At 36.2% G+C, this 137,230-nt stretch overlaps 1 protein-coding gene across 1 annotated transcript; it reads left to right on the top strand.

Moving 5' to 3' along the window:
- The first annotated feature begins 27,704 nt into the window (after positions 1–27,704).
- Positions 27,705–96,081, top strand: ATRNL1 (attractin like 1). The gene is made up of 8 exons (XM_023206231.1): positions 27,705–28,377; positions 54,787–54,870; positions 56,317–56,430; positions 62,220–62,348; positions 63,672–63,880; positions 84,828–85,002; positions 90,287–90,374; positions 95,749–96,081. The coding sequence occupies exons 1-8, from the start codon at positions 28,088–28,090 to the stop codon at positions 96,058–96,060; spliced, it is 1,401 nt and encodes a 466-aa protein (XP_023061999.1). The 5' UTR covers positions 27,705–28,087; the 3' UTR covers positions 96,061–96,081.
- Positions 96,082–137,230: the final 41,149 nt, after the last annotated feature.

Below are 137,230 nucleotides of genomic sequence, written 5' to 3'. Positions count from 1 at the left end.
TTCTATTCTATTCTATTCTATTCTATTCTATTCTATTCTATTCTATTATTTTTCGAGATAGAGTCTCACTCTGTCGCCCAGGCTGGAGTGCAGTGGGCCGCAGTGGTCTGATCTCAACTCACTGCAAGCTCCGCCTCCCAGGTTCAGGCCGTTTTCCTGCCTCAGCCTCCCAAGTAGCTGGGACTATAGGCCCCCGCCACCACGCCTGGCTAATTTTTTTGTATTTTTAGTAGAGACGGGGTTTCACCATGTTAGCCAGGATGGTCTCAATCTCCTGACCTCGTGATCCGCCCGCCTCGCTCGGCCTCCCAAAGTGCTGGGATTACAGGCGTGAGCCACTGCGCCCGGCTGCCATGTGTGTTCCATATGACTCTTTCTGAGACAGTATCTGATTAGAACAGTGATAGACAGTTGTCACAAGCTGGACCAATCGTATTGATATTCTCTATCTCTCACTTTTGCTCTCTGAAATCTCAAATTGAGTTTCAGAAACAGCTATGTAGTCTCTGTTCATGGCTAGAACTGTAACATATGAACTCAGAGCTAGAGAGATGCAATATTCTATCAAGCAGAGAGAGAAGCAGAGGAAGCCAGTCTGCACAGACGGAATGCAGTAGCACACAGAGAGAAGCAGACACTCGGAGACGTCTGACACCTTTCTGGTTAGATTCCAGTCAGTTCAGAGGCCCAAACGCATTCCTGTCTGAAAGCATCGTGATTCTCTTTTGTAAATCAATAATAAATCCCTTGCCACCCCCTTTGTGTGTTAGCTTAAGTTGTCTTTTGCTCTTAAAAATCTAGAGTTCTAAATGATATGAAATGTCTGTTATACAGAAAGTAAAATGACAGTTGCCAGGGGCTAAGAGGAGAGGGAAATGGAAAATTGCTCAATGGTTATAGTTCTAGCTTTGCAAGAGGAACAAGTTGCGAATGTTGGTTGCACAACAATACGAATATACTTACCACTACTGAGCTCTGTGCTTAGATACGGTTAAGATGGTAAATTTTATGTTATGTATATTTTATCACTGTTTTAAAAAAAGTTTAAAATAGCCTGTTGTAGTCAGCTTCCTTGTCTTCCCTACTGCTACAGCCATATTCAGGTCTCCATGGCTCAATGTATGGACAATCGTAGTCACCAAACTGGTCTCCCCACTTCCACCTCCTTGGCATTTGGTCCCCAGCAATCTACCCTGCATGCATGGAGCCATCAATATTACCCATAAAGCACTAATGCTGTGCCATACTCCAAAATGCAAACCTTCATGGTTACGCATTGAATTCAGGAACAAGTTCACACTCCCCAGCCTGTCATACAGGACCCAATGATCCTTTCCAGCCTTCTGACCTACTGATTCCCAATAGGAAGCAAACCCTAGCAAGACTGGTCTGCCTCATCCCAGAACAGTACCTACTCATGCTGTTTCCTTGCGGTGATTACCTTCCTTCTCCTCACCACATCTTATCTTGATCTTAGCCAAAAGGCTGAGAAGCGATCTTATCTTTCTTTCAAAGCCCAGGTTCAGACTCACCAATTCTATGAAACATTTCTGACTACTCTAGTCCTCCAGGGACATTTATTATTCGAATCGGACTTCTTAGCATTTAAATATACACGGTTTCTTATTCATCTGTCTTGTTCTTCTGCTAGTTTATAAATTGCTTGATTATAGAACATGAGCTTGATAATCTTTGATTTTTCCTAGATACTGTGTTCTTGCTAGGCTCTTAATAATGCTTGTTGAATGAAATCAGAAATGAAGACGGCTGCTTTACCAGTTTGTCTCTACTGCCAACATTTTTACTTGGATTTTACATGTCAACTTTTTTACAGAATGATTAAATATACCTAATTTGATCATCCCAACAACACTAGTAAATATATATGATCATTATCCTCATATTACAGATGAGGAAACACAGGTCCACATACTTTTATTTATTTATTTATTTTTTGAGATGGAGTCTTGCTCTGTTACTCAGGCTGAAGTACAGTAGCACCATCTTGACTCACTGCAATCTCTGCTCCTAGGTTCAGACCATTCTCCTGCCTCATCCGCCCAAGTAGCTGGGACTATAGGCACGTGCCACCATGTCCAGCTAATTTCTGCATTTTTAGTAGAGACGGGGTTTCACCATCTTGGCCAGGCTGGTCTCAAACTCCTGACCTGATGATCTGCCCGCTTCGGCCTCCCAAAGTGTTGGGATTACAAGTATGAGCCACTGCACTGGGCCAAGCACATGTAGTTAAATAACTTCCAAGAAAAAAAAAGAAAATCATATCTATTTGTAGGAGGCAGAGTCGTGATTCTGAGCTGAATCTATTTGGCTCCTAAGCTTATGCTTTTCTTACAATATCACCACATATTCCATACTCTATTGTTATTTTGGCTTTATTGCCTATTTTTCCTGTGAATTATAACCTCCCCAAAAGCAGGAATCTTATCTCAATATATCACAGAGAATCACTAAGTATCTATAGAGGAAAGGAAGGAGAGAAGAAGGAAAGAAGAAAAGGAAGAAGGAAAGGAGGGAAGAAAGGAAGGAAGGAGGGAAGGCAAGAAGGCAGGAAGACAGAAAAGAAGGAAGGAAGAAGGAAGGAAGGGAGGGAGGAAGGAAAGAAGGGAGGCAGGGAGGGAGGGATAGGAGGGAAGAAACTCTGGAATGGAGCTTGTCTTACTCCTAAGCTTGGTAAAGATCAGTCTTGCAAGGGGCTTGACTAGAAAACACTGGCTTATCTCACTGAACCATATTCCCAGTGTCATTGACTCCTTTCCCCTGGAGAGTAATTCAACCATGTGTTCACTGTATGGATCAGAGTTGATGATGAATATTCTTTTGCCTCAGTCTCTTTTGGCCAGAGTTCCTTGGCTTCCAGCCTGCTCCTTGCTTGTTTTGAATGAATGATATCTGACTTCTCTTCTTAGCTGGCAAATGCTGAACAATGGCCTCTCTTAAGCCTCACGTCTCCAGATAAAAAGCAAAATATGAGACTCGCTGACCAGTGCTACTTCTTACCCCTGGCTGATTGCACATGAGGAGGTATATAGGGGTGGTAACATAGGTTTAAGGATGGATGGCATATGACTCCTGGATACCATTTCTGAAAATATACTATTGGGGATTATTTCTTTGGCTGAAGAGTCCCTTCACCACCACATGTCAGTTCCCTTACCTATAAAATGGGAATATTAAGGTTGTTATACGGATTAAATGAGTTAATATATATAACGTGGTTAGCACAGTACCTGCCACTCAATGCTATTGTTGTTGTTTTTATTATTATTGGTAGTAGTCGCAGCAGTAGTCATTGTATGAAGATGCATGATTTCCTGGGAAAGGTAGCACATTAAGGCAGGATCAGTCATGAGTTACCTTAGGCAGATTAATTTACTAGCCCTTTCATGCTGTTTCCCAAAGGGATGGTTTATCAAGATGAGGAAGATGTAGATGTGATTTTTGGTGGATCTGAGGTTAGTACTGTGTATCCAGGTTGTATGTGAGAAGACAAGAAGGAACTGAGGGCACAGCTGTACTTAGGAAGAACTCTGGTTTGCAAGGTACAGAAGCTAATTCAGACGAGTTTAAGCCATAGGAGATTTTATTACAAGGCACTAGGTAACTGCAGGGACCAGGGAGCAGGGTGTCCACCCTCATTCCAGATTCTCTTAAATTCTGTATAGTTTTATTCTCTTTCCACAAGCAGACCTTCTATCCACAGTGGTAATGCTAACCAACAACATTCCTTCAGTCTCACCCTTCTAGCTCTGTGACCAAAAATGCAAAGCTGCTGTTTCTCCAGCTTCAAAATTTAATAAGAATCCCAGGGCAGAATATTTATTGGCTAGGCCTGAGTTGCATGTCTAACCTTGGAGAACTCACTTTGTTTAGGGGAATTCAGAACTAGGATTGGTGGCTCCACAAATCTCACAAAAATGGAGCAAAGTAGGAACTCATCAAACAGAAATCAATAGATCGCCACAGGCTTTATAGTATATGGTTCTGGGAACCCAGATATTCAGAGCCTAGGTGAACCTGAACATTTCGCTTTAGGCAGATGGAAATCCACGTTCTTCTAGCTAAAATTTTTCCATTCTCTTTGAAGGGAGTTTCCATGGAGAGGCTAGCTTTGTGGGAAAGAGTGGGAAGAAACAACTCATGCTGTTTTTCATTGGGGAGCATTCTTATTGCTACTTTAGTCCAGTCCTGCCCACGGATCACACGTTATTCCTTACTCTTGTTGCTTCTGGGCTTTTTCTTTGTCCTTTGCATGCTGCTTATATTCCCTTCCCTAAAAGCTACTCTAGTAAGAGGGAGATTAGGCAAGTAGCCTGGTTTGATTATGTGCTGGTTTAACTCATAATCACATACCTCGAAAAGAATGTCAGACACACTATAATAGCTCCAGATACAAAACATGAAGTAAGAAGACCTCTTCAGAAAACTGCAGGCTTGCTAGTCACCCACAGACAAATAGAATTGATTCTATTAGAACAGGTGAGGAAAGAACACAGTGAAGAATGGTATTTAAGATCAGTTGTGGTGATGTCTAATTTTGTCAGGGGAGGCCATGGCAGTGAGGGATGCAAAGGGATGACATCAAGTTTTCAGAACAGTGCCTATATGTTTAGGACGAAGAGTTAAATAATGAGAGAAAACAAATACAATACAATTTCACTGGCTACCTGGTTAGACCTAGCATGAACTGTGTCTGTGATGGTGCTATTAATTTGTGATGGAGACATTGGATATTGTCTTTCCCTATTTGGTAAGAGCTTGATTCAAGTAGAGAGAAACAATAATTATTTTACAGTGTACGAAGCACTTTCCTATACAATATATTATTTTCATCCTTCCAACTAATTTGATAGGCAGTAATATTATTCCCATTTCACAGAAGGGGAAACCTGGGTTAGGGCCCAGGAACTTGGCTGGTGAGTTTGGAAAGCTTGAGCAGCAATGATTATAATCTTAGTGCATAGAAGCAGCCAGTGAAATTCTAAAATGTATATTTCTATTCTCTACTTCCAGAGGGTCTAATTGAGTTAGCTTGGGGAAGGGCCTAAGAAATGGAATCTTTATTATTCACACCAGGTGATTTTGAATCATGGGGTCTACTGAGTATGCCTATGAAACATTAACTTTAGGTCCTAGGCACTGGCTTAGTTGACTGTAAGAAACTGAAGCACAAAATTGTGTGACCAAGTTCTTTCTGAGCCTCATTTTCCTCACCTGAAAAATGAATGATAATGATAAAAATAACTAGGCTCCATGCCAAGTGATTTACGTATTTCCCCTCAATTCCTCTTCCTTATAACCCTAGGAGGTCAGAGGCATTGTTGTTTCTATGCTATGGGACTCAATTTCTACTCACTCTTCCTTTCATGATTGTCAGGAAGATTAGACATAGAAAGTATCCAGCACATATTCCTGATGTTGGACAGAGCTGCTGTTATAGCTACTACCAAAACTGACAATACTGACAATGCAGCCACCGCTAAAATGCTGGGGTTGAATTCAGATAATCTCTAAGGTTCCTCCCAGCTCCACCATACCCTGATTTCAGCATTTCAAATATATGCTATATTTAGGGAGGGTTCCTAGAAAGAGTGTGGCAGTGACTGAACTCAACTACACAAAAGACCCAATTCTTCCTTTAGTTGGAGATTTACTGATTTTTGTAAGTGAGTTCATAGACACAGATGAGGAAGATACAGAAAAAAAGAGAAGAATTACTGTGCTTTGATAGTAGGGCTATGGGTAATTATTTAAAAATTTTTATTTCATATATATTAGTGTGGTTTCTACATCAAATACAAATTTGGAAAAAAAGCACGACATCCTATTTCTCTTGTGCTTCCAATTTACGATATATTTCTTTCTTTTTTCTTTTTTTTCTTGAGACGGAGTCTCACTCTGTGGCCCAGGCTAGAGTGCAGTGGCCAGATCTCAGTTCACTGCAAGCTCCGCCTCCCGGGTTTACGCCATTCTCCTGCCTCAGCCTCCCGAGTAGCTGGGACTACAGGCGCCCACCAGCTCGCCCGGCTAGTTTTTTGTATTTTTTAGTAGAGACGGGGTTTCACCATGTTAGCCAGGATGGTCTCGATCTCCTGACCTCATGATCCGCCCGTCTTGGCCTCCCAAAGTGCTGGGATTACAGGCTTGAGCCACTGCACCTGACGATATATTTCTTAAATACATTTTTGTCATAATCAGCAGCTTCAAGTTTACTATAAAAAAAAATCAACAAAAGAACAATATCAGAGCTAAAGGACTTCAGACCAGATGAACCTAAGTCTAGTTTATATGCTCACTAGCCTTGGCTTATCCCCAAATATTAAAAGTAAAATGTGATCCAATCTGCATCTCTTGCACATATCATGTTTTGTAAATAGAAAGTTCTTGGAACAATCTGTAACACTGTTGAAGTACTTCATTCAATTCTTGGGCATTACATTTTAATCTTCTGTTCCTGCCTCATATCATTAAACAATACCTTTACCTACATTGCAGTCAATTATGGAGGACTAATGCTGTATTTTTTTTATGTTGAACATGATGCATAAACATGTATAGTTCTGAACCTGAGTTTTCCTTGCTTTAGAAATAAGAGGTGTTGATGAAAGAGGAAATCCCTGAGACTCTGTAAACCTTAACTGCAAGTATGAGGATATAATATATGTTTTATTTATTGTATTCTTATCAAAATTATAGTAAAATTAGTATTTTTATTTTCATTTGCTCTCAGATTATCCTTTAGTTAACAGAGTGAACTTGTATATCCATATTTTGGATTTGAAGAACATGGTTACTGTAGCAATGAAGGGGATAGCCCATGTATTAAGGTCCTGGATTATACTGTTGCTCACAGGAGAGCATGGGTTTGAAGATGAGGCTGCCTAGTAAAGTAGGTAAAAGCTTGGACCTTGGGGCCAAACTGCCTGAACTCAAATCCTGGTCCTGCCACTACTCTCTGTGCGACCTTTAGTAAGTTACTTACTCCTTGTAGACCTCTGATTTGGTATCTTCAAAATAGAGGTAGCAGTAATACCTGTCTTACAGAGACATTGTGAAGATTAAGTGAATTGATATTTGTAGAAGAATATTGAGTTGGTTTTGCTGGAACATATTAAGTGCCCAGTCTTTGTTAAATAACTAAATGCTACAAAAAGCAAAATAGCCATTCTGCAAAGAGCAGTGATTGAAGCAGGAAAAATGCCTGCCTTCATAAAGCTTACATTGTAAAGAGAGAAAAGTAAGCAAAACAAACTACATGGTATGTATGTAAAATAAAAATGAAGAGGGGGAAACATGGGGTGGGGGCAGATATTGCAGTTATAAATAGGATGGTCATTGGAGGCTTTATTGAAAAGGTGACATTTCAGCAAAGTCTTCAAGGGGGTATGGAAATGAGCCATGTGGGTATTTGGGTGTAGAGAAGGAAAAAATGTCCTTCTACCCTCTTAGGTTTGGTGGCTAACCTAAGAATTAAAATAACGTAGATCAACAAGAGAAAAGCATGCACATGTACTTAATGTTTTTATGTACTCATGGGAGTCCTCAGAGGAAAATGAAGACCCAAAGAAGACTTTATGCCCCAAAGCTTACAAATCTTTTTACACAAAGAATGATACACTGTGGAGATGTGACAAGACAAAAGGCCTTGGGCTAGAAGCAGTAAGTTGTGGGACAGTGAATAGGGGATATACAGGTGAAACTACTGGAAATGAGGATGATTTCAGTTTGTTTTTACAGGTCCATTTCGGTGATAACTCCAACTGTCTCTGGTGATACTATTCTTCTCTTCCTGACACAAGGAGGGCACCTTTCTCATGGGAAATTTTATGACCTGCTTTTAGGTAGAAAGGGAAAGTCTGAGAGCTCTTCCTGCCCGTACTCTTTCTCAGGTGCCTTCAGCTCAAAATAATCATGATGCCAAAGTGGCATATTTTGAGGTGGCATGTTCTGAGCCACTTCATGGGGTAAGGATATTCCAGGCTGAAGGAACTGGGAATGCAAAGGCCCTGAGACAGGAACATGCCTGGTATATTCAAGATATATCTGGGAAGCCAAGGTGATGAATGACAGCAGAGCATGAGGGTGTGGGTGGCAGGAGATGAGGAGATGGTACAGGAGGTACAAATCAGGCAGCATGTTATTGACCACTGGCAGACCTCCAGGTTTCATTCCATTCCGAGTGACACGAAGGGCCATGAAAGGTGTTTGAGTAGAGGAGTGACTGTATTTAGAATGGACCGCAGGGGAATAAGGATAGAAGTGGGAAGGCCAGTTAGAAACTGTTACAACAATCCAAGTGGGAGATGATAGTGGCTTAGACCTGAGTGACAGCAGCAGAGTAGGTAAGAGATGGATTATGAGTGTGTCTGGCTGATTCACTCTTATATCCCCTATGCTAAGGCATCATGCTTGGCACATAGTAGGGACTCAATAAATACTCATGGAGTGAATGAATAAATGGGAGTTGAACTTGGGTAAAGCAACTCTGTAAGGCTCTGTTTCCTCATCTCTAAAATGAGAGTAAGAAAAATACTAATAGGTCTACCTCCAACGGTTATCGTGGAGATTAAATGAGGTCATTCCCATGTATTGCTTAACATAGTAACTGAAACATAAGATAGGGCTAAGATGTATACATACACATAAATATAAAACATTTTTGCAAGAGTTTACCTTTGGCGACATGGAGAAGGTAGACTTTTACTCTTCATTTTGTGAACTAAAAGAAGGAAACAAGTGTTGAAATTATGAGTCATTTTCAAGTTCTTTTTGTACTTTTCACTACCATTTGGAATTTTCCTATAATGAATATGCGAGGCGAAGACAGAAATGAAAGGATAAGATCACTCAGAATTTCAAGTTTTTATAAAGCATCAGAAATGTAAGACTTTTTTCTGTTACTGCATGGCCCATTTCTCTGACTCTTTGAATGTGGGTATTATCCTCATCTTTCTCCCGCCTCTTCTCTTTTTAGTTAAAAGTAAAGCGAGCTTTTGAAGCTATTATAGAACAAGAACAACAGCCTAGTTCATCCTCACATTTTGGAGCCTCTTACTCCTTCCAAAGAACAAACATATCTATTTAGTGGCTAAGAGTCTCTTGAGCTGAAACCATTCATCACCATAACTACATTCAAACTGTCTGAGGTATACATTATCACTAAGGAAATGGGATTCCTCGTTGAAATTTACAAACTAAATATTCAAAGAAGGGTTCTGATGCTTTTAAAATAGGGGCACCACCAAAAGATAAAGTCAGACATGTGGTTAAAGACACAGGAAAGGGCAGAGGTCACCAGAAAAGTTGGTTGTCAAGCCTAATCTTAGGGCCTCATAAAGAAATAATTACGGTAGAATGAGCTCTAAGAAGCAAATACTTTAGCACAGCTCTCCCTGGACAAAGTGGAGAGGCCCTTCCACCCTAACTTATCTTATTGTCCTGGTCTTCAGTCTTTCCTGTCTGTCTTTCCTAGTGTTAATATACTTGTTCCTAAGGTTTTCACCCTGCTGACTTTTAGCTTTTCTTGCTAAGATTCCTGGCTGTACATTAGAAAACTCCTGAGCAACTAAACAAACAAACAAACAAAAATGTTTGGCATGGGGGTTAGGGGGCACTCCTAGGCCCTAACTAAGACCTGTTTAAATTAGAGTCTCTTCTGGGTGGATCCTGGGCACTTTTTTTTTTTTTTTAATCTAAAACTTCTCAGTCGATTCCAATATGTAGCCAGAATTGAGACCGGAAAGCTGTTAACACCCAAATAGGTATACTAATATTAATAATGATCATAATATTAATAACTAACATTGAATGAACTTTAAATGTGTTATCTGATTTAATTCTCAATAACTCTATGAGGCAGTTACTATTATTATTAATATAGCCCTTCTACAGATGAAGAATTCAAGATACCAAAAATCTACATAACTTGGCAAACAAGTAACTGCTAAAGTTGGAATTCAAACACAGGCAGTTTAGTGTCCGAGCCCACATTCTCCACCACCACACTGGTGGACTGCCCACCTGCAATGTTAAAATCGCAGAGGATAGTGATGATACTGCAGACACACTGCCTGCATTTTATCTCCTCCTTGTTAGGCTGAGCCATTCATACCTCAGTGGTCCACACCTTAAAGGCAGGATATAAAAGTAAATATATGTACCTTATCTGATATGAACTAATCAAGAGACTCCATCCCCTCTTTTTAAGTAATGTAAATGATTAACCAGCTTTCTGTTATTCCTTTCAGAATCTCATTCATAGAATACATCCATGGCATATATTAGTATCATAAGTTTTCTATAATTGCTCATCAATCAGTATGTGATGTAAGATAAAGCAGTAAGAATTCCCCCCCACCCCAAAGAATGGTCTTTCTGTTTGTGACAAGTTATTCTTGGCAATGTAATTAGCCAGTTGGGTTATTGAAACAGATGGGAAATGTTTCTTCCAAAATTTTAGAACTTAAATGATTCTCAGTCTGTCTGGTGATAAATGTCAATTAAGATAGTTGTCCCTTCACAGAAAAAATTAAGAAAAAATTAGTTCAAGAAAATATCAGTCATGATTGCCAGGGGAAATTTGTTTCTGCAGTAAAACAAGCAAAAAAAATCAAATCCATTAAAACTAGGAACAGACTGTCTTCTAAAGTCAAGTTCACATCTGGAGATTTTTATAAACTTTATTGGAAAACTTCTGGTTATCTATATTTTTAGCATAGCAAAAAGATTCTTCTTGTTTGTTGAATTTGATATAAAATGTTACTTTTAGCCAAGTCCTGAGGCATCTCCTACATGGCTGGAAAATGTTCTCGATGTTAACAAAGATGCAAAGATCTTAAATATTACTGTTATCAATCAACTGGATACTCTTAAGTATTATTTGTAATTATGTCCAGTGTCATCACCACAGGGCTGACCAACAAGCGAAGAGCTGACAGTAGTAGCAAAATGTAAAAATCTCTGGTAAGCATATTGCGTTTATTAATCCTCTTCAAATAGATGAACTTAAATTGCATTTAAAGAATGTTACTTATATTAGGCTTTTTTGTGAAAGATGTTTTAAACTATGGTGTCAGAAAACAGAAATATTAAACAGAATGCATTTAACAGGACCTTGAAATCACTGAATACTCACCTGTGTAAAAGTCAAAGTTCAGATAATTGAAATGTTCTTACTAATCTCAAGATATCTCTTGGTTACATAGAAATTTCCATGCTAAATTTTGATTTTTTAAAAAAGCCATTAATATGAGTCAAAATCCATTATTTCACAAGTAAATGACCTTCCAAAAAAATTAAAAAAAAAAAAAAAAAAAGAGAAGAGCAAGGAACCACCCACATCTAACCTCTTAAATCTAAGATCAATATATCAAAATTTTAATGTACATTGAAAACATTTGCATTTTATTCCACACACTACCTTTTCTTCATCATTTCTTATTCTGGGCATATAGCAGGGTTTTTTTTTTTGTCTTTTAAAACAGGAAAAATAAACAAACATTGTCTTATTATTGTTACTACATCACAGATAGTAAAGATGGGACCAGGAGCACCTTAAAGGACTAGAAACTTCTCAGGAGTGGTTAGATTTCACATTCAGAGGCATAGACTGAAGGGAGGACTCAGAGTCCTGCCTGGGACATATATTTGCATTCTAGACTCAAGAGCAAATATATCAGCTGTCCTTTGGTCGAACAATCTTTGCTACAGGTCCTAGGTAGTTCTATCAGTGGTACCTACTAAAGATGATGGAATTTGTGGGATTTCAGGGTAGGAGGTAGAGTCTTAGCAGGCTCAACTATACATGACCTTAAAACTAAATTTGAAGTGCAGATGTTCTATGAGTTAGTTGGATATTGCAGTTATACCACCTATCAACTGACCACATTTGGCATGAGCTTGTTAGTTCTGATTAGGACTCATCTCAACATAGTAAGAAGGGTGGCATTTAGGGCCCAGTGTGGAGGCCTAGTGATCGCTGCTGGGACACTGCTTCTAAATCAACATAACTAAGCTCTGTAGGCTGACAAGCTGAGGCTGCTCAAGCACTTCCTGTCTGGCATCTGGGACAGGGCTGAGTCTCTGGGTGGGGAGATGGGTGGAAGGACTGAGGGTGATGAGTGTCTGCTATAAATGTGAGCCATTGGAATGGCTCCACATACAGGACATGTTGACAAATCATATTAACATATTTTGCTTTCTCTCTCTCTGGTGGCCCATTGAGAATCAAAACTTGGAGTGAGTGACTCTATAAAACAGAAAATTGAATCAAGTCTGAAAATGATCCACATAGTTCTACAGCAGGGCTGGGCACCGTGGTCAGGGCCTCAATATATTCTGCTTGCACAGAATTCAGACAGTTCAGGGTTTGGTGAATTAACCTCAAAGGCAGCAAGATATCTGTCCTGGGAGTCGGCACGTAAGCACAGCAGAAATGAGTGGAGCAGCAGGGGCCTGCTTTCCTTCTGTTGGCTGCTAGCATCCACTCCATTATAGCTCCTGATGAAAGATTTCTACAGAGTGATGCCTCAGAACCTTCCTTATACCTTTCTTCCATGATCCTTGCACCTCTTTTTCTAGATTTGCCCACATTCTTATGTGCAAGTAACTAGATATACATTATCAGACAAGCTAACAGGCCTGCATATGTCCACTTCCCTACTTTTCCTGTAATTTCTTCACCTGAACCTCTGTCATTCTTCTCTTTCTCTGTTGACTCTGGTGTCGACCTTGCAGGCAAGTTGAGTATGGGTTTGGTGTCACAGTGAAGGACTAAGGGAATAGTCAGCCTTCTATTTATTAACAAACCTTCCCTTTGATGTTTGGGTCCATGTCTCTCTAATAGGAATTATCGGCATGTTAAGGCAAAAGAACATATGCTTATTGAGTGCCGACTGATTGGGGTTAATACTCATTTGATACTGTTATGGCATGGGGTCCAGGAATGCCAAAATTCTACCTCAATGTGGAGCCACCATTCCCCTTGAGGTAACCAAGGTGGGATAGATAAATGTGCAAGGGCTAATGGAAGATAGGAAATCAAAGGGCTAATGGAAGATAGGAAATCAAAGTATCACTTTATTTTTCATTTTCATTTTTTATTTAATTTTTCTGAGATGGAGTCTTGCTCTGTCGCTAGGCTGGAGTGCAGTGGCATGATGAAAGCATCACTTCATTATCATCTGAACTTGTGCCCTAAACTTCACTGCAGAATATGCTGGTAAAACAGACTGGATTACAGGACTTAGAGACAGAGTCCAAAGGTCAGGATAAGAGGTAAAGAAGAAAATCTTTCTCTCCTCCTAAGCCCAAACCCTCCATGGCAATTGAGATTAAAAAAAATAAAATAAAATAAACTGATGAGAGAATCCAAGCACACTTGATCAAAGAGGAAAGAGAGATGATGACGTTTCCCTCTTTCATTTTCATGAGAAAGTGGCTCTCTTATTGATCTGGCTACTTGATTAGAGAAACAGTGGGGGAAAGGATTGCCATATCCACATGTGCAATTTTTTAAACACACGGTGATTCTGAACACTAGTATAAATTCCCAGTCAGTGTTTTGGCCATCTGACTAATCAGGTTATAATACCTAATTTTTAAAAGGGAGTTGGAAAGTGTGCCAAATCTGTAGAAGTCTACATCTACTGTATTCAGTTTTTATATGCATTATTTTATATAACCTTTTGACCTCTCTCCTCTATCATCACTTGAGTGATTTAATCCAGTGTCATCATTGAATATATTTTAAATAACTCTATATACTAATAATCCCCAAATTTATATCTCCATCCCCAATTGTTCTCCTAACCTCCAGCCTCTAATACCCAACTGCCTATGTAATATCTTCACTTGGATTTCGAATAGGCATCTCAAACTTGTCATGTTCAGAAGTGAGGTTCTATTCTAATCTTCCCTCCCAAACCTGCTTCTCCCATGGATTTCCCCATCTCAGTAAATGGGAATTCCATCCTTCCAATTGCTCATGCCCAAAATTGGGAGTTATCCTTGACTCTTCTCTTTCTCACACACCACATTCAATCAATCACCACATTCTGATGCCTCTATCTTCAAGATACACTCAGACTTTCACCACTTCTCCTCATTCTGCAATTACCACTTTGGTCCAAGCCACTGTTACCTCTTTCTTGGATTACTGTAACAGCTTCCTAATAATTTATCCCCTTTCTTCCACCTTTGTTTCCCCTACAGTATAATCTTAATGAAGCAGCCAGAATGGTTGCCTACAAACCTTTAAAATTGTAAGCCAGAGCATGGAGGTATTTTCAAAACCTTCCAATGGCTTGTCATGGAACTAAAAGTCTCTACATTGACCTATAAGACCCTATGTCATCCACTCCTAGTCTCCTCCTTTCTAACTTCATCTCCTGCTATGCTGTCCTTCAACTCACTCTGCTCCAGGTGCTCTGGCCTTCTCCTCAAACACACCACAGACACTCACAGCTCACAGTCTTGGCACTAGCTGTTCTTCTTCTCTAGGACCTTCTTCCTCCAGCTGTCTGGTTCATCCACCCCTTCCTTCTGGATTTCTGCTCTGATGTCATTTTATCAGTGGGCACTTCCCTGATTATTTAAGACCACAATTTCAGGCCAGGGTGGTGGCTCATGCCTGTAATCTCAGCACTTTGGGAGGCCAAGGCAGGAGGATCACCTGGGGTCAGGAGTTCGAAACCAGCCTGACCAACTTGGAGAAACTCCGTCTCTACTAAAAATACAAAATTAGCCGGGTGTGGTGGTGGGTGCCTGTAATCCCTGCTACCCAGGAGGCTGAAGCAGGAGAATCACTTGAACCCGGGAGGTGGATGGAGGTTGCGGTGAGCCGAGATCGCGCCATTGCACTCCAGCCTGGGCGACAAGAGTGAAACTCAGTCTTAAAAAGAGAAAAAAAAATAAGCTGGGCATGGTGGCACGTGCCTTTGTACCCAGCCACTTGGGAAGCTGAGATGGGAGGATGAGAATGAGCTCAGGAGATTGAGGCTGCAGTGAGCCATGATCATACCGCTGAACTCCAGCCTAGGTTACAGAGTGAGACCCTGTCTCAAAAAAATTTGTTTTAATTAATTAAAATAATTTTTTTAAGAAATAGAGACTGAAACTATAACTCAATAGCCATTTTGAATCCAAGGCAGCTCTAGAATGCTCAGCAGCAAGAGTTCATGAATCTCTACTGCTTAGCTAGCAATATGACTTAACAGCTCTCCAGTGTTTGCTTCTCTCTGTCTAATCACCAGTAGACAGAAATCTCTTCATCTTCTACTCTACGTCTCCACGTCATTAGTTGTTACTAATCCACAAGTTCTTCTTACTCATAAGTTTTACCTTCTTGTAACTGTTACTCCGGTTTTTTTTTCCCCTCCCTATCTAATGATCTCTCTTTTTCTGTACAAATTTTTAGCCTCAGCTCTTGATTTTAATTACTTCTTTCTGTGTGTGTGTGTAAGAAAGAGAGAGAGAGAGAGTGTGTATGTATATATATTTGAAACAGAGTCTTGCTCTCTCTCTCTCCTAGGCTGGAGTGCAGTGGCGCGATTGGCTCACTGCAACCTCCGCCTCCCGGGTTCAATGGAGTCTCCCAAGTAGCCTCTTGAGTAGCTAGGACTACAGGCAGCCGCATGCCACCACACCTGGCTAATTTTTGTAGAGACAGGTTTCACCATGTTGGCGGGGATGGTCTCAAACTCCTGACCTTAAGTGATCTGCCTGCCTCGGCCTCCCACAGTGTTGGGATTACCGGCGTGAGCCACTACACTTGGTCCTTTCTATATTTCTTTTTTTTTTTTTGAGAGGGGGGTCTCGCTCTGTCGCCCAGGCTGGAGTGCAGTGGCCGGATCTCAGCTCACTGCAAGCTCCGCCTCCCGGGTTTAGGCCATTCTCCTGCCTCAGCCTCACGAGTAGCTGAGACTACAGGCACCCGGCACCTCGCCTGGCTAGTTTTTTGTATTTTTTTTAGTAGAGACGGGGTTTCACTGTGTTAGCCAAGATGGTCTCGATCTCCTGACCTCGTGATCCGCCCGTCTCGGCCTCCCAAAGTGCTGGGATTACAGGCTTGAGCCACCGCACCTGGCCGACCCTTTCTATATTTCTTAATTCAAATTCCCCAAAGTGAGAATTTGGGTGTCCCATTACATCCCAGTGTTTGATTGGCACTGTCATGCCAATCAACTTGTAAAACTGCCAGTGAGCCTAGAGACTGGCTGCCCGCAGGTTGGTGCTTGCCTCTGTTCTAATCAGCAGCAGAGGAGAGCAGAATCATGTGTACAAAACACAGCTGCGTAAGTGGGCTTTATCAGTGGAGGACATGTGCAGGACAGTTTTCCTCAGAAAGTGTTAAGGGCCTGTCTCCCATCATAATTATCTAGTACAGATGGTAAAGGAGTTAAAAATCTAGAAGCATCTAGATATTTTACTTAACCAGGTAGATGAACACACCAAAGGCAGAAATTTACCTCGAGAGTCTATGATTCTAATGCATCTCAGAAGGAAATAACTTAAATAGTATCTTCATGGGTACTGAGTTAGTTACAACCCTTCAGGAAAGGCATGTAGACACCATTATGGACAGTTCAAAGAATGCATCTTTTTAAAGAGCAGTGATAATTAAGTAAATAAGAAACTATTCTGGTTCAAAAGGGTAATAGAAAACAATATGATACATTTATGTTCATTTTTACAGGGTATATAACCAACCCTTACTTTGAATGGCCTGTTCCATTTTATCTTCTTTATCTTAAAAATGACTGAGCTAGACAAGAAATAGTGTAAAGGAGGTCAGCTACAAAAATTACAGTGGCAAGATAGAGCCCACAGGTGAACAACTAGGACTTTTAAGTTGGGAGAAAAACAGTAGAAATTTGATAAGAGCTATAAAATAATAAATGTTAAAGAGAAGGATGATTGGATGCTTATTTACATTTTCTAATAATAAAGGAATAAAAAGACACTTCATAAAATGAAAAGGCAGAAAAAATTTAAAACTCATGAGTCTTTTTTCAAACTTAACAATTAGCTTTATAAGTTCATAGGATAATTGCTACAGATAGGATGATTCAGAAAGATTAAGCATTCATGGGAATGAGGATAGCGTTTCCAGCACCAGAGTTAAAATAAAAATAATGAGCATTAGAAAGTCCTGAGACTTTAGGGCATACGCTGAGCATAAGCCAGAGGAAATGTTCCCAGCGGGTGTAATATTGTCGACCTGCCAGGATTGCTGGAGATCTACAAGCCTCTGAGCATGTACGGGGGGTTCGCACTGGTTTCTCTGATGGTTTCCTTTGAGTCATTGCACCCTCAAAGGCCATGTTACCAACACAGTATTGCTGCTTTGCTGTTCATTCATTCATTCATATTTTTGGTGTCTGGCTGGCTCAGAATGTCCATATTTTTCCCCCTTTTAATGAGGCTTTTTTTCCCTAATTTTGAGTGATCATTTTCAGTTTTACCCTTTCTAATCTTTCTCTAACAAGTATTTCATTTTGACTAGTCTGCATGTTTAAAAGAAGATCGTTTGAGCCAAGAATCTGTCGGTAATGATGTTATTATTTATGCAGAGGAGAGTTGGGATAATCTTAGAGACTGACATTTCCTTAAGCACCCTCCTAGCCATTAAAAATAGCAGAACTGTTGATGATGATATCTGCTGGACTTGAGTTTAGGAAGAGTGTTTCCCAGTGAAGACCTAACCTTTCATTTTAATTCTCCCCTTAGATTCATTCACTGTATAGTCAGAGATGCCAAAATTCCTCTGCTAGTTTTGCTCTCCACTTAGGGGATGTAAGCAGCTACCTACCATAACTGACTTGAGATATATGTCAAATCTTTCATCCAGGAGCCACTCTGTCTCAAATCTCACCATTAGTATTTAACTCCTTTGTGTTCATTGCCTCTTTTGGTATGCTTTTAAAAAAATAAGCATTCCCTCCATGGATGAGATATTAGGCTAAGATCACTAGAGGATGTTAGTGATTCTCATATTCGTGTTTCCTCTAAGAGGCCAGGTAACAAAGGATGTTCACCTTGTGTGTGCTGTGTGTGTGCTGGGTTGTGGGGAGTTGTTGGTGGCAGTAGAAGTGATACATCTTTATATTTTTCTTATGTTCGTTATGAAAACTACTCTCAAGAATAGGTACAAAGTCATTCATGGTAAGATGTTAATGACTGGTACAAACGAAATGTGTTAGCCCTTCAAAGGCTTTTGCAATGGCATAAGTGCCCCCAAACCCTTAGCCTGAAGGACAGAATCCCTAGCTGGAGTTCCAAGTTTATAGCAAGAGTGTGGGGGCAGTGTATTTTGTTCTCTGGGGTCTTCTGATGGTCACTTCAGTCACCCTATACAGGTGGTCACTTACCTTGCCTAGGAATAAAGCAATGGGCTGTGAAGTTGCTGCTCCCCCCACCACTCCCTGCCCCAGTGACAGGCAATGGGAGCTCTAGCTGCAGAGGAATTATTGAGCTTGCTCCATGGTTCTCTAGTGTCACATGGCCCCACTGGGTCCTTGTGCAGAGAAAGGAATTGAAGCTGACACAGTTCAATAAGGTTTCACTGTTTTAAAAATAATTTTGACATCTTATTTGGACTTTGGATTCTTCCAACAATGTTCAGGGAGGGCCAATATTTTTTTGCTGTTTTACGAATAAAGAAACTGAGGGTGAATGAGGCATGCCCTGTTTGGTTGTTGAGACTGGGTCTGCTGGCCCTTTGTCCAGTTCTCTTGACACTACCTCCTGCTACCTCCATAAAGGGTCGTGTCCAGTAATAAAGAACATGACCATAAAACATGTCCTAAAATATCCGCTACCAAGTGGCTCAGATAACTTAATAAATAAAACTGTCACACATGCTTCCTAGTTGTAGGTATAGCGTTTTCTGTTTACCCGGAACAAATTTTCCTAGGAAAGTATGCTTCCTTTTCATGTGCAGAGAGACTTTTAGAGTACGTTCTGATTTAAAAATGTAAAACGTGGGGCTCTTGCTTAAAATCAGCAAGGTTCATGTTGACTTTTTTACATTTAATTTTAAATTTCACATCAGCTTTTGCAGAGGGGTACGAGTGAGGGACTTAAAATGAGAAGAATCATAAGCCTGGTTTTAATTTACTTGTGTACATTTTACAAAATTACTGTGCTTGGAGTCTTCCAAGACTGATGGTTTTAATAAGTGGAATGTCGTGTTATCGGGATTTGTGGGGTCTGGCTATCATTTGTCAGATATTTTTCTTTTTTTATGTGTGTGCCGTTTTGTGGTTTCTTTTTGTCTCTGAGCTCTTTTCAAGAAAACCTTGTTGCATCCTGATGGCTTTGTCTCTCCTTTGAGAGGGTCCATAATTCTCTTTCATGCTCCTTTCCTTGTAAACATAAACATATTTTCCTGTGTCAGAACTCCAAGCAGCTTTCTAAAAGTCAGTATGTTATTGTTCTTATGAATTGTTTATTTTGCTTGGGAGCTTTTGTTTTTTAAGTACTTCCTGTGACTGACTTTTTCTTTAAACGGAGAGCACATGAAACAAACTTCAATTTAAGGATTATAGAAAATTTTACCTGGTTTATCTACATGTGAGCGATGCCTTATTGTAGCAGTTGTTGGATGTTCTCACAACCAAAACGATCCTGTTTCTCCAAATCAAAAGTGCCTCTCTTTATGTTCAATGATACTTAAAATTGGTTTATTTAGATTTAAGATGATACAACACAATGCAGTGATTCCTAATAAGAGTTACCTTGAGAAATTAGAATTATCTATTCTAATTTCTCAAGGTAACTCTTATTAGGGAAAATTTATGACTTCTGAAAATAAAATAATATGACATTTTCTTTTTTGTTACTTGGTTCAAATTGAACTTCTGTTCATTTTAATTCACAGAACTGTATTTTTAAAAAGAGTCCCAGCAACCCCCCACCCCCTGGCCTTTTATGAAGAAAAGTGCCAGCAAATGATTTCCTGTATGGAACAGAGGAAAGGTCCCTGACCCTTTTATCTTCCTCATGCTCTCATCCCTTTCAACATTATCCCAAGGAGGAGAGAATGGGGAAGCCTAATAGTTGTTTTGCAATAGCTTCAAGAGTTCCAGATTCAGGCACTTCTCGACACATTTTGTCAATCACTGGGCCTTGCCCTTTCTTCATTTGTTTCCTTTCCTTTTTCTCACACTTTCTCCTGATTCGATGAGTCCAATTTTCACATCTCTGTTTTCAAGAGAAATATTCTGTTGCTGACTCTGCTTGTCTAATTGCTATTTTTCTTTTTAAAGCTTGCCTATTTTATTTCTAGCTCTTCGCTCCATGTTTAAGCAGGAACTGTAATCAGCTAGTTAATATAGCAATATAGCAGATTATATTATTGATAATCTCTATGTTACAGACTGGGCTGGGCTTTTAATTTATGCCTTTAACCCTTCTGGTGAACTTTCATTTGGTTCTGACTTTTTGGTTCAAGGTTTGTGCTTTGGCTGTTTGGTTTTTGTTTGGTTTACTCCACTACTTACTTACGTGATCTTGGCCAAGTCACTGAACTTTATTGAACCTTAGAAAATAAGGAGCTTTGGCTACATCCATCTTTAAAATTACCTCCTCTTCTTCTAGCTCTGTCTGTATATGTGTGTGTGTGTGTGTGTGTGTGTGTATTGACCCAAATCCCTTTTAGTAATCCTCTCCTTCACATGTGAATATAATTAATTCTCTTCCTAATAATAATTTTTGGTGAACATTAAATATCAAAGTTTGTTTAATGCTTCATATCATTTACTAGGTGCTTTCATGTGTTCTATTTGGACCCTCATCTGAGTCCTAAAATGGACATTGATAGATATTTGACTATAATTTTATGTGTTGGGAAACTAAGGCACAGAGGTTAATGGATCACTCAAGGGTAACCAGCATATCAACAGCAGAATTAGGAATCAAACCCAGGTTTTTATGAGTCTTAGGTGCCATGACTCTCTATTTTATTATGAATGCACATATTTATTTGTTATTTTTATCTGTCTTAGAATTAATTTTTAATTTTCAATCAATCAAAGAGTACTAAAAGCCTTATAATAAAATGTACATCTCCTGCCCTTCTTTCCTATGCCCCAGAGTACGAAGCTTTCAAATCTTTTCTTCAATGTGGTGTGATTATACTGCTATTTCTGGATTTATCAATTTGGACATATAATGACTTCTTACTAAAAAATTAGGATTTAACATTACTGTTTCCCTGCTTCTATCTTTTAAAAATAGGTAATTCTAATTTTTGGTTAAATCGATGGTCAGTGTTTACCTTATTATGACTATGTAAGGAAGTATTGATCACATCTTGTACATTTTTTTCTAGTCACAATTGCCTTATTTTGTTCATTTTTCTCAAATTCTTATATGTTTATTCTATTTCTTCCCCCAATACTCCAAGATCTGTCACATCTTGTTAATCTTCTTTCCAAAAATCCAAACATTCCAAATACTCATGTATTGATCAGTTGTCACACTGCTATAAAGAAATATCTGAGACTGGATAAATTACGAAGAAAAAGGTTTAATTGGCTTACAGTTCTGTAGGCTGAACAGGAAGCACAGTGGCTTCTGCTTCTGGGGAGGCCTCAGAAAACTTAACAATCATGGCAGAAGGGGAAGCAGGCATGTCTTACATGGCTGAATCAAGAGGAATAGAGGAGGCAGGGAAGTGCCACACACTTTTAAACAACCAGATCTCATGATAACTCACTCACAATCACAAGAATAGCACTGAGGGGATGGTACTAACCCATTTATGATACCTCCACCCCCATGATCCAATCACCTCCCACCGGGCCCCACCTCCAACATTGGGGACTATAATTCAACATGAGATTTGGACAGAGATCCAAATCATATCAACTCATATCTATGATCTTCATGGATACCTTTCTCCCTAGCCCTCTGTTCCAGGTTAGACTGGTTATTCTGTTGGCCTGGGGCACAGCTGTATGTCATCCTGAGATGTCCCTGCACAATTCTCTTCTGTTTTGTCTCTTCCTTTATTATATTTTCTAGTAGTAGCCTAAAAAAGGGCACACTGGGAGATAAATTTTATAAATGCTGTGTGTCTTTATCCTCATATCTTGCTGATAAATGTCTTTATCCTCATACTTTACTGATAGCTTGGCTGGGTATAGAATTCTAGGTTGAAAATAATTTTCCCTCATATATCTACTTTTTCCCTTATATCTCAGATTTGTTGTTGAGAATTTTAATGCGATTCTTACCTCTAATACATTGCATTTGTCTTTTCCCCCTCAATTTGTGAGTCTTTACTCAGTGTTTTGTTTTAGGTTGCAGTGGGCCTTTCATCTGGAGGTTCAGTTTAGTGCTGGGAAATTTCCTTATGTTAATACTAGGATGAACTGATATAAACAAATTTTGTCTGCTCCTATATATTTTGTGTATTCATGAACTCTCACATTAATACATGTATTCATAGTATAAATGCTTAATTTAAAATAGTATATATTAATGAATTCTCTAATTTTCTTAGTTTTTCCTTCATGATAAAGAAGAAACTTTCTTTACCTTTTCTTTATAATTTTAAGGAAATTTCCTACACTTAATTTTCCCAAATTTTATTGCATTTTAAGTTTGGTTACTGTTTATTTATTTATTTATATTTTTGTTTCCTGATTGTCCCTTTATCATTATTTTTTAAAGAATATTCACTTTTGTTTCATGGTGCACAATCTTTCCATATCATTTGACTTTATTTCCTTTAATTTCCTTTTCTTTATAGCAGTATAAAGAAAATATAGCAAAAAGGTGAAAATTTACTCCAAAGACAGTGGGGGAAAATTCACCCTAGTGAAGTGGATGAAACTGTTAAGAATTATCTTTGTTTCTTTGTTTTTGTTTGTTTGTTTATATCTTTTATGTCTAGTGAACATTTATTGACCTTATTTAGGAGGAAATTATGGAAAAAGGGATTGGGCAAAGCTTATTGACTATCAGGCTTCACTATACAGTGATCCAGAAGCTGGATTTTCATGTAGTTGGAAAACGCCAAATGACAGTATCTTTTGTCTTGGAACCATTAAACTTCTGCAGATAAATATCTTTCAGTTTTCTGTCTGAGAGTTATTCATTTGATTATTGATGTTCTGGGAACAGGAGGAAAAGATGGCAGGGAAATTTTACCATTCAATAGGTAGATCTTCACTTAGTCTCTCAAGTTATAGCTGTGTACCTCACTCCCTCCTTCTACTGTGCCTGGTGCTCTAAGTCTGGAGCCTCCAATTCAATTTCCCAAGAGATTAAACCTCTGTCAGGGCTGGGTTTGGGGTAGTGTTTAGCTTCTTGGGATGGGAGGGAGACCGTGGGGTCCTTATTCTGCTCTCAACCACTCCCCTTATTTTTATCCTAGAGCCCCACCTCTGGTAGGTGGGGTAACTCTTGCATCTGAGTCCTGAGGCTTTCTGGGTATCTTTGGGAGAAACAGATTTGTTTCTTGTTGTTACTCATCTCTGATGGCGTGTATGTTTTAGTTATTACTTCTCCATTCACTTTTCTCCTTCATTGACACTTCCAAATGCCTTGTCACCTCTCATCTACAAGTTGGCTGTTTTCTCATTTTCTTTATCATAGTGAGTTTATAACTGAAAAAAAAAAAAAAAAAACAAACCTTTCCTGTTGGTAGAGTTTGCAGAGGGAGCAGAGGTAAATGCACATACTTGATCTACTTTATCAGGAAGTCCTAGCCCATATTTTTATTGTATTAGATTTCACAAAAGACAAGTTTCTGCAATTGGCTATTAGCAATCAACTTTTTTTAAGTGACAAGACTGAATATTTAGGATTAAAACTTTAGGGATGTTCATTTTATTTTCCAGCTTAAAAAAAAAAAACTGTAGTAGCCCAGCATAATGAATTTATAATCTTTGGATTTATTTCCTTGGATTTACTTATAACAATATGTTTGAAATGTGTTAAGTAGAAAAACTGGCAGAAGTGTATGTGTGTGTTTGCAACTGTGACAGCAAGGGAAACCGATGGAAGAAAAGAATGAATCCAAGAGAAAGCAGAATGTTAGATTTTGATTGGGGTGGTGGTGGTGGTTCAGATCCATAGCCATATAAACATTTTAAATATCATCAATAATTTTTTAATAAGTACCTAAATTTGATTTTTTTTAACTGTCTAACGTTACAGATCATTCATCATCTGTTAGTGTCATAAGAATACTGCCCCAGTTTCGCTGCGGGTCCCTTTGAGTGAATGCATTTCTAGCTCTTGAGGCCAGGCTATCTGCAGCTCTCATTATCTTGGTTGCTTTCAGAAGCCTCATATAAGCCAAAGGGCGAACAATAACCAGAGAGCAGAGATTCTTAAATTAAGCAACTGAGAAGAGTCTGCTTTGGTTCATTAGCCCAAATAAGATCTTTTACTTTTTGAGTAGCAATCAAAAGATATTGAATCTATCATTTCTCTTGTTCTTTTAAAAAATTATTTAAATTTCCTTTAACAGTCTGGTGATATCAGATTTTTGCCCATCATATTATAACACCATCATTGAGTAGTATGAATGGAAACAAAACATACACCTCAAAATATCTAACGGTCCTGATATAAGGCCAAAGAAAACAAATATTTTCTTATCTTTCCCCTTGGACACATTTAAATAGATAATTCTTAACAGTTTCATCCACTTCACTAGGGTGAATTTTCCCCCACTGTCTTTGGAGTAAATTTTCACCTTTTTGCTAGATTTATGACTGCTATTACAAATACTATGAATTATTTTAGTGTGATATAGCGCTTCTAGGAGGCTGACTCTACTTTATTGGAAAAAAAGAGAATAATCATGTTAGAGCTTTAACATTTCTTGATCATGGAAGGTACTGAAATATAACTCATGATTCTAGGCAAGCTTTGCCATTGAGTTTTTGTGTGACCATTTTAAATCATTTAAGTTTTCTGTGTCTACATTTGTAAAGTATATGACACTCAACTGTATAATGAGCTCACAGTCTAGTGAGCTTGACAGAAGATAAGCTAATCTGGGGTAGAAATCATGCTTTATTCACACTTGTTTTCTCTCGCTTAAATTCATAATTGTAAATGTTGACTAAAAGTGAGAGGGAAACACAATGCAGGGTGAGTGAAAATTCTGAGATCCTTGTGAGGATAATTCATATAAATTTAATATATTCAGCTTGATTCTAAAGGCAATGTTGAGAGGAGGCCTGTGGGGCTGCATGTTCTTCAGTGTAATGTGAAGTACTGAGCTGATAATAGTGGTTATTCAATTAAAAGATATGTATTTTTAAATTATTATTATACTTTAAGTTCTGGGATACATGTGCAGAACGTGTAGGTTTGTTACATAGGTATACACATGCCATGGTGGTTTGCTGCACCCATCATCCCGTCATCTACATTAGTTATTTCTCCTAATGCTATCTCTCCCCTAGCCCCCCACCCAACAGGCCCTGGTATGTGATGTTCCCCTCCCTGTGTCCATGTGTTCTCATTGTTCAACTCCCACTTATGAGTATATTTTTAATGGGCTCAAATACAGGCTACAGTCTGTGACTGAGCCGTGATCTCTCTTGTCAAAGGGACTACAGCGCACCCTTTGAATTACCTTCACACTCACTGAGGGTTTTAAGAGCTTGGCCACTTTCCCCACGCCTGAAAGCAACTCTACCTTAGATGTGAGAAAGATGCGGCTGACTTTGGCTGGCAGATAGAGAAGAATGGAAAAGCAGCAGACAATGTTCATGCATGGCTGACACTAGAAAGAATTCTTCTGGATTTCACAGTCATTGAAATGAAAAGATGTGATCCAGAACAGGATCTTCCTTTTAACTGGTGTCTGCAGTGTTCTCTCCTCTGCTTCTTCACTCATTTCAAGAAGTCTCTAAGGGGCAGCCTGATGTGGAAAAGATGTTAAGGGAAGAAGGGGGCATCTTAATTCTAGGTTTGATAAGGACATTTTTGGTACTGGTAATTATAAACCTGAAATTATGGAAATTATAATTTGTTTTGTATGCCAATGAGAATCATGGTTTTCCTTTTGCTTTTTTCCTTGCGAAGGAGCCAACTCCTTCTGGATCTTTGTTTTTATTTTTTCCTCTTTAAGTCACTGCTGAGGTATTTGTAAACCAAGCCAGCACGTATATTTTATTCACCAAAGGAAGAACAAAGCATCTGCTAATAGAAGCAGTGGAAAAAGCAAAGCAGTCAGAGGCCTCGTGTCTAAAGCTCAGTTCATTACTCCTAACGTGCCATTGGCCAATATTTCAACCTTTCTGAGTTGCTCTTTCTTATCTGCAAAATGGGGTTAATGGAGGATTTCATCTGCAAGTGGGGATAAGAGACATGAAAAGAACTGACGCGAAATAAACACGAGTTGAATCCTAACAATAATATTTTGACTGTGTAGTTACAACAAACTTTTCTTTCTTTCTTTCTTTCTTTTTTTTTTTCTGTGAGAAATGCCTTTGGTGGATTTTGAGTTCTTTTTTCATACTGCCTGTTCTTTGGTGGGACTCCAGCAACATTGCTGTAACTCGAGGGTATATGGCTGCAATGTGTTTGGCTTCCTTTCTCAAGGGGGTCAAATAAAAAGGCAACTGTTTAGAGAAGGTACAAAAAGTACAAAACAAAAATCTCAGAATATGCCAGCCAATCTTGGAAAGTCATCTGAAAAAAACAAAAGTGCTGCTGAGGAAGGAAAACGGCTCTTTTCTGGTCATCACTTCTGCTCTTCTGAAAAAAAAAGCCCCGATGCTGCAATATTTTTCAAGGCAGAATATCGTCCCAGATGGAGGAGAGAGCACTGACAAGCAGAAAAGGAGAGACATGGGGTTTCGAGGCAGCATCTGCAAGGGGTGGGGAGCGCGGGGCTCGGAGCCTCGCAGTTCTTTGTTGGGGGCGGGGGCCTCGTTATTTCCGAGGCAGCAATGGCTCCCCCTCGGAGGTCCCTCCGCGGAGACTGCCTCGCGCCTCTCTCCGTCCCCAATCCCCGCCCCTCCCAGCCCTCACTGACCCCACAACGTGGTCGGACTGCGGTGCCTTTAAGGCTCTTGCCTGCTGCACATGCTCAGCTCTTTGTGTGTTGTTGGAGTTTTTCTCTCTTAAGAGAAAAAGAAGAAATAGGCAGGAGGATGGGGCGGAGGAAGGGGGAAGCGCTAGGGAAAAAGCGCTGCACTTTTGCAGCTGCAGACGGCGGACGGGAAGGGCTTCTTTTCTGCTGAAGCTGCGAAGCCCGTGTCGATCTCTCATTTGTGGGACTCCAGGGACGCGGGGTGCGAGTGGGTCGGGGTGCCCGCACGGGCCGTGGGCACGGGCACGCGGGCCACTCCTGGGAGTCCTGTCTCCCGTCAGCGCGCGGGCCAGGCGGGGTGGGCGCGCGCGGGGGGAGTCCCCGGTCCCTGTCAGGGGCGGAGCGAGACCAAGGCGCCCGGCCTGTGGGGGGGAGTGTAGGCGCGCGCGAGGGCGGGGGGCGGCCCCACGCATCGTCGGCTCCAGGCGCTGCCGCCGCTGCGGGCTCGAGGCACCGGAGACAGAATGACTGCCGGGGCGCCGCTGGCCGCCGGGCGGGCGAGGCGGGGCTGACCGCCATCTACCCGATCGCCCCCTTCCGCGTTGGGCGCGCCCACTTCGGGGCTCCCGCTCGGCCCCCGCCCTCCCGGGCGCGCGGCGCTCGGAGCCGAGGCAGTTGGCGCGGGCCGCGGGCGAGGCGGGGCCGCGCGCGGGGTCCCCTCCTCCTCCCGGTCAGGTCCCCTTAGGAGCGCCGGGCACAGTGTGCGCCTCCCGCTCCCCGTCTCCGGCCCGGCCCGGGACGCCGCGGGTGTGGGGTCGGCCCGCTAAGGACAAGGTCAGGATACTGGGTGGCGGCGATGCCCGAGTGCGACTGGAGGCAGCCGAGCGGAGGCGACGGCGGTTGGGATCTGTCCCTCCTGACCGGGGAGCGGGACTGGGACGGGCGCCGGTGAGGAGGAGGAGAAGCGGCGGCGGAGAGGTTTTCTGCGGCCGGAATTTCCTTCAACTGCATCCCTGTCGGCGCCCGCGAGCGCAGTCTCGCCGGGCAGGGGCGCCGGGGAAGATGGAGACTGGGGGCCGGGCCCGCACTGGTCCCCCGCAGCCGGCGACCCCCGGGCTGTGGAGGGCTCGGCCGGCGGGCGGCGGCGGGGGCGCCTCCTCCTGGCTGCTGGACGGGAACAGCTGGCTGCTGTGCTATGGCTTCCTCTACCTGGCGCTCTACGCGCAGGTGTCCCAGTCCAAGCCGTGCGAGAGGACCGGCTCCTGCTTCTCTGGCCGCTGTGTCAACTCCACCTGCCTCTGCGACCCGGGCTGGGTGGGGGACCAGTGCCAGCACTGCCAGGGCAGGTTCAAGTAAGTGCCTTCGCCAGACCCCGAACCTCCAGCCCTGCCTCGCTCCCGTCGCGGCCTACCCCGCCCCCGTCGCGGCCTCGGATCCCCCGGCAGGGAGTGAACCGCAGCGCGCTGCGGGAGCGGGCGGGAGTGGGTCCCGCGCCGCGCCCCCTCCAGCCCCGGGGCGCCCCGGGAGCGCTCGGGCCCGCGCGGGAGTCCTGACCGACGGGAGCTAAGCCTTTCTCGAGCGTTCCAGATGTCCGCGTTCCAGATGTCCGCAGCGGCTTTCCGCTGCTCAGCACGAACATTTTCACAATCTGTTACGATGCCCAGCACCATTTTCTTAGGAGTATATTTTAAAATCGGAAATTATCTAAGTTACTCATGAAATACATGCGCATTGTGAAAAATTCACAAAAGTGTAAAGGTTCAGTTACGATCCACCAGTACCTCTGTCTTCCCCTATCCTCCTCTTCTCTCTGGAGGTGACCCCCTTCTAACATTTATTTAGTCATCATAGTGATCTTAATAAGTAGAGTTTATGATGGGCTTGCTAAGTGCCAGACACTCTTCTAAGCGCTTTATGTCGATTTTCTCATTCATTCCTTACAACAACTCTATGAGTTGCTGAATTATTATGCTGGATTTACGGAGAGAAATCGAGGCGATACATTTAAGTAACTTGGCCAGGATTACACAGTAGTAAGGGCCGAGTTATGATTCCAAATCAGCTGGCGCATTCTGGAGCCAGTACACACTCCAGAATGAGTACTTTTAACGAATTTGCTGTGTTGAATTTGCTAGGACAATCTTGAATTGAGAAATACAAAGTTACTTTAGGTTAGATAGAAGGATGAAATACTCGGACGTTTTTATGTGGTGAGGATAATGGATTTTTTTCTAATCGGTTAATTCACTATCAGCTTTTGTGCGGGAACATCACTTTGGCTTATCTGAAGCTCAAGGAGCCTAAGAAGTTTGCTTCGCTAAAGTGAAGGTACTTTCTTCGTACTGGTTGATGTTTATTACATTCTTGCCTGATATAAAAAGCAATGGGTCAGTGTAGGGGAGTAGCAAAAGTCAGTTAACTTTGCGGCAGGTTTCTAACAACATGCGGGTAACAGTCATTAAGAAAGTCAGCTTCTTAGTCTTCTAGATACTTAATATGAAGTTTGCTGGCTCTTGAATATTGTAGATTACTGATATTGTTAGGCTGATAACCAAAATCTAGGTGAAATTTCTCTTGGGCTCTAGGGCAAAGGTAAGACTGGTTCACCTTATTAATGTATTCTAGGACAATTTCCTGGAGTTGTAAACACAGCATATTTCCTTTTTTTTTTCTTTTAAACAAACGTACTGTTGCTGATTAAAATAAATGTCCCTTAAAACTCAATGTAAAAATGTATATTTTTAAAATGGCACTTTAAAATTTTAGGTAGACTCTATGATTTAAATTAACTAGTAGGTTTTGGAAGTGAAATCTTGAAGTTTATTGAAATTCATGCAATAGGTTGAAATTTTTCTAGGGTTTATACTTTAAAGTTAGTATGTAATGTAGTTTTAAAAATACTTTTTAAAAAATCAGGAGAGATGCTGATTAAAAGTTTAAAAAGTGTTTCAAGATGAGCAAAGAGATCTTACTGAATTCTGCTTGTTAGTTGCTTTTTTTTTTGCTTGTGTTCTTAAACGTTTGCTATGACACAGTAGCATTCAGCGTCTTTTCCTAGCAAGAGAGAATTTTGAACATATAAACTGGTCATCAGCAGTGAAAAAGCCTCATTCATTTTTTACATAAATAGGGAGAGTGCCTGATTTATATGTAATTTAGGGATATTGGCCTTTGTGTGGGTGGGTTTGCTCCGTTTGTCTGAAGAGGACAAAAATTGCTGCAGTCCTGAGAAGCTTCATATTTAGAATACATTTTAAAGTAGCGGAACTTGTTAATCAGCTGGATCAGCAGCCTGTGACCTCACTAGCAGATGTCGTCCCAGTTAAAAAGATCACAGATCAAGTTAAAACTAGCTTAAATAACATTGAGAGGTGGTGTTCATAAACAAAATACATTAGTGAGTAGAAGAATAGATATTTGATGTAGATATTATTAAATAACGATAAATCCTGAGCTAATCATTTGAGTATTCGTCATTTCCTTGGAAGCTGTTATTTCCTAGGACTCATTGTACTCTACTGGGTACATGCTTTTGCATTTCTCTGTGGAATACAAGCTATTAATTAGAGTAAATATAACTGGTGTAACTATCTGTGTTTTATTATGTATACTCTTAGGGATAAAGAATGCATTGGTATTTAATGTTAAAGAGAAGGATTATATTTAGTAGAAAATAATTCTTCTTGGTAAAGTACATGCAAATAAACCTATGAAAGGTTTATTTGAAGATAGTAGCTTGTTTTACCTGGCATTTGAAGTAATAACACAGTGGGAAAGACTTTAACTAGAAAATCTCACTTCACTAATTATCTTGAATATCTTTTTCTAAACTGAAGTATAGCAACCTTACAAACAGACATCAAAAATGATTGATCAATCTTGGTAAGCAAGTGTCAAAATTAATTGGTTGGCTCCATGGTAACTTAGCTTTTTTTCTACTGTAGGGATTTTGCCAGGGAATAAAAGTGTTCTTCAAATGCTTCTTGAGGATAGAAGATTGATAGTTGGGGGAAGAAATACAGAAGCAAATATAGTATCAAAAGTGGTACTTCAGTTCTCTTAGCATTGATTCCAGTCTTCTGTCTCCATTTGAAAAGAATAAAGCACTCAGAATAACAAGTCATTCCTTCCTTACACAGGTAAAACAAAAGGAACATTGATTTTTCAGTCAAAGCTAGACTAAAGGATTTGGGATTGAGAATAGGAAAATATATTTGAAGTATAATAATCAAAGATACAGACTATAATTCAAATCGTATTTATTTGAATAGTTCAGTATAAAGTTAAGCAAGAAAATATTTTGCTATAATCTCTTTGAATGGCATTCTCTATTAGAAGAGAGTTCTTGAGAATTAATTTTGTAGAGTAGTTGAGATTTATGTAAATTTATATAAATCTAAAGAGTATTGCTCTTTATATTAGTCAAATATTAAGGGGTATATTTTTACCCCTCTTAGGTTAGTCAAATTTGGATACTTCAGTTCACACATTTAAAATAGAAGTATGCTGGGTACTGTGGCTCAGGCCTGTAATCCCAGCACTTTGGGAGGCCAGGATGGGAGGATCCCTTGAGCCCAGAAGTTTGAGGCCAGCCTGGGCAAGATAGTGAGACCTCATCTCTACAAAAAATGTTAAAAATGTAGCTGGGCATGGTGGCACACATCTGTGGTCACAGCTACAAGAGAGAGTGAGGTGGGAGGATTACTTGAGCCCAGGAGGTTGAGGCTGCAGTGAGCTGTAATCGTGCCACTGCGCTGCAGCCTGGGTGTCAGAGCAAGACTTCTCAAAATTTTATATATACATATATGAAGCATTCTATTTGTAGTTACAGCAAAATGAAGATATAATGATATAATGTCAGGAATTAGGTTGTTATTGTAAACAAAAAGGGGCAGAATTAAGTGTGTGAACTCTTCCACCAAGCTGTTGAAAATATATGCATATGGCCTGGCGTGATATCTCATGCCTGTAATCCTAACGCTTTGGGAGGCCGAGGCGGCTGGATCCTGAGGTCAGGAGATCGAGACCATCCTAGCTAACATGGTGATACCGCATCTCTACTAAAGCTACAAAAATTAGCTGCGTGTGATGGCACACGTCTGTAGTCCCAGTTACTCAAGAGGCTGAGGCAGTAGAATCACTTGAACCCAGGAGGTGGAGGTTGCAGTGAGCATCGATCGTGCCACTGCACTTCAGCCTGGGCAACAGAGTGAGACTCTGTCTCAAAACAAAAAAACAAAAAACAAAAAGAAAACAAAACAAAACATATATGCATATGTAAATACATATATACTTGGAATCCTTTTTACTTGTAAGGAAACTGACTAACTATAAACTTAAACTGAATGTTCCCTGTCCCTAAGACTTCTTTATTTCAAAGTTTTATTCTAATGGATAATTTATATCCATGGATTATTTTTACATTATTAAAGTATATAATCACACAGTAGGAATTTAAAATAATTTAAATTGAGTGTTTCTTAGGTTCTAAATTGATAAGGTAAGTTACTTGTAGTAGCATGGTTTTCAAGAACATGTGTCTGCATGCTTTGGCCCCTTTAGCTGATTCGACTCACGCCTCCTTTCCTCTGCCCCAACTGGTCTTTTACAGTTCCTTGAAAGTGTCACATTCTTTTTGGCCTCAGTGCATTTTATACACAGTTACTTCTGTGAACTCTTTCCTCTCTGGTCTTTGCTTGGATGATTATTGATCATCCTTCTAATCTTACCTTAAATACTAGTTTCTAAAGGAGGCTTGTCTGACTCTTCACACTGGGTTACCCCTTATATACTGCCCTGATAACACTATTTTTCCTTCTTAGTATTGTCAAAAATGAGGTGTTTAATTTAATTTTGATAGTTATTTCAACAACATTTTTAAGAGATTGAGGTATAATTGTCAAAATAAACAGCACAATTTAAAATGTACAATTTATTTATCACACTAGAAAGTTTCCATGTGTTTCCTTTGTAACCCTCCCTTTTGCAGTTGCCTATTCTTATCCCAGGGCAACTATTGATCTGCTTTCTCTCACTATAGATTTGTTGGCATTTTCTAGAACTTTTTGTAAATAGAATCATATGTTATATACTTCTTTTTTGTCTGACTTCTTTTACACAGCATATTTATTTTGAGATTCATTCATGGTGTATTAGTAGTTTATTCTACTGCTGAATAGTGTTCCAGTGTCTGGATACACCATAATTTGTTTATCCATTCAACTGCAGAGGGACATTTGGATTGTTTCAAATTTTTGGCTGTTCCTTTTAAAGCTGCTATGAAGATTCGTGTGGAAGTCTTTGTATCTTTGTATGGATATATGCTTTCCTTTCTCTTGGGGAAATACCTGAGAATGGCGGGATCATATGGTAAATATATATGTAACCGTTAAAGAAACAGACAAACTGTTTTCCAAAGTAGTTGTATCATTTATGTTCCCATCAGCAGTAAGTCTGTTCTATCTAGTTAATTTCACATCCATATCAACACTTGGTATGGTCTTTTAAATTTTTGTGATTCTAATAAGTGAACGGTATGTTATTGGGTTTTAATTTGCATTTCCCTAATGACTAATGATATTGAGTATCTTCTCATGTGCTTACTTGCCATCTGCATATTTTCTTTAATAGGCATCTATTCAAATCTTTTGCATGTTAAAAAATTTTCTTATTGATTTTTGTGAGTTCTTTACATTTTCTGGATTACTAGCTTCTTATGAGCTATATCATTTGCATATATTTTCTACCAGTCTGGAGCTTGTCTATGAAAACACAATGAAAAGAGAATGAAGTCTCTTGACAGTATTTTTCGAAGAATCTAAGTTTTAAATTAATTCCAGTTTACCATTTTTTTTTCTTTTATGGATTATGCTTTTCATGTTGTGCCTAAGAAAACTTTGCCTAGGCTGGGTATTGTGGCTCATGTGTGTAATCCCAGCACTTTGGGAGCCTGAGACAGGAGGATCACTTGAGTCTAGGAGTTTGAGACCAGCGTGGGAAACAAGGCAAGACTGTGCCTCTACAAAAACATTTGAAAAATTAGCTTGCGTGGCGGTGTGCCCATTTAGCCCAGCTACTTGGAAGGCTGAGAGGGGAGGATCACTTGAACACAGGAATTGGAGGCTGCAGTGAGCTGAGCTGTGATTGTGTCACCGTACTCCAGCCTGGGCAACACAGCAAGACCCTGTCTTTAAAAAATAAAAAAACATAAAAATAAAAAAAAAAATAAAAAAGAAAACTGCCTAAACCAAGTTGATAAAGATTTTGTTTATTTTTTTTTTCTCTAGAAGTTTTGTAGTTTTAGATTTTACATTTAGATTTACGGTCCATTTTAAGTTAATTTCTATATATGGGGAGAAGTATGGATCTAAATTCAGTTTTTTGACATATAGGTATTTGTTTTAGCACTATTTGTTGAAAAGAGTATTCTTTCTCTGTTAAAGTAGCTTTGTACCTTTGTCGAAACTATTCATATATTTGTGTTTCTATTTCTGAGCTCTGCTTTGTTTCTTGATCTCTTTGTCTATTTGTATATCAGTACAACAATGTCTTGATTATTGTTTCTTTGTAAGTCTTGAATTCAGGGAGTGTTTTTCAGTTTTGTTCTTTTCCAGTTATTTTGGCTACTCTGAGTCCTTTGTATTTCCATATGAATTTTAGAATCAGCTTATCAGTTTCTATAAAAAGCCTACCAGGGTTTTATTTGTAATTATGTTGAGTCTATAGATCAGTTTTGGGGAAAATGAATACCTTGTCAATATTGAGTTTCCTAACATGGTAGGTCTGTTTATTTCTTTAGTTCTTTAATCTGTCAGCAGTGTTTTTAAATTTTCAGTGAATAGGTGTTGCACCTCTTTTGTCAGATTTTTCCCTAAGTAGTTAATATTTTTGGATACTATTGTAAATGGCATTTTTTAAACTTTCAGTTTCGATGGTTGCTCTCATACTGAAATACAACTGATTTTTGTATGTTTGATTTTTTTATCTTGCAATCTTGCCAAACTTACTTGTAGATTTTTGTAGATTCCTTATGGTTTTCTACTTAGGTGGTTATATTGTTTACAGATAAAGATATGTTGACTCCTTTTTTTGCAATCTGGATGCCTTTTTGTTTTCTTGCCTTTCTTCACTGGCCAGAACCTCTATTATAGTGGTGAATAGAGGTGATGAGAGTGGTCAATCTTACTCATGATTTAGGGGGAGATATTTGATCTTTAACCATGAATTATGATGTTATCTGTAAGTTTTTTTTTTTAGATGCCTTTTATCACATTGAGAAAGTTCCCTTCTATTCCTAGTTTGCCAAGAGTTTTTACCAGTGATGGAAACTGGATTGTATTAAATGCATTTTCTGTGTCCGTTGAGATAATCATATGATTTTTTCAAGTTTGTTAACATGGTGAATTATGTACATACTTTTTGAATGTTAAACCAACCTTACATTCCTAAGATAAACTTCCTCTGACACAATATGCTTTCCTTTTTGTTTTAGGTTGGATTTGGTTTGTTAAAGTTTTATTTATAATTTTTGTATCTGTGTTCATGAGAGATATTAGTCTGCACTTGTCTTATAATATATGACTAGTTTTGGTGACGAGATAATGCTGGCCTCCTATAATGAGCCCCATGGGACTCTTGATCATTTGCTGGAAGAGTTTTTCTGGAATTGGCATTATTTTTTCAGTGGCGTTTGGTGGAATTCACCATTGAAGCCCTCTAGGCCTGAAGTTTTCTTTAGCTCCAAATTCAACTTTTATTAATATAAATCCAACTTATTTAATATGCAGAAGGCTATATGACTAGAATCCTTTAAAATTTATTGGCCAGAATATTGTCTGTCTTGGTAAGTATTTTTTTTGTGCGTGTGAAAAGAATGCGTATTCTTCTATTGATGGGTGGAGTGTTGTATACATTTCAGTTAGTTCAACTTGGTTGATAGTCTTGTTCAAGTCTTCTACAACCATTCTGATTTTCTGTCTGTTTTTACCACTTATTGAGAGAAGGGTATCTTCAGTTATAGTTTTGTATTTACCTGTTTGTCCCTACAGTCTTATCTGTTTATCCTTCATGTATTTTGAAACTATGTTATTAGGTGCATAAAATTTTGGATTGTGTCCTCCTGATAAACAGAGCCTTTATCATTATCCAATGATGATTTGTTGAAAAGACTATCCTTTTTTCATTAATGTCTTTGCACCTTTATGGAAAGTTAATTGGACATCTTTATGTATATTTATTTTTTGACTCTTTTCTGTTCTATTGATCCATATCTCTATCCTTTTGCAAATTCCTCACTTACTTTATTAGTGTATGTGTGTGTGTATGTGTATATATATTTGAGACGGAGTCTTACTCTGTGGCCCAGGCTGGAGTGCAGTGGCGTGATATCGGCTCACTGCAATCTCGCTTCCCGGGTTCAAGTGGTTCTCCTGCCTCAGCCTCCTGAGCAGCTGGGATTACAAGCACGTGCCACCACACCTGGCTAATTTTTGTATTTTTGGTAGAGATGAGGTTTTGCCATGTTGGCCAGGCTAGTCTCTAACTCTTGACCTCAGGTGATCCACCCACCTCGGCCTCCCAAAATGCTGGGATTAGTATATTTTTATAGTAAATCTTGAAGTTAGATAATGAGATTCCCCCAACTTTATTTTTATTTTTGAAAATTTACTTGGTTCATTTTGTTTTTCATACACATTTTAGAACAATTTGTCAATTAAAAAAGTCTTGCTGGGATTTTTATTGAGATTGTGTTGACTCAGTAAGTCATTTTGAGGAGAATTGACAAGTAAACAATATAGAATTATCTCGTTCTTCATTGCAGTATGTTTTTTCATCTGTTTGGGTTTTCATTGATTTTTTTACAACGTTTTTTGTATTTATCAGATACAGATTCTGGGTATGTATTTTTAGTTATTTTTTTTGTTTTTGTTTTTTTTTGAGATGGAGTTGTACTCTGTCACTCAGACTGGAGTGCAATGGTATGATCTTGGCTCACTGCAACCTCAGTCTCCTGGGTTCAAGCGATTCTCGTGTCTCAACCTCCTGAGTAGCTGGGATTATAGGTGCCTGTCATCACGCCTGGCTAATTTTTTGTATTTTTAGTAGAGATGGGGTTTCACCATGTTGGCCAGGCTGGTCTTGAACTTCTGACCTCAGGCAATCTGCCTGCCTCAGCCTCCCAAAGTGCTGGGATTACAGATGTGAGCCACTGTGCCTGGCCATATTTTTCGATTTTATACCAAAGTATTTTATGTTCTTTGAGGCTGTTGTAGTTGGTACTATTTCTTTTAATTTCAATTTCCATTTTGTAGACTTTAAAAAAATAATAAAGAAAGATTATACATGACTTTATGCTCATAAATTTGAAGTAAATGAAATGGACCAATTCCCTGTATCGGTCTAACATAGGGATTAACAAAAGTAACTCATGAGGAGGTAAATGAAAAGAATATTTCTATGTCTGTTGAGTAAATTGAATTCAAATTGCAAAACTTCATACAAGGAAACTGTCAGGCTCAGATGGCATCACTGGTAAATTTTACCAAATGTTTAAGAAACAAGTAATACGAATTCTACACAAGTTTTTCTAGAAAACAGAGTAAGAGAGAATACTTTGTAACTTATTTTGCAAGGCTGGCATTACCATGATAAGAAAACCAAAAAAAAAAAAAAAACATTACTGGAAAAGAGCTGTAACTCTCATGAACACAGAAGCAAAAATCTTTAACAAAGTATTAGCAAATCATATCCAGCAATACATAAAAAACGTAATACATTGTGACCAAGTAGGGCTTATCCAAGTAGTACAAGGCTGACTAAACATTTGGACATCTTTCTTTGGTGATATTTCCTCTCCCATATCTCTTTATTTTTTATATTTGTGGTTACATTATAGCTGTATGTATTTATGGGATACATGAGATATTTTGATACAGGTATACAATGCCTACTAACCACATCAGGGTAAATAGGGTATTCATCACCTCAAGCATTTATCCTTTCTTTGTGTTATAAACAATTCATACTAATTATACTTTTTAACCCATTAGCCATCTCCATTTCCCCTGCCCCGATACCTTTCCCAGCCTCAGGTAACCATCCTTCTACTCTCTATCTCCATAAATTCAATTGTTTTAATTTTTAGCTCCCAGAAATAACCGAGAACATGCAATGTTTGTCTTTCTGTGCCTGGCTTATTTCACATAATATAATGACCTCCACTTCCATCCATGTTGTTGTGAATGACAGGATATTATTCTTTTTTATGGCTGAATAGTTCTCCCTTGTGTATATGTACCACATTTTATTTATCCATTCATTTGTTGATGGACACTTAGGTTGCTTCCAAATTTTGACTATTGTGAATACAGCTGCAGCAAACATTGAAGTACAGCTGTCTCTTCAATATACTGATTTCCTTTCTTTTAGGTATATACTTAGCAGTGGGATTGCTAAATCATGTGGTAGCTCTATTTTTAATTTTTTGAGGAACCTGCAAACTGCTCTCCATAGTAGTTACACTAATTTACCTTCCCACCAATAGTGTAAGAGGGTTCCCTTTTCTCTATATCCTTGCCAGCATTTGTTTTTGCCTGCCTTTTGGATATGAGCTATTTAACTGGAGTGAGATGATATCTCATTGTAATTTTGATTTTCATTTCTCTGAAGATCAGTGATGCTGAGCACCTTTTTATATGCTTTTTGACATTGGTATGTCTTCTTTTGAGAAATGTCTATTTAGATCTTTTGCATATTTTGAATTGGATTACTAAATTTTTTTTCTTATAGTGTTGTTTGAGCTTATTGTATATTCTGGTTATTAATCCCTTGTCAGAATGATAGTTTGCAAATATTTTCTTCCCTTCTGTGAATTGTCTCTTCGTGTTGTTGAGTGTTTCCTTTGCTGTGCAGAAACGTTTTAACTCGATGTGATCCCATTTATCCCTTTTTGCTTTGGTTGCCTGTGCTTGTGGGGTATTACTCAATAAATCTTTGCCTAGTCTCCAGGTGTCCTGGAAGAGTTTTCCCAATGTTGTAGTAGTTTCATAGTTTGAGGTCTTAGATTTCTAAGTCTTTAATTGTTTATTGTATATGGTGAGAGATAGGGGTCCAGCTTCATTATTCTTCATATAGATATCCAGTATTCCCAGCAGAATTTATTGAGGAGACTGTTACTTCCCCAGTATATATGCTTGACACCTTTGTCAAAAATAAGTTCATTGTAAGTATGTATTTATTCTGGGTTCCCTATTCTGTAGTTGTTCTATGTGTCTTTTTTTTTAATGCCAGTACCATGCTGCTTTGGTTACTATAGCTCTGTGGTATAATTTAAAGTCAGGTAATATGATAGTTCCAGTATTGTTCTTTTTGCTCAGAATGGCTTTGGCTATTCTGGGTCTTCTTGGTTCTGCATAAATTTTAGGATTTTTTTTTTTTTTTTTGAGATGGAGTCTCGCTTTGTTGCCCAGGCTGGAGTGCAGTGGCCGGATCTCAGCTCACTGCAAGCTCCGCCTCCCGGGTTTACGCCATTCTCCTGCCTCAGCCTCCCGAGTAGCTGGGACTACAGGCGCCCGGCACCTCGCCTGGCTAGTTTTTTGTATTTTTTAGTAGAGACGGGGTTTCACTGGGTTAGCCAGGATGGTCTCGATCTTCTGACCTTGTGATCCGCCCATCTCGGCCTCCCAAAGTGCTGGGATTACAGGCTTGAGCCACCGCCACCGTGCCCAGCTAGGATTTTTTTTTTTCTATTTCTGTGAAAAATGTCATTGGCATTTTGATATGGATTGCATTGAATCTGTAGATTGCTTTGGATAGTATGGACATTTTAACAATATTGATTCTTCCAATACATGAGCATGAAATATTCCATTTTTTTGGTGTCTTCTTCAATTTCTTTGATTTTTCCCCTGCCTAGCCTAGAGATTTGTGGAACTTTGAACTTCAGAGAGATGATTTAAGGTATCTGGTAGAATAAATTTCTAAGCAGCAAAGCATTCAAGATGTGACTTGGGTGCTGTTAAAGGCATTCCATTCTAAAAGGGAAACAGAGCATAAAAGTTTGGAAAATGTGCAGCCTGACAATGAGATAGAAAAGAAAATCCCATTTTCTGAGGAGAGATTTAAGCCAGCTGCAGAAATTTGCATGAGTAGTGAGAAGCCAAATATTAATTCCCAAGACAATGGGGAAAATGTCCCCAGGGCATGTCAGAGGCCTTCAGGGCAGCCCCTCTCATCACAGGCCTTGAGGCATAGGAGGAAAAAATGGTTTTGTGGGCCGGGCCTAGGGTTCCTATGCTGTATGCAGCCTAGGGACTTGGTGTCCTGTGTCCCAGCTGCTCTAGCTGTGACTGAAAGGGGCCAAGGTGTAGTTCAGGCTGTGGCTTCAGAGGGTGCAAGCCCCAAGCCTTGGCAGCTTCCACGTGATGTTGAGCCTATGAGTGCACAGGAGTCAAGAATTGAGGTTTGGGAACCTCTGTCTACATTTCAAAAGATGTATGAAAATGCCTGGATGTCCAGGTAAAAGTTTGCTTCAGGGGTGGGACTCCCATGGAGAACCTCTGTAGGTCAGTGTGGAAGTGAAATGTGGGGTTGGAACCCCCACACAGAGTCCCTACTGGAACATCGCCTAGTGGAGCTGTGAGAAGAGGGCCCCTGTCCTGCAGACCCCAGAACCATAAATGCGCCTACAGTTTGCACTGTGTGCCTGGAAAAGCCGCAGATGTTCAATGCCAGCCCATGAGAGCAGCCAGGATGAGGCTGTACTCTGCAAAGCCACAGAGTCGGAGCTGCCCAAGACCATGGGAACCCACCTCTTGCATCAGCGTGACCTACATGTGAGACCTGGAATCAGAGGAGATCATTTTGGGGCTTTAAAATTTGACTACCCTATTGGATTTTGGACTTGCATGGGCCCTGTAACCCCTTTGTTTTGGCCAATTTCTCCCATTTGGAATGGCTGTATTTATCCAATACCTATACCCCCATTGTATCTAGGAAGTAACTAGCTTGCTTTTGATTTTACAGGCTCATAGATGGAAAAAACTTGCCTTGTTTCAGATGAGACCTTGGAGGTGCTGAAATGAGTTAAGACTTTGGGAAAGCATCATTTGTTTTGAAATGTGAGGATCTGAGATTTGGAGGGGCCAGGGGCAGAATGATATGGTTTGGCTGTGTTCCCTTTCAAATCTCAATTTGAATTGTATCTCTTAGAATTCCGATGTGTTATGTGAAGGAATTACCCAGCGGGAGGTAATTGAATCATGGGGATTGGTCTTTCCTGTGGTAGTCTCCTGATAGTGAGTAAGTCTCACAAGACCTGATGGGTTTATCAGGGGTTTCTACTTTTGCTGCTTCCTCATTTTTCTCTTGCTGCCACCATGTAAAAAGTGCCTTTTGCCTCCCACCATTATTCTGAGGCCTCCCCAGCCATGTGGAACTGTAAGTCTGGTTAAATCTCCTGTTCTTCCCAGTTTTGGGTGTGTCTATATCAGCAGTGTGAAAATGGACTAATACACTTGGTAATTTATAATTAATAGAGATATATTGGCTCATGATTCTGGAGGCTGGGAAATCTAAGATCAAGAATCAAGAGGCTGACATCTTGTAAGGGCTTTCTTGCTGTATCATCCTGTGGGCAGAGGGTAAATAGAGGGTCAAGGGGTAGGCAAAAGCATTCAAATCTCATCCTTTTATAAGGAACCCATTCTCCTGATAATGAACTCACTCTTGGGGTAGCAGCGTTAATGCCCTCATGGTCTAATCACCTCCCATTATGCCCCACCTCTCAACACTAATCCAGAGTCTTAACTCAGTCCAGCACGAACTCAAAAGTCTGAAGTCTAGAGTCTCTTCTAAATCAGATATGGGTGAGACTCAAGACACAATTCATCCTAGGGAAAATTCCCTTCCAGCTATGAGCCTGTGAAATCAAAACAACTTGCCTACTTCCAAAGTACAATGGTGAGACAGGTATAGGATATACATTCCTGTTCCAAAAGAAAAAAAAGGAGTAACAGACCCCAAATAAGTCCAGAACCCAACAGAACAAACAATGTTAAATCTGAAAGCTAGAGAATAATCTTTTTTGACTTCATATTTCGCCTTCTGAGCACACTGGGATGAGGATTGGGCCCCCAAGACCTCAGGCAGCCCAGCCCTTAGGCTTTGCTGGGTTGAGCCTACATGGCAGCTTTCATGGATTGGAGGCTCATGCCTGCCACTCTTCTAGTCTGAGGCTGCACATGGGTGACTCTGTAGTTCTGAGGTCTCAGAGGCAGCCCTGCTCCCATGGCCCTATTAGGCATTGCTCTAGCAAGTACTTTATGATGACTCTGTTGCTGTAGCATCGTTTCAAATCTACATTGAGGTAGCCACACCTCCACAACTTGTGCAGTCTGTGCACCTGCAGAATTGGCACCACAAGGATGGAAACCACCAAGGCTTATTTCCTATAGTTTCCAGAGATGCAGCCAGAGACACACCTTGGTTTGCTTGAGCAGTGACTGGGGAGGCTAAGGGGAGCTGTGCCAGAATGCAGGGAGCAGACACTTGAGGCAGCACAGAGCAGTGAATGCTGAGGTCCCATAGATGCCTTTCTGGAAACTTTGATCTCAGGATCCTAGATGGAAGGGACAGCCCAGAAGACCTCTGAAATGCCTTCAAGATCTCTTTCTATCTTGATGACTAGCACTTGACTTCCTTTTATCCATGCTAATCCCTTTATGCAAGGGTTACTTGGCCACACCCTTGCATGCTTTGCTTTTTTCTTTACATATGCAAACTATGACTTTTCCAAATCCTTACTTTCTGCTTCCCTTTTAATAATAACGTTTTGTTTTTAAATCATTCTTCCCTCTCACATCTTTACTATATACAGTTAAAAGTAGCCACGCAGCTCTTTCAATATTTTGCTTAGAAATTTCTTACACCAGATATCTTAGTGAAGCGGTTACGTTGTCTGGGGTATATACCCTTGGGTTCATCATCATGCACCAGGAAAATTTAGGGCATGGACACATACAAGGGGTTTAGGAGTAGAGGTTTAATTGATAGAAGAGAAGAGAAAGAGAAACAGCTTCCTTTATAAAGGGAGGGGTCTCTGATCGGAAAGGACTGGCTGGTGGCAAATGTGCTGAGTTTTATAGTCCAGTTTGAGGAGGTGGTGTCTGATTTACGTAGGGGTCACAGATTAGTTCTATCAGGTATGACGTTTACTTAGTGCATGGGGAAGGCTGGTTGCCCCACCCAAATCTTCTCATGCAAATGGATTTTGCAGCTGATCAGGGCCATCTTGTCTGCTCCTTACAATACAGGTGGCTGGCAGAGAAGAGAGGATGGAGCCGCCATTTTGCAAATGTCTAGTCCTTAGTTCCTGTCAGCATTCACCCATGCAAGTTCCCAGCTTGCAGGCTGCTCCTTGTTAGAAAATGATTTGGGGCTGCTTTTCATTGAAAAGGAAAGCCTTACCAAGGACTCCCATGCCCTTATTATCTAAGTAATTCCTTTCTAACTTCCATTATACTAGCTTATTGCTCTTAAATTCTGCCTTCCATGAAGCACTCAGATATGGGCACAATTCAGCTAAGTTATTTGCTGCTTCATATCAAGGATGGCTGTTACTCCAGTTTCCAATATCTCTTTCCTCATTTCTGTCTGAGGTCGCCTCAGAATTGCCTTTACTCTCCGCATTTCTGCCAATTTTCTGATCACAAGCACTGATGTAATCTCTACGAAGTTTTAGACTTTCCCTGAAGTTCTCTTCTGAGCCCTCATCAGAATCATCCTTAATGTTCTTTTCATGGCAATACAAGCTTTTTCTAGCCTTTTTCTCCAAAGTCTCCCAGCCTCTACTTATTACTGAATTTCAAAGTGGCTTCCCTATTTTCAGATATTTGATAAAGCGACGTTCTATGCTTCAATATCAGTTTTTTGTCTTACTCAGTTTTGTGCTGCTATAACAGAATACTTGAGACCTAGTGATTTATAATGAATAAAAATTTATTGGCTTATGATTCTTTTGGGAAGTCCAAGATTGAGGGGCCAGAATTTGTCAAGAGCTTTCCTCGTTGCATCATTTCATGACAGAAGAGCAAAGAGAGGGTGAAGAGAGAAAGAGAGGAGGGCAAGAGGGGGTGAACTTACCCTTTTATAAGGAATTAATTCCTGCAATAACAAAGGACATTAATCCATTCATGAGGGCTATGCCCTTATGGCCTAATCACCTCTCATTTATCCCCACATCCCCACACTGTTGCATTGGGGATTAAGTTTTCAACACTTTTTTGGGGGGGACACATTCAAACCATAGCAGAGACTCTGGTTCATAATTAAATATTCTGTTTTAGGAGGCAATCAACTTGTTTTGGTTCAGCACACATGATCCAGCTCACTTTTCAAAAAACAATTAGAACTTTACTGAGTTACAATTTACACCTCACCATATTCACTTTTTAAAGATGTACAGTTCACTTATGTTTAGCATATTCAGAGAGTGGTACAACCATCACCATTACCTAATTTTAGGCTGAAGAGCCAAATTATATAAACAAATTGGTATCTATGACTTGTTAAAAAATAATTTCCAGGGTATCTTATATAGTCAGTATAAAATCAAACTAATCTATACTTTAGATGTATAAAAATGAATTTTTATAATGATGTTTTATTATAACATCATTATTATATCAGTATTTTACCATCCTGAGTTATCAAAGCAAGTTATAATTTCCAAAATTGTGGAAATAAACTGAGGTAGGGAAAACTTTAAGATGGCCCTTTTGACTTTTATCCCTGGTATTACTGTTATGATTATGTTATGTCATTTGTCAAAAGGGAGATTATCTGGATTTTCTTACTCTAATCACATGAGCCCTTTAAAAGCAGAGTGTTTCCCCTGGGTGCTAGCAGAAGAGGAAGCTAAAGACTCAAAGCGTAAACTGGATTTGACATTCTAATACTGGTTTGAAGATGGAGGGAGCCATGCCTGAAAGTACTAGAGAAAGTGGCCACTTGGTGCTGAGAGCAACCCCTGGTCAGCAACTGGCAAGAAAGTTGGGACCTCATGCATACAACTGGAAGGAACTGAATTCTACCAGCCGTGAATAAGCCTGGAAGTGGATGCTTTTCTGGAGCCTCTGGATAAGAGCCTAGCTCAGCTAACACCCATCTGAGTCTGTAGGGACTTCTGTCCTATAGAACTGTGAGATAATAAATGGATGTTCTTTTAAATTTCTATGTTTTTGGTAATTTGTTACCAGCAGTAAAAACAAATTTAGGGGCATATTTAGCAACAAATCATTGAGAAAAGTTATTCTGGCTGAATTTCAGTCAATGATATTAAGTTAACCAGAAAATTAATTATTTAAATGTGATGGTCAATTGAGTTTTATTATCTTTAACAGTAATAGTACAAGGTGATTGTGATTTATTAATTTAAGCTTTTTATAACACCTTGTGTACCTGTCTTTGATTTCTTTGGTCTGCCATGAATGATTAGAATTAATGCTCAAAATGTTTGGCATAATGTTACTAATTGCTGTCTGGATCCATGAAAGGAAGATGCTCTGGCATTTTAGATATCTGATTTATTTGACCCTATTTGACACACAGTATACTTCCAGTCTACCATTTGAGCCAAAAAGGGAATAGGAGAAATGTTTTACAGATAGCATAAAGTTATGAAATGATCAGTAGATGTGATGCAGTTTAGCCAAAAGGGGAAGAGATTGATCTTATCATTAGATAGTAGATTAATTTGAAAATAATGATTACCATGTGCAAGAGAAGTACTCCATGATTAAAAAATGTTCGAGTTGTATAGTTATCTCAGTAGCTTAAGGGAATGTTGAGGAAAATGTATTAATGAGCTAGAATCTTATTTGGAAATATCCTAGTTAGAATTATAGAGCTCAGAATCAGCTGATGTTTTAGTCCATTTGTATTGCTATGAAGGAATACTTGAGGCTGGATACTGGATAATGTATAAAGAAAAGAGATTCGTTTGGCTCATGATTCCTCAGCATGTACAAGAAGTATGGCACCGGCATCTGCTTGTATTGCGGGGCTGAGGCTGCGTCTATTCATGGTAGAAAGCAAATGGGAACTGGTGTCTGCAGAGATCATATGGCAGGAGAGGAAGCAAGGGGTGGGAGGGGCCAGGCTCTTTTTAATAACCAACTCTCTCAGGAACTAATAGAGCGAGAGCTCACTCTTTACTGTGTAGATGGCACCAAGCCATTCATGAAGGATCTGCCTGCATGATTCAAACACTTCTGGGTAGGCCTCACCTCTGACATTGGGGATCAAATTTCAGTGTAAGGTTTGGAGGATTCATGTATTCAAACCATAGCAGTTGAGAATTAGGCCTCAAAGTCAGATAGATAATGGTTAAAATGTCAGCTATATCAATACTGAATTGGAGAACATGATTTTCTTGTGTGGCCATAATGGGCTAATACTTCACCTCAAAATTAAATTACCCACTCATTTATGGGCCAAGTTAGTTAACTGCTGGTCTGTATTGCGGATAGGACAACAGTAGTGGAAGATAGTAGTCAGAATGCATTTCCTGTGCCTAGAATAGTCTGAATGACTATTCAGTGAATGATCTGATAAAGAAATTAGGAAAAACAGTCCCATTTACAGTAGCATCAAAACAAACAAACAAACAAACAAACAAAACCTTACGATAAGTTTAACCAAAGAGGTAAAAGATCTATATGTAGAAAACTAGAAAACATTAATGAAAGAAATTGAAGATGACACAAATAGATACTTTGTGTATTCATGAAGTGAAAGAATATTGTTAAAATGTCCACATTACCCAAAGTGATACACAGATTCTATGCAATCCTATCAAAATAGAAATAGAAAAAAAATCCTATAATTTGTTTGAAACCGCAAAAGACCCCAAATAGCTAAAGCAGTGTTGAGCAAAAAGAACAAAGCTGGAGGCATTACACTACCTGATTTGCCTTTAAAAAGTAAATGGAAAATGTGTATTATGAAAAATCTGCATGGATTTCAAATTTTTTTTTGCACCAAAATAAACTCATACCAAATTGTTGTAACAATGGGATCAAGTTTGAGACACTAAGGAGGGTAAGACATTGGTTTGAAAAGAGCCCCTATCAGAGCAACATAAATTCTGCTAAAATTGAAGCGAGAGCAAACATCAAATTTATGGTGAAGCTTGGGTGGGAGAAGGTGAAATTATTGATGCTTTGTGAAAAGTTTATGAGGACAGTGCCCGAAAGAAATCAGCAGTTTACAAATGGGTAACTCATTTTAAGAAGGGATGATATGATGTTGAAGATGAAGCCTGCAGCAGCAGACTATTCACATCAGTTTGTGAGGAAAAAATCATCTTGTTCATTCTCTAATTGAAGAGGACTGATGTTTGACAGCAGAAACAATAGCCAACACCATAGACATCTCAATTAATTCAGCTTAATTCTGGATGCAAATTAAAGTTGACCAGACTTTCCACGCTATGGGTGCCAAAACCACTCGGACCAGATTAGTTACAGATAAGAGCAGAGGTTTTAGTGGAAATTATAAACAAGTGGGATCAAGATCATGAAGTATTTCTTTGAAGAATTGTAATAGGTGAAACATGACTTTACCACTATAATTCTGAAGACAAAGCACAACCAAAGCAATGGCTACCAGGAGGTAGAAGGGGTTCAATCAAAGCAAAAGTAGACTTGGCCCCATGATTGTGGTTTGGCTGTGTGCCACCCAAATCTCACCTTGAATTCCCACGTGTTGTGGGAGGGATCTGGTGGGAGGTAATTGAATCATGGGGCCAAGTCTTTCCCATGTTGTTCTCATGATAGTGAATAAGTGTCATGAGATCTGGTGGTTTTATAAAGAGGAGTTCCCCTGCACAAGCTCTCTCTGCCTGCTGCCATCCATGTAAGACATGACTTGCTCATCCTTGCCTTCCACCATGATTGTGAGTCCACCCTGGCCATGTGTAACTGTAAGTCCATTAAAACTCTTTCTTTTGTAAATTGCCCAGTCTCAGGTATGTCTTTATCAGCAGTGTGAAAATGGACGCTAATACACTAATCTTAAAATGTTTTCTCAGGGCACCTATTTTTCTTCAGTTAATAATGTAAACAAGACTGCATTGACATGGTTAAATTCACAGGACTTTCAGCTCTTTAGGGATGGACTAACTGACTGGTATCATTGCTTACAAAAGCTTCTTGACTTTGATGGAACTTATGTTGAGAAATAAAGTTTATATTTTTTATTTTTATCTGTCTATTTTTTTCATGAATTTTTAAAGTCATCTCATAGTTATTAAAATGGTATGATACCTACATAAAAGCAGACAAATTGTCCAATGGAACAGGAGAGAGAGCCCAGAAATAAATTCATACATCTACAGTCCACTGATTTTCAGCAGAGGCTCGAGGAATAAACATTGGGGAAAGGACAGTCTTGTCAATAAATGATTCTAAAAAGCTAGGTATCCAAATGTACAAGAATGAAATTGAACCCTTATCCCTTATACAAGAATCAACTCAATGGATTAAAGATTTAAATGGAAGATCTGAAACTAAAACTACTAGAAGGAAATATAGGAGAAAAGCTATGACTTTGGTCTGAGCAATGACTTCTTGCATGATTCCAAAAGCACAGGCAGCAAAAGCAAAAATAGACAAGTGGTATTGAATCAAAAAGCTTCTATACACCAAAGGAAATAACAGAGTGAAGAGACATACACATTGAGAGAAAATATTTGCAAATCATACATCAGATAAGGGACTCATACCCAAGACATAAAAGGAACTCAAATCAGTAGCAAGAAAACAAATTATCCTATTTAAACATGGGCAAAGAATCTGAATAGACATTTTTCAAAAGAAAACATACAAAAGGCCAACACATATATGAAAAAATGCTCAACATTATTGATCATCGGGGAAATGCAGATCAAAACCACAATGGGATGTCATCTCATACCTCTTAAAATGGCTCTTATAAAAAAGATGAAAGATAACAAGTGTTGGTGAGGATATGGCAAAAAGGGAACTCTTGTACACTGTTGGGGGGAAGTAAATTAGTACAACCATTTTGAAAAAGAGTATGGAGGTTCATCAAAAAACTGAAAATAGAATTACCATATGATCCTGCAGTCTGGGTATACATCCAAAGGAATTGAAATCAGTATGTTGGAGAGATGTTTGTGTTCACATGTTCATTGCAGCATTATTCATAATAGCCAATATTGGGAAACAACCTAAGTGCCCACCAAGGGATCAATGGATTAAAAAAAGAGGTATATATACATAATGAAATAGTATTCAGCCTATAAAGGGACAAAATCCTGTCATTAGTGACAACATAAATGAAACTAGAGGCCATTAGGCTATGCAAAATAAGCTAGGCTTAGAAAGACAATTATCACCTGATCTCACTTAAATGTGGAATCCAAAAATTTGAATCAATCGAAGTAGAGAGTAGAATGGTGGTTACCAGAAGCTGCGGGGTGGTGGTCGGTTGGGCAGGGAAAGGAAAAATATTGGTCAAAGGATGCAGAGTTTCAATTAGGAAGAATAAGTGTTCTATTATTCTGTTGTTGTTCTATCGTACAATGAAATGACTAATGTTACTAATTATGCATTGTGTATTTCATATACTACATTGCTAATAGAGTGGATTTTAAATATTTTTGCTGCAAAAAATATGTATGTGAGGTGATGGGTATGTTAATTAGCCTCATCTGCTCAATCTGCAGTGTATACATGTATTGAAGCATCACATTTTACCCCATGTATATATGCAGTTATTATTCGTCAATAACGATGAAATAAAAAATAAAAAGGAATTAATAAGCTGATAAATAGTATTTTAACTAGAAAGCCTGTTTTAAAAAAGATTTTTGTGTGAAAAAGGCTTACAAAAGCCGCCCTGCATAAAGACTATCCCTGAGTGGATCTGACTATTCCTTGTAGGCTGGTTATGCCAGGACTAAACCTATATTCTGTGATAAACAGGATTTATTGTTTCAGAGATTTTGTAATATTAAAACTGTCACGCTTTCTTATTTTTATAATGTGTTAAATTATATATCCATAGTCAGGATAGACAACAACATCCCACTAGATTTAATTTTAGTACTGTCTAATATTTGTGCTGGTTTTCCTGCATTTATTAATGGCAAACCTTGTGTTATAAACAGCCCAGCATGCTTTTAATTAAGGACTCTGCATTAGGCACTTTCAGCTAGAAAGAGATATTGACAAGGCATATGGATATGTGGCAGGCATCTAGACAAGTGATTGGCAAACTTTTTCTGTAAAGGGCCAGATAGTAGATATTTAAGGCTTTGTTGGCCAGATGGTCTCTGTTGCCAATACTAAACTCTGTCCTTGTAGTGTGTTAGCAATCTTAGATAATATTTAAACAAACTAGTGTAGTTGTGTTCCAATAAAACTTCATTTACACAAACAGACAGTAGGCTAGTAGTTTATGTAGTACTGATCTAGATGAATAAGTCAATATGGTTCTCAGTTCAAGAGGAATGATAGACAGTTTTAAAACAGTTGTTTGAAACTTAGAATACATTTTAGAAATAATATTAGAAATAGTAGTTATGTAAGAGCCTATTTTACTTTTTGTAGGGAGTTGAACTATGTGCTACCTAATTTCTGGAGAGCGCCACACAATTGGAATGTAAGGGTATTAGGAGTAAGAAGTAAAAAAAGTAAATAGAAAACTAGGTGTTTATGGTTAGAGTATGGTCCTGGAGTGCAAGACCTCTGAATTTTAGAAGGACAGTTCTAGATTGTGAAGAGGTCCAACGTATGTAATGGGAATGCTTTGCCCAAGTTTAAGAAGAGATCATGAAACTGCAGAAGGAGAATTGTTCTTTATTACAGAAGTAGCAGGAGATTTTTCCCCTTTACACATGTCTTTTGGTGGTGAGAAGGAATTTTCCATTTCTTTTACCTTGATTGGTGACATCCTCCCATGCTTCCAGTGGACTGGAATTGGCAAAGAGGAAACCTTTTTGTAGTAAGAGGAGGAAAAGGTCGGCTCTTGGTAGGATCTTTAGTGCTAAGGATGAGGAATTCGGGGATTGTGGTGAGTAGTTTCCTTTTAAGTTTGGGAAATTTTACTACTGAAGTTGAATAGGACGGGACAGGGAGTGTAGTTTTCAGGTACTCCTATTGTTTAGCTTAGGTGGGGAGGCATAACAGTTCCTTCACATCACTTCTTATAAGAGGGAGATAAGGATTACTCTGGTAACTCCTACAATATATGTTTCTTTGGAGGAGGGGGGATATGTATTTTTAATTTTTGTGGGTACAGAGTAGGTGTATATGTTTATGGAGTATGTGGGATATTTTGATACAGTCATGCAACGCATAATGATCACATCATGGAAGATAGGGTATTTATCTCAAGCATTTTATCCTTTGTGTTACAAATAATCCAATTATACTATCAGTGATTTAAAAATGTACAATGAAATTATTATTGACTATAGTCACCCTGTTGAGCTTTCAAATACTAGTCTTATTCATTCATTCATTCTATTTTTTTTTGTTCCCCTTAACCATCCCTACCTCCTCCTCACTTTACCACTACCCTTCCCAGCCTGTGGTAACCATCTTCCTACTCTGTATGTATCTCCATGGATTCAGTTGTTTTGCTTTTAGATCCCACAAATCAGTGAGAACATACAATGTTTTTCTTTCTGTGCCTAGCTTATTTCACGAAACATAATGACATCCAGTTCCATCCATTTTGTTGCAAATGACTGAATCACACTATTTTTATGACTGAATAGTAATTCATTGTGTATATGTACCACATTTCTTTATCTGTTCATCTGTTGATGGACCCATAGGTTGCTTCCAAATCTTGGCTATTGTGAACAGAGCTACAACAAACATGGGAGTGCAGATATTTCAGTATATTGATTTCCTTTCTTTCGAGTATATACGCAAAAGTGGATTGCTGAATTGTATGTTAGCTAAGTTTTTACTTTTACGAGGAACCTCCAAAGTATTCTCCATAGTGGTTGTACTAATTTACATTCCCACCAACAGCATAAGAGGGTTCCCTTTCCTCCATATCCTCGCCAGCATTTCTTTTCTTTTCTTTTCTTTTTTTTATGAGACGGAGTCTCGCTCTGTCACCTGGGCTGGAGTGCAGTGGCCGGATCTCAGCTCACTGCAAGCTCCGCCTCCCGGGTTTATGCCATTTTCCTGCCTCAGCCTCCCCAGTAGCTGGGACTACAGGCGCCCGCCATCACGCCCGGCTACTTTTTTGTATTTTTTAGTAGAGACGGGGTTTCACCATGTTAGCCAGGATGGTCTCCATCGCCTGACCTCGTGATCCGCCCGTCTCGGCCTCCCAAAGTGCTGGGATTGCAGGCTTGAGCCACCGCGCCCGGCCGCCAGCATTTCTTATTACCTGTCTTTTGGATATAAGCCATTTTAACTGGGGTCAGATGATATCTCATTGTAGTGTTGCTTTTCATTTCTGTGATGATCAGTAATGTTGAGCACCTTTTCATACACGTGTTTGAAATTTGTATGTCTTCTTTTGAGAAATGTCTATTCAAACCTTTAGCCCGTTTTAAAAATTGGATTGTTCGGTTTTTTTTCCTGTTGAGTTGTTTTGAGCACCCTATATATTCTGGTTATTAATCCTTTGTCAGATGGATAGTTTGTAAATATTTTCAACCCCATTCCGTGGGTTGTCTCTTCATGTTGCCGTTTCCTTTGCTGTGCAGAAGCTTTTTAACTTAATGTGATCCCATTTGTCCATTTTTGCTTTGGTTGTCTGTGCTTGTGGGTTATTCCTCAAGAAATCTTTGCCCAGTCCAATATCCTGGAGAGTTTCCCCAGTGTTTTCTTGTCGTAGTTTCATATGCTTAATTGTCTTTTATTATGCTAGACATTTTATTTCAAAATTACTGATAGAAATAATTTGAGGCCCAGGATAATGTTATCTTTCTTTAGAGAGTATCATGTATCTTCTGTTAGGATACTTGGCATATTGGCAGTTCTAGCAGCACCATAAGCCGATTTTAAGACTTGGGAGTTTTCTGTCGCTCAGATGACTCATAGCTAACCTATAGTTGAGGTAAAGGCTGGTTAACTTCTAGTATACCATTTTTTAATTGCAAGTCATTATGTCCCAAGTCAAAGTGCCCTGTTGTTTCTTTGAGCCCCTATGTTTTGTGGGTTGTTGCTTCCAACTTTTGTCCTCCTCTCTCCTTGAGGCTACCAAGTGCACTCTCAACCTTTTGGCAGTCTCTTCTAAATAAGCAGATCTCTCAGAACAAAAGCATCTCTGAATGCCTGCCTCCTCTTAAAGAATTTGCAACTTCTGGATCTTGGCTTCGTACATTTTATCATTTTGTTACTTGTAAGATTTTAAAATTGTCCTTTAACTTTTTAAGTTGTCTTCAGTGGAGAGTTTTTCTGAATTCCTGCACTTGGTATTAATATTATTGGAAGTGAAAAATCAGGGCAAGTTATTTAACTTGCTACTTAAAATATGCTTCAGACTTCTCATCTATAACATGGAGTTATTAATTACTTACTATCTTATAGGGTTTTTGAGATTCTTAAATGGGACAACACATTGTGTGTTTATAGTGGTACCTGACATGTAGAAAATGCTCATTATTATTACATTTATTTGAGAATATAGAAATTTGTTTGTTGCTCTTCAAAGATTTTCTAAGCATCAATTAGCTACTTTATTACTGAAGTGATTTGCAGGGATTATGAAAGACTTGCAGATGACATTAACATTGACTGACATTTCTGTCAACACTGATTTAGGTAAATTAAAGTTTTTCCCCCCTAATGTATTTAAGGCTCTATACTATAAGGCACATTTAATTTTATCTAAAAGTTGATAATGGCCCTGATATATATGTGTGTGTGTGTATGTATGTTTATGTGAATATGTAAAAATTGATTAGCTGTGATGTGTGTATATACATATATAAGTATAGTATATAAATATTAAATGGGAAGACATTTTAATTGCTTAAAATATGGTCTCTTGATAAAATAATTGGGCTGGAAGTAAGAAAAACAAAATGAAATAGAATTGAGATTTTTGTTTTAAATATTTTTAATTTCTGAAAATAAAGAGTTTTTCCAAATAGGTTTTTCTTTTTATGCATAAAATAGAAGATACAATTTTTTTTTATTTGTCCTGTTTTAAAAATTGAGTTCTTGGACTAGATGTAACGTAGACAGGAGAAAATGATAATAAAAAATATATTTATAGCAGAACTCTTTTTAAAGTTTGGTGACACCTATTTTAGCAATACCAGTGCATGAAGAAAAATATAGCTTACATGGTAATTCCCCAAAGTGGAACATATGTATACTGTTTCTCTATTCTGTAGATTTGTATTTGATCTTCTTTCTTCTGCTTCAACCTAATTGTTGTGCAGATGAAGTTTGACTTATTCTATTTTGCATCAACATTGAATCCTTCAGTACCATGTTCAGTCTTTCAGTGTCGTCTTTCGCTTCGTAAATTGAAATGGTCATGATATATAAAGGTTTAAAGAAATCCAAAATAAGTATCTTTTGAGATGCAAAGAAAAATACAGCACTTTGAAATTTTCCAAAGTTGTAAATAAATCCTCCTTTTTGAAAATTGTTATGTCCCGTTCCTTTGGCTTAATGATTTTTAAATTTTCTTATCCTGCTATATGTCTTACAGTTAGTTTAAGGTAATTATTTTCATTATTTTGTTTTCTCTTCCAGGTTAACAGAACCTTCTGGATATTTAACAGATGGCCCAATTAACTATAAATATAAAACTAAATGTACATGGCTCATTGAAGGCTAGTAAGTATATAGTCTGGGTCAAATTAATGTATTCTATTCTTAAATGATAAAGGTGATCGTATTAATGTCAAAGCATTAAAGTGTAATTACTTTGTCATTTAGTTTATTTGTTTATTATTAGATAACATTTACAACTTATAGACTTCACATTTAATGTAAATTACACTACCGCTTCACTTGTGACAATAGTTTAATTTTTATATATATTTTGTTTTTGAGTTATGCTACTGTGGTATTAAATTCAGTAGGCATTTTTTGGGTTTATTTTGAACATCTTGTTATGAAATTTGAAGACTTCATAGAAATTATAAAAATATTTCATGCTGAGCTATGCTATTCATATAATTTAGCATTTTACTTCTAAGAGTATTTTTAAAAGAACATTTTGTAGAAGAGAGAGTTAATTATTCATTTAGAGGTATTTTCAGTAATTAGGGCTTGAAACAGAATCTATCTATGTAAGTGTATTGTGAGTGGAGCATAAAAGAATAGCTATGAATTATTTTTGAACTGTTTTATAATTTCTAAAGAGTATATTTGGAAAATTTTTTATTTAAATTTTTCTAACTTAAACGCTGTTCATTGTCTGCTGTGCACCTATAGTTACATTTTATTTGTCAACATTTTATCTCATTGAGAATTTTGATTACAATTTAAATAAATAGTTTTTTAGTGCCTCCATTTAAGGGTTCTGTAAAAATAAGAATAGTGGCTTCTTGAGTGTTGATTTTTAAAAATCAACTTTATTTAAGTACCATTTGCATACAACAAAATGCACCCATTTTAAGTGTACAGTTCCACAAGGTTTCAGTGATGTATACAGTTCTATGTAACCTCTACCTTAAATCAAGACATAGAAGTTGTCTTTTTTTTTGAGACAGAGTCTCACTCTGTTACCCAAGCTGGAGTGCAGTGTTGTGATCTCGACTCACTGCAGCCTCTGCCTCCTGAGTTCAAACAATTCTCCTGCTTCAGCCTCCCAAGTAGCTAGGACTTCTGGCGTGTGCTGCCATGCCCAGCTAATTTTTGTATTTTCAGTAGAGACAGGTTTACCATGTTGGCCAGGATGGTCTTGATCTCCTGACCTCGTGATCCACCTGCCTCGACCTCCCAAAGTGCTGGGATTAGAGGCGAGAGCCACCGTGCTTGGCTGAACATTTTTTATTGACTACATTTTAGGAAAATAATGATACATACATATGTCCTGTTAATAGATTTTGAAAGTTACATTTTATTTGTACAAATTAGATAAGATGGCTTATCAATCTTTTACCCTGATTATATAAGGATTTATAGCAAAATTATCTATAAACAGATTTCTAACAAAATAGCCTATCTAAAGTTTCTTCACTCTGTGCTTTGTATCTTATATAATAAATATTATATATTTATTCACTCTGTGCTTTGTATATTTTAATTTTAAAAATATTTCATATTCATTTTCAGTCCAAATGCAGTGTTAAGATTAAGATTCAATCATTTTGCTACAGAATGTAGCTGGGATCATATGTATGTTTATGATGGAGATTCAATATATGCACCTTTAATAGCTGTACTTAGGTAAGTAATTATATTTAATCAGTTGCAGAAAAGTGACTGTATAATTCCTTAACTTTAAATATATATTGATATGTACTGCAAAATAAATTTAGTAAAGGTACTGATAGTTACATTTCACAGATGATTATAATACTTTGTTATTTGCTGTAACTGTCAATTTAGGTAATAATTATGTAAATATTATTATGTAATTATGTAAAAATAATTATGTAAATATAACAGATAAGTACTACATTGGAAATACAGATTTCTTTCTAAATATTTTTTATTCTCATTGTATTTAGTTTATTCTTTTAAAGTGGATTGAATATGTTTTCAAAACTATCTATTTGGATATATTAGAGTGAGTTCTAGCTGACAAATGAATAGACAAGTTTTTTTTTTTAATAGTTGTCTTTTTATTTTAGTGAAATGGTAAAATTTTAAATTCTGCATAAAAGAGTTAAGTTATGCTTTGTGCAATGGTTAATAAAGACGGAGTTTCTACCAATTCTCAAAATATGAGAATTTTGTTTGCTTCAAAATATTTTATTGTTAGTAGTATGGTAGATTATTAATTTTAAAATTATGGCATTGTGTCATTTTAAAAATCTTATGTATGTTTATTATAAAAAGTTTCATGAATAGGAGAAAATCTATTAGACACAGAAAGAATTATGAACATGTAGTATAGATTTTGTATACAATTTAACATGATTGTTGATAAGTTACTCATATTATTTACTTTTGCTATTTATACAATATCTCTTACATGTTCTGTCATTGTTGAAAATTTAAGTATGGATAAAAGCTTATTGGTCCCTTCAAAATTTTTTCTTTCCAATTTTTGTTTTTACTTTTCATGTGGCAAATGTTCTATTTCATTCCATTCTAATACATTTTATTTTGTTCTGTTTTATCAGGAATGTGAATTATTATTTTGGACAAAAATGTAAGGGCTTGTATTTCCTTAGGAGCTTAAGTACTTATTCTGTGATATTGCTATTGCTTAAATTTTTTAGTTGTTTGAACATTATAAAAGGGATAGCCATAAGCAGTCCTTCATCTAAGGACAATAGAGAGAAAATAGAGTGGAGCCTTGCAAATAATTAGATTGTAAGACAATTTATTGTAACAATTAAATTTGATCCTCAGTTCATACATTTATTTTTAGCAATTTAAACATCACTTTGCTATCTTAACTCTATTTTTATGATACCGTTGGCTGACCATCATTTAGGTGTGTGCCTGTTCATTTGTTTATCTAGTAATTCTAATTACTTTGTATTAATACTCATCCATTAGCATTCTTACCAACACTTTCTTGTTACTAAAGGAAGATAATTAGCAGGTGGGATTTAGTATATGGCTGTGAAGATGGAATTAGTGATTTCTCATTAGCAAGTGTTCTTGTTAGCCCTCCTAAGGGAAATGGAAAACTCATGTTTATTGATATTGAATATCCACTTGATGTTAAGCACTAGGCTAGGCAGTTTAAATGTCATCTAATCCTCACAAAGATCGTGTTGGGGAAGTACTAAGTACTATTATCCCCATTTTACAGTTGAGAAAATTGACATTCAGAGAAGTTATTTGCTTCTAATAGATGGTAGAGCTAGGATTAGGACTTGAATTTCAATCTCCTGATTTAAAAGCGTATGCTGTTTGTACTTCATCTTGCTAAGAATTCAGAATCTAATATGTTTGAATTATTTCAATTGTATAAATATTTATTACTCAACACTTAATTCCAGAGACTGTCATAGGCTTAGAGTACATAGTAAGGAAGAAGGCATAGCTATTGCAGTGACTTTAGATACCAACTACCTGCAGTTGGGCTAGAACAGATTTCCTAGGTGAAAAGCACAGTCCTCTACAACAAGGGTCTCATCTCTACCCCAGATCCCCTTACCAGTCCTTGGAACAGGGCTACACAGTAGGAAGTGAGTGGCGGGCAAGTGAGCAAAGCTTCACCTTTATTTACAGCTGCCCTCATTGCTTGCATTACTGCCTGAGCTCCGCCTCCTGTCAGATCAGCGGCGGCATCAGATTCTCATAGGAGTACAGGCCCTATTGTGAACTGCGCATGTGAGGGATCTAGGTTGCTCATTCCTTGTGAGGATCTAGTGCCTGATGATCTGTCACTGTCTCCCATCACCCCCAGATGGGATCATCTAGTTGCAGGAAATCAAGCTCAGGGCTTCCACTGATTCTACATTATGGTGGGTTGTATAATTATTTCATTACATATTACAATGTAATAATAATAGAAATAAAGTGCATAATAAACGTAATGTGCTTGAATCATCCCAAAATCATCCTCCCCCTGGTCTGTGGAAATTTTGTCTTCCATGAAACTGGTCCCTGGTTCCAAAAAGGTTGGGGACTGCTGCTCTATAACGCTGCTGTCATTTCAGACAATAGCTGCAAGCTTGGTGGTCCCCACCTACTCTGACCATCTGGCTACATATTTAGGGGTTCCTACTCTCTCCAAAAATTTTGATAATTCACTAGAATTATCATAGAACTCAGGAAAGTTCTACACTTATGACTATAGTTTTATCATAAAGGATAGAAATCAGAGCCAGCCAAATAAAGAGATGCATAGAGTGAGGTCTGGGGGGATCATACATGCAAAGCTTCTGGGTCCTCAGAATGTGTTAGCCACCCAGCACATCAACATGTATCACCAACAAGGAAGCTCATCTGAGCTTCAGGTGTCCAGAGTTTTATTGAAGTTTCGTTATGTACCCATGAGTGATTGAATCATTGGCCATGAGACTGAACTCAAATCTCTAGCCCCTCCCATCCCCTTCTCTCTTGGGAAGTTAGGCTAATACCATATGGCGCCAACACTTCAATCACATGGTTAGTGTTTCTGGAGTGGCCATCCCCTATTCTCAATTACATCTTTACCTTAAATTAATTAGGGGCCCACCATGAGTCACCTCATTAGCATAAATTTTCAGGGCTCACCGTGAATAGGAAGACACTCCTATCACTCAGGAAATTTCAAGAATTTAGAGGTTATATCCCAAAAACTGGGGACAAAAGCCAGCCAATTCTTTAGTATGCAGTAGTCATGCATTAGTGGGGGTATGTAAACAGATTTTTCACACAGCCTAGTTAATGTTACAGTCAGGTTATGAAAGAATACTATATAATTTCAAAATAAATAATCCTTCATGTTGACTTTCATCATGAGTAAAAGAATGAAGTTTGGGGGTCAGGTAGGACATTCTAGAGAGAGAAAAGCATATATACAAAGGTATAGTCACATTAAGGAGCATTATATTTTAGTGCAATAGTAAAAAGTTTTGAGTAACTTTATTGTAGGAAATGTGAAGGATACGTAGGAGTCACATTCCTCCAAAACAGCAATCAGTGACATATACTTAGTGCTCATTTTGTGCCAGACAATGTGCAGGAGTTCTTTATAAGCATTAGTTTATTTAATCCTCAAAATAACCTTTAGGTAGGTATTAATATTGCAATTTTACAAATGCAGAATTGAGACACGGATTTTCTGTGAGTGGCCCAAAGGTTGCCTAGCTAGTAAGTCAGAAAATGAATCTAGGTTATGTAATTGTAGATCCTAATCCCTTAATCACTGTAATACTGCTTTCTTGTACACCACACTAAAGAAGTTGGACTTTGATTCTGTAGGCAAGACTTTTTAGAATATGGAGAATGGATTGGAATGGAGAAGTGTTATTTTTTTTTACTGTGTGCTGGACAATTGTGTGTTGGATGTTGTGTTTGGAAAGTCATATATAGTAATAATTTGAGGCCTAGAAAGATTATATTCTTGCAGAGACTACCTGGGGACGCTAGCAATCCATATTCAACTCAATCCAAACTCAGATATTGGGGTGATTCATAGCTCAGCTGCAGTGCAGTCCTTTGGAGGGCCTAACTTTAGGTAGTTTGCTTTTACTTCCAACCATTGAAATCTCAGTTCAACATGAAGGCTCTGGGTTTCACTTGTTGTTTCCCTCACTCTGTGAAATCCTTGAAATCCTTACCACGCAGTTTTTTTTTTAGCCCCTCAAGTCTTACCTCCAGCCTTGAAATCAGCAAATGCCCATAGGGTAAGTGGCCTCAATGCCTGGGCAGGCCTTCAAGCTGATTTTTCTGTTTTTATATAATTTGTCATTTTACTAGACTTCAGTTGGTCCAAATTTCCTGGTGTATTATACAATAAGTAGAAACTCTCTTTTATTTATTGTTTTTAAAATATTTGTAAACAAAAAAACCAAACAGATCTGTTCTTTTTTGTTTGTTTGTTTGTTTGAGATGGAGTCTTGCTTTTCACCAGGCTGGAGTGCAGTGGTGTGATCTTGGCTCACTGCAATGCCCTCCTCCCGGGTTCAAGCGATTCTCCTGCCCCAGCCTCCGGAGTAGCTGGGACTACAGGCGTGTGCCACCACGCCCACCTGATTTTTTTTGTATTTTTAATAGAGATGAGGTTTCATTGTGTTGGCCAGGATGGTCTTGATCTCTTGACCTCGTGATCCACCCGCCTCCGCCTCCCAAAGTGCTGGGATTACAAGCGTAAGCCCCTGCACCCAGCCCAGACCTATTGTTTTTATCACTTTCAGAGAGCTCTCAGAGACTAGCTGTATCTATTATAAAGACCTATTATTTTTAGTAATACCTTTATATAATTTTATTACAATGAACAATATGTATGTATAACAAAGACTGGTGTCATAGGGTTTGTATTATTTTGAGAGTCTCATTTTAAAATCATTTGTTGCTTCACAAACATAACCTAGTAGATGTAATAATAATTACTAAAGTGTTAAATCAAGAGTTGATTACTTTTTAACTTGTCTTTGAGAATGTATTTTCCAAATACATTATTTGACTATAGTATTTCATTTATGTGTCAAATATGATTTGAATGGGGGAATTCAGTTCTTAGCGGTACCTAAACATAATGTTAACTCTTTCTAAAGGAATTGACTGTGTCGATTTATATAATTTGTTTGTTAGCAGCTTCTTTTCTTTCACCTATTGCATGATTTCATAGATTTAGAGAGGTTAGAACATAAAACTAAATGAAGATAGGTTATTTTCCTCATAAACAAGTAGTCTTAAAACGAAGTACAAGTTACTAGTTTAAAACTATTTTGTACATTTATATCTCCCCCACCCCAAATTTTTATTTGTGTGCTTATGGGCTTATGTGAGCAATATTCGTTTTGGAATAGTAATATAATAGTAATATATTAATGCAATTTGCATAGATATGCAAAATTAGAAAAACATAAAAGTATATATTTTTAAATTTTTAAAAATATTTGATTTTAAATCACCTAGATAAATGTATTGGAAATGTACAGCTATAATTAGAATGTAATTGTAATTGCTTAGCTGATGTAGAGTGTCTTCAGCTTCATCGGATTTTTAAACCAATCAGAATAAGTAAAGGTACAGGGTGACTTATTAGAGTAGCAGGGTGACTTTAAGTGAAGTTTTATATGAATTAAGTGAAAGAGTACCCTGTAGTATTATGACAGGATGGATAGCAGGACAAAAAGGAGAAATGAGACATTTCCTTACAAATAATAAGGAAAAAAATGGGGTACAGTGGCATGAGAGTAGATTTTAGTGTATTGGCAGCAGTAGTGGAACTAATTTAGTGAGCAATGGAGAACTTCTTTCAGATTTATTCTCCTTTTAGTTGCCCATTCTGATGTACAAGCATTACTGATCCTGGTAAGAATATTTCTGAGTAAAATTTTATGTGCTTAACAGTCTTATGTATATCTACACATACAATACTCAGTTTTGTTCTCTTTTAGTGGCTTGATAGTCCCTGAAATAAGGGGCAATGAAACTGTGCCTGAAGTTGTTACTACATCTGGCTATGCACTGTTACATTTTTTTAGCGATGCTGCATATAATCTAACTGGTTTCAACATTTTCTATTCGTAAGTATTTTTTTAAAATTCCATCTTTTAATGATTCTTGTAATTTAATGTAAAAGAATTTTTTTTGTTGTTTATTTTTATTAATGTCTTATATATCAGAAGCAGACTACTGTGTAAAATTTCAAATTAGTATGTAGGATCCTTTCTTAAGTGACATAAAATCTTAATAGTATGCCACAAAATGTGATCTAAGCCTATAAGTTTGGTTGAAAATTAATTATGAAATTTACAATTGTTTGTTGGCAAGTGATTAAGTAAACAAATACTAGTGTAACTTTACTGGTAGCAACAGATGTGTGAGACTGCACAGAGTTGTGAACTGCCTTTCAGTGCTTTAAGGCATATCACTTGTAATTTGAAGAGGATTATGGGAGCTGAGTTTTTGTAGTCTCTATTGCAGAGACTGTACTGAATGCTATACATACATTATGTCATTTAATTACCTTCAGTTCTGTCAAGTGGGTATATTTCCCATTTACACATAAGGAAATTGTGGCTTAAGAGATATGTGGTTATATACCACTATCTCCTCTAAAATAAGAAAAGTAATATTCGTTGTGAATCTATTATATGCCTGACACTTTATAAACATTTTTATATCTAGAAGACTGAGGGTAAAGTAATGAGAGATGCTTTCAGATGCTTTCACAGGAATGGCTAGAGAGGAAGTCTATATATTATTTTTTTTCTTTTCTTCAGAATGTAAACATTGATAACCAGAGAATTTTTCACCAGAAATATTCTAAATATCTTTGAATTAACAATTTATTATGGAATTATTTATCCTACAATGTATCCAAGTATGTATGCAAGGGATAACAAATATATAGTAGAATATAATCAGTTAAAGAGTCTTAAAACTAAATATGATAAACATCCCTTTCCTTCCGTAAGAGTGTACAGGTGATAGCATTCTCTTTAAATATTATACAGCCAAGTTATATCTTGACTTCTCATATAGTTTTGAATATTCATGAATTTAATTTTTTTAATGTAAAATATACATTCAAAACATTTGAGTACTTAAGTCTTTACAAAACATTTTGCTTGGAACTGTACAGATCCTGCAGATGTTGAGCATGTAGTCCTTAGACATTTGAAGTCTTGGTATCAAAGTAAATCTGTTGAATAAAATAAACTAAGACCAACTGCAGATAAATAGTAACAATTTCGTAAGAGTAAGAGGACACAGAGTAAAGAATTACATTGTGAAATTGTGTTACATTTATAAGTACATAGGACACAGTATAAAAATTATAAAGTTTATGATGTATCAACTGAAATTCTTTTTCAATTTGAATATATATGAATTATATTTTACAGAATCAATTCTTGTCCTAACAATTGCTCTGGTCATGGGAAGTGTACAACTAGTATCTCTGTTCCAAGTCAAGTATATTGTGAATGTGATAAATACTGGAAGGGTGAAGCTTGTGATATTCCTTACTGTAAAGCCAATTGTGGTAGTCCAGATCACGGTTACTGTGACCTAACGGGAGAAAAATTATGTGTCTGCAATGATAGTTGGCAAGGTAAGCACATGTGGTGTGATGGCTTTTGAAACGCTGATTCATATGTATAATAGATTAATACAAATTCCACATTTATTTGTTTCGATATAGTTTGTGCACCCAAACCTCATGTATTTACTTTTATTTTTAGAATGTTCAGATTAATAATCAACTTCTTAATTTTTTTGTCACAAATAGAATTGGCAAAGATTTTGTCTCCATACTACTTTGAAGACTAAACGAAGCGATATATGAAACTGAATTGTTAGGTGTGTGATCATTATGGTCTTCTGTAATTTGTTGTCGACTCTCCCCAAATTTGGTGACTTCACTGAATTTAATGTGGTGCATTCAAATTTGATTTATAAGGGCAATATAAATAGTATATTACAAAAATAAATGCCCATCTTACAAGGTACTGCAGTATATGAAACTTATTTCTTAGGAAAGGCTGACATCTTGTGGCTATTTTAAAAAGAACTGGAATATTTTTAAAAGTATTTTAGCTGCTTATTGCAAAAGTCAGATTCCTAGGAAAGAATATCAAAGTAATTTTTATAAATATCTATCATCAAAGATTAAGTTTATACTATACTGAAGAATGTTGGCTTACTTGTTTATCTGGATATAAAATAATAAATATTATCATTATGAAATTAAGAGATATGCTTAGTTATACATACACCTACCCACCTAGAGCTTACTTTTTGCTAGTTGCATTTACATATGAAGAGCTTCCTTTGTGCCAACATATTAATCCTGTTGAAATAGGGAAATTTGACTCAATAATTATATAATCTGAAGTACTTGATTATGTGTTATTATAATACAGTGTAATAAATAGTAGCAGTAGTTCCCAAGTTAAAAACCAAAGAGAACATGCTCTTCATGTAGTTGTATTCATTATTGCTGAGATGATGTTTTCAAAAAAGTTTTGTTGAGTATGTTCAGTACTTACTTAGAGGAATTATTTTAGGCTTTGTATAAATTATGCCTGCCTTAAGCTCATGTTAGCTTATAAAAAATATTAGGTATGTCAACTGCACAAAAGATCTATGATTTCTTATTAAATCAAATTTGGTTACCAATTACAATTATGACAGATACAAATTTCTAAATGTTCTATAATTACAGGGACATGTATTTTAAGTGACTCTTTTAATCATTTGTGACTTTTCTTCTCCCCAAAAGTGCCTTGAGATGTAATTTTATTTTCATTTCTGTCGTGAAACTAAAATAACTGTCTTTTCTATAGAGACAATGGTCTATCCGTATTATATTTAATTTGAGGCCTGATAAATAGAAATATAGCTCATACACACAGTACTTTTCAAACCGGTCTTCAATTGCTATTAGTCTGCACCTCATTTCAGCAGTCTTAAAAGCAAACGAGGGATACATTTGTATAACATTCTCTGAACAATTCTGTCTCCTTTTCTGTTTTTTATTTACTTTCATTAGTCCTTCTTTGAAAGGCTTTATTTTGTGAGTCTTGTCATATAGATCTGATTCAAAGCGTTAGGAGTTTTTTCTGGCCTTTGTTTTTTTGCCTTTTCATATCCTATTATTCTCATCAGTCATGTCCCAAATCATAAGAATTCCTGAATCTAATATGTCTGTAAGCAAATGGAAATGGGGAAGCAAATACTGGGTATGTTCACTTTAAAAGCAAAGTTATAATAGCAATAATCTAAGAAATGCATCTCTATGTATGTGTATGTGTGAGTGTATATGCATATATACACATTTATTTATAAATACATATACATTTTTTATGGAGAATAGTGTGAAAGTCCTTTGTAAATTATAAAATGCAGAAATAAGACCAATTTTTATACCATTTTCTTAATAATTAAGGAAATGATTTCTCAATTTATATGTTTGAAGGTAGAGGGCTGGTAAATGAGATAGTATGGTGTTTTCAAGACAAATTATGTGCAGACTGGTTACTTTGTGCCTCAAACCTGATCCTGATTCTGTATTTAAGGAAGCATAGCTCCAAAGTAGGTAGGATTGTGAGCAAAATCATTTAGGGGAAAATGATGTTTTTATTTCAGATATATAGAATGGGAAGGAATCAGTGAGGTAAGAAGAGATAGATTTGCTTCTAGGACAAATGGGGAATGATCAAAGAATGAGAGACATTTGAAAATGCGCACTGCCGAGGCGATCTTTATGAGGTTCAAAATCTGGTAGTTTTATACAAAGTGTTATTTGGAACTGGATTCTTTAGGTTAGAGTAACAGATTGTGTTATCTCCATTGTATTTTATCCCTTGTTGTTGGTTGACTTATTCTGTTTGCCTCTATGCTAATGTATATTTTTAAAAAATGAGTTACCCTCTAGAAACTTGGGTTTTATTAAGATAACACAGAGGAAAAACCTAGCTTTATATTAAGTCTTGAGTTCCTTCCTAACATTTCTCTTTTGCTTAACCTACCTGGTCTTTGTGTGTCATTTTTTTCTGTGGTTTTTCTTTTTCTTTGAGATAGGATCTCACTCTGTGGCTCAGGCTAGAGTGCAGTGGCATGATCACAGCTTTTTGCAGCCTTGACCTTCCATGCTGAAATGATCCTCCCAACTCAGCCTCCTGAGTAGCTGGCACCACAAGTTGCACGCCACCATTCCCAGCTAATTAAATTTTTTTTTTTTTTGTAGAGATGAGGTCTTTCTGTGTTGCTCAGGCTGGTCTCAAACTCCTGGGCTCCAGTGATCCTCCCACCTTGGCCTTTAGAGTAGCTGGGACTACTTGAGGGCACACAAGTTTGTTGTATAATATTTAATTTTGTCATCATGTATAGTTGTCAAAGATAATGATATATACATATTAAATATATGACTAAAAGTACAGGGACCTGTGTAGACTCATCTGCTTCTATGACAATAAAATAGAAAAAACAGACTTCATTTTTAAGAGTAGTTTTATGTTCACAGGAAGATTGAGCAGAAGGTACAGAGAATTCCCATTTACCTCCTGCCCCAATGCATACACAGCTTCTCTCATTATCACTATCTCCCACCAGAGTGTATATTTGTTACAATTCATGAGCTCACATTGACAAATCATTATTAACCAAAGTCCTAGTTTACATTAGGGTTCACTGTCAGTGTTGGACATTCTGTGGGTTTGGACAAATGTATCATTACATGTATCCACCATTATAGTATCAACAGAATAGTTTTTTTAACCTAAAAATCCCCTATGCTCTGCCTATTCATTCTTTCCTTCCCCTACCCCTGCCAACCACAGATCTTTTTACTGTTTCTATAGTATTGCCTTTTCCCAAATATCATACAGTTGTAATCATATAGTATGTAGCTTTTTATGATTGATCTTTTTGACTTGACAGGATACATTTAACTTTCCTCCATGTCTTTTTATGGCTTAATAGCTAATTCCTTTTCAGCACTGAATAATATTCCATTGTATGGATGTACCAGTTTATCCATTCACCTACTGAAAGACATCTTGGTTGCTTCTGTAAAATTTGTTTAAATTTTAATAAGTCACCTGAGGGAAAAAGACAACTTTGAAAAGCACTGGTCTCTTAAAATGGCTTCCAAACATTGGGATAGATGATCAATTTTTATAAGACATCAAAAGCAACATATAACAAATAGAATTCATGTTCATGTGTAAAGAATACAATAGAACAGTAATTTTCAAAGTAGATTCCAAGGTATGATGTTCCTTCCACCAACTCCCTTCCGAGTAGTTGTATGTTTCTCTGTTTTATGTAACTTTGAAAAAATCTGAGGAGGCTGAGGCAGGAGAATCATTTGAACTCGGGAGGTGGAGGTTGTGATGAGCCAAGACTGTGCCATTGCACTCCAGCCTGGGCAACAAATTCCTCCTCATCTCCGTCTGAGACCACCTCAGCCTGGATTTCATTGTCCATATCATTATCAGCATTTTTGTCAAAGTCGTTCAACAAGTCTCTAGGGGGTCCACACTTTCCCACATTTTTCTGTCTTCTTCTGAGCCCTTCAAACTGTTCCAACCTCTGCCTGTTTACCCAGTTCCAAAGTCACTTCTACATTTTCGGGTATCTTTTCAGCAGCGCTTCACTCTACTAGTACCAATTTACTGTATTAGTCTGTTTTCACACTGCTGATAAAGACATACCAGAGACCAGGCAATTTACAAAACACAGAGATTTAATGGACTTACAGTTCCCCATGGTTGCGGAGGCCTCACAATCATGGCGGAAGGTGAAAGGCATGTCTCATGTGGCGGCAGACAAAATAAAAGAGATTGTGCAGGGAAACTCCCTGTTTTAAAACCATCAGATCTTGTGAGACTTACTTGCTATCACGAGAACAGCACAAGAAAGACCTGTCCCCATGTTTCAGTTACCTCCTGCCGGGTCCCTTCCATAACAAGTGGGAATTCAAGATGAGATTTGGGTGAGGACACAACCAAACCATATCAGTTACTAAGTTTAGATTGGTAGGATGTGAGTATAAAATCTGTATGCAAATATTAGATCATTCAGATATTTTCCTGGGGATGATAAATGACATAAACTATAATAAGTAGCACTGGCCCATTCATCTCTAGAATGTTCGTTAGAGAGAAATAAGCTTTCACCTTATTTCAGCAACTTATTTTTGCTTCTCTCAACCTGTTCTCTAAATAATACAAAAGGATATTGAGTAGCTCACAGGAGAAATGAGAAGACTGGATAAACTATTGTTGGAAAGAGGCCAGATACAAAGAAAGGCTAGGCCTGTAGCAAAGATGAAGCCAAAGGAAAGTTTGAGTAGGACATTCCCGTCATTGCCATGGGATCTTGGGTTACTACCACTGGCACCCTTACAGTAGGTACTGCATGCTACAGGAATGGAGAGAAATAATTGTAAATTGTCTTTACATCTTTGCATCACTTATTAAGACTGAGTCCTGCTTAATAGTATCTGCTTGGCTAAACCTAGGTCTTGTCCATACCATGGCTGCCTAGAGATACGAAATAGGGAATTTAACTTTCCTGTTATCTGTAGTGAAAGAGGTTCTCTTTCTGAACAAAATTCACACAATAAAGGATTCTCCCAAACATAGGAAAGGGGATTCAAATGATTGAGATTCCCAAACAAAAAATTCAAATGATATATTTTTAACTCTAGATTGTTACCATAATTAACAAGGAATGGGCCAATTTGTTCTCTCATGTCTATTCAGAGGAACTTTGCAGTGTGGACTAGATGTAGGGGTAGACAGGTTAAGAGAGAAACCAGCAGGCTTCAGCATACAATTTTTTCTTAATGTATTACAACAGATTTTTTTCCCCTATTCTACAGAGAACAGTGAAAAACAAGTCACCATCATTTATATATAAGACAGTTGCTTAACTGTTATCAAATTGTTCCTGTTCGTTTTCTATTCCAGAATGTCCTGCTCAATCCTATTGCTTGATTCTTTTAAATGTCTTCAGGACATTTTTATGTTTTTAGTATTCCTTTTTAATTCAATTCAGGTACGATTCTCATATAAGGATTGAAGTTGGCTGTTTTAAACTCTTAAATTATTGATTGAAATATAGGATCTGGAAATGTAAATCATGTAATTTAATAGTTTTGTTGCGTAGTGCCTCTGATCTTTCTTTAAAGTCACACTTTATTGTAACTTACTCGTTTCTCAGATGCTCAGTCCCTCACTATCTCAAGACCTTTTTTAATTCCAAAGTTCTTCCTTGAAAACCCTTACCCCATTTATATTCTAAGTCCAGGTCAGATCCCCCTGTAATATGCTGTCATAGGACCCTATCTTTTAAATTTATAGCATTTATCACAGTTTATAATTACGTGCTTGTATGATTCTTTGATTATCTTTGCCAGTGGAATATAAACTCCAAGAAGTTAGGAATGATTATGTTTTGATCACCTTCGCGTTTCCAGAACCTAATATAGTGCATGGCATGTACTAGCCACTGGCATTTGTTGTGGTGGTGGTTGTTGTTGAATGAATGAATTAGAAATGTTTTAGTTTACTAGTATAGTGATATGTAGACATTCAATTAGAGATGTTTTGTAAGATTATTACTCTAATAAATTATGTTACTTACTTCCTGTATAATTACTTCTGAACATTGAGAGAAGCAATTGAATTTGAACATTTAAAATGTTATTTTATCAAGCATTAGTTCTTGGAATCTTGGTCTTACTTTGTTTCAATCTTTTGGCTTTAGATTTTAACATTTGCCATTGGGTGGCAGTATTGACTACCAGAAAACGCACTTGAACTCTGGCATTCAAATTGTAAAAACTTGGTAGTTTTGTTTGACTTAGAAAAATGTAAAGTCTTTCAACTCAAATCCATGAATATTTTATCTGAAGTATTTTATCTGGGTTAGTCATATAACATATAAGGACATATTTAGTTATTTTAGGATAGTATATAAGTACACATGAGATTATAGGTTGCCTTGAAGAAATTCACAAAGTAGCTTACATTTTCTTTTAGAAATATACTAATAATGAACACGGTCAATCTATTTCTTCTCTTTTAACTTTGAGGAGGGAGAAGTGACAGGCAATGCATTTAATTCCATTAAATTCTTCCCACTTAACAAAAACAGCAGATCTGACTTTTTTGTGAGAGCTAATAAAATTAAATTTTTACTCTTAACCTACTAAGAAAGTTGACTGTTTAAAAATAAAAGTAGCATTAAAATGTGTATATGACAGCCCTCTTTCATGAATTCATTTATTTATTTTTTTCATTTATTAATGTAACAATTTTTTTTTGAGCTTCTATTAAGTGCTAGGCACTGCTCTAGGTCCTTGGGATACATCACGGAACAAAGAAGACAGAGATCCTTGTGGAACTTCATTCAGGCTAGGAGAGACAAACACTAAATAATAAATATAAATTATATAGTATGTTAGAAGGTGATAAGTACAATGGAAAATTAAAGTAGAACAGAGAAAGAGGAATAGAAAGATCTGGGGGTTACATTTAAAATGTGATGATATGCTTAGGTTTTATTGAAAAGATGACATGTGAGAAAAGACTTCAAGCAAGTGAGAGAGTTCAACCATACGGATATCGAGGGGAAGAACATTCTAGGCAGAGAGAACTGTCAGTTCAAAGACCGTAAGGCAGGAGCAAGCCAGGTGTGCATGAGGACCAGTATAAAAGCCATTGTGGCCGGAATTGAATTACTGATGGGGAGATTAGTCCGATATGAACTCAGAGAAGTTACACAACAAGGGAGATGGTTGGGGATGTAGAATTAAGGGATTGGTGGAGGGGATGGAGATCCGTGAAGGATGGAGCCATATCAGCTAAATATTCTTAGCTTTGTAGACCATTGTAAGGATTTTGACTCTTACCCTAAGTGAAATGAGGGAGCCATTGAAGGATTTTGAGCAGAAGATTAATATTATATGGGTTAGTTTTATAAAGCTCCTATTAGTTTCTACCTGAGAATAGACTGTAGTAGCAGTGTACCAGTTCAGAGGCTACTGCTATAATCTAGATGAGAGATGATGATGATGGTAGCTTGGACAGGTTGGTAGCTGTGGAGGTGGTGACAATTGCTTGAATACTGAATGTGATTTTAAATGCAGGATTAATAGGATTTGTTGATGGTCTACATGTAGGGGGTGAGGGAAAGAAGAGTCAAAGATGACTAAGGTTTTTTGGTTTGAGCAAATGGAAAGACAGAGTTGTCATCAACTAATACGAGGAAGATTTTAGGAAGAATATTTGGTTATGGTATGCCAAGTTAGAGATGTCTTTGAGATATCAGAAAGGAGATAGTGAGGAGGCAGTTGGATATATGGGTCTGGAAATTGATGGAGAGAGATCTGTACTGTAGATATAAATTTGGAGGTTAGTTGTCTTAAATATTAAATTGGAAACCATTGATGAAATTGGATGAGATTACCAGGGAAGTTAGCATAGAGAGGGAGAATAGAACCAAAGACTGAACTGTGGGTCACAACAAAATTCAGAGTATTCTGTGCTAGGCATATAAATTCCTTTCTTAGATAAGCTTGCCTTATGTTGAACTATTTATAGCCACTTATTTTGTTGCCTCTGACTTTATAAGATTTTGTTGCCTCTGACTGTGTAGGACAATGTAAAATGAGCAAATCCTCCTCTCAATATAGCTAATTCTACATTTGTCATTTTCAGCTGATCAGAACCAAGATCTTAAATCTTTCTTGCAGTTGTTTTTTAAATACTATGTATTGCCATGTCCATATTCTTAACATGGTTTATCAATTTTCTTCAAAGCATAATGTCTTAGCTCAGGCTGCTATAACAAAATACCACAGATTAGGTCACTTAAACAATAGGCACTTATTTCTCACAGTTCTGGAGACCGGAAGTCCAGTACCAGAGTGCCATCATGGTGAGGGCCATCTTCCTGGCCCTCTCTCTCTGCCACGTAAAGATAGAACAAGATGACTGCCTTTTTTGTTCTGTCCTTACATGGCAGAGAGAAGGGGAGGAGGAGAGAGCGAGAGCAAGAGAGAGCCAGGGAGAGAGCGCGCGCGAGAGTGTGAACATTTGAGAGCTGGAGAGTGAGCAAGCTCTCTTCGTAAGGCACTGATCTCACCATGAGGATCCTACCCTGATAATCTTATCTAAATCTAATTACCTGTCCACAGCCCCACCTACGAATGCTATCACATTGGGAGTTAGGGTTTCAACATATAAATTTTGAAGGGACACAAGCATTTAGTCAATAACATGAGAAATCTTTTTTTTTTTTTTTTTTAATTTGAGACAGAGTCTTGCAATACCGCCTGGGCTGGAGTGCAGTGGCACTACTCGGCTCACTGCAACTTCCACCTCCCAGGTTCAAGCAATTCTCCTGCTTCAGCTTCCCAGGTAGCTGGGATTACGGGCTCCCGCCACCACACCCAGCTAATTATTTGTATTTTTAGTAGACATGGGGTTTCACCACGTTGGCCAGGCTGGTCTCAAACTCCTGACCTTGTGGTCTACCCGCCTCAGCAGCCCAAAGTGTTGGGATAACATGTGAGCCACCACACCCGGGTCATGAAAATTCTTAGAATGAATGTTTCTTAATGTTATTTCAATTTATGGAGGAACTCTTCTCTATTCACAATTAAAGTTATCTTGGGAAAGTCAATTAACTATCTGGTTATAAATTTCATTATTTATACAAAGAGATTATTTGCCCTTCTCTGAGTCTTGAGATGCTAACTCGATCAAAGTGAATTGAAGTAGTGTCTTGCTGTATATGCTTGACTAGCTGATATTACAGTAGCAGTTTCCTTTTTAGTAAGTAGACATTTTGTAATAGTTCGATTTAGTAAAATCTTCTCTTTGCAGTGAGGTTCAGTACATTTTATTAATAAAGAATTGGAATTTGTAAATAATATTTATACATTAGGCAACTATTTAGATATTCTGTGAGCATTATACATTCACCAGTCTAATAAAATGGGCAGTTTAACTTTTGTACCTAGAAGAAGTTTTGACATACATGCTTTCATTATTTGATAATTTATTATTTTAGATGTTTTTGAAATATAATTTTGATGGTTATGATTATTCAAAAAAAATTAGTCTTCAAAATTTTTGAAGTTAGTCTTTTCTAAGCATACATATTTTGATAATACCAGGAGTTTCAAAATGCTGCAAGGGTTATATCAGGAGATGGGTGGGGATAGGATGGAAGATAAGTGGCTCTTTTCTGCCTCAACCATAGTGTCATCGCTTTGCAATATTTTACATATTGAGATTCCTTGTAAAACTTTGTTTTAAGCCTTCCACAGCCCAAAAAGAGTAAATTGGAAACCACTGATCTTTAAATAAGAGGGCAATTTGTTTCCATGCTACAATAGCATCATTGACCTAAACTCTAAGAACCAAGTATTCTTGGAACAGATCTAGTATAATGATTACCACTCACACAATTCATTGTCTTATAAAATTAACAGATTGTCAGAATAGTTGTGGATATTTAAAACAGACAAAAGTTAATACCTGGTCTTTGGAGATTGATTTTATGGGTCTAGAACATATGTAGAATACTTTGGATACTGTTAACAAAATCAAAATTTTTAAATGATGTTAGAAGAGAGAACTCTTGCATTGAAGTCTGGTTTTGATTTTTATTGGAGAACTTCAGTTTCAGTACACACTAAATCATAAGACTATTTCTGGAATGATTACAATAAGCTACATTTACCTGTCTTGGTCTTAAGATCTTTCTTCCCAGCATATCTTACCCTTATTATTAATAATCCAGTTTCTTTTGGGAAATTGCCTTTTGCTAACGTAGCATAGTCTTGCTGGGATGAAAAAATCCAGGTACCTGTCTATTCTAAGCGTGATTTTCCTCTTTGAAAAACTCTCTGAATTTCTACATATTTTTTCAATACAGTCACATTTTCCCTTAAGCTAGCCTAATTAATTTCTGTGACTCACATGTAAGAAAACTAACTGAAGTACCACCTTAGAGATACTGTTAGAGTATTTTTTTTTCTTGTTGTTATACTTCTTTAAAATACCCAAAATTATATCAACAACCTGCATTTGATATAGTTCAAAGGTAGCAATTTATTTAATGTGTTCAGTTGAAAACTGCAAAAAGAACATAAATATAGTTGGCTCTTTAAACATGTACCACTTTAACAGTAAAATAAATGCTTTTTCATGATAGTATAGATTAAATATAAATTAAGGGTATGAGTTAAAACTGCATCAAAAAGTCTAAAATCCTGGAGTAAGATTAGTTTTTGCTTACTTTACCTTTTACTTATTTTTTATTGATACATAATACTTTATGTATTTATGGGGTATATGTGAATATTTGTTATCCACATAGAATGTGTAATGATGACGTCAGGGTATTTGGGTATTCTTCACTTTGAGTATTTATCATTTCTGTGTTGGGAGCATTTCAAGTGCTCTTTTCTAACTACTTAGAAATATACAATACATTGTTGCCAACTATAGTTACCCTACACTGCCATAGAATATTATAATTTGTATCTTCTAACTATATGTCTGTATCCGTTAGCCAATGTCTATCCTCGCCACCTACCCACGCACACACCCTGTCCAGCCTCTGGTATCCATCATTCTATTCTCTACTTCTATGAGATCAACTCAGCTCCCACATGTGAGTGAGAACTTGTGATATGTGTCTTTTTGTGGCTGGCTTATTTCACTTAACATAATGACCATCCATGTTGCTACAAATGACATGATTTCATTCTCTTTTTTTGTGTGTCTGACTAGCATTCCATTATGTATATACACTATATTTTCATTATCCCTTTGTCTGTTGAGGGACACTTAGGTTGATTCCATATCTTTGCTATTGTGAATAGTTCTGCAATAAATATGCGAGTGCAGGTATCTCTCTGCTGTAGTGATTTCGTCTCCTTTGGATAAATACCCAGTAGTGGGATTGTTGGATCATATGATAGTTTTATTTTAAGTTTTTTGAGACGTTTCTATACTGTTTACCATAGTGGCTGTACTAAATTAAATCCCTACCAACACTGTATTAAAAGTTCCCTTTTCTCTGAATCCTTGCCAGCATCTGTTATTTTTAGTCTTTTTAATAATAACCATTTTAACTAAGATGATATCTCATTGTGGTTTTGATTGGCAAATTCCCTGATGATTGGTGGTGTTAAACTATTTTTCATGTACCAGTTGGCCATTTGTAAGTCTTTTTTTGAGAAATGACTTCATGACCTTTGCCCACTTTTAAATAGGATTATTTGTTTACTGTTCAGTTGTTTGAGTTCCTTGTATATCCAGGATTTTAGGTCCCTGTCAGTAACATAGTTTTCAAATATTTTCTCCCATCCTGCAGGTTGTCTGTTCTCTTTGTGGATTGTTTCCTTTGCTGTGCAGAAGCTTTTTGGTTGAATATAGTCTCATTTGTCTATTTTTGTTTTTGTTGACTGTGCTTTTGAGGTCTTAGCCAAAAAAATCTTTGCCTAGATCAATGTCTCGAAGTGTTTTGCCTATGTTTTCTTTTAGTAGTTTGATAGTTCTAAGTCTTTAATCCATTTTGAGTTTATTTTTGTATATGGTGAGAGACAAGGGGTGTAGTCTCATTCTTCTGCATGTGAGTATCCCGTATTCCCAGCACAATTTATTGAAGAGACTGTGCTTTCTCCAATGTATGTTCTTGGTGTCTTTGAAATCAGTGAGTATAAATATATAGATTTATTCTTTCACTATTATGTTTCATTGATCTGTGTGTCTGTTTTTGTACCAGTACCATGCTGTTTTGGTTACTATAGCCTTATGATATATTTTGAAGTCCGGTGATATGATACCTTTAGCCTTATTCTTCTTGCTCAGGATTTCTTTGGCTATTGTCCTCTTTTTCGGTTCCATGTGAATTTTAGAATTGTTTTTTCTAATTATGTGAAAAATGACTATGGTAGTTTGCATTGACTGTAGATTGCTTTGGGTAGTATGGTCATTTTAACAATATTAATTCTCCCAATCCATGTACATGGGATGTCTTTCCATTTGTTTGTGTCCTCTTCAATTTCTTTCTTCTGTGTTTTGTAGTTTTTCTGTAGAGATTGTCCATATGCTTAAATATATTTCATGGTATTTTATTTTTTTGTAGCTATTGTGTTGCCTTCTTGATTTCTTTCTCAGCTAGTTCATTATTTGTGTATAGAAATGCTATAGATTTTTGTATGTTGGTTTTGTAACCTGCAACTTTACTGAATTCATTTATTAGATCTAAGAGTTTTTTGGTGAAGTCTACAGGTTTTCTAGATATAAGATTATATCATCAGCAAGGAGTGGCAATTTGACTTCGTCTTTTCCAGTTTGGATGCCTTTTCTTTCTTTCTCTTGCCTAATTTCTCTGGCTAGGACTTGAAGTAGTATATTGATTAGGTGGGGAAAGTGGACGTCCTTGTCTTCCTCCAGTTCTTAGAGAAAAAGCTTTCAGTTTTTCCCCATTTGGTATTGAAGCGGCATCGTTTGCATGGGGAAATAGCCGAGATTTGTTGTCTTGTGCTAAGGAAATCAAAGACGTGGACACACAATGAGTGGGTTTAAGACTAGAAAGTTTAATAGGCAAAGTAAAGAAGAGAGAAGCTCTCCTGTGCAGAGAGAGTGGGGTTCCGAATGGATCTTCCCCTTTGAGGCCAGATGTGGTAGGTTTTTGTTTTTGTTTTTTTTTTTTTTTAGAGTCTGACTTTGTCACCTAGACTGGAGTGCAGTAACGTGATCTTGGCTCACTGCAATCTCTGCCTCCCAGGTTCAAGTGATTCTCCTGCCTCAGCCTCCTGAGTAGCTGGGACTACAGGTGGGTGCCACCACACCCAGCTAATTTTTATATTTTTAGTAGAGACGAGGTTTTGCCATATTGGCCAGGCTGGTCTTGACCTCCTGACCTCAGGTGATCCACCTGCCTTGGCCTCCCAAAGTGCTGTGATTACAGGCGTAAGCCACTGTGCCTAGGCGGCTATGGTTGGTTTTATAGAGGGGCTTTCAGAGGTGGTGTCTGATTTACATAGGGCCCAGAGGATTGGTTGGACCAGGTGTGCCATTTACATAGTGCACTAAGAGGCTGGCCATCCCACCCTAATCTTTTATTACGCAGTTGGGGTCTCTACCTGGCTAGCGTAGACGCCTGCACACATGGCGACAAAAGGGAAGAGAAACTCTCCATGTTGAATATACCCGGCTTCCAGATATCCCTTTTCTATTGGCACAGCTTCCAGCATTCCAGCTTGCTTATCTGTGCTTGCACCTTGATTTTTTCAGGCTGCTTTTTGTTAGAAAAGAAGTGATTTTGGGGCTTTTTATTAAAAGGAAATTCCACTGAGAACTCTTTTACCTTTACTAACTGCCTATAAATACTTTCTTTTTAACTCCTCTAACAGTATGATATTAACTGTGGGTTTGCCATATATGGCTTTTTTTATATCTTGGTATGTCCCCTTCATGCTTAGTTTGTTGAGACATTTTATTGTGAAGGGATGTTGAACTTTATCAAATGCTTTTTCTGCATCTCTTGAGATGATAATACGGTTTTTGTTCTTCATCTTGCTGATATGATATATCACATTTATTGATTTGCATATATTGAGCCATCATTGCATCCCTGGGATAAATCTTACTTGATCATGGTTTATTATTTTTTTAATATGCTGCCAGATTTGGTATTTTTTGAGTATCTTTGCATCTGTGTTCATTAGGGATGTTGGCCTGTAGTTTTCCTTTTTTTGTTACTTTCTTATTTGGGTTTGGTGTTAGGTTAATCCTGGCCATGTAAAATGAATTAGGGAGAATTGTCTCCTTTTCCATGTTTTTTTTTTTTGGACTAACTTGAAGAGAATTGGCATTAATTCTTCTCTGAAAGTTTTGTAGACTTTGGCATTGAAGCTGTCCTTTGGACATTGGACTTTCCTTTGTTGGGAGACTTTTTATTACTACTTTGAATCTCTTCAGTTGTTTTTGGTCTGTTTCAGTTTTCTAAATATTTCTTCTTGATTCAATCTTGGTAGGATGTATGTGTCTAGGAATTTGTGGATTTTCTCTGTGTTTTCCAATTTGTTAGTGTATAGTTATTTATAATAGTCTTTGATAATCTTTTGTATTTCTGTGGTATCAGTTGTAATGTGTCCTTTTTCATTTCCGATTTTGTTGATTTCGGTTTTCTCAATTTTTTTGTTGTTATTGCTTAATCTAGGAAGTGGTTTATTGGTTTTGTTTATGTTTTTAAAAACCCATCTTTTCATGTTGATCCTTTGTATTTTTTTTTCTGCCTCTATTTCATTTAGTTCTGCTTTGATCTTTATTATTTATCTTCTAGTAATTCTGGGTTTGGTTTATTCTTACTTTTCTAGTTCTTTGAGGTGCACCATTAGTTGATTTTAAACCTTTCTGCTTTTTTGACATGGGTACTTAGTGCTGTAAACTTCCTTTTTAGCATTGCTTTTGCTGTATCCCATAGCTTTTAGTTTTTGATTTTCATGTGTTTCAAAAATTTTTTTTATTTTCTCTTTATTCTTTAATCCTTTGATCATTTAGGAACATGTTTTTAAATTTGCATGTATTTGTACAGTTTCCAAAGTTCTTTTCATTGATTTCTAGTTTTATTTTATTGTGGTTTCACAAGGCATGATTTTGACTTTTAAATTTTTTTTGAGTTTCCTTTTGTTTCCAAATCTATAGTCTATCCTGGAGAACATTTTATGACTGATGAGAAGAATGTGTATTTTGTAGCTGTTGATTGAAATGTTCTATAAATGTGTGCTAGGTCCATTGGTCTAATGTGCAGTTTAAATCCAATATTTCTTTTTCTGTCTAGATGATCTGTCTAATGCTGAGAGTAGGGTGTTGAAGCCCCCAACTGTTATTTTATTGGATCAGATAACACTGGTGCCAAGAAACGGTGCCAGGGAGCCCAAGACAGGCACTCTTAGACTCCCACTGTCACCCCTGAGACCCAAAGACTGGCCCAGGGCCAATTTCTCCCTTTAAATTTCTACCTTTAAAGTTATTAATTTCTCCCTTTAAATTTAATAATATTTACATTATATGTGTAAGTGCTCCAGTGATGGCTATGTATTTGTTTAGAATTGTTATATCCTTTTGCTGAATTGATCCCTCTATCATTATAAAATGACCTTCTTTGTCTCTCCTTATCGTTTTTGGCTTAACACCTGTTTTCTCTAAGTAGAGTTACTCTTGCTCGTTTCTAGTTTCTGTTTTAATGGATTTTTTTTCTATCCCTTTATTTTCAGCCTCTATACATCGTTAAAGGCTATACAAGTTTCTTGCAGTTGGATCATGTTTTTCTTTGTTTTTCTTTTTTAAAAATCCATTCAGCCAGTCTGTGTCTTTTAAGTGGAAGGTTTAATTTGTTTACAATCAAGGTTACTATTTATATATGGGACTTAATTATACTTAATTTCTTTGTATATAAAATGAGAAGGTTGTCTTAATAATAACGATAAGGTTACTGTTATGAAGCATTTATTATAGTATTACATATTAAGCATTTTACATAGAATCTCATTTTATCTTTAGAAAAATTGTATATTCTAGGTGGAAGTTCCACAATTAAACTGAAGCTTAGAGAAATTAAATAACTTTGTCCAAGGTTTCACAGCTAGTAAGTAGGAAAGCTAGATTTGACTGCATAGCTCATGATGTTACTCCTTTACAGCTTAAGGTGCTTTTCATTCATCCATCCATCCATTGATTGATTCTGTAAGTGTATACTGAGGCTAATCATGTAGTAATTGTTGACTATGTTAAGTACTTTTCATTGTATTTTAATATGATGGGAAGTCACTGAAGGATTATTAGTAGGGGAATGATAGGAGTAGAATTATGTTTTTAATCATTCTGGTTGCATTCTGGATAGTTGAATGTTATAGGAAAGGGATAAGAATGGAAATAAGAAGACCAGTTTGTAGTCTATTGCAGTAGTCCAGGTGAGACTGGACTTGGACTGAAATGGTAGTTGTAGAGAAAGGGATCAGTGGTTGGGATATGGTGGGGTGCTAGAATTTAAAAATGCTTATAATTAGTAAGGTACAGACCAGACATCAATCAAAATGGATTGTGGCCATTGGACTAGAGTAAGATCTTGATGAGCCGTGTTGTGCCAGACATTACCCCTCTAGTTATCTATTGTAGGGAAGTCTGAATCATCTCAAGTGAGGAGTCGGGAACTGGGACAGCAAGGCTGATACTTGGGTTGCTGAGGTACATCTACTTACCAACAATCATTGAAACATTTATACATTAACATGTGGAAAGATTGTAATCCCTGCATACCTAATTAATATTCAGTCTGTTTGTGGGTTGCTTGTATGGGGTGTTGGAGAAAGAGGCAACTTAAGAATGGCACCAAAATTTTTGCCCTGAGCAGGTGGATGGATAGAAGTGCCGTTTACTCAAATGGCAAACACTAGTGAAGGAATCGGTTTGGGAGGAAACGATCAAGGTTTTAGTTCGACATATGTAAAGTTTGAGATGACCCTCTATGGATATCCAAGTGGAAATGGCAAGTAGTAGTTTGAATTCATGAGAGATGGTGGGGTTGGACATATACATTTGGGATATTTCAGAGTACAATTCTACTCTGTCTGATTATGTAGTAGCTTTTTCCCTTCAAAATCTCTCAGCAGTCCGACACTAACGCTTAAAGTTATAGTGTTGGAAATTCATTTATACTCTTTGGTTTTTTAAAACTATACATAACCTGTGGAGAAGATTCTTTATGAAAATGCACTATGAGGTGAATTTGTTTATTACACCCTTTAAAAAATAGCTGAGATATACTATCTTGAGAAGTTGCTATATTGATTGAGAAAAGTAATGCAGAGAGAGTTATGGGAAGATGTTGCATATAAAGTATGAAGTAGTAGAAGGTTTTTCATGGATATATTTTTATAAAAAAAGAGTCTTGCACATATGGCATGTTCTTATTCATGTGTGGGAGCTAAAAAAGTTGATGTCATGAAGATAGAGTAGAATGATGGTTACCAGAGGCTGGGAAAGTTTTGGGGAGAGAGGGATGACAAGAGGTTGGTTAATGGGCACAAAAATATAGTCAGACAGAGGGAATACATTCTAGTGTTCAATAACACAGTGGGGTGACTATAGTTAATAATTTATTATATATTTCATAGCTAGAATATTTGGAATGTTTACAGCACAAGTGTGTTTGAGGCAATAGATATCCTAATTACCTTGTTTTGATCATTACACATTGTATACTTGTATCAAAATATCACATGTAGACCATAAATGTGTATAATTGTTCAGTAGCAGAAATAAAATTAAAAGAAGAGGAGTCTTGCTTAGATGGCCTTAAGTGTAGATATTAGTATTAGATATTTAATGGCTGGGGAAGTCTTCGTGTGGTTGTTTGTGTTTTAAGTTAATATTCAGTTTATTAATTTACATTTTAAGTCATTTTGGTTATAGAATACAGAAAGCTTCAAATTAAGACATTTAATTTTTTTAAATGTTTGAGTTATATTTATAAATCTCATCGTTCTATTTATAAACTGATTAATTTAGAGTAAAATAACGACAACATATAGATTGGGCTACAGACCATTTTTTTAGTAGTTTCCACAAGTTACATAAAATTTACTAGTAGTAAAGATAGGAAGAATTTTGATTATTTTCTTTTTTTGTGTGGAAAATTTAGTATTTTAGAGTACAGAATTGAAATCATTAGAAGCTTATTTTCTGTATTAAATAGCAATATTTTGTTAAATTAAATAAATTTAATTATTAGTGTTGGTATTTTACAGATGCTGTAACAAATTATCACAAATTTGGTATCTTAAAACAAAACAGATTTGTTAATCCCTTACCATTCTGGAGGTCACAAATCGGAAATCAGTTTCACCGGGCCAAAATAAAGGTCTTAGCAGGGTTGTACCTCCTTTGGAAGGTAAAGGAGATTCTCTGTTTCTTTGATTTTTTTCCCCAGCTCCTGGAACTGCATTCCCTGCATTCTTTGTCTTCTTGCCTCTTCCTCTATCTTCAAATCCAGGAGTACAGCATCTTGCTTTGATAGTCACATTGCTTCCTTCTGCAGTCAAATCTCCGTCTCTTATAAGGACACCTGTAATTATATTTAGAGCGAATTTAGATAATCCATGATAATCTCTCCCAAATTTCAAAATCCTTAATTTAATACATCTGTAAAATTCCTTTTGCCATATAAGGTAAAATCCAAAGCTTCAGGTGATTAAGACCTGGATACCTTTATTCAGCCTACTGGAAACTTGCTCTGCAGTATTTTGCTTTAATGCAGGTTTGATAAATATATTGGTGATTTAAAAATATACCCAATTTTCAAGATTTTTTCATGCCATCGTTCTCTATCAGACTCTTTTCCAAGTGATACCCATATATTACTTGACTGCTTTCAACTCTGTGCCTTTGGGTGGTGGCCTGTTTTTAATGTTTTATTTAGAAATAATTTTAAAGTTTTAGAAAAGTTATTATACAAGAATCAGAATAGTACAAAGACTATCTGAATGCCCTTTCCCAGATTCACCTATTCACATTTTACTCTATTTGCTTTGGTATAACTGACTTACATGTTAAAATAAAACTATATTTCCTTTTATGAAAATAGATACAAAATTTATACCAATAGATGCATTATATATAATTTCTATATGATTTCATGTCTTTTCAGTTAAATTATAGGTTGGCAAACTTTTCTGTAAAAGGCCAGGTAGTAAATATTTTTTACTTTGCAAGTTACATGGCTCTGTTGCAGCCACTCAGCTCTGCTAAAGCAGCCATAGACAATACTTAACTGAATGAACATGGCTGTGTTTTAATAAAACCATTAAATGATTTCTAAGTTACAGTAGTTAAATTAAAAAAGTTCCTTTAATATCTCTAATTACTAAGGAATAGTTCATAGTCTTTTCTTACTCAGAAATAATAGTTTTCTATAGCTGATTTAAAATATTATCATTATCAAAGAGATAATCTGAGATACTTCCTAGTTTGTACCTGAAAAATGCAGATCCATACAATGTAAGCATTGAAAAAAATCTTGAAGATGAATCAACTAATACCTGGGTGAGTGAACAAATGAAGAAATGAAAACTTTATGGGCCAACATTTCTTAAATCAGACTCTGCTTGGGAGTTTTAAAATTTTGTTATTAAATGATAATCTAAAACTTTTGATATAAGCAAATTGAAGATTCACTGTCTGATCTCATAATTGAGTACTGCCACTGTATTGTAATGCCAGAAGTTGTGTTGATGGTTTAAAGTTGGGATTAAGTATCCCTTTAATTATTGTAGGCTAAAAACAATACAACTGAAGTGTACTAATACTTTTGTGACAAGTGAAGGGTAAATGATTATATGCCATAGTATATGAATTTAAAAGATTTGTAAAAAGTGGGTTGAAGAAAAATGGTGGGAGAGTTATGTTGTCAGAATAACATAGGTGTGCTAAAATGATGTAAAAAAGGCGCTGTGAGAATTAGTATCATTTTTAACTTGGGACCCATTATTTACTTTAAGCAAAACAGTATCATTTATCGTATTCAGTAAATATTAGTTTTATAAATTTGCTTATATATAATTTATAAATGTATGTTGGTTTTGTGCTTATAAAAGAAATTTAACCATAGGAGTTTATGTCTAGTATTTGAGAATTTTTTAGTTTCATCACGATTAAAATAATTTGTGAGCCCTAAAGTTTGATGAAAATATATTCCTTTTAGGAGGATTCCTTCCATTATGTTTGAGAAACACTGATGAGGAAGCCAAGACTTATAAGTAACATCATGAATATGGATAGGAAAAAGGCTGTGTTTTCAATTTCATAGGATTTGAAATTATTCTGCACTAATTTAATAATTTTTATCTCATGCATAATTTTTATTTTATGGTGGATAATATATTTTTCTTTTTGAGGACTCTCTACTGAAGCAGACTTTGACTGTTCTTAATAATGCTAGGAAAAATTTAATCGGTGTGTTTATATTTGTTTAATAGTTAATAATTTTTAAACTTTAATTTTTAAATGCTTTTACTTCCACTATTTTAAAAAAATAAATATTTATTATAACCCTTGGTAGTAGATTATCATATCCATTTCTGTAGATGGAGGCTTGATGATGAAAGAGGTAAACATACTTGCCTGACAGAACTGATATTTGAGTACACTGTTTTCTATTTTAATACTCTTATAGCATGCTAAAGTCAATCTGACATTTTATATTATTTAAATAATTCTTTAAAATTGTGAAATTTATTTGAACATCCAAGTCCGATTGTGAGTATATGACTTTTTTTGCCTCCAAGCATTACATTTGCTGTATTACTCTTGTAAATTATATTTCAGATAGTTTGTTATATATATGTTATATTTGTTAATATGATAAACATTGAATTCTTAAATTCTCTTAATCCATATATTGTATTTCTATAATCTGAGGGCTTCGTTTAATCTAGTGTGTTGTTTGATTTTTTTTAATAGGTCCTGATTGTTCTTTGAATGTTCCCTCTACTGAGTCTTACTGGATTCTGCCAAATGTTAAACCCTTCAGTCCTTCTGTAGGTCGGGCTTCACATAAAGCAGTTTTACATGGGAAATTTATGTGGGTGATTGGTGGATATACTTTTAACTACAGTTCTTTTCAAATGGTCCTAAAGTAAGTATTTATTTTCAGATTCTTGCTATTTTTTAAGCTGGATTTTTATCCAAAATGTCTTTTTTAAAAAAGTTGTTGTCCAAGTGTAAAAGCGGTTATTTTTGTGGTAGTATCTATTTGCTAATGAGACTGATTTGTGAATATATGAACTCAATATGTCCATAGCTAAAGATTTGTCTTTGTACATAGAAGTTTGCTTCATATAGAAACGTTATTACCTCTCTAGAGTGCTTTTAATAAATTCTGAGTAAGAAAGTATTAACTTCAAATACAGGCAGGCCTTGCCTATAATGGATAAAATGAATCATGCCATCTTTTTTTTAAATGAAGTATAATCACATATAAAAAAATCTTCTCAATTTGTTCTGTAAATTTTAATTTACCTGAACTTTTACTTTGTATGTACTTTACCAGCTTTCACTGGGATAACAGTTCTGGTATTATGAGAGAGATGATTGATTTACTGTTGGCTCAACAGATTGTTCTCTGCATGATTGGATAAGGGGAATCATATAGATGGCAGCTTTATCTGATTTCTTTTCAGCTAATGATTATTTTTTATGAACTGTTTAGTAATAGAATAAAAAAGGTAATAGGGAGAATCATTTGATGTTTAATGTTCTTTCCAGGGGTAGTGTTCGTATTATGTAACAACGAATAGCTTGGGCAGCAAACAATCAAAACTTGCCCTGGACAGTATACCGTAATGGTGTATACCCAATAGGACTGCCAGATTTAGTAGATAAATATACAGGATACCCAGTTAAACTTGAATTTCAGATAAAAAAACAAGTACATTTTTAGTATAAGAAGGCCCTTTTGCTGTATGTGTGTTTTTGTTTTTTACAAATTTTGCACGAGTCATGCTTTAACAAAAAAATTGTTTATTGTTTATCGGAATTCAAATTTAACTGGGTATCTTGTATTTTATCTGCCAACCCTAACCACTGAATATATTAACCCTTGTAATTAGGAACATTTCAGAAATTCTCTAAGAGGAGATTGCTTTAAAACTATGATTGAATGTGACTGGAATTAAATTAGAAAATCGAATAAATTCTGGAGAGAAGGAGGGAGTTTTATGTAAGTGTTTAAGTGACGAATTAGAATTTTTTAACATATGAAGAATAAAATACAGAAGGAAGAATTGAAAGAGAGTTGGTGGGATTAAAATGAATTGTTAAGATAAAAACCTGAAGAAATAATGATATTTAAATGTAAAAATTAAAAGGAAATTAACCATGTTTAAAGAAAATGAAAAGTCTATGAAAGTAGAGTTGAACTTTGAATTAAATTGTGATATTTCCAAAGCTGAGTTTGTGAAGACAAAGAGCAAAATTGTCAACAAGGAAGTTTGTAAATTTTAAGTTTGTGTTCTTTGCAAGATGAGTAGCATATTGAAAATTAAATGATGAATATTATTTGATATTCTTTTAAATTTGTATATTTTCCATTGGAACCAGATAAACTATTTAAGCCAACTTTTTTTTTGGTCTGAAATCTGGGTATTTTGGTTGCAGTGTTTATATAGATTTGTTTATATAAACAAATGAGGTATCAGAGTAGAATAATTGTGTTGCTGTTTTCACAGTTTAGAGAATACTTTTCATCATTCTGAATGTAGTTCAATTGTAGGTAAGGATAACAGCTTTCAGAAGTGATAGGATCAGTCATAACTTGATTTAATCATCTTCTATAGTGGAATTTAATTGGGGTGGAAATGTTACATTTTAAGACAAATTGTTCACTAAATATAAAAGGTCTGTGTTAGTATCTATTAAATTAGAAAGACTTTTACAGAATATATATACATTAACATTAATGAAAATTAACATGTATTCATGAGGATAGCAAACTTTTGAAAACACTACGTGCTTGATGCTTGGGATATATCATTGGATATAATAAATGCCCCTGTTTTTGTAAAGTTAGTGAGGAAAGGCTGGCAATGACCAAAAAAAAAAATAATTACCAAAATAATTTATAGCTATGAACATATATACATATAGAGACATAGATGGGATGGATGAATGGATAGATATAGATAGAATAGTAGGGGTAGGTAAAGCAGGAGTGCCAAAGAAGAGGGAGTTGCAATTATCAATGTAATAGTTAAGGTAGGCTTCATAACAAAGGTGAGAACTGAGCAAAAACTTGAAGGAGATCATGGGATTGCAGTTATTTGTAGGCACAGAAAAGAGCCAGATCAAAGACTTAAGATAGGAACTCCTTGAGTTGTTTGAGGAACGACAATTAGGCCCATGCAATTTGCATGGAATATATGAGAGGGATACATTAAATTAGAGTGATAACAGAGGAGAGATACAGATCATGTAGGATGTTGTACATCTTTTGGGAGTCGTGGGAGGGTTTTGAGCATGTGTTGATCCATACTTTAAAAGTGTTACCATGGCTGTTTATTGATGATATACTGGGGATTAGGAGGAAGAGTAGAAACAGGATTTGGGTTAAGATTAAATTATCAAGGGAATGCATTCTAGGTAGAGAAAAGGACCAGGAACTGAGCCTGAGGCACCACATCACTAAGAGGTTGTAGAGAACAGGGGAAGCCATCAAAGGAGACTGAAAAAGAATGACTGGTGAGATAGGAAAACCTGGAGTACAGTATCTTCAAAGGCAAGGAAAGACAGTATGTGAGGATTAAGGAATAATTAATAATGTCAAATGCTGACGATTATCCAGGTCAAGGAAAATGAAGACTGAAAACTGGTCATGGATTTAGCATGAGGAAATTGACCTTAACAAAAGCAGTTTTACTGGAGTGGTGGGGTTAAAACCATGTCTAGAGTTAGTTTCAGACAGAATGGAAAGTGGGGTGGGGATGGAGGTAATAAAGAAATGGGAGAGTAGCTTAAGGGAGAGTGTGGTCAAGAGTTTTTTCTTTTATTATTAATGGTTTGTAACACCATGTTTGTGTGCCGATGGCAAAGATCTAGTAAGACAAAACATGGTGATGTGGGAAAGAGATCTCGTGCTCAAGGAAGAAGAATCACTTGCTATTCTTGGGCTCATCAAACTGCAGAGTAGGGGCTCAGGGCCTGGAAGCTAAGAATTTTTTCTTAGCATTTTTAGTTTTTGCTTTTTTTTCTTTTATTTGAGACAGAGTCTTGCTCTGTCACCCAGACTGGAGTGCAGTGGCGTGATCATGGCTCACTGTAGCCTTGACCTCCTGGGCTCAGGTGATCCTCCCACCTCAGCCTGCTGAGTAGCTGGGATTACAGGCACGCGCCATCATGCCTGGCTGATTTTTAAATTTTTTTGTAGAGGCGGGGTCTCGCTATATTGCCCTGGCTAGTCTCTAACTCCAGTGCTCAAGTGATCCTCCCGCTTTGGCTTCCCAAAGTGCTGCGATTTGAGGTGTGAGCTACCATGCCTGGCCTGAATTTTGTACTTTTAATGGGCTATGAAAAAATGAAGAATATGTGAGACCATTGTGGCCCACAAAGCCTAAAATATTTGCTGTCTGGCCCTTTACAGAAATAGTTTGTACAGCCCTAATTTATGATAACTTGGAAGGCAGTGTGTTGGCTGCAGATACTGGTAGATGGGTGGACTAGTGTGAATCTGTGGAAGTTGTGTTCTGATTATATTTCCTCATTTGTATCATACACATTTATTTTACAACTCCAAGGTAGGAAATAAACAATGCTGCAGACAAATTGGGTAACCTTTACCTTTCTGGTGAAGGGGCACTTGGACAATTCCTTGCCTTTCCTAATTCATTGAAGGAAGAAAGAGAAGTGGGGAGATAACATTTGATAGCAAGCTTCTTAACTTAAAACAGGCCCCTATTTCTTGGCTGGATGCTTCCTTTTGTATATTTTAGCAAATGGAGGAGATTTGAGCATAGAATATAAGCATTTGAGATTCATGGTTTGGGACTTTGAATTCATATGTATTACACCAGTAGGAAAAAATACCAATTTTCTTTTTATGTTACATAATCCAACCGTAACTTATTTTTATGGAAGCTTCTATACTACCAAATTCATTTTATGCAATCTTAAAAAAATCAGTAAACAAGCTATATTTGTGCATAGGAAATAGATGCTTATTGGTTAATTTATATAATGCTAAGATAAGTGTGTGGGTATGTAAATTAGCACAGTCATTATGGTAAACAGTGCAGAGGTTCCTCAAACTGAAAATAGAATTACTGTATGATCCAGCAAACCCACTGCTAGATATGTAGCCAAAAGAAAGTAAATCAGTATATCAAAGTGATATCTGCACTCTCATGTTTATTGCAGCACTATTTACAATAGCCATAATATGGAATCAACATGTGTCCATCAACTGATAAATTGATAAAGAAAATGTGGTATATATACACAGTGGAATATTATTTAGCCCCCTCCAAATGAAATCTTGTATTTGCAGCAATATGGATGGAACTGGAAGTCATTTTAAGTGAAATAAACCAGGAACAGAGAGACAAATATTGCGTGTCTTCACTCAAATGTCAGAGCTGTAAAAGTTGATTTCATATAGGTGGAGAGTAGAATAGTGGTTACCACAGCATGAGAAGGGAAGTGGGGAGAAGGAGACAAAGAGAAGTTGGTTAATGAGTACCAAAAAGCAATTAGATAGAAGGAATAACTTCTAGTATTAGATAGTAAAGTAGGGAAATTATAGTTAACAATTTATTATGTATTTCAAAATAGCTAGAAGAGAAGAAATGTTATGCTCGCAACACAAAGAAGAGATAAATGTTTAAGGTAATAGATATTCTAATTACCCTGATTTGATCATTACACATTCTATACATATATCAAAATATCATGTATACCATATATGTCCAACTTAAATTTATCATTAAAAAATTTTTATAAGTATCAGGCCAACTAAAAAAAAAAAGGAATAAAAATAAATACCTAAAACAAATGGAGAGAATTTTCAGCTGTTTCCAAGAAGGAAACCTGGCTTTAAGAAAAAAAACTAAAAAATACAGTCAGTTCACTATTGTTTAGCTTAATTGATTGAAATTATTAAAGGCAGTTGGATGATTAATTCCAGTAATAAATATCCTAGTCAAGTTAATGTATATTATACATTTAGAAGATTGAATCCTAATTTAGTGTAGGTATATCTTGAATGAGTCTTTATTAAAAATTTCTAATATGGCACATAAATTATGAATCTGTTAGTTGTAACTCTTTGAATTTAATGAGTACTTGGACACAAGTGAATAAAAAGCATGTGAAAATTAAAAAAACAAAAATGAATCTTAGCTTATGAAGTTATTTTCTTTTCTTGCTTTTAGTTACAATTTAGAAAGCAGTATATGGAATGTAGGAACTCTATCAAGGGGACCTCTCCAGAGATACGGACACTCTCTTGCTTTATATCAGGTATGGCTCCTGCTTTTTAAATTTTAATCAGATTTTGTTTTTGATAGTTTACTACAGGGTAAAAAATACTAAATCTCAGATTTATTTCAAACATTTAATGAGAACAATAGATTATATGGGTCATAATAACTTGAGGTACCACATACTCTTATGCTTTTAGTAAAAGAATAGATTTTAGAACAATCCCCCACATGACATGTAAAGAAATGAAGATTGAGTTTTTGTCTATTACTTTATGCCTAGTCAATCACTTAAAAAATTATGGCGAAATACATGTAACATAAAATTTACCATTTTAACTATTTTTAAGTATAGAGTTCAGTGGCATTAAGTACATTGACATTGTTGTGTAACCATGGCCACCATTATCTTCAGAACACTTCATCTTGCAAAACTGAAGCAATAACTTCTCATTCCCCTCTTCCCTTATCCTCTTGAAACGACCCATCTACTTTTCTGTCTCTGTGAATTTAACTGCTCTAGGTACCTCATGTAAATGGGATTGTACATTATTTGTCCTTTTATGACTGATTTGTTTCCCTTAGCACACTATCTTCAAGGATCATCCATGTTGTATCATGTGTCAGAATGCCCTTCCTTTTAAAGCTGAATAAATATTCCATTATGTGTATATACCACATTTTGTTTATCTATCCATCTGTTGATGGACACTTAGATAGCTTCCATCTTTTGGCCATTGTGAATAATGTTTCTATGAACATGTGTGTACAACTATCTGAGTCTCTGTTTTCATTTTTTTTGGTGTATACCCAGAAGTGGAATTTCTAAATCATATGGTAATTCTATGTTTAATTTTTTTTTTTTTAGCACTGCCATAGTGTGTTTCACTATGACTGCATCATCTTAAATTTCCACCAGTAGTGCACAGGGGTTCCAGTTTGTCCACAGCCTTGTCAACACTTGTTATTTTCTGTTTTTGTTTTTTTGATAATCGACCTAATGAACATCTCACTGTGATTTTGATTTGCATTTCTCTAACGATTAATGATGTTAAACATGTTTTCAAGTGCTTATTGGCTATTTGTATATCCTCTTTGGAAAAATGTCTATTCAGGTCTTTTGTCAGTTTTGAATTGGGTTGTTTTGTTTGGTTGTTGAGTTGGAGGAGCTCTTTATATATTATGGTATTAACACTATATGAGAATATGATTTCCAGATATTTTCCCCCTTTATGGGCTGTCTTTTCACTTTGTTGAGAGTGTCCTCTGATGCACAAAATTTTTAATTTTGATATAGTTTAATTTATCTATTTTTTCTTTTGTTACCTATGCTTTTGTGTCATATACAAGAAATCATTGCTAGATCCAATGTCATGAAGCTTTTCCTCTATATTTTTGCTTAAGAATTTTAAAGTTTTAGTTCTTAGGTTTAGGTTTTTGTTGCATTTTGAGTTAATTGTGTCTGATGTAAGGGTCCATTTTCATTCCTTTGCATGTGGATAGCCAGTTTCCCCAACGCCATTTGTTTTAAAAAAACTGCCTTTTTCCCATTAAATGGTCTTGGCATCCTAGCTGAAAGTCATTTGACCATATATATGAGGGTTTTTTTTTTTTTGTTCTGGACTCTCTATTTTATTCTATTGATCTATATGTCTGTCTTTATGCTAGTACCATACTATTTTGATTACTGTAGCTTTTTAATAAGTTTTGAAGTTAAGAAGTGTAATACTTCCTACTTTGTTTTTATTTTTCAAGATTGTTTTGGCTATTCAGGGCCCCTTGAAAGTCTATATGAATTTTAGGGTTGAGTTTTCGATTCCTGCAGAAGTGTTGGGGTTTTGACAGGGATTGTATTGACATTAGTTATTTTTATGTATTTGTGGGATTCATAAATCTAGCAGATTAAAATGACAGGACATTAATTGGTTTTCATTTTGAATCAATAAAAATTCATGTATTTTGTGGCCTTTGGCTAGGCCGTCTAAATATGAATTTATATGTTTCCTGTGCTGTTGTAAAAAAAATTGGAAAGCATGGGAGCAGTATAAAGAACAAACTACCACCTGTTTATCCACGCATTTGTGTGTTGTAAAAGTAAAATAAAAATATTTCTACGTATGAAAACATACACATACATTTTTTGTCCTGTTTTATTTTTTCTTTATTTCTCTTTACTGAGATATAATTGATATACTATACAATTCACTCATTTAAAGTGTACAATTCAGTGGTTTTTAGTATATTCAGAGTTGTGCAACCATTTGTTGCATATTTGTGTAAGATTGCAGAGTTGTGTAATCACTTTTAGAATATTTTCACCACTTCACAAAGAAACTTTGTACCCTTTAGGTATCACCCCAGACTTCCTTATCTTCCCTAGCCTTAAGCAGTCACAAAGCTACTTTCTTTCTCTATATATTGGTCTATGCTTGGACATTTCATATAAATGAAGTCATATACTATATATTTTATGATTACCATATTTCACTTAGCATAATTTCAAGGTTTATCCATGTTGTAGAATGTATCAATACTTCTTCATTCCTTTTTATGGCTAAATAATACTACATTGTATGGATATATAACAGGTTTATTTATTGGTTGGGGACATTTGAGTTGTTTCCACCTTTTGGCTATTATGAATAATGCTACTAACAACATTTCTGTGTAAGATTTTGTCTGGACATATGTTTTCATTTCTTTTGGGTATATACATAGGGGTGGACTTACTGGGTCAAATTAACTTTTTGAAGAACTGACAGAATGTTTCCCAAAGTTGCTGCATCATTTTACATTCCCACCAGCCATATATGAAGGTTTCTATTTCTGTACATCCTTGCCAACACTTAATAGTATCTTCTTTTTTGATTATTGCCATCCTAGTGGGGTGAGGTGTTATCTCATTGTGGTTTTGATTTGTATTTCCCTGTTAACTAATGATGTTGGGCATCTTTTTGTGTGCTTTTTGGCCATTTGTATATTGTCTTTGGAGAAATGTCTATTCAAGTCCTTTGCTCATTTTAAAATTAGGTTGTCTTTTAATTATTGAGTTGTAAGAATTCTTTATATGTTCTAGATGCAAGCCATTATCAGGTATATAATTTGCAAATATTTTCACCCATTTCATGTGCTGTTTTCACTTTCTTGATGTTATCTCTTTAAACACAAAAAATTGGACTTTATTTTGATAAAGTCCAATTTAGCTTTTTTTCCTTTTATTGCTTGTGTTTTGGTGTCACATTTAATAATTCACTGCCAAATCTCAGGTCATAAAGACTTAACCCAATTTTTTTTCTTTTAAGAGTTTTATAGCTTTGATTCTTGCATTTAGTTGTTTGACCTATTTTGAGTTAAGTTTTGTATGTGGTATGCAGTAAGGGTACAAGTTAATTTTTTTTTTTTTTTGCATCTGACTATCCAGTTCTAGCACCATTTGTTCACAAGACCTGTTTTTTTATCTTTGAATAGTCTTGGTACTCGTGTCAAAAATCAATTGGCCTTAGATGTGTGGGTTTATTTCTGGACTCTCACTTCTATTCCATTGATTTATCCCAGTATCACTCTGTCTTGATTACTTTTTTTTTTTTTTTTTTTGAGACAGAGTCTTGCTCTATCACCCAGGCTGGAGTGTAGTGGTGTGATCTTGGCTTACTGCAACCTCCGCCTCCTGGGTTCAAGCGATTATCCTGCCTCAGCCTCCTGAGTAGCTGGGATTATAGGTGCCTGCCACCATGCCCAGCTAATTTTTTTATGGTTTTAGTAGAGATAGGGTTTCACAATGTTGGCCAGGCTGGTTTTGAACTCCTGACCTCAAGTGATCCACTCGTCTCAGACTTTCAAAGTGCTGGGATTATAGTCGTGAGCCACCATGCCCAGCCTATCTTGATTACTTTTGCTTTGCAGTAAGTTTTTGAGAAGTGTGAGTACTCCAGTTTTGTTCTTTTACAAGAATGTTCTGATGTTCTGCATCCCTTGCAATTTCCTATGAATTTTGGAATCAATTTGTCAGTTTCTACAAAGAAGCCAGCTGAGATTTTGATAGGGATTGTGTTGAATCTGAGATCAATTTGGAGAGTATTATCTTAACAATGTTAAGTCTTCAGACCCTAAACATGGGATGTCTTTTCATTTATTTATATCTTTTAAAAATGTATTTAAACAGTAGTTTTGTAATTTTCAGAGTATAAGTTTTGGACTTCTTTTATTAAATTTATTCATAAATATTTTATTCTTTTGGATACTGTTGTCAGTGTAATTATTTTCCCAATTTCACTTTTGGATTGTTCATTGCAAGTGTATGGAAATGCAATTTACTTTTTGTACATTGATCTTATGTTCTGTAATATTGCTGATTCATTTATTAACTCTAAGTGTTTTTTTTTTTTTAATTTTTAAGGACTTTTCTATGTGTGATCAGATCATCTGCAAATAGAAATATTTTACTTCTTCTTTCCAAGCTGGATGTCTTTATTTAGTTTTTGCTCTAGCTGGAACATCCAGTATAAAGTTGAATATAAGTGGCAAAAGCAGGCATGCTTGTCTTGTTCCTGACCTTAGGGAAATGTATCTAGTCTTTCACTGTTAGGTATAATGTTAGCTGTGGGTTTCCTTAAATATCTTTTGTCAGGTTGGAAAATTTTTTTTCTATTTCTAATTTGTTGAAATAATGATAATTTACATCATTTATGTACCATTTATTTCCATCATATACATTTGAAATAATTTGTATAATTTAAAAGTTCTACAAGGATTTACCAAAGGTGAACTGAAGGCACGTGGTGTCTGTCCATAGCCATTAGAAATGGTAACAGAGGTGTACTCCATGTGATGCACAAGTGTGATATGCCTTTTTGGTGAAGAGCACTTGATGAAAACAGTGCATAACTGAGAATAGCACAAAGCAGTACAAGGAGATGGTAAAATTCAAACGTAACCGCTGGGGACTCAGATGATTCAAATATTGAAAAGACTATGAGTAACATTAATCAGCAACTTAGTTTGTTACTCTTCAGTTATATGGGAGGAGTACATTATTCTTTGTTATAGGACTATCTCACCCATAAATTTTAAGTTCTTGATTAGCTTATTGTGTTTTCCATTCTTAAAGCAGTAGTTTACTGTTCTCTTCCTGTATGATAATTAAAAGTATACTTAATTGAGTATATAATGTAATAGTTAAAAAATATATTTTAAAGTAGCTTTTTGAAAGCTTTGCTCTTCCCCCCTTTTTGTGTATAAAAGCATTAGTTGTCGTTATTCATGTGTTCTTATTACTTTTTACAAATAAGAACAATGCCTTATGCATGTTGTGAGCAATTACTAAAATTTTATGTAAATTTAACCTTTATTTTTAATTAATATGTGTTAAGATGTAACATTATTTTGTCTATTAATATATGTATTTTAATTTACAGGAAAACATCTTTATGTATGGAGGCAGAATTGAAACAAATGATGGCAATGTCACAGATGAATTATGGGTTTTTAACATACATAGTCAGTCATGGAGTACAAAAACTCCTACTGTTCTTGGACATGGTCAGCAGTATGCTGTGGAGGGACATTCAGCACATATTATGGAGTTGGATAGTAGAGATGTTGTCATGATCATAATATTTGGATATTCTGCAATATATGGTTATACAAGCAGCATACAGGAATACCATATCTGTGAGTTACTTAAAAATTGTAATTTCTTTATTGATTGGGAATGTTTTTCTCTTTAATAAAATCTTCATATTAATTTAGTCAAAATGGTGAGTTATTTGAGATTGAAATTATAAGCTGAGAATTGGTAATTTTTAATATAAACTTTTTTGATTATGTTAGATTTTGTTCTTTAATGTTTAAGGTTACCTTTCTAACCAAATGAGGGGAAATATTACATAATAGCCTCATTTTCTAAGATTTGTGAATTTTTAAAAAAATATGTAAAATTCCAGTAGGTGGTGCTATTTCTTTGGATTTTATTTATGAACCAAGCAGTGAAACTATCCCAATCTCTTTACTATGCATTGCATGATTTCAGGATTTTTCATTTTTAGCATTCTATTTCTAATCTTACTGCTATATCTTTATGTATGTATTACTTCTTTAAAGTCAGCTTCTCAAGGATAGTCTGCTGGCTTCCACAAGAGATTATTATCTGTTACGTGAAGGTGAAGGTGACTAGGGCAATCTGCATGTGAGTTTCTGTATTATACCTTTACTCCTTTTTGTTTTTCTGGTACTTCATTTTTTTGAATTATTTATAACATGTTTTAAAACAGTGGTAACCTTTTTTATTGTTTTTAGTTTGTTTACAAATATATACCCCATGGTGGTTATTCAGATTCAAGAAAATAATTCTTTTCTGGCTCTGGCCAGTATTATGAACTCAAATTCTTGGCTCTTTTATGTATGGACAACTATATATACAACTATTTAGAGTCCTTGTGCAGACTTAATGAGAAAACTCGTTTCCTGACCGAGACTCCCCTTCAAAATATTCCACTGTTTCCCTTGCAGTTCTTTCAAGTGATGGCTGTTTTTGTTTACATATTCTCAGTACAGCTGGGTTGAAGGTGGGTTACATATCCCCTTTTCTTCTTATTGCCATTTTCACTCTATTCTCAATTCCTCCTCCTTTAAATTGCCTGGTTTTGACTCTTACATCATCAGAATATAACACCTGTTACTTCACCTTCCTGCACTCATCTTTTGCTCTCAGATGGCTGTGTTTTATTTCTTGAGGAATTTAGCTTCTGGTTTATTGTCACTGTGTCCAGAATACATAAGGCAGATATTTTTAATGTTGTAAATATGCACTTAAGTACTTCTCCTACCTGGCCTTTCAATTTCCTGGTCTACCAAAGATTTTGTTTTCCATCCTCCTTGAGTCACTCTCTCCATTGTTACGTTCTAGACCTTGTTATTCCAGTACAATGAGTCCATAATTTCCATTTGAAATATCTTACTTTTCAAGTACCACTGATCTCTCCAGCTTACTATTTCTAGTGCACACACTCTGACAATTCTTTGACCTTACCAGAGCCTTTAGTCTGTTGAGACTATCAGTTTTTCCACTCTCTCACTCTTTTTTGTCCATATTTCTAACCCTACCTTTTTTATCCGTACTTCTAACCCTACCCATACTTCTAAACCTACCCAGCTTAAAATTTCGTACTTACCATTCTCAAGTTTTTTTAAAAAAAATGATGTCTGATACTTACTTAGCTGTAAGTTTATAATTACTCATGTCAAGTTGGTCCTTAATGACATCTGAAACTTTTGCCAGTCTAGCATAGTCTCTCTCCCAGCTCTCCTGGATGACTATTTCATACCTTTTCCTCTCTCCTCAAGTTTCAGACACTTCCTTCTCTATCATCACTCTCAATTGATGACCTTAGTTCTTATTTTACTGAGAAAATAGAAGTAATCAGAGGATAATGGCTATTGATGGGAACACGTTGGAGGGTAATGGTTAGTAAGCAATGCTACGTTGAATACGCTTGCTTACATACATTATTGTCATAACAAACTCATGATAATGTTGAGGCAGACGTGTGGCTGAGTTATTCCAACTTTTGAATCAGTTAACAGATGTTCTATGTAGAAAGACAATTTTCTGATTTTGCTATTAATTTTTGGTTTTATAGTGCTCAGGAAATGTTGTTGGTATTATTTCTACTTTTAAAATTTTATGAAATTTTCTTTGTGGCTCAGTTTTCATAAAGATTTGATAGGCACTTGAGAAGAAGATAAATCCAATAATATCAAGGTATGGAGTTTGATATTGTTTATTTATAATATTGACTTTAGTGATTATATTGTTAGGCCTTCTATTACTGACTTAGTATTTTTTGTTCTTGATCTATCTTGCTGTGAAAGTTGAAGTAAAATTTTAAAGTGTTAGTCTATTTTTCCTATTTCTCCTTATATATTCTGGAATTTATGTTTTATAGAAGTTGCTATTACAGATATTAATAACTGTTATATGTTTATTGTAAATTGTATTACTTAATATTATAATGATTTGTTGTTTAATGTTTTCTTGACCTGAATTCTACCTCATCCATTATTAATATTGCCATTGTTTTGTTTTTTTGGTCAGTCTTTTCCTAGTATAGCTTTGCTCATCCCTTTATGGTTATGATTGTTTAGTGTTTTAGAATCACTTTTAAAAGAAATGCATTTCTTGCATACGAGAGAGTTGAATTTTGCTTTGTGATTCCTTTTTTTTGTAAATTTTCTGTGCATGTCTTATATTTTTAAAAGTCATTCTTGCCTTTTTTGTTGGTTTGTTTTTAATTATACCTCTTCACATGTTTAGGGCTCCCCTTCCCCTTACTTTGTTTTATTTTTTTGTGGGATGGGTATGGTAAGTTTTGAGATCTGCTTCCATTAGTTTCCTCTATGCTACTTGTTTCTCATCTCCCTTTCAGCAATTTTGTGGCTGCTTCTGTTTAGCTCTTTTGGTTGCACTTGATGTTTGTACATTCGTACCTAATCTGGACTTTATGAGGAATTTTTTTTTTTACCCTCATAATTTCTCTGGAAATGTAATTTTCTTTTCCTTTCACTTCATCCACTTTCCCCGTGTTTTCCTTTTGTTTTCTATTTCTTTTTCCAGGGAGGATGGGGGAGATTCAGAACTAAACTGTCACCATGTTTGTCCTTGAAACACAGGTTTTGACTTTTGAAACTTTAAAATGAGTACTTAACTTAGTCTAAAGTTACGCAATACTATTATTCTTTGATCAGCTTCCAATTTATAGGATACTGTTTTCCACTGTTTTAGTTATTTTTGTTTTGTTTCAAGCACGATGATATAATAATAATTATATTATTTTATATTATAAATAAATTAAACAGTAAGTACTACATTTATTTACAGGGGTCAGCAAAAGGCTTCTATAAAGGACCAGATAGTAAATATCTTAGGCTTTATTGGTCATACAATCTCTGTCACAACTAATTAACTCTGCCTTGTAGCATGAAAGTTGCCATAGACAATACATAAACAAATGGGCATGGTTATGTTCAATAAAAATTTATTTACAAAAACAGGTGGTGGGCTAGATTTAGCCTTTGGGTCTTACTTTGCCTACACCTGCTCTTAAGAGAGAGAAAGTATGCTTCTAGGGCCCTAGCAACCCTGATCCAACTTAAATTAAAATTTGGCAAATAATTTTCTTTTGGACATTATATATAGGGAAAATTCATGCCCCAAAGTAGCGTGATATCTAGTAAATGGCCCAAAGTTCCCAGGGGGAACAGTTGTTTTGTTTATGTGGAACCAAGGCTGAAATAGATGCTATCTGTCTGCCTCCACGGAGCATATTTTTAAAAACTCACTTTTTCATTGAGGATGTATATCTTCAAGGATCTTGACTTTATATAGATACTCTCTAATCTTATACCTACATGGGTCCACCTTCAATGTTGGCCATTAAAATGGAATCTCTAGGCCACCTGATTACTATACGTCATTCTTACTGAATATAGTTTATAATTCACAGTTTGCCGAATATATTTCATGTGCTTCATAGTTTCCTTTATTGAATGTTCGTCCCATTCAGCCATCAGACGTAATGGTGGTTATGCTTTCCGAGGGTGGCCAGGAAAGCACGATGGGTTTATTCTGATCAACTATTAGTGATAAATATTGATATAGGTTGTTAGCTGATATATTCATCTGCTGGTAGATTTTTGTTTGATTTGGGATAATCTGATTATAGAATGCCAATTCTGTTTTAGATAATCTAAACATATTTTTATATTGAGTTTCTTTTGGCTTATTCTACAACCAAAATACTGTGTCTAAATAAATTTATCAGTAGGGTATTTTTGGCTTGATTTTTGTCTTACTAACTGTATTACTTGTCAGGCATACTTAAGAATGTAGTGTAAGATGAAAATGGGAAGAATACATTATTGATGAGTTTTATAAGAATAGTAGATAAACCATGAGCAGTTTAACATTCTGTGAATTATCAAAGTACAAAGCAAAACCCAACAAATTTTTTGTAAAATTATTTCTTAGTAGAAAAATTAATATATTACTTTACTTATCCCTAATGCATTTTGAATTTGCTGCTTGCATGTTGAAAGTATGTGGTGTCATAAGATAATCTATAGTACTTTCAAAGAAAAGAGTACAAAAGGAAGGGTAAATGTAGTTTAAAGATGCTATCAGAATAATTAAGTTCACTATAGAAAAGTGCTACTTTAGGGAATGATCCTATATTAAGTAGGGCTGCTTTGAATATAAGGAGGGGGTGATTTATTATCTTAGTTATAAAGTAAATGCTTGTTATCTCCACAGAGACTAGTTTTTTGTGTTTTTCCTTTTTTTTTTTTTTTTTTTTGAGACAGAGTCTGACTCTGTCACAGGGGCTGGAATGCAGTGGCATGATCTCAGCTCACTGCAGCCTCTGCCTCCTGGGTTCAAGTGATCCTCCTACCTCAGCCTCCCGAGTGGTTGGGATTATAGGCATGCACCACTACACCCAGCTAATTTTTGTATTTTTAGTAGAGATGGGGTTTCACCATGCCTGTCCCGAACTCCTGAGCTGAAGTGATGTGCCTGCTTTGACCTCCCAAAGTGCTGGGAGTACAGGCATGAGCCACCATGCCTGGCCAAGGAAGGGAACTTTTTTGTGAGAGCATCCTAGAGTACAGCTTCTAAAAGTGATGTTGGGTTGTCAAGTGCTTAGGTGTGGCAGTGACAACAAGATTTATGTTCAAAATTATTGGAAAAATCCAGAAAATTTATAATGAAGGAATCAGCTTGCAGTAAAGGTTCCACATGCTTTTGTTTGTCACAGAGTGGAAGTGGCCTTCATAATTGTATAGTGATGAAAAGACTTGTTAATCCACAGCTTTATTTCCTGCATTTTTCATTTTCTGGAAGTTGTTTTATTTTCCTCTAAGCTCCTGTGTCCTTTTGTTTTTAAATGAATATGACATGTTTGAGTATGTCCCCTCCAAAATTCATGTTGAAACCTAATCCCCAGTGTGGTAGTATTAAGAGGTGGGGCTTTTTGGGATGTGATTAAGTCAGGATGACTCTGCTGTCATGAATGGATTAGTGCCTTACAAACAGTGCTGGAGGGAGCTAGCTGGGTCCTTTTTGCCTTCCATCCTTCCGTCATGTGAGGACACAGCATTCTTCCCCTCTGGAGGACATAGCAAACAAGGCACCATCTTGAAGCAGAGCGTAGCTCTCAGCAGACACCAAATCTGCCAGCACCTTGATTTTGAAATTCCCAGTTTCTGGACTGTTAGAAATAAATTTCCATTGTTTATTAATTACATATATGCTGTTTTATATGGGTACTCTTTTTTTTCTAAAAAAATTTATATTCTTTTTCTAAGAAGTTTTAGAGCAGGAATTCTGCAACATACCTCCTGTGTGTATACTTTCTAGTAAAGGGCCATATATTAAATGCTTGATAAATATTTGTGGATGAATAAATAGGGTTTTCAGCATGCTTTCCTTAAAAGTGTGAATCTGTGTTTCTTGACTTTGTTTTTAGTATATTAACCAACTTATTTAAATTGTGTACTATACATAATTATTATTCTCCTTCTAGTGGTGACTCATAACATGCTGTGCTTGATGTTATCCATTTTTCTCTCCACATCCACCTTTTATTTTTGTCCATCCTGTTTCCATGCCCTCTGGCTTCCAGGTAGGCTGAGCCAGTGATGGTAGATCTGATGGTAGGAGATGAGTGGGGTTGAGGTATTTTATTCCACCAACTTTCTCCCTGCTGGATAACCTTGGGTTAGTTGTGTTGCTCTATTGAAGGCTGAACTGTCAGGTGTCTTCATATAGCCATTCTCTAGGAATTCTGGAAACACTCCCTCCTCTTGCTTTTTTAAGGCCAATGGGTGGTAAAGGCTTCCTGTTGTGGTAGGTCTCAGGATATTGCCCTGGTCATACCTTTATAAATAGCCTTTCATTAGATACTTTATAATATAAGTATCATATAAAGTATACTTTATACTTTTATTAGATACTTTATTTTGAGCACATTATTTATTTCCTGTCAGAAACCTGGCTGATACGGTAGCTACTATTGACTTTTTAGAGATTCAAATATAACTTTTGACCAAAATGATCCTTAATATGTTCTTATTCTGGAAACTGAGAGGAAGAAGTGTCTTGTGAGAGGATTTCACACTTTATTAGTGGAGAAAAATGTTGGCAGAAGTATAAACATTTCAGAATAGCACGGAATTAGGTCCTTCACTCCATTTCTACTATTTTCTCTTAATGCTAAAGATTGACATATTTATCATCTTTCAAAAGTAGCTGTTCTAATTTTTTAATATGCAGCACCCTTATTTATGTATGTCTTCCTATTTATTAAAGAAAATATTTTTGTTGTATATTGTTTTAAATTTCTTTTTGAATTATGCTAACTCAGACTCAACTTTTTTTGTTATTATGCTGTCAACCTAGAAGTAATTGTATCTTACTAGCAAAATACCCCCGAAGTGTATTTGATGGGAGGATATTTATTTTTTAAAAAGCCCATTTGCTGTATTCCTTTCAGTTTTCTCTTTAAAATCATGTTCATTTAAAAAAAAGTTGAATTTTTTGTTTTCAACTTTCCATTATTCTGAAATCCAGAAATTCTTATTGTATATTTGTTTTTAAAAATAGCTTTATTACATATACATGCACATATCATCTGGTTTGCTTGTATTTGACCTTTATAAAAAGGTCATATTTATGCCATTTTCTCAGGCTTTCTTTGATTTTGTTTACCACGATTATTACCAAGATTCATCTATGTCATTGTATATTGCTGCAGTTAACTTCTTTATATTTAGTATTTTATTCATTGTATAACTCTACCACAATTTATTTATCCATTTCCTTGCTTTTGAGCTTTTGGGTTTGGTACCTGGTAAAATATACCCACCGTAGCCATTTTGAGACATATCCTGATAAACTATTACATTTTAAGAGATGAAGAAAAGAATCTTTAGGATTTTCCAGCAGAAAGATGAAATATCTTACAAGCAAGAGATTAGACAGGTATCAGATTTTTCAAAAGCAACATACAGATCAAAGCAACCATGGAACAAAATTTTCAAGAGACTTAAGAAAGTATAGACGAAGGGTTTTATGTCTTGCCAAATTGTACCTCAGGTGTCAAGGCTATCAAAAATAATTTTGAACATAGAAAAACTCAGTTAATACTGTATGTGTGTGCCCTTACCTGAGAAATTTATATACTAGGGTAGAGGTGTGCGTGTGCAGATGTTTTTAGGTAAAGGTTCAGATAGTAAGTAATTTAGGCTTTGTACCCTACTAAATTCTGTTGACTCTGTTGTCACTACTCAGTTCTTCCATTGAAACTGTATACAAACAGTATAAATTGCATAAAAGGGTGAGTGTGACTATGTCCAATAAAACCTGATTTACAAAAGCAATTGGTGGAGTTAATGGGCTGTAATTTTCCAATCCCTGTCCTGGAGAATGAGCTTCATCTAATGAACAGATAAATGGGAACACTTCAGGTAAAAGATTGTTGGAAAACATTTCACATACTTAATTTTAGAGCTAAAATTTAGAGACTAAAATAAAGGTGGGAATATGGGTAGACAACGAAGTGTGCAAATGTTACACGTTCTGTCCAAGTAGAAACAATGCAGTTAAAAATGAGAGAAGGGAGAGGAAAGGGGAAATCAGAGATAAGAACATTGACAGCTGCATATGTAATAGATAGTAATCAAAAGATGCCATTTAACACTTCATATTCCATCAAGGTCTATTGGACCCAATTTTAGTTTTTAGTTTGTTTTCTGAGCAAGCCTACCTATTTGTGAAGACTATTATTTTATACATTTTGTTTTTTCTTAGAAGTCTTTCAAAGAACAAAGAGAACATTTACCTTTTAAAAAAATCAGAATAAAATATTCTATCTGTAATTAACAGAGGGGTCTGTTGCATTCTTTTAAAAATCTAAGATACACTGTAGAATTTAAATGTTGTTATTTTCTATGTTCTGAAGCATTTTGCTATTTATCATTTTAGGAACTAATTCATTGCTTATCAGTTATTTTACAACTATGCTAAAAATTAACAATAAAACAGAAGCTTTTTAGAAAGATGGATGCCACAGTGAAAAAACTGTCATCCTTTAGTTGTATTATTGTAGTGCCCAAAGTATTTTATTACCTTTAAAGAAGGCATACAAGAAGACAAAGTACCATCATTGTAGCCCACTTTTATTTTTTGTTGAACACAGTTGAGAATTTAGAATTTTTCATTTTCTGCCCATACTAGTAAAAAGTTGAAAGATCTTTCACAGTTATTACACAAAGAAGAAGATGAATGCAGAGAGACAAATAGCAATGCAAAGAGACAGATAGCACACTGTGAACTCTGGTGATAGCGTAATTGATCATTTACTTAAATCTCAGACTGTGGATCTTCAGGAAATGATATCCTAAATGAATTTTTTCAAATTCAAAGATTCAATGAGTGAACAATATGGTTTTATTTTTTATTATGTTTATATGCCCCAACACTTCTTTAATACAAAGAGGTTTGCTGTATTTAAATTCTTTTTGGAATCTGCAAAAGGTAGTTTTTGACGGACACTTTTTTATTGTGTAAATTACTTATAATATGATGTGATAAAGCAACTAAAAGGAACCATTGAACCATGATAAATGCTGATGACTATTGTTCTAGGTATACTGAGGATTAAAACTGACAGAACAGATAATAAAATTAGGTAAGAAAGACTAGAATTAAGGGCACTATGAAAGGTATATACACAAAAGAAAACACTGTAACAAAGATATAAACGTTCTTACATACCAAAAGAAATAAGCAAATATCAAATAGGAAAAAAACTCAGAAAAATGCGTTATAATACACATAGTAATTGTAACATAAAATTCTGTGACTGAGTTGAGATTCACCATAATATCAGTACATGGGAATGGGATTAAGTTGCTTATTAAAACAAAACATTTCAACTTGCTGCATAAAACAAAACACAAATCTCTGCATTATTTAGGAAACATTTGTAACATATTGATTCAGAAACGATGAAAATAAAGGAACAGATAAAGATTTCATAGGTGAATGATTACAATAAGACAGTAGGGAATATCGAAACATTATATGAGACAAGAATACCTTATAATTACTAAAACCCACAGTTCACCAAATTGATATCATATATATTAGAAGAATTTACCCATATACCACACAACCCAGCAACCACCTATAGAAAACAAAAACCACAGGCAGTGAAGAGAAACAGAAACAGTGTCACTTCGGTACAAAACAGGTCCGTCATTATTGTCAATACATGACAAGGTAAAAATAAGAAAATACCTAAAAAAATCTAAACAATGTAACTAATAAAGTTGAAGTTAAGGATGTATATCGAACAATACAGCCTGATTATAGAGAATGTTATCTTCCCAAGTGCACATGGAAAACCCACAAAAATTGACTGACTATATAAAAAATCACTAGTTTCCCAAGAATGGAAGTATTGAAAATAAACACCTGAATATTAAATAAAATCTTTCTGTTGGGTGAATGGGGAAATACAAGGAAAAATTACAGAATTTCTGAAAAATAGTGATAGTAAAAGCAACACATATAAAAATTTATGGGATACACTTAGAGCAGTTATCAGAGGTATATTTATAATATTAAACAACTATATTAATATGAATGAAAATAAATGCACCACATTCCCAATTCAAAAAGCTAGAAAAAAATAGCTAAAACAACAAGTAAAGACTTCTGCGTAACTTTTTACATAACTAGGAGGAAAATAAAAATAACAGCTGAAATTAATGATGTAAGAACAGAAAAATAGATTAATTTTTTTGAAAAAAAAAAAAATAGACAAGCCAGCAGCTCATTTAATCAAGAAACGAGAGAGCAAGCACAAATGCACAAAATAAGAAATGACAAGGGAGAATTAATATTGATAGGATATTAAAATAATAGACTATCTTGTACACCAATGCAGTTAAATTTGAAAATGTTGAAGAAATGATTTATTTCATAGAAAGTAGCAATTTTCCAAATTGAACCCAATAAATATAGAAAGTGTACATAAAACACTTTCCATAGAAAAAGTGGAGAAAGCACCAGGCCTAGATGATACCAGAGAATAAATTTAGCAAAATCTTAATAGCAGGATAGTCTCAATGCTGTGTAGGTTGTTTCAGAGAATAAAAAAGGAAGGAAAACTTCCAAATTTGTTTTACAAGGGAAGTATAACATTACCACTTAAACCCACTACACAGAAATAGAAAATTTACATATCTATGTGATTAAAAATAAAATCTTTCCCCCTTAAATATCAACACAAAATTCTAAATAAAATGAACACTCCAACACATTCTTGTCTTAATGTATGTGGAGTTTTATTAATATATTTTATAATAACCATCCTTGGATGCCTGGTTATATATCCCACTTAATAATATAAATACACATTAATAGATGAGGATCATTAATTAAGTGGGATATGTAACCAGGCATCCAAGGATTACTATTATGAAATATATTAATAAAACTCACTATATTAGTAGGTCAAAGAAGAAAAATGATGTGATTATTTCCATTGTTATTAAATCACATTTCTAATAAAAACACTTGAGAAAATGGGAATGGATGGCTACTATATGAACATAATAAATATGTTTCAATCCCAAAGCTAGCATCTTATACTTCATAATGGATAGAAGCATTTCTGTTGACTTCAAGAGCAAAACAAGGGTGCGCACTATCTCCAGTGCAAGGTTTTATACACACACACACACACACACACAAAAAAAAAACTATGCATATAACTATATATACACAACTATATATATATACACACATACATGCACACTAACTATGAAGTAGTAATATATATACATGTACTACTTTTTGTGTAAGGGAAGTAAAATATAGTTATGCATGCTTATTTGAGCAAAAATGAACACAGAAAAGATAAACCAGAAAACAAATACGTTGGTTATTTACAAGCGGTGGTAGAGAATGCTATGGTAAATATATGATATGAAAGTATATTTACCTGTGTTTACTCTTTTAAAAAATAGTCTTGACTTTTAGAAGCATTGATTTTTAGAAGCATATTAATCATTTACATATTGAACAATTAAATAAAAAAGGAAGTAAAAAATAAAACAATGTAAGCTGAAACAAATGAACCCAACTGTGTTTCAAATGAATAGGATAATCATTCTGAAAGGGGGTGAACAGAACTAATGCAAGTGATTTTTGAACACAGTATTTGACTGTATGCTGTCAGACTAGGTGTAGATGTGAGGAAGGACTGTAAACAGATCTTTCAGGTTTGTTTTTTGAAGGTTTAGGTGAAGCAATTCTGAAATTGTTTTAGATATATTTTTAGACTGAAAAGTAAATGTATTGTTTTTGGGAACCAGAGTTCTCCATGTGGAAGATGAGAACTGCAGATATGAAATGGGGAAGTCAAGGAAGAATCCTGCCCTGGATGGATTGCAATTGGAGGTATCAGTATGAGTTTATGATTACTTAGATAAATAGATACATAGATGTGTAGATGCATAAATAAATAGGTTAATACATAGATGTAGATTCTTCTGAAAGGGCCCAGAAGCTAAGACACCCCAGTAGTCGTGAGCACACAGAACACTCATATTCCCATATCTGGTTTGTAATATTTCCTATGAAAAGGAAGCAGGGCTCCTTGGAGGAGTTGCTTATTCTATGACTGAGAGAAGGAAAGTAAAGATAAGCTGAGTATATCTTGTTATATCAAATTAAGGAAGGGCTCAAGAAAATGATGGGTCATGTCAAAAGAACACAGGAGTCACCTTCTAGGGGATCCCATTGGTAAAACATGGGACAATTTGAGCATTAAAATAATTTAGGAAAGAAGTACGTTAAAAACTATTGAAAAAATAGGAATGCATAGGCTTACACTGAGAGCAGACAGGTACTAATACAGAGAAGGGAAGCCTCTACATAGAATGCAGACTGTCATAGCTGGAGTTCAAAAATCGTTTTGCAAAAGTTGTAGTAAAAGTTGGTATGGGAAAGAATCATCAGTGGATGTTAATTCTGTGGGAGTGGGTATGAAGTTTTTTAATGAGATGTGCATGGCATTTAAGTCTCCCCTATAGATTGCTGATAAGGTGCAGGAGAAAAATCATAACTACACAGTAGAGAAACCTGTCAATAACTTGTCTGAGTGATCAAAATTAACATCACAAACTAAGGGGAATTGGACACGATGTGCCTTTGCATATAATACCTACAGAAAGAGACATTACATGTGGTAGAGTTCTGAAAACCAGTTCTGTAAAAGTTCAAATAGTAAATATTTTAAACTTTGTAGACTATGCAGTTTCTGTCTCATCTATTCAATTCTGCCATTATAGGGTGAAAGCAAGCCATAGATAAGTAACTGAGTGAACAGAACGAAGAGACATTTTATGGAAAGGGGCAAAATGTTCACAAATTAAACATCTGATAAGAGGTTGATAGCCAAAATATGTAAACAACAACTTAAGACAACCTGATTAAAAAATTGGCAAAGGATCTAAGTAGACATTTCTCAAAGAAGACATACAAATGATAAGAAACGCTGGCAAGGATGTGGAGAAAAGGGAGCCCTCATACAGTATTGGTGGGAATGTCAATTAGTACAACAACGATGGAGAACAGTTTGGAGGTTCCTCAAAAAACTAAAAATAGAGTTACCAAATGACCCAGCAATCTCACTGCTAGATACATACCCAAAAGAAAGAAGATCATTATAGTGAAGTGATACCTACACTCCCATGTTTGTTGCAGTACTATTCATCATAGCCAAGATTTGGAAGCAACGTAAGTGTCCATCAACAGAGGAATGGATAAAGGAAAAATGGTACATATATACAATGGAGTACCATTCAGCCATAAAAAAGAATGCAACCCTGTCATTTGCAACATGGATGGAACTGGAAATCATTAAGTGAAATAAGCCAGGCACAGAAAGAAAACTGCATGTTCTCACTTATTTGTGGGAGCTAAAAATAAAAAACTCATGGAGATAGTAGAATGATGGTTACTAGAGGCTGGGAAGGGTCGTTGGTGGGGATGTGAGGATGATTAATGGGTGCAAAAAATATATATAGAATGAGTAAAGTAGTATTTGATAGCACAACAGTGACTATAGTCAACAACAGTTTATTGTACATTTTAAAATAATACAGTAGAATTGGATTGTTTGTAACAAAGAAATGAATAAATGTTTGATGTGATTATTATGCAATGTATGTTTGTTTCAAAATATCTCATGTGACCCATAAATATATATATCTATGTAACCATAACAATAAAAAATAAAAATATTTATAAAGCAAAACATAAAAGTGGCCAACAGGTGTATGAAAAAATGCTCAATATTACTAGTCATCAGGGAAATGCAAATTAAAACTACAATGGGACTCCTATCCCCTCACACCTGCTGGAATGGCCATAAAAAAGACAAAAGACAGCAGGTATTGGTGAGGATGTGGAAAACAGGAAGTCCTTGTACACTGTTGGTGGGAATAATTTTTTTTCTTTTTCTTTCTTTTTTTTTTTTTTTTTTTTTTACAAAAATGAGCAGCAGAGTAGGTTTGACCCCACAGGACACAGCTTGCCAACCCCTACCTTATAGTATTGTGACTAGGAATGCCTAACCTGAAGCTAATCATGAAGCAGCATCAGACAAACTTCAGATAAAGAATATGCCATCTAAAAAGAGGGATGGTTGGCTTTATTCTTCAAAAATATCCATGTTATGGGAGAGAAAGGAAGGTTGAAAAATTGTTCCAGATTAAAGGAAGCTTACAAGACATGACAACTGGTTGTTGACCACTGGTGCACAACATGGTGACAACAAATGCATGAGAACTGGTGATTCCAGACTGGATTCTATGCTGGATGAAAATTAATAAATGCTATGAAGGACATTATGTACTCAGTTCACAAAATTAAAATGTATAGATACATTAAAGTATTGTACAAATGTTAACTTTCATAAAGGTGGTAACTGCCACCTTTATGTTATGTATAATAGAAAGAGGGTGCTTTTTTTTTTTTTTTTTTGAGACGGAGTCTCCCTCTGTAGCCTAGGCTGGAGTGATCTTGGCTCACTGCAGCCTTTGCTTCCCGGGTTCAAGTGATTCTCCTGCCTCTGCCTCCTGAGTAGCTGGGACTACAGATGCACGCCAGCACGCCCGGTTGATTTTTTTTTGTTTTTTAGAGATGGGGTTTCACCCTGTTAACCAGGATGGTCTTGATCTCCTGACCTCGAGATCTCCCAAAGTGCTGGGATTATAGGCGGTTGAGCCACTGCACCCAGCTGGTTCTTAAGAAATACATACCAAAGTATTAGCGGCAATAAGAATGATTTATACAATTGGGAGAGAGGGAGAGGCAGAGGGAGGGGAAGGGGGAGGGGGAGGGGAAGGGGAGGGAGAGGGGGAGGGGAGGGGGAGGGAGAGGTGGAGAGGGAGAAAGGGAGAGGAAGGAAGAGAGAGGGAGAAAGAACTAATGATAAACGGGAAAAATGTTGACCATTAGGGAATCTGAATGACAGGTATATGTGTATGGGGAGTTCTTTAGCTATTCTTGCACTTTTGAAATTATTTGCAAATAAAATGCAAAAATAGAAGAAGTAGATACTTTTTTTTCATATTTGGTTATGTGGAATATATATTTAACTGAAGATTTTCAGAATTCCCTTGCATTTGCTATGACAGTAAAGGAAATGTCAGTTTGTCCTTTTTTGTTATACTTAGAATTATGGCTTTTAGGGAATCTACAAATCTCAGAGGGGAATTGTGTGGATGGTTTTACTAACTTGGACCATAAAGCTCTTCTGGGTTAGTCCTGAGGGAAATTTATTTCACTTTAGGTTAACAATACCTCATAAACTTTCTAAGAATCTCAATGTGAGTCTCAAGGTGAGTATAATATTAATGTTTTGCTTTAGTATTTTTCATGCTTTAAGAATTTTGGAGGTATAGTTGGGAAGCCATTATTAACGTCATTAAATGTTAACTTTTTCCTTTTGATCTAAAAATCATTAGATTTTTTTCAGAAAGGTATTTTTTAAATTTAGTGATACTATGAGTTTCTCCTCTGCTCTTAATATCACGTTTTTAAAAATTCTGTGGTGAATTTTAAGTGTAGATTGGGCATTGATTTTTAGCACACTGGTGTCTGAAAATAGATCCATAGAACAGATATATTAAGTGGTGGGAATTAGGAATTTTTAATAGGAGAAATCTCCAATTTAAAAACAGTTCAATCATAGGAATCACAAAAAGCAAAATTTTGTTGTGTGTTGCAATTAGGCTTGGCATTTGTGGTAGAGTTTCATTTGTGCAGACCTTTTTAGGAATAATTAAGTAAAATGAAACTATCAATATAATGAGTAAAATACAGTTATGCCATGCATAATATTTCAGTTAATCACAGACTGAATATATGATGGAGGTCTCATAAGATTATGCTGGAACTGAAAAATTCCTATCCCTGGAGATGATGTAGCTGTCAAAATGGCATAGTGCAATGCACTACTCATGTGTTTGAGGTGATGTTGGTGTAAAGAAACCTATTTCACTGCCAGTTGTATGGAAGTATGGCACATACAATTATATATAGTACATAATATTTGATGCTGATAATAAACAACTACGTTAGTGATTTATGTGTTTACTATACTTTTTACTGTTACTTTAGAGTGTACTCCTTCTACTTACAAGAAAAAAAAACTGTAAAATAGCCTTAGGCAGGAAGTATTCCAGAAGAAGGCATTATTATCATAGGAGATGAGAGCTCCATGCGTATGAATATCCCTGAAGACCTTCCAGTGGGACAAGATGTGGAGGTGGAAGACAGTGATATTGATGATCCTGACTTTGTGTAGGCCTTGCTAATGTGTATGTGTCTTTGTTTTTAGCAGAAAATTTAAAAATATAAAATACAAAATTAAAAAATAGGAAAAAGCTTATATAATAAGGATATAAGGAAAAAAAATTTTTATAGCTGTAAAATATGTTTGTGTTTTAGGCTGTTATTACAGAAGGATCAAAAAGTTAAAACATTAAAAAGTTTATAAGTAAAAATTTATAGTAAGCTAAGGTTAATTTATTATTGAAGGAAGAAAAATATTTTAAAAATAAATTTCGTGTTGACTAAGTATGCAGTGCTTATAAATTCTGCAGTGGTATACAGTAATGTCCTAGGCCTTCACATTCACTCACCACTTACCCATTGACTCATCCAGAGCAACTTCTAGTCCTGCAAGCTAATTAGCTACAGTATTCCGTACAACAACATGCTGTACGGGTTTTTCATTCAGGAGCAATAGGCTATACCACACAGCTTATGTATGTAGTACCATTTAGGTTTGTAGAAGTATATTCTGTGATGTTCACACAGTGATGAAATTGCCTAACAGTGCATTTCTCAGAACGTATCCTTGTTGTTAATGAACACATGACTATATCATTTTAGCAAACTGCTTTGCCAGTGTGACAAAGGCTCCAATTAAAATTGTATACATTTTTTTCACTTAATGTTTTTAGTTTTACTAAGTGAATTATTAAGCCATATGCTTTTAAACTATTTAGGAACTATAAAAATACATATCTTTGAAAATTTGCATTGACTATATTAAAAAGTTTTAACGTGCATATTCAGAAAATTCTCATTTTTCTGTATCTGCTTAATATTCTTTCATTGATGGATATATCAGTGCCTTAAAAGGCAGCTATTCTATTATTTTATATATTTTAAACATTTTATTTATTTGGAAGAAATATGCACTCCCTGTAATTTGTACTTATTTTACAACATTTTTTATTTTTGATTATTATGGGCACATAATAGTTGTATATGTTTATGAGATACATGTGATGTTTTGATAGAGGCATACAATGTGTAATGATCACATCAGGGTAATCGGGATATCTATCACTTTAAGCCGTTATTATTTCTTTGTGTTAGGAACATTTCAGTTCTTCTTGTTTAGTTATTTACTGCTTTTGCACCAACCTAATAAAAATATACAATAAGTTTTTGTTAACTGTAGTCACCCAATTTGGCTGCCAAATACTAGCTCTTTTTCATTCGATCTGTATTTTTGTACACATTAACCAGCCTCACTTTATCCCCTGCTCTCTGCTACCTTTCCCAGCCTCTAGCAACTATCATTCCACTCTTTATATCTGTAAATTCAACTATTTTTAGCTTCCACATATAAGTGAGAACGTGTGATATTTGTCCTGCTGTGTGTGGTTTATTTCACTTAACAGTGCCCTTCAGTTTCATCTGTGTTGCTGCAGATGACAGGATTTCATTCTTTTTTTATGGTTAAATAATGTTCCCTTGTGTATATGTACAGCATTTTCTTTATCTGTTCATCTGTTGATAGACACTTAGGTTGCTTTCATAGCTTTGCTATTGTGAATAGTGCTGCAATAAACATGGGGAATGCAGATATCTCTTTGATATACAGATTTTCTTTCTTTTGGATATATATCCAGCAGTGGTATTGCTGGATCATGTGGTAGTTCTATTTTTAGTTTTTTAGGAACCCCAAACTGTTCTTCATAGTGGTTGTACTAATTTATATTCTTGCCCGCAGTGTATGAGGATTCTCCTTTCTCCACATCCTTACCAGCATTATTGCCTGTCTTTTGGATAAAAGCCATTTTAACTGGAGTGAGATGATATCTCATTATAATTTTGATTTGTATTTATCTGATGATTAGTAAGTGTTTTTTCATATACCTGTTTGCCGTTTTTATATTGATATGATTAGGCTTTGTGTCCCTACCGAAATCTCAATTGAATTGTAGTCCCCATATTCTCCACAATCCCCACGTATCAAGGGAGACACCACGTAGAGGTAATTACATCATGGGAGCAGCTTCCCGCATGCTGTTCTCATTATATATCTCATGAGTGAGTTCTCATGAGATCTGATGGTTTTATAAGTATTTCGTAGTTCCTCCTGTGTTCATTATTCTCCCTGCCACCATTTGAAGAAGGTGCCTTCCTTCCCCTTCACCTTCCACCATGATTGCAAGTTCCCTGAGGCCTCCTCAGCCATGCTGAACTGTGAGTCAATTAAACCCCTTTCCTTTATAAATTACTCAGTCTTGGGCAGTTCTTAATAGCAGTGTGAAAACAGGCTAATAACATATGTTGTCTTTTGAGAAAAGTTCCATTCAGATTTTTTGCCTATTTAAAAATAAGATCCTTTTCCCCTTTTCAGTTGTTTGACAACTTTGTATATTCTGGTTATTAATCCGTTGTCAGAGGGTACTTTGAAAATATTTTCTCTCATTTTGTGGGTTGTCTCTTCACTGTGTTGATTGTTTCCTTTGCTGTGCAGAAGACTTTTTTAGCTTGATGCAATGCATTTGCCCATTTTTTTGCTTTGGTTACCTGTGCCTTTGAGGTCATACTCAAGAAATCTGCCCAGACCAATGTCCTGGAGTGTTTCTCCAGTGTTTTCTTCTAGTATTTTCATAGTTTCACGTGATAGATGTAAGTCTTTAATCCGTTTTGATTTTATTTTCGTATATGGTGAGGGATAGGGGTCTAGCTTCATTCTTCTGCGTACGGATATCCAGTTTTCCCAGAACCATTTATTGAAGAGACTGGCCTTTCCCCAATGTATGTTCTTGACACCCTTGTAAAAAACGAGTTGACTGTAAATGTGTGAATTTATTTCTGGAGTCTCTATTCTGTTCCATTGGTCTATATTTCTTTTTTTTTTTTTTTTTTTTTTTATTATACTTTAAGTTCTAGGGTACATGTGCATAACGTGCAGGTTACATATGTATACATGTGCCATGTTGGTGTGCTGCACCCATCAACTCGTCAGCACCCATCAATTCATCATTTATATCAGGTATAACTCCCCAGTGCAATCCCTCCCCCCTCCCCCCTCCCCATGATAGGCCCCAGTGTGTGATGTTCCCCTTCCCGAGTCCAAGTGAGCTCATTGTTCAGTTCCCACCTATGAGTGAGAACATGCGGTGTTTGGTTTTCTCTTCTTGTGATAATTTGCTAAGAATGATGGTTTCCAGCTGCATCCATGTCTCTACAAAGGACGCAAACTCATCCTTTTTTATGGCTGCATAGTATTCCATGGTGTATATGTGCCACATTTTCTTAATCCAGTCTGTCACTGATGGACATTTGGGTTGATTCCAAGTCTTTGCTATTGTGAATAGTGCCGCAATAAACATACGTGTGCATGTGTCTTTGTAGTAGCATAATTTATAATCCTTTGGGTATATACCCAGTAGTGGGATGGCTGGGTCATATGGTACATCTAGTTCTAGATCCTTGAGGAATCGCCATACTGTTTTCCATAATGGTTGAACTAGTTTACAATCCCACCAACAGTGTAAAAGTGTTCCTATTTCTCCACATCCTCTCCAACACCTGTTGTTTCCTGATTTTTTAATGATTGCCATTCTAACTGGTGTGAGATGGTATCTCATTGTGGTTTTGATTTGCATTTCTCTGATGGCCAGTGATGATGAGCATTTTTTCATGTGTCTGTTGGCTGTATGAATGTCTTCTTTTGAGAAATGTCTGTTCATATCCTTTCCCCACTTTTGGATGGGGTTGTTTGTTTTTTTCTTGTATATTTGTTTGAGTTCTTTGTAGATTCTGGAAATGAGCCCTTTGTCAGATGAGTAGATTGCAAAAATTTTCTCCCATTCTGTAGGTTGCCTGTTCACTCTGATGGTAGTTTCTTTTGCTGTGCAGAAGCTCTTTAGTTTAATGAGATCCCATTTGTCAATTTTGGCTTTTGCTGCCGTTGCTTTTGGTGTTTTAGACATGAAGTCCTTGCCCATGCCTATGTCCTGAATGGTACTACCTAGATTTTCTTCTAGGGTTTTTATGGTATTAGGTCTAACATTTAAGTCTCTAATCCATCTTGAATTAATCTTCGTATAAGGAGTAAGGAAAGGATCCAGTTTCAGCTTTCTACTTATGGCTAGCCAATTTTCCCAGCACCATTTATTAAATAGGGAATCCTTTCCCCATTTCTTGTTTTTCTCAGGTTTGTCAAATATCAGATGGTTGTAGATGTGTGGCATTATTTCTGAAGGCTCCGTTCTGTTCCATTGGTCTATATCTCTGTTTTGGTACCAGTACCATGCTGTTTTGGTTACTGTAGCCTTGTAGTATAGTTTGAAGTCAAGTAGCGTGACGCCTCCGGCTTTGTCCTTTTGACTTAGGATTGTCTTGGCAATACGGGCTCTTTTTTGGTTCCATATGAACTTTAAAGCAGTTTTTTCCAATTCGGTGAAGAAACTCATTGGTAGCTTGATGGGGATGGCATTGAATCTATAAATTACCTTGGGCAGTATGGCCATTTTCACCATATTGATTCTGCCTATCCATGAGCATGGTATGTTCTTCCATTTGTTTGTGTCCTCTTTGATTTCACTGAGCAGTGGTTTGTAGTTCTCCTTGAAGAGGTCCTTTACATCCCTTGTAAGTTGGATTCCTAGGTATTTTATTCTCTTTGAAGCAATTGTGAATGGAAGTTCATTCCTGATTTGGCTCTCTGCTTGTCTGTTACTGGTGTATAAGAATGCTTGTGATTTTTGCACATTAATTTTGTATCCTGAGACTTTGCTGAAGTTGCTTATCAGCTTAAGAAGATTTTGGGCTGAGACTATGGGGTTTTCTAAATACACAATCATGTCATCTGCAAACAGGGACAATTTGACTTCCTCTTTTCCTAACTGAATACCCTTGATTTCTTTCTCTTGCCTGATTGCCCTAGCCAGAACTTCCAACACTATGTTGAATAGGAGTGGTGAGAGAGGGCATCCCTGTCTTGTGCCAGTTTTCAAAGGGAACTTTTCCAGTTTTTGCCCATTCAGTATGATATTAGCTGTGGGTTTGTCATAAATAGCTCTTATTATGTTGAGGTACGTTCCATCAATACCGAATTTGTTGAGCGTTTTTAGCATGAAGGGCTGTTGAATTTTGTCAAAAGCCTTTTCTGCATCTATTGAGATAATCATGTGGTTCTTGTCTTTGGTTCTGTTGATATGCTGGATTACGTTGATTGATTTGCGAATGTTGAACCAGCCTTGCATCCCAGGGATGAAGCCCACTTGATCATGGTGGATAAGCTTTTTGATGTGCTGCTGAATCCGGTTTGCCAGTATTTTATTGAGGATTTTTGCATCGATGTTCATCAGGGAGATTGGTCTAAAATTCTCTTTTTTTGTTGTGTCTCTGCCAGGCTTTGGTATCAAGATGATGCTGGCCTCATAAAATGAGTTAGGGAGGATTCCCTCTTTTTCTATTGATTGGAATAGTTTCAGAAGGAATGGTACCAGCTCCTCCTTGTACCTCTGGTAGAATTCAGCTGTGAATCCATCTGGTCCTGGGCTTTTTTTGGTGGGCAGGCTATTAATTGTTGCCTCAATTTCAGAGGCTGCTATTGGTCTATTCAGGGATTCAACTTCTTCCTGGTTTAGTCTTGGAAGAGTGTACGTGTCCAGGAAATTATCCATTTCTTCTAGATTTTCTAGTTGATTTGCGTAGAGGTGTTTATAGTATTCTCTGATGATAGTTTGTATTTCTGTGGGGTCGGTGGTGATATCCCCTTTATCATTTTTTATTGCGTCTATTTGATTCCTCTCTCTTTTCTTCTTAGCCTTGCTAGCGGTCGGTCAATTTTGTTGATCTTTTCAAAAAACCAACTCCTGGATTCATTGATTTTTTGGAGGGTTTTTTGTGTCTCTATCTCCTTCAGTTCTGCTCTGATCTTAGTTATTTCTTGCCTTCTGCTAGCTTTTGAATGTGTTTGCTCTTGCCTCTCTAGTTCTTTTAATTGTGATGTTAGAGTGTCAATTTTAGATCTTTCCTGCTTTCTCTTGTGGGCACTTAGTGCTATAAATTTCCCTCTACACACTGCTTTAAATGTGTCCCAGAGATTCTGGTATGTTGTATCTTTGTTCTCATTGGATTCAAAGAACATCTTTATTTCTGCTTTCATTTCGTTATGTACCCAGTAGTCATTCAGGAGCAGGTTGTTCAGTTTCCATGTAGTTGAGCGGTTTTGATTGAATTTCTTAGTCCTGAGTTCTAGTTTGATTGCACTGTGGTCAGAGAGACAGTTTGTTATAATTTCTGTTCTTTTACATTTGCTGAGGAGTGCTTTACTTCCAATTATGTGGTCAATTTTGGAATAAGTGTGATGTGGTGCTGAGAAGAATGTATATTCTGTTGACTTGGGGTGGAGAGTTCTATAGATGTCTATTAGGTCCGCTTGGTGCAGAGATGAGTTCAATTCCTGGATATCCTTGTTAACTTTCTGTCTCGTTGATCTGTCTAATGTTGACAGTGGAGTGTTGAAGTCTCCCATTATTATTGTATGGGAGTCTAAGTCTCTTTGTAAGTCTCTAAGGACTTGCTTTATGAATCTGGGTGCTCCTGTATTGGGTGCATATATATTTAGGATAGTTAGCTCTTCCTGTTGAATTGATCCCTTTACCATTATGTAATGGCCTTCTTTGTCTCTTTTGATCTTTGATGGTTTAAAGTCTGTTTTATCAGAGACTAGGATTGCAACCCCTGCTTTTTTTTGTTCTCCATTTGCTTGGTAGATCTTCCTCCATCCTTTTATTTTGAGCCTATATATGTCTCTGCTTGTGAGATGGGTCTCCTGAAGACAGCAGACTGATGGGTCTTGACTCTTTATCCAGTTTGCCAGTCTGTGTCTTTTAATTGGAGCATTTAGTCCATTTACATTTAAGGTTAATATTGTTATGTGTGATCTTGATCCTGCCATTATGATATTAACTGGTTATTTTGCTCATTAGTTGATGCAGTTTCTTCCTAGGCTCGATGGTCTTTACAATTTGGCATGTTTTTGCAGTGGCTGGTACCGGTTGTTCCTTTCCATGTTTAGGGCTTCCTTCAGGGTCTCTTGTAAGGCAGGCCTGGTGGTGACAAAATCTCTAAGCATTTGCTTATCTGTAAAGAATTTTATTTCTCCTTCACTTATGAAACTTAGTTTGGCTGGATATGAAATTCTGGGTTTAAAATTCTTTTCTTTAAGAACGTTGAATATTGGCCCCCACTCTCTTCTGGCTTGTAGAGTTTCTGCCGAGAGATCTGCTGTCGGTCTGATGGGCTTCCCTTTGTGGGTAACCCGACCTTTCTCTCTGGCTGCCCTTAAGATTTTTTCCTTCATTTCAACTTTGGTGAATCTGGCAATTATGTGTCTTGGAGTTGCTCTTCTGGAGGAGTATCTTTGTGGCGTTCTCTGTATTTCCTGAATTTGAATGTTGGCCTGCCCTGCTAGGTTGGGGAAGTTCTCCTGGATGATATCCTGTAGAGTGTTTTCCAATTTGGTTCCATTTTCCCCCTCACTTTCAGGCACCCCAATCAGACGTAGATTTGGTCTTTTGACATAATCCCATACTTCTTGCAGGCTTTGTTCATTTCTTTTTCTTCTTTTTTCTTTTGGTTTCTCTTCTCGCTTCATTTCATTCATTTGATCCTCAATCGCTGATACTCTTTCTTCCAGTTGATCGAGTCGGTTACTGAAGCTTGTGCATTTGTCACGTATTTCTCGTGTCATGGTTTTCATCTCTGTCATTTCGTTTATGACCTTCTCTGCATTAATTAGTCTAGCTGTCAATTCTTCCACTTTTTTTTCAAGATTTTTAGTTTCTTTGCTCTGGGTACGTAATTCCTCCTTTAGCTCTGAGAGGTTTGATGGACTGAAGCCTTCTTCTCTCATCTCATCAAAATCATTCTCTGACCAGCTTTGATCCGTTGCTGGCGATGGGCTGTGCTCCTTTGCAGGAGGAGATGCGCTCTTATTTTTTGAATTTCCAGCTTTTCTGCCCTGCTTTTTCCCCATCTTTGTGGTTTTATCTGTCACTGATCTTTGATGATGGTGACGTACTGATGGGGTTTTGATATAGGTGTCCTTCCTGTTTGATAGGTTTCCTTCTGACTGTCAGGACCCTCAGCTATAGGTCTGTTGGAGATTGCTTGAGGTCCACTCCAGACCCTGTTTGCCTGGGTATCAGCAGCAGAGGTTGCAGAAGATAGAATATTGCTGAACAGCGAGTGCACCTGTCTGATTCTTGCTTTGGAAGCTTCCTCTCAGGGGTGTACTCCACCCTGTGAGGTGTGGGGTGTCAGACTGCCTCTAGTGGGGGATGTCTCCCAGTTAGGCTACTCAGGGGTCAGTGACCCACTTGAGCAGGCAGACTGCCCCTTCTCAGATCTCTACCTCCGTGTTGGGAGATCCACTGCTCTCTTCAAGGCTGTCAGACAGAGTCGTTCGCGTTTCACAGGCTTCTACTCCTTTTTTTTTTTTTTTTTTTTTGAGGTGGAGTCTCGCTCTGTCGCCCGGACTGGAGTGCAGTGGCCGGATCTCAGCTCACTGCAAGCTCCGCCTCCCGGGTTTAAGCCATTCTCCTGCCTCAGCCTCCGGAGTAGCTGGGACTACAGGCGCCCACCACCTCGCCCGGCTAGTTTTTTTTGCATTTTTTAGTAGAGACGGGGTTTCACTGTGTTAGCCAGGATGGTCTTGATCTCCTGACCTCGTGATCCGCCGGTCTCGGCCTCCCAAAGTGCTGGGATTACAGGCTTGAGCCACCGCGCTTGTACTCCTTTAGCTGAGCCCTGTCCCCAGAGGCGCAGTCTACAGAGACAGGCAGGTTTCCTTGAGCTGCTGTGAGCTCCACCCAGTTCCAGCTTCCCAGCGGCTTTAGTTACCTACTTAAGCCTCAGCGATGGCGGGCGCCCCTCCCCCAGCCTCGCTGCTGCCTTGCGGTTAGATTGCCGCAGACTGCTGTGTTAGCAAGGAGAGAGGCTCCGTGGGCGTGGGACCCTCCCGGCCAGGTGTGGGATACAATCTCCGGTGTGCCGGTGTTACAGCGCAGTATTGGGGTAGGAGTCACCCGATTTTCCAGGTGTTGTGTGTCTCAGTTCCCCTGGCTAGGAAAAGGGACTCCCTTCCCCCTCGCGCTTCCCAGGTGAGGCGATGCCTCGCCCTGCTTCAGCTCTCGCTGGTCGGGCTGCAGCAGCTGACCAGCACCGATTGTCCGGCACTCCCGAGTGAGATGACCCCAGTACCTCAGTTGAAAATGCAGAAATCGCCGGTCTTCTGTGTCGCTCGCGCTGGGAGATGGAGACTGAAGCTGTTCCTATTCGGCCATCTTGCTCCGCCCCTATATTTCTTTTTTATGCCAGTACAATGCTGTTTTGACTACTATGGCTTTGTAATATAATTTCAAGTCTGGTAATGTGATGCCTCCTGTTTTGTTCTTTTTGCTCAGGATGGCTTTGGCTATTCTGGGTCTTTTGTAGTTTCATATAAATTTTAGGATTATTCCATTTCCGTGAAGAATGTCGTTAGTATTTTGATAGACGTTATGTTTAATCTATAGATCCTTTGGGTAGTTTGGACATTTTAACAATGTTTTTTCAATCCGTGAACATGGGATATTTCCATTTTTTGTGTGTTCTCTTCAATTTCTTTCATCAGTGTCTTATAATTTTAATTGTAGAGATCTTTCATTTCTTTGGCTAATTCCCAGACATTTTATTTTAATTGTAGCTATTTTAAATGGGATTACTTTTTTTTGGTTTCTTTTTTAGATTGTTCACTGTTGCCACATAGGAATGCTACTGTTTTTTTGTCTCTTGATTTTGTATCCCTGCAACATTACTGGATATGTTTATCAGTTCCAATAGTTTTTAGAGTCTTTAAGGTTTTCTAAATATAAGATCATATAATCTATAAACAAGGAAAAACTCAATTTCTTCCATTCTAATTAGGATGTCCTTTATTTCTTTCTCTTGTCTAATTGCTGTAGCTAGGACATCTAGTACTATGTTGAATAAAAGTGGTGAAAGGATCCTGTCATATTCCAGATATTAGAGGAAAGGCTTTCAGTTTTTCCCCATTTATTATGATACTAGCTGTGGGTTTGTTGTATATGGCTTTTAATCTGTTGAAGTATGTTTCTTCTGTACCCAGTTTTTTAGTTTTTGTAGTGATGGAATTTTGAATTATTGAATGCATTTTGGCATCAATTGAAATGGTCATATGATTTTTGCTTTTCATTCTGTTGACATCGTCAGGTACTAGGATTTTGTTTGACGGGAGGCGATTCATCAGTGCTTCATCTTGCTATGTGTTATTGACCTACTCAGGTTTTGAATTTCTCCATGGTTTAATCTTGGTATGTTGCAAGTAATTTATCTGTTTCTTCTGTTTTACAGTTTATTGGCACTTTATCTCCGAATAGTCACTAATGATTCTTTGATTTTCTGTGGTATCCCTTGTAATGTCTCCTTTTTCATCTCTAATTTTCTTTATTTAGTTCTTCTCTCTTTTTTCTTTGTCTGATAAAAGATTTGTCTATATGATCTATCTTTTCAAAAATAAACTTTCCATTTTATTGACCTTTTGTATTTTTTTATTATTGATTTAATTTCTGCTCTGATCCTTATTATTTTCTTTCTTCTAATTTTGGTTTGCTCTTGCTCTTTGAGTTCTTTAAGATGTATGATTAGGTTGTTTATTTGAAGTTTTTCTTTTTTTCAATGTAAACATTTATTGCCATAAAATTCCCTCTTAGAACTGCTTTTGCTGTATTCTTTAGGTTTTGGTATGTTTGTTTCCATTTTCATTTGTTTCTGGAAATTTTAAAATTTTCTTCTGAATTTCTTCATTGACCAAAGTGGTTTTTTAAGAAGCATTTCCATGAGTTTCTATAGTTTTCAAAGTTCCTCTTGCTACTGATTTCTAGTTTTATTCTGTTGTGATCAGAGGAGATACTTGATACTTGATATGATTTAAATTGTTTTGAATTTTTGAGACAAGTTTTGTGTCCTAATGAATGGTCTGTCTTGGAGAATATTCTGTGTGCTGAGGAGAAGAATGTGTATTCTGCATCTGTTAGATGAAATGGTCTGTAAATGTCCATGTGGTCTGTAGTGCAGATTAAGGTCTGATCTGATGTTTCTTTGTTTATTTTCTGTCTGGATGATCTGTCCAATCCTGATAATGTGCTGTTGAAGTCCCAAGATATTATTGTTTTGGGGTCTGTCTCTCTTTTTAGATCTAATAATATTTGCATTATATTTTTAGTGCTCCAGTGTTGGGTACATATAGATTTACAATTGTTATATCCTCTTGCTGAAGAGACTCCTTTATCATTATGTAATAACCTTGTCTCTTTTTACAGTTTTTTTCTCTTGAAATCTATTTATGAGATAGACGTATAGTTACTCCTTCTTGCTTTGTTTTTGTTTGTTTGTTCCCACTGGCATGGAATATCTTTTTTCATCCCTTTATTTTAGGTCCATGTGTCTTTATGGGTGAAGTGTTTCTTCTAGGCAGCATGTAGTTGGTTCTTATTTTTTATCCATTCTTCTATGTCTTTTGCTTGGAGAATGTAGTCCATGTACCTTCAATATTATTATTGATACATAAGAACTTACTACTGCCATTTTATTATTTGTTTTCTGGTCATTTTGTTGGTCTTTCTTTTTTCCTTCTGTCTTCCTTTGTATAAAAGTGATTTTTTTTCTGGTAGTATATTTTAATTTCTTGCTTTTTATTTTTTGTATATCTGTTTTAGGTTTTTGTTTTGTGGTTACCCTGAGGTTTGCAAATAAAGTCTTATAACCAGTTATTTTAAGCTGATGACAAGTTAATTTTGATTACAAGGAAAAGAAAAAAAAACAAAAGAAATAAGCAAATAAAAAACTAAAAAAAACTCTATACATTCTCTTTGGCTTTTGACTTTTTATTGTCTTTATTTATATCTTTTTATGCAGTCTGCCTTAAAAAGTTGTGGTAGTTTTTAGTTTCGATTGGTTTGTTTTTTAGTTTTTCTACTACAGATATGAGTGCTTTATGTATTTCAGTTATAGTATTAGAGTATTCTATGTATGTTTGTATACTTACTATTGCAAGTGAGTTTTATACCTTCAGATGATTTCTTGTTGTTAATATCCTCTTCTTTCACATTGAACACTTTCACTTTAACATTTCTTGTAAGACAGACACATTGTTGATGAAATCCCTTGGTTTTTATTTTTCTGAGAAAGTATTTCTCCTTTATGTTTGAAGGATAATTTTGCTGGATATATATAACATTCTAAGTTGGATGTTTTCTTTCCTTCAGCACTTTGAAAATGTCATCCCACTCTTCTGGCCTGTAAGTTTCCTACTGAGAAGTCTGTTGCCAGATATGTCATGGATTCTGTATAAGTTATTTGCCTCTTTTCTCTGCTGCTTTTGGATCTGTTCCTTACCCTTGACCTTTGAGATTCTGAATATTATATACTTTGAAGTAGTCTTATTTGACGTATCTGTTGGTGTTTTATAACCTTCTTGTATCTGGATATTTATATCTTTCTACATGTTTGGAAAGTTCTCAGTTATTATTTCTTTGAGTAAACTTTTCCAGCTCAATCTTTATTTCTACATACTAATTAAGGCCAGTAACTCTTTAGGATAACTTTTCATCTTCTTTATAAACCAGAGGTTGTAAATTTTGATGAATTATAACTTACTATTATTTTAAAAAATGTCTGTACTTTTTGTATTCTATCTAAAAGACCTTTGCCAAGCTCAAGGTCACAAAAATTTTTCTCATGTGTTTTCTAGTAGGTGTTTTATAATTTTGGCCCTTGTCCTCAGATATTTGTGATCCATTTGAGTGAATTTTCATATATCATATGAAGTACGGGCTGAGATTTTTATAAAAATAGGCTGGATCCAGTGGCTCTCACCTATAATCTCAACTGCTCAGGAGCCTGAGGTGGGAAGATTGCTTGAGCCCACGAGTTCAAGGCTACAGTGAGCTATGATTGTGCCACTGCACTCCAGCCTGTCATTTAGAGACAGACAAAACCCTGTGCCTAAATGAATGAATGAATGAATAAATAAATATCCAATTGTTCCAGCTTTTTCCATTGAATTACCTTAGTATCTGTGTTGAAAAATCGCTTGGCCATATATGTGTGAGCCAATTTTTGGACTGTATTCTGGTCCGTGATGGGTATTATGGTTATTCTAGTATCACACTCTATTGATTACCATAGCTCTCTAAATCTGGCAGTGTAAGTCTTCCATCTTTTTGTCCATTTTAAAAAGCTTTGAGCGATTCTAGGTCCTTCATATTGCAATATAAAATTTAGAATCAACTTGTCAAGTTTTGAAAGAAGGCTGCAAGGATTTTAATTGAAATTGCATTGGATCTAGAGAGGGAAAAATTGAGTATTTAACAATATTGAGTCTTCTAATGCATAGACATGGTATATCACTTATTTATTTAGGTCTCTTTTGTTTCAGTAGTATTTTATATTTTTCAATGTATTGGTGTTGTACATAGTTTGCTAGATTCCTAAATATTTCATATTTTTAATATTACTGAATGGTATTTAAAAATTTGAAATTTACAATAGTCAGTTGCTAGTCTATGGAAAAAATTCATTTTCAAATATTGTTTTGGTGTCATGCCACCTTGCTAAACACACTTATTAATCCCTGTAGCCCACTGGTCAACAACATTTTCTGTATAGATGCTCATGTGGTATGGTAATAAACATTGTTTTACTCTTCTTTTTCAATGTATATGCCTTTTACTAATTGTCTTGTATTATTAGGATCATTAGTACGCTACTGAGTAGAAGTAGTGACAGCAGATATTCCTGCCTTTTCCCTTATTTTAGTAGGGAAATAGGCAGTCTTACCAATGTGTTTAACATGACTCTTATCAGGTTGAGGAAATTTACTTTTATTTCTAGTTTGTTTAGTTTTTTTCATGAATAGTGTTGAATTTCCTCAAAATAGTTTTTTTTTCCATATCTTTTGAGAAAAACTTTTGTTTTTTATTTTTCTGATATTTTAATATGGTAAATGATATTGATTGACTTTTACATGTTAAACTGCCGTTGTGTTCTTGGATAAAGTTTACTTGGTCATAATGTATTATCCTTTTCATATATTGCTGAATTTCATTTGCTAATATCTTAAAGACTTCTATGTCTATATTCATAAGAGATATTAGAGTATGTATTTTTCTTGTAATATCTTTATATGGTTTTGTAATCTTAAATGATTTAAAGCATGTTTCATCTTTTTAAAGAGTTTAATGTAGAATTGATATTATTTCTGTTTTAAATGGTTGATAGAATTCGATCAGGGAAACTATCTGTTCCAGGACTTTGTGAGAATGATTTTAACTATGTGTGTATTTTCTTTAATAGATGTAGAGATATCCAGGTTCATCTTGGCACAAATGACAGGGTTTTCTCCCTTTTTAAGGTCAAATAAGATTGTACTGTGTATGTACAGTTGTCCCTCAGTACATGTGGGGGATTGGTTCCAGGACCTCATACCAAAGTCAGTGCAGTCGACCTGGGGAACCCACATGTAGGAAAAATTGGCCCTCTCTGTATAGGAAAAGTTGGCTCCCTCTAAACACAAGTTTTGTATCCTGCAAATATTGTATTTTCTATTTGCATTTGGTTGAAAGAATCTACATATAAGTGAGCCCACACATAAGTGGACTCATGAAGTTCAAACCCGTGTTATTCAAGCATCATCAATATGTCACATGTTCTTTATCTATTCATTCCATTGGATGGAACCTTAGGTTGATGGGCCCTTAGGTTGATTTCATATCTTGGCTATTGAGACTAATGTTATAATGAACATGGAAATGCAGATATCTTTTTGACATGCTGATTTCATATTCTTTAGATATATACCCAATAGTGAAATTGCTGGGCCATATGGTAGTTTCTACTTTTAATTTTTTGAAGAAGCTTCATATTGTTTTCCATAATGGGTGTACTTAGTTACATTCCCACCAATAGGATACAAGGATTCCCTTTTCTCCACATTCCTGCCAACACTTGTTCTCTTTTGTCTTTTTGATAGTAACGATTCTGACAGATGTGAAATGATATATCATTTTGGTTTTAATTTGCATTTTTCTTATGGTGCGTAACATTGAACATTTTTTCATATACTTGTTGGGCATTTGTATATCTTCTTTTGAGAAATGTCCACTCATGTCCTTTGCCCATGTTTTAATTTGGTTATTTGTTTTCTTGCTGTTAAGTTGAATTCCTTATATATTTTGAATATTAACCCTTTAACAGATACATGATTTGCAAGTGTATCTTTCCATTTCATAGGTTATCTCTTCAGTTTGTTGATTGTCTCCTTGCTATGCAGAAGCTTTTTAGTTTAGTAATATTATTTGTCTACTTTTGCTTTTGTTACCTGTGCTTTGGCATCATATCCAATAAATCTTTACCCTATGAATGTCATTAACTTTTCCACTATGTTTTTTTCTAGTAGTTTTACCATTTCATGTCTTTAAGTCTTTAATCCATTTTGGTTGATTTTTATGTATGGTGTGAAATGGGGGTCTGATTTTATTCTTCTGCGGTTTTCCTAGAATCATTCATTGAAGAGACTTTCTTTTTCCTGTTGTGTGTTTAGGCATCTTCATCAAAAGTTAATTGACTATAAATGTGCGAATCTATTTTCAGGCCTCCTGTCCTGTTCCACTGGTCTTGTGTTAGTACCATGCCTGTACAATGTTGTTTTCATTACTACAGTTTTATAGTAGATTTTGAAATCAACTAATGGGAAGCCTCTGGATTTGTTCTTTTTACTTAAGGTTGCCTTAGCTCTTTGGGGCTTTTTGTGGTTTCATACTGATTTTAGGATTTTTAAAAAAATTTTTTGAAGAATGTCATTGAGAGTGTGTGGTAGGGATTGCTGTTAATGTGTAGATCACTTTGGGTATTATGGACATTATAACAATATTAATTTTTCCAACCTGTGAATGTGAGATCTTTCCATTTATTTGTGTCTTTTTCAATTTATTTCATCAGTGTTTTATAGTTTTCATTGTACAGATCTTTCACCTCATTGGTTACATTTATTTATTTATTTCAGTGATTTTCAGTTTTTTTAATGAGCAATAAAAGAAAATGTTTCGGCCAGGTGTGGTGGCTCCTGTAATCCCAGCACTTTGGGAGGCCAAGACGGGTGGATCACGAGATCAAGAGCTCGAGACCATCCTGGCCAACATGGTGAAACCCCGTCTCTACTAAAAATACAAAAATTAGCTGGGCGTAGTGGCGCATGCCTGTAGTCCCAGCTATTTAGGAAGCTGAGGCAGGAGAATAGCTTGAACCTGGGTGGTGGGGGTTGCAGTGAGCTGAGATTGCACCACTTCAGCCTGGCGACAGAGTGAGACTCCATCTCAGAAAAAAAAAAAAAGTTTCAATAGTTAAGTATGACTGAAACTTGATTATATCTGCTTTTTATAAAAATATGCTGATATCTGTGTAGATAATGTACTAGGGTTGGGATTAGGTACATGAATAGCAGCGGAGTTGTGGAGACTTCTTAGCAAGCTAAAGTGGTAGTAATTATGAGACATTGTGGAAATTTAGCTATACTGGCATTAGTGGGAAAATGTAAACTTGTTTGTTTGCTTTTTCAGTAAACTATTTTCAAGAATTAACAGGACTAGAACATGAGAAAAACGTGTTTGAATGCTTCTATTCAGAATGCTTCTATTCTTTCTACATTAAAGCAAGGAGACATCTAGAAGTCATCTCTGTAGACAGGTGAACAGTTACATTACTTAATTTCCTCTGAATCAGATTTGTGCTTAATTGTTGAGAGGGCACTATCAGGGAGGGAATTCAGACTAATGTTTACATAGCGTGTTCAGTAGACTGGAGTATATTTTTCAGTGTTAGCAAGAATAATGAACTAATCTAGTGATTAAAAAAAACATTAAAGTAAGATACAAAGAACAAATACAGTTCAGTTTTATCACATTTATTTCATTTCTGCTGAATTTAGATAATACCAACAATTTGGGGTTAGCCACAAATTTTTTAAAATTGATTTTTTTGTTACTTGTTTATTAGAATCAGAGAATAGCTTGGTCATTGTGGAATTTTGAAATGGTTGTATTTTAATACACAGCTACTCTGTTATCACAACCAGAGGCAGGGTTCAAAAGCCCTAACAACAATGAGTTTCTTTTATTATGGCATCTGTAAGTATAAAAGTTTTCAAAAAGGTGGTTGTACTTCACCAACAAATGTAAACAAGTGAAACTTCAAACCTAGAGCAGTAATAGAGACTGGTGTTTGCCATGTAAGCTGTTGAAGGGAATCTTCTGAAGACATCTACCATGACTTCTTAGAGAAAAAACACACCCTATGTCAGGTTCACGGTAAATAATAGCCCCCTCATGTCTTAACTGTCTTAACTGAATGCTTATGGAAAGGCAAGCTAGGAAATAAGCCCATGATCTGGTCATTTCTTGGTATGTGATAAAGTATAAAATGTATTCTTCTTGAGCATTTAATTTACTTTTGAGCCTCTTAGGATTCTTAAAAGTTTAAAACCAGATTGGACCAACCTTTTTCTTTTTTTGAGATGGAGTCTTGCTCTGTCATTCCAGGCTGGCGTGTAGTGGCACAATCTTGGCTCATAGGAACCTATGCCTCCTGAAGTCAAGCAATTCTTGTGCCTCAGCCTCCTGAGAAGCTGGGACTACAGATGTGAACCACCATGCCTGACTATTTTTTTTTTTTTTTTTTGTATTTTTAGTAGAGACAGGTTTCACTGTGTTGACTAGGCTGCTCTTGAACTCCTGGCCTCAAGTGATCCTCCTGTCTTGACCTCCCAAAGTGCTGGGATTACAGGAATGAGCCACTGCACCCGGCCTAGGTTGGGTCAACTTTAAAATTTATCTTATGGTTGAAATTACTATATTTCTAAATTTAAAAATATAGACATAATCAAGTAAAGAATATATAGTCTTATTAGTAAATAATATCTTGGAGATATAATCCTTGCTTATTTTTAAGTATTTTGTTTTAGTTTTTAATGTTGTAAGTGGGATCTTTTTTTGGTTTCTTTTTCAGATAGTTCATTGTTAGCATATAGAAATGCTACTGATTTTTGTATGTTTATTCATATCCTGCAACTTTACTGAATTTATTTTTTTTTTTACAGTTTTTTGGTAGAGCCTTTAGGGTTTTCTACATAAAACATCATGTGATCTGCAAACAGAGGCAACACTTCTTTCCAATTTGGATATCTTTTATTTCTTTCTTTCGTCTAATTCCTCTGGCTAGGTCTTCTTGTACTATGTTGAATAGAAGTGGTAGGAATGAGCATCCTTGTCTTGTTCTTAACATTAGAGGAAAAGCTTCAACTTTTCACCACTGTAGTGTTGGATGTGGACTTGTCATATATGGCCTTTATTATGTTGAAGTACCTTCCTTTGATACCTAATTTGCTGAGAGTTTTTATCATGAAAAGATGTTGAATTCTATCAAATGCTTTTTCTGCATCTATTGAGATGATCATAGAATTTTTGTCCTTCATTCTGTTAATGTGGTATATCACATTATTTGATTTTTTGCATGTTAACCCATCATTGCTTCCTTGGGATAAATCCCATTTTATCACAGTGAATGATTCTTTTACTGTAATCTTGATTTTTATTTGCTAGTATTTTGTTGAAGATTTTTCCTTCTATATTTATCAGGAATATTGGCCTTCATTTTTCTTTTCTTATAGTGTCATTGTCTGGCTTTGGTATTAGGGTAATGCTGGCCTTGAGAAATGAGTTTGGAAGTGTTCCCTCCTCTTCTATTTTGTGGAAAAGTTTGAAAAGGATTGTTGTCAATTCTTCTTCAGATATTTGGTAGAATTCATTAGTGAAGCTCATTTTTTCATGGGCTTTTTTTGTTGGGAGGTTTTTGATTAGTGATTCTAAAACTTTTGATTAGTGATTCAATCTTATAGTTGTAATGCTCTTTTAAGCTGATAACATCTTAACTTAGATCACATAAAATAACTACACTCTTATGCCAACTTTACCCCCCACATTTTATGTTTTTGATGTCATGATTTATATATTTTATTGTATATTCCTTAGCAAATTATTATAGCTATTATTTTTAACACTTTTGTCTATTAACCTTTATACTATGGATAATAGTGATTCACACACCACCATTACAGTATTAGAATATTTTGAATTGTGTACTTACTTTTAATAGTGAGTTTTATACATTCATATATTTTAGTCTCTTTGATAGCTGATAGGACTTTGCCTATTTTTTTTCAATGTGACAGATGTTGCCTTCTAATTGACAGTTTTAGACAATTTATATTTAATGTAATTATCAGTATGCTTGGGTTTAATCATGCTGTTTTGATTTTTGCCCTCTAATTATTCTATTTCTTCTTCCTCTTACGATTTCATTTTTTCTCCATTATTAACTTCTTGGATGTAATTGTTGATATATTTAAACTTAGGTCTACTATTTTATTATTCAGTTCTTTGTGTTTCCTGTTTTTTTATTCTTGTTTCCTTTTTCCTGTATTCATTTGGATTATTTGAACATTTTTTAGTATTCCATTTTAATCTCTTTTTTCATATTAAACATCTTTATTGAAAAATTTTCTTTTTTTTTCTTTTTTATTATACTTTAAGTTCTAGGGTACATGTGCACAACGTGCAGGTTTGTTACATATATATACATGTGCCGTGTTGATGTGCTGCACCCATTAACTCGTCATTTACATTAGGTATATCTCCTAATGCTATCCCTCCCCACTCCCCTCACCCAACAACAGGCCCCAGCGTGTGATGTTCCTCTTCCTATGTCCAAGTGTTCTCATTGTTCACTTCTCACCTATGAGTGAGAACATGTGGTGTTTGCTTTTCTGTTCTTGCAATAGTTTGCCGAGAATGATGGTTTCCAGCTTCATCCATGTCCCTACAAAAGACACGAACTCATCCTTTTTTATGGCTGCATTGTATTCCATGGTGTATGTGTGCCACATTTTCTTAATCCAGTCTGTCATTGATGGACATTTGGGTTGGTCTTAATGTTATATTTACTATTATCTCTTTGTAATTTTTAAGTGATTGCTCCATAAGTTAAAAGTAATACTTTTTAGATTGTACTAAGAATCAATATTTTGTCGCATGGTTTGGAATGCAGAAACCTCTTACCACATTACAGGTACCTTTACCTTCTCCTTTCATATGCTACCATTTCTTATATATTTCTTCTACAAACATTGAAAATCCCATAAGGTCATGATAATATTTTTGCTTTCAACCATCACGCATACTTTAAAGAACTCAAAAAGGGAAGAACAGTGTATTGCATTTACCCAGAAATTTACCATATCTATTGTTATTTCCTCATTGCGAGTTGCCTTCTGCTTCATATCCCTTCTATCTGAAGAGCCTCATTTAGCATTTCTTTTAGAGCAGCTACACTGACTGTATAGATTATCTTAGTTTTTCTGCATCTCAGAATGCCTTTCTGTCACACTTATCCATGTAGGATATTTCTGTTGCAGATAGAATTCTGAGTTATAGTTATTAGCACTTCAAAAATGTTGGGCCACTACTTTCTGGCCTTTATGATTTCTTATGATAAAACCATAGTCATTTAAATTGTTGTTCCCTTATATAATTTGTTATTTTTCTGTAGCAGCTTCCAAGATGATTTCTTCATTTTTATTTTTCAACAGTTTAATTGTTACATGCTTGGTGTGGATTTAAAAAAAATACCTTGTTTGTGGTTTGCTCAGGTTCCTGAATCTGTAGGACTGTTATTAACTACATCTTTTTTTTTTAAATGGTTGCTGTATTATTTACAATATACATCTTTAGCTTATCAGATTCTACCTTTAATTATGTTATATAACTTCATATATAGTGTCAGAACCTTAAAATAGTATATCTTATTTTTAAAATGATTTCTCTTGAGCTAATATCATATCTATATGTGTTATAAACAACACAATTAATTGTTATGTTTGTTTTTAATAGTAAATTATCATTTTAGAGAGATAAAAATGAGAAATGATTTATATTTATCCAAATATTAACTTTCTCCTATTCTCTTTATTCATCTGTATAAATCCAAATTTTGTATAATAGCAGGTATAATTTCCTTTAATTATACATTAAGTTCTAGGGTACATGTGCACAATGTGCAAGTTTGTTACATAGGTATACATGAGCCATGTTGGTTTGCTGCACCCATCAACTCATCATTTACATTAGGTATTTCTCCTAATGCTATCCCTCCTCCAGCCCCTCACCCCCGATAGGCCCCAGTGTGTGATGTTCCCTATCCTGTGTACATGTGTTCTCATTGTTTAACTCCCACCTATGAGTGAAAACATGCGGTATTTGGTTTTCTGTCCTTGTGATAGTTTGTTGAGAATGATGGTTTCCAGCTTCATCCATGTCCCTGCAAAGGACACAAACTCATCCTTTTTTATGGCTGCCTAGTATTCCATGGTGTATATGTGCCACATTTTCTTAATCCAGTCGATCATTGATGGACATTTGGGTTGGTTCCAAGTCTTTGCTATTTTGAATAGTGCCACAATAAACATACTTGTGCATGTGTCTTTATAGTACCATGATTTATAATCCTTTGGTTATATACCCAGTAATGGGTTTGCTGGGTCAAATGGTATTTCTAGTTCTAGATCCTTGAGGAATCACCACACTGTCTTCCATAATGGTTGAACTAATTTACAATCCCACCAACAGTGTAAAAGCATTCCTATTTCTCCACATCCACTCCAGCATCTGTTGTTTCCTGACTTTTTAATGATCGCCATTCTAACTGGCGTGAGATGGTGTCTCATTGTGGTTTTGATTTGCATTTCTCTGATGACCAGTGAGGATGAGCATTTCTTCATATGTCTGTTGGCAATAGCAGGTATAATTTTCATTCAGTCCAAGGAATTTTGTTGTCATCTCTTGTAGGGCAAGTCTCTGATTTTTTATTTTTCCTTTTAGTCTGAAAATTTTTGTTTCACTTTCATTTTTGAAAAAAACATTTGCTGAGTGCAGAATTCTATTTTGATAGTTTTCCTTCGTTTTTAACATGGAATTATCTGTTGGCATTTCCTTCCCATGGCCCCCCTACCCCGACATTTTACTAGCTTAAAAATATGACTCCACTGTCCTCTGACTTGCAAGTAGTTTCTGATGAAAAGTCAGCTGTCATTCTTACCTTCATTCTTCTGCTTTTTTGTCTTCATCACTTCATGAAATTCTTAGTGTGAGTTTCTTTATATTTCCCACCTGCCCCCCACCCCCCGATCTTGTGTGTATTTCTTTGAGTTTCTCGGTTTTGTGGAATTATAGATTTTGTTAAATTTTGGAAATTATTTCTTCAGATAATATTTCTTTTTTTTTTATTATACTTTAAGTTCTAGGGTACATGTGCATAACGTGCAGGTTTGTTACATATGTATACATGTGCCATGTTGGTGTGCTGCACCCATCAACTCGTCAGCACCCATCAATTCATCATTTATATCAGGTATAACTCCCCAATGCAATCCCGCCCCCCTCCCCCCTCCCCCCTCCCCATGATAGGCCCCAGTGTGTGATGTTCCCCTTCCTGAGTCCAAGTGAGCTCATTGTTCAGTTCCCACCTTCTGTCCACCACATCACCATCACTTATCTCAAACTCTTATCATTCTAGATTAGGCTGCTTGATATTGTTATACAGGTTTTCAATCTTTTTTGTTTATGTGCTTCATTTTGGATAGTTTCTATTTCTATATAAGTTCACTATTCTTCTGTAATCTCTAATCTTGTGTTAATTCTGTTAAATGTATTTTTCATTTGAGGCATTCATTTATAGGCATTCTATTTCATTTATAGGCATTCTATTTTAGTTTCTAAAAATTTTTCTATTACTCTGTATCATATTCATGTTTTCTGCAACATTATTAAACATATTTGAGTGTATTTTTAATCATTTTTTAAAACATTCTGTTCTGCCACTTCTATCCTTTGTTTTATTTCTGGATCTCTTTCTATTGAATGATTTTCTTTTTGTTATCAATTGTATTTTCTTTGCCTTCTATACTTGTTAATTTTTTTCATGCATTTTAGACATGCATATTTTAAACTTGCTGGCTATTAGATTTTGTTGTATTCTTTTAAGGAGTGTTGGACTTTTTACTGATGCGCAGTTAAGCTGCCTTTTACCAGTTTGAACATTCTGGGAGTTTGCTTCTTAGTCTTGTTAGAGTGGATCCAGAGCAACTTTCAGTTTATTGCTGATTTATTTTGGTACTACAGCCCTTCTCAGGACTCTACCTAATGCCTCCTGTAGTATGAGGTCATTTTTCTATTGTTGCTTGGAGCGCAAACTGTTCCCAGTGGTGTGTAAGACTCAAGAGTTGTTTACTAGTTTTTCTTGGTCCTTTCCGTAGCCTTAAGTAGTTTTTCCCCTTTTGCACTTGCAGATCAGTACTCAGCTAAAGACATTTGGGACTTTTCTGCAGACCTCTTGAGTTTTCTCTGTGTTTGAGCTGATTTGATTTCTTTCTTTTTTTTTATGATTATACTTTAAGTTCTAGGGTACATGATTTCTTTAAACTCTAATCTTTGTTTTCTCGAGTTAGTGAGATCACCACTCTATTTGGGATCTCACTGAGTTTCTGTTCACCTTACAAGTAATCAAGGTAATTCATTATGAAATACAGTATTTCACTTAAAATACTATAAAAGCAAAAACTACTGTAAAATAAAAAGTAAAAATGACTCAGATATACCAAGAGTTCTTCATTAGGCCATGGTGGAGTAATTTGGAAAGCATTTCCTGCCATAAACAACTCAAAAACCAGAAAAAATATATGAAAAATGCTTCACAGATGTTGAATAACAAGCAGAAGTAAAATATTTATTTATTTCTCTTTAAAGAAGAAAATATTTATTTCACACTGAAAAGTTTATTTATTTCTCTTTACTTCCCCCATCTTGTGTCATGGCCAGGGTATTTCCTACAAGCAGTATGCTCTGGCAATCATAGAGCCTACATTGCTTCTGTTTCTTTTAGAGTTGTAGTCCTGTGCTGTCACAGGATAACAGTCTTATGCTGCTTGGTATCCAGTATCCGTAAAGCATTTTTTATTTTTATTTTTATTTTTTTTCTGGTTTTTGAGTTGTTTGTGGCAGGAAATGCTTTCCAAATTACCCCATAATGGCCTAATGAAGAACTCTTGGTATATATGAGTCGTTTTTGCTTTTTACTTTTGCAGTATTATCCTGAGTTAGTTCATGTATTCATGCATCTGTTTTCACCAGTCTTTTCTCGTTAATGACCTACTTTTGAACCAGTGATTTACTTTTTTATAAATTGAGAATATGACAAAGCACACTACCAAACTGAAAAAAAATTCATGCATATTCAAATAACAACAGAGGATAAGAAAATACTTTTTCTGAGGTGATCTGTATTTTGTTACCTTGCGTGTTTATTGAGACCAGCTGGTTCCTTAGAGTATATACACATTTCCAAATGCAAAGCATAAGAAGAATATGAGAATGTGAATCAAATTAATCTTACTTTTAAAATTTGTCTCCTGTATGGGAACACAATTGTTTCCTTAATTTTTCATCTGAAACTACTATACCACTTATGAATTCCTTGCCTGAACTGCTAGTGACTGAACCTAGAGAAACATTGAGGTAGTACTTAAGAATGCACATTTTGGTGTTAGACCCGTATCTTGGCCCTTACAATTCCAAAAGTTTTTAAAAAAATGTTTTCCAAGTAGTTAAGTGAAATACTATATTTCATAGTGAATTATGCTGATACTAGTAGGGTGAACATTATATTTTTAAAATAAACTTTTTGTTTTGAGATAAATGTAGTTACAGGTATATAATCGTAAGAAATAATAAGAGTGAGTCTGTATACCCTTTACACAGTTTTCTCTCATGGTA

This window comes from Piliocolobus tephrosceles, chromosome 9 (genome assembly GCF_002776525.5).
Source record: "Piliocolobus tephrosceles isolate RC106 chromosome 9, ASM277652v3, whole genome shotgun sequence".
NCBI lineage: Eukaryota > Metazoa > Chordata > Mammalia > Primates > Cercopithecidae > Piliocolobus > Piliocolobus tephrosceles.
This window is presented reverse-complemented; position numbering and strand designations above follow the sequence as displayed.

Coding starts and splice junctions, on each gene's coding strand:
- ATRNL1 (XM_023206231.1), top strand. CDS start 28,088: ATGGAGACTGGGGGCCGGGCCCGCACTGGTCCCCCGCAGCCGGCGACC. Junction 28,378..54,786: donor CACTGCCAGGGCAGGTTCAA/GTAAGTGCCTTC, acceptor TTTCTCTTCCAG/GTTAACAGAACCTTCTGGAT. Junction 85,003..90,286: donor TCTTTTCAAATGGTCCTAAA/GTAAGTATTTAT, acceptor TCTTGCTTTTAG/TTACAATTTAGAAAGCAGTA.